The sequence below is a fragment of the Ovis aries genome, chromosome 1, assembly GCF_016772045.2.
Source record: "Ovis aries strain OAR_USU_Benz2616 breed Rambouillet chromosome 1, ARS-UI_Ramb_v3.0, whole genome shotgun sequence".
Classification (NCBI taxonomy): Eukaryota; Metazoa; Chordata; class Mammalia; order Artiodactyla; family Bovidae; genus Ovis; species Ovis aries.
Genome location: NC_056054.1, coordinates 13,599,768 through 13,711,391, shown reverse-complemented (window position 1 = coordinate 13,711,391; position 111,624 = coordinate 13,599,768). Strand labels below are relative to the sequence as shown.

Sequence of the window (111,624 nt, the reverse complement as noted above, 5' to 3'; positions counted from 1 at the left end):
TCTGAAAGGAATCAGTTTGTCAGAAGAGAGAGAACATAAATTTTTTTCTTTTCATAACACTACATTCTAAATGTGATTTCTCACGTGACTTGTTAGGAACCAGTAAATGAAATAAGTAATAAGTAAAGCAAATAAGCAGATTTAAACAACAAATGCAAAGCATAAATTAAATTGATATTTCTTATGTCCAATAAAAGTTGGCCAAGGACATAAAAGTAACCTAGGGATGGTTGTTTTTTAAGGGACTTGTCTAATGTGGTTCAAGCCAATTGCTTTCTTGTGGTCTAAACTGGTCCAAAGTTAGAGCTCAGAAGGTTTGAAAAGTGTGTCCCTTGGGTCATTGTTCTAAATAGCACCTCTTCTAGCTAGGGCTTTGGTAAGTGCTTTGATAGCCTCTTCTCTGCGATGCTTTGAGTGTCTTGTAATATTAGTGTTTTAAAACAGGAAGTTATAATTTGTTTACATGTCTGACTGTGCTTCAAAGCTATAAATTCCTTGAGAATAATAACCAAGCCTCATTCATGTGTGTTTCCCCATCGCCAGTACACTGCTTGAATACAAGAGGGGTAGGCACAATTGGTGCCTATTTATTGGTCAAATAAATAAATGGTTATCATTTCAAGGTTGTGCTGTGTCCCTGAAAGCCAGTAGTCCACATTGCTGAATGAGGGTGGATCTAGTTGATTCAGAAACCAAACAAGTAGGTGATATATCCTGCTATACACTGAAGATGATAGTGGCCCAACCAGTGAGACGTCCTTGAGGGAACAAGATGGGCTACTCTGACAACTTCTGAGTGGGATGTCTCCTTATGAGGTCATTACCACGGCTCAGGTCTGCTTTGCTTTGCATACGCAGATACTTGACCAGTCATCCACATACACCACATACACTACTGATTACCTACCACAGACCAGACACTATATTATCATGGCTGAAGATACTATGGTATAGAAAGAAATATGGTTCCTGCCCTCCTAGGGCTTCCAGTCTGTTAGAGATGGCAGACATTAATCAAACTGTAACAATGACCACTGTATAATCACAAACTGTGACAAGTCTATGAAGGAAAAAGACACTATGAGAGTACAGCAGAGGTCTTCTCTTGGAGTACAATGAAGACTTCCCTGAAGAAGTGATGAGAGAGCTAATTCTTAGGTATGTTGATAAGGAGTCCAGGGCCCTCAAGGAGGAAGGGGTCCAGGGCTCTTGAGAAGTAGAAAAAGGAGCCTGGGGCTCTCAAGGAGGAGAAAAGGACAAATGTTTTTGTTCTACATTGCTTTAGCTTAGTCAATATAACGATGTATCTTGGCTGGAGGACATGTTTCTTCTTAACAAGAACCTTCTGACTAATCTTGTTATCTTAAGACATATAATGTGGAAGAGGATCTGGTAAGAGCTTTCTATTGTTAGCTCTAATCTTATTAATTTAAGATATATGTTGTAGGAGTGGGTCTGGTAAAAGTATATAAGGCCTTGATATACTAGCTAGGGGAGAGCTCTCAGTTCCCCTTCTGATGTCTGTATCAGAAGCTTTTTTTGTCCTTTTTCACTTTAATAAAACTCTGCTACACAAAAGCTCTTGAGTGATCAAGCCTGGTCCCTGGTGCCGAGGCTAAATCTTATTCTTCAGAGATCACGAATTCGACATCGTTCACCATAAACCATCAGTAACATTCGAGCTAGGAATTAACTAAGCAAAGAGAAGTTGGGAACACCCCAAGCCAAGAGGACAGCATATCCCAAGTCTAGTAATAGAAGAGATATAATGCGTTTGAAGAATCAAAAGAAGCCTTAAGTGGCTGTGGTGCAGAGCATGAATGCAGTCAGGAGAGGAAAAACCAATGCAGAAGGCTAGTGCCTGAGCACTTAACGCCTATCAGTTCAGTTCAGTTCAGTCACTCAGTCGTGTGAGTGACTCACTCTCTGCAGGCACCATGGACTGCAGCACGCCAGGCCTCCCTGTCCATCCACAACTCCCAGAGCTTGTTCAAACTCATGTCCATCGAGTCAGTGATACCATCCAAGCATCTCATCTTCTGTCATCCCCTTCTCCTCCTGCCTTCAATCTTTCCCAGCATCAGGGTCTTTTCTATGGAGTCAGTTATTTGCATCAGATGGCCGAAGTTTTGGAGTTTCAGCTTCAGCATCAGTCCTTCCAATGAATATTCAGGACTGATTTCCTCTAGGACTGACTGATTGGATCTCCTAGCAGTCCAAGGGATTCTCAAGAGTCTTCTTCAACACCACAGTTCAAAAATATCAATTTTTTGGCACTCAGCTTTCTTTATGGTCCAACTCTCACATCCATACATGACTACTGGAAAAAACAAAGCCCTGACTAGACAGACCTTCACTGGCAAAGTAATGTCTCTGTATTTTAACATGCAGTTTAGGTTTGTCATAGCTTTTCTTCCAAGGAGCAAGCATCTTTTAATTTCATGGCTGCAGTCACCATCTGCAGTGATTTTGGAACCCCCCAAAATAAAGTCTCTCACTATTTTCATTGTTTCCCCATCTATTTGCCATGAAGTGATGGGACTGGATGCCTGGTCTTAGTTTTCTGAATGATGAGCTTTAAACCAACTTTTTCACTCTCCTCTTTCACTTTCAAGAGGCTCTTTATTTCTTTACTTTCTGCCATAAGGGTGGTGTCATCCTCATATCTGAGGTTACTGTTATATAATATTGCAAGGAACCTCCCACCTCCTGGCACACAACACATTCTTTGCTATGCCTACCTGGGGATGTTTCTATGACAGTTCATTCACCCTGTGGATGCTCGACAATAGATCTGAGACTCTGTTTACTGGTGCCAGCAGTTTTCTGACCCAGGAGGATGGCTGGGCTAAAGTTGGGGCTGGGAATGCAAGGAGCAAAGGATGGCGCCTTCCAAAATCTTCTGGGATTCTTTGCCCAAACTTTCCATAGGAGTTCTTTTATAGTGGCTATTTCCCATCCACCATCCATCAACCCACAGCAGTCTGATTTCACCCCTTGTGTTCCACTAAAGCAGGTAAATACTGATGATCAAGGTATGGAGGGAAGTGGACTGACATGAGCAAGTTTACCTCTAGGTATACAGGTAAGAGAGAAGAAAGACTCAGGTGTGATTCCTGGCTTCTGGCTTTCTCAGCACCATTTTCTGAGAAAGATTTCATTGGACAAGAACCAGACTAGGAAGAAGATATGAATGTAGTTTTGGAAATGTTGAATTAGAGGTTCCTTTAAAAGACAACATGGGATTCTCAAGTGTGCTGTGTATAAGTGTGTATGTGTAAATTTGTGGGCCTGGAATCCAGGAAAAGCATAGATTGGAGAAAAAAAATGACAGTCATTGCTGTAGAGATGGTCATTGAAGTTGTAGGAGAAGCTGCGATTATCTAGAGTAGGCATTCTTACACTTTTTTTCCTGTGAAACAAAATCCTTCTCTGAAAGTTTTTAAATGTATGAAATAAAATACATATGATGAAAGCACATATATATTTAATTATAGATTCATTTAAGATAGTATATCAATATCCACTGGATATTGATAGACTAGCTAAATATATAACATGCTGTTGTTGTTCAATCACTAAGTCTTGCGACCCCATGGACTGCAGCACAGCAGGCTTCCCTATCCTTCACCACCTCCTGGAGCTTGCTCAAACTCATGTCCATTGAGCTGGTGATACCATCCAATCATCTCGTCCTTTGTTGTCCCCTTCTCCTGCCTTCAATCTTTCCCAGCATCAGGGTCTTTTCCAGGGAGTCAGTTCTTCACATCAGGTGGCCAAAGGATTGGAGCTTTGGCTTCAGCATCAGTCCTCCCAATGAATATTTAGGGTTGATTTCCTTTAGGATTGACTGGTTTGATCTCCTTGCAGTCCAAGGGACTCTCAATAGCCTTCTCCAACATCACAGTTTGAAAGCATCAGTTCTTTAGTGCTCAGCGTTCTTTATGGTCCAACTCTCACATCTGTACATGACTACTGGAAAAACCATAGCTTTGACTATACAGACCTTTGTCAGCAAAGTCAACAATACACTGTCTAGGTTTATCATAGCTTTTCTTCCAAGGAGCCAGCATCTTTTAATTTCATGGCTTCCGTCACTGTCTGCAGCGATTTTGGAGCCCGAGAAAATAAAATCTGTCACTGTTTCCACTTTTTCCCCCACCTATTTGCCGTGAAGTGATGGGACTGGATGCCTTGGCCTTCGTTTTTTTGAATGTTGAGTTTTAAGCCATCTTTTTCACTCTCCTCTTTCACCCTCATCAAGAGGCTCTTTAGTTCCTATTCAATTTTTGCCATTAGAGTGATATCATCTGCATATCTGACATGTATTCATTGGATATTAAGAAACTATCTGGAACTGTATAATACAAAGGCTAAAAAAACTATTAATATGAGATGGAAGAAATATATTGCATGGAATTTCCTACCAGTCTAGTGATTAAGACTCTCTGTTTCCACTGCAGAGGGCATGGCTTCAAGCCCTAGTCAGGAAACTAGGATCCTGCAAGTCGCCATCCGTGGCCAAAATATATGTATATATACAGGGCTTCGCCAGTGGCTCAGATGGTAAAGAGACTGTCTGCAGTACAGGAGACCCGGTTCAATCCCTGGGTCGAGAAGATCCTCTGGAGAAGGGAGAGGCTACCCACTCCAGTATTCTTTCCTGGAGAATTCCATGGACATTAGAGCCTGGCAGGCTACAGTCCATGAGGTCACAAAGAGTTGGACATTGAGTGACTAATACTTTTCACAATATGCAGGTATACTGCAAAAGAAATTCCAATAATAGCCGGAAGCAAGGCATAGCAAATTATAAAAGCTCTAGGAATTACAGTGGAGGACTGAGGAGAAACATGGCAAAACCCATCCAAAGCCTTAATGTGAGTGGAGAATGGGGAAATAAAAATATTCAAAAGATCTTATCTTTTGAGGGAAAGAGAAAGAAGAAGTAGGGAAGGAAGCATCTCTATACAGCAAACAGTTGATGTATTTTTAAAATGATGATAGAAAGATCTGTGGGCATTAATAAGCATAGGAAAAAGAAAAGAAATCAGAGATAAAATGGAAAAATAGAGTGGAGCTTAACAAACAACCGAGGCGTCCTAGTTGGCTCAGTGGTAGAGAATCTGCCTGCCACTGCATGAGACACAGCTTTGATCCCTGAGCCGGGGAGATCCTGGAGGAGGAAATGGCAACCCACTCCAGTATTCTTGCCTGAAAAATTCCATGGACAGAGGAGCCTGATGGCCTGTGTCCATGGGGTCGAAAAAGAATTGGACAAGACTGAGCAATGAGTGGCTAACAAATAACAAGGAAAAAGGGGGAATGAATCGTAATTTGATAAAACCAGAGAATCAGCAAAATAAATAGTAAACATGGTATCAGTTGGCAGAACTAAGGTGAGTGTTACTAATTACCATTAAGTGTAAATAAACGAAGCTACCCCATTGAAAACCAGACTGTCAGATAATGTTAAAAAAACAAAAAACAAAAAAGCCCAGCTATGTACTGCATATAAGAAACAGATTTAAAACAAAATGATACAGAGAAGCTGAAAATAAGGGAGTAGGCAAGGCATCCCTGGCAATGTTGAGCAAAGAGAAAAGAGAAGAGGCAATGTTATATCAGGAGGAATCGAAAGAAAAGCACTAAATTGGTTAATATAATATGAATAATTAAAAAAGAAGGGTTAATAATCATAAACTAAAGAACATGGCAGGTAAATATATAAAGCAAAAGCTATTAGAAAGTCAAGGAGAACTTGGTAGAAATACCGTCATATTGTGATTAAACAGAACTAAGTACAGAACAGGCAATATTTAGAGGAATGGAATACTGAAATTAATGAATTTGAGTTAGTAGTCATTTATGAAATCTACCATCTGTGACATTGAATATAGAATATCCTCCTTTTTCGTATGTCCATGAATCATTTACAAAATTAGACCACATACTTGGTTCACAAAGAAAACAATCAGCTCAGTTCAGTTCAGTTGCTCAGTCGTGTCTGACTCTTTGCGATCCCATGAATCACAGCACACCAGGCCTCCCTGTCCATCACCAACTCCCGGAGTTCACTCAGACTCACGTCCATCGAGTCCGTGATGCCATCCAGCCATCTCAAGCTTGGTCGTCCCCTTCTCCTCCTGCCCTCAGTCCCTCCCAGCATCAGAGTCTTTTCCAATGAGTCAACTCTTCTCATGAGGTGGCCAAAGTACTGGAGTTTCAGCTGTAGCATCAGTCCTTCCAAAGAAATCCCAGGGCTGATCTCGTTCAGAATGGACTGGTTGGATCTCCTTGCAGTCCAAGGGACTCTCAAGAGTCTTCTCCAACACCACAGTTCAAAAGCATCCATTCTTCAGTGCTCAGCCTTCTTCACAGTCCAACTCTCACATCCATACATGACCACAGGAAAAACCACAGCCTTGACTAGAAGGACCTTAGTCGGCAAAGTAATGTCTCTGCTTTTGAATATGCTATCTAGGTTGGTCATAACTTTCCTTCCAAGGAGTAAGCGTCTTTTAATTTCATGGCTGCAGTTACCATCTGCAGTGATTCTGGAGCCCCCAAAAATAAAGTCTGCCACTGTTTCCACTGTTTCCCCATCTATTTCCCATGAAGTAATGGGACCGGATGCCATGATCTTCGTTTTCTGAATGTTGAGCTTTAAGCCAACTTTTTCATTCTCCTCTTTCACTTGCATCAAGAGGCTTTTTAGCTCCTCTTCACTTTCTGCCATAAGGGTGGTGTCATCTGCATATCTGAGGGTATTGATATTTCTCCAGGCAATCTTGATTCCAGCTTGTGTTTCTTCCAGTCCAGCATTTCTCATGATGTACTCTGCATAGAAGTTAAATAAGCAGGGTGACAATATACAGCCTTGATGCACTCCTTTTCCTATTTGGAACCAGTCTGTTGTTCCATGTCCAGTTCTAACTGTTGCTTCCTGACCTGCATACAGACTTCTCAAGAGACAGGTCAGGTGGTCTGGTATTCCCATCTCTTTCAGAATTTTCCACAGTTTATTGTGACCCACACAGCCAAAGGCTTTGGCATAGTCAATAAAGCAGAAATAGATATTTTTCTGGAACTCTCTTGCTTTTTCCATGATCCAGCAATTTGATCTCTGGTTCCTCTGCCTTTTCTGAAACCAGCTTGAACATCAGGAAGTTCACGGTTCATGTATTGCTGAAGCCTGGCTTGGAGAATTTTGAGCATTACTCTATAAGCATGTGAGATGAGTGCAATTGTGTGGTAGTTTGAGCATTCTTTTGCATTGCCTTTCTTTGGAATTGGAATGAAAACTGACCTTTTCCAGTCTTGTGGCCACTGCTGAGTTTTCCATACTTGCTGGCATATTGATTGTAGCACTTTCACAGCATCCTCTTTCAGGATTTGAAACAGCTCAACTGGAATTCCATCACCTCTACTAGCTTTGTTCGTAGTGATGCTTTCTAAGGCCCACTTGACTTCACATTCCAAGATGTCTGGTTCTAGATTAGTGATCACATCATCATGACTCTCTGGGTAGTGAAGATCTTTTTTGTACAGTTCTTCCGTGTATTCTTGCCACCTCTTCTTAATGCTGCTTCTGTTAGGTCCAGACCATTTCTGTCCTTTATCGAGCCTATCTTTGCATAAAATGTTCCCTTGGTATCTCTAATTTTCTTAAAGAAATCTCTAGTCTTTCTCAATCTGTTGTTTTCCTCTATTTCTTTGCAATGATCGCTGAAGAAAGCTTTCTTATCTCTTCTTGTTATTCTTTGGAACTCTGCATTCAGATGCTTATATCTTTCCTTTTCTCCTTTGCTTTTCGCCTCTCTTCTCTTCACAGCTATTTGTAAGGCCTCCCTAGACAGCCATTTTGCTTTTTTGCATTTCTTTTCCATGGGGATGGTCTTGATCCCTGTCTCCTGCACAATGTCATGAACTTCATTCCATAGTTCATCAGGCACTCTGTCTATCAGATCTAGGCCCTTAAATCTATTTCTCACTTCCACTGTATAATCATAAGGGATTTGATTTAGGTCATACCTGAATGGTCTAGAGGTTTTCTGAAGTACAGTTAATTTACAATGTGTTAGTTTCAGGTATACAGCAAGGTATATATAAATATATACATATTATTTTTCAGATTCTTTTCCATTATATGTTCTTAATAACAAGATACTGAATATAGTTCCCTGTGCTGTACAGTAGGTCCTTATTGTTTACTTATTTTATATACAGTATTATGTACATGTTAATCTCAAACTCCTTATTTGTGTTCCCTCCCCCACCACTACCTATTCCCTTTGTAATGATTCTGTTTCTCTTTTGTAAATTTGCTTGTTTCATTTTTCTTAGATTCCATACAGAAGGGATATCAGATGATATTCGTCTTTCTCTATGTGGCTTACTTCACTTAGTTTGATAATGTCAGTTGTGTCCATGTTGCTGCAAATGGCATTATTTTGTTCTTTTTTATGCCTGAATAGTAGTCCATTGTATGTACATGTATGTGTACATATATATATATGTACACCACATCTTCTTTATCCATTCATCTGCTGATGGACATTTAGGTTGCTTCTATGACTTGGCGATTGTAAGTAGTGCTACTGTGAACACAAAGGTGCTTCAGTCAGTTCAGTCGCTCAGTCGTGTCCGAGTCTTTGCGACCCCATGAATCGCAGCACGCCAGGCCTCCCTGTCCATCACCAGCTCCTGGAGTTCACTCAGACTCATGTCCATCGAGTCAGTGATGCCATCCAGCCATCTTATCCTCTGTCGTCCCCTTCTCCTCCTGCCCCCAATCCCTCCCAGCATCAGTCTTTTCCAATGAGTCAACTCTTCGCATGAGGTGGCCAAAGTACTGGATGCTTTAGCATCATTCCTTCCAAAGAAATCCCAGGGCTGATCTCCTTCAGAATGGACTGGTTGGATCTCCTTGCAGTCCAAGGGACTCTCAAGAGTCTTCTCCAACACCACAGTTCAAAAGCATCAATTTTTTGGTGCTCAGCTTTCCTCATAGTCCAACTCTCACATCCATACATGACCACTGGAAAAACCATAGCCTTGACTAGACGGACCTTTGTTGGCAGCGTAATGTCTCTGAATTTCAATATGCTATCTAGGTTGGTCATAACTTTCCTTCCAAATAAAGGTGCTTATATCTTTTCAAATTATATACAGCTCTGTTTGGGTATATGCCCAGGAGTGGGACTGCTGGATCATATATTAACACTGTTTTTAGTTTTTTTGAGGAACATCCATAGGTTTCCACAATGGTTGCACCAGTTTACATCCCCACCAACAGTGTAGGTGTTTTTCTCCACACCCCTCCAGCATTTGTTACTTGTAGACTTGTTAATGATGGCCATCCTGGTGTGAAATGATTCTTCATTGTAATTTTGATTTGCATTTCTCTATTAATTAGCAATATTAAGCATCTTTTTGTAAAATTGATTTTTTTAGAAAAATAGCATTCAGAGACTGAGAAAAGGTAAAATGAACAGTATCCCAGGCAGGTAGAGTAGACAGCTATCGCCAATCCCTTCCTATCCTGCCTCCCTATACTGCACAGCCTAGAAACCTAAGAGTGCATTTCCTAGACCTTCTTGTACCTGGGTGTGTTTTAAATTCCCCAATACGTGTGTAAGAAGCTTTTGTTGAATTTGGAACTGCGTTAAGTGACAGAGAAGTGAAGCAACATATGATGACTTAGGAAGTCATCGCTATGGCTGTGGCTTCCCCTTCCCTAGATCTTGGCTAAGGAATTGTGTTCTCAGAACCAATAGTTAGGACAGCTTCCTATTTCCCCACTTCTCTAATGTGGCAGAGATAATAGTTTTCTTGGTGAAAGCTGTGCCTGACTTGCATCAATCTTCATTCAATAACCAGCTCCAAGTAAGCATGCACACGTGCTAAGTTGCTTCAGCTGTGTCCAATTCTTTGTGACCCTCTGGACTGTAGCCCGCCAGGCTCCTCTGTCCATGGGATTCCCCAAACAAGAGTACTGGAGAAGGGTTGCCGTGTCCTCCTCCAGTGGATCTTACCCAACCAGGGATCGAACTCCTGTCTCTTAAGTCTCCTACATTGGAGGGCGGGTTCTTTACCCTTAGTGCCACCTGGGAAGCCCAGGCTTAAGTATAGATCACTACAATTTGTGAGTCTTATTTGCAGTAGGCTCTGTGAAGTATACTGGTCCAGCCCTGAGCTGATGTCCCAAGCAGGGCTGCTCTTGAATGTTAAGTGCATAGTAGATACAGCATTTCTTCTTGTCCCTCATCATTGGGGCCCCTTGTCCTGCATTTGTGAAATTCCCTCAGGTTATGAATCTAACCTATAGGGCTTATCATCCTCTATGAAAGCCAAAGTGCTAGGAACTTTCTTTCCCACATTCCTTGCAGCCAGAAAATCAGTATACGGACCAGGCTCTGCCAGTCTGGCACACCAGCCTCAAAGATAGCTAGAAACAATGGTTTCAGGAAGATCACTTGCTGGAAAAGCAGTGGCTGCAGGGGTAGTGAGCAGTCTAACACTCAATGCTGGTTGAATCATCAACACAGGCTTCACGTCCAGCATTCTGCAGCCATGGTGCTCGTGTCCTTGTCACCAGACCAATTCTGTAACTTGACTTTAGCTGTTTCTCGTTGTGTGACCCAGAATGTGAGTCTTCTCTTCAGTTCTCCCACTGATTCTGTGAGCACCTTAATATCCTTTTAATAAATTTCTTTCTGCCTAAAACATTCAGAACTAGTTTTTGTTGCTTGAAATTAAGAATCTTGATGGAGGGACTTCCCTGGTAGTCTAGTGGTTAAGACTCTGTGCTTCCACTGCGGGGGCAAAGGTTCCATCCCTGGTCAGGGAACTAACATCCCACATCCCAAGTGGCTGGAAAGAAAAAGAATCTTGATGGATACAAAGAAAGAAGAAACATCCTATCACTTAGGTAGGGTTTTTGCCAGCAAGATTTGAAACTTAAGGAACACACTTTTCATTACTGAAGTATGGCCAACTGATAGCATGGATCCATCTATGGTATTATACGTCTTACTTATATTAGTTAGGGTTCTTTGGATACATCTATATATCTGTATAACAAATTGTTAATTTTATATATATGTGTGTGTGTGGGTGTAACAAATTGGCTCATGCAATTACCGAGGCTGAGAAGTCCCATAATCTGCTGTCTACAAGCTGCAGATGCAGGAAAACTGATGATGGTGACGCAATTCAGTCTGAGTCCAAAGGCCTGAGAACCAGGGGAACCAATGGTTTAAATCTCAGCCTGAGCAACAGAGAAGACAAGATGAGATGTCCTAGTTGAAGCAAGTACAAAGCAAAAAGGGAGGAATTCCTCTTTCTTCAAATTTTTGTTCTATTCAGGTCTTCAACAGGTTGAATGATGCCCACCCACATTGGGGAGGGCAAGCTACTTTGCTGAGTCCACTGATTCAAGTGCTAATCTCATCCAGAAAATCTTATCCATTCATCCAGATATAATATTTAATCTGGGCACTCCATAGCCAGTCAAATTGGCACATAAAATTGACCATGATATACTACATCAATGAGGATTCTTTTGGTTTAAAAAAACCTCAATTCAAACCATATTAGGCACAATGGGAAAAATATTTTGGACTCATGCAAATCTGTTGATTTGAAGTGAGTTAGGAATACAGGTCGGAGAAGGCAATGGCAACCCACTCCAGCACTCTTGCCTGGAAAATCCCATGGATGGAGGAGCCTGGTAGGCTGCAGTCCATGGGGTCGCTAAGAGTCGGACACGACTGAGCAACTTCACTTTCACTTTTCACTTTCATGCATTGGAGAAGGAAATGGCAACCCACGCTAGTGTTCTTGCCTGGAGAATCCCAGGGACGGGGGAGCCTGGTGGGCTGCCGTCTGTGGGGTCGCACAGAGTCGGACACGACTGAAGCGACTTAGCAGCAGCAGGAATACAGGTGGCGTGCAGAAACTCTTTCCCTATTTTGTCTCTGCTTTTAGGGCTTTTGTTTGTTTCACTTTGGTTTTATCTTTTGCACATTGGTTTCATTTTTTCCTCGTTGGAAACTGGCTTTCTCTGCATAGCAAGAAATGTGACCAGCAGGTCCTAATTTTTTCAGTGTACAACTTCCACCCTGGAGAAGAACAAATGCTATCAATTCAAGCCTGAAGAATCCTGGAGAAGGAGGTTAGTTGGCTTGACTAGAATGAAGTGCCCTCCTCAGACCAATTTGCTGTGGCCAGGAGGGATGTAGTTCGGTAAATATATGGTCTTTGCCATGATGTCTCCCATGAATGGTGAGAAGGGAGGAGTTAGTTTCCAAAAGAAGGGAGAAGTGCTAGATGTGTAATACCACAGCTATTTCTTACGGTATACCTGGTGATCAAACACACATATACGGAAGGCACACACATGCGCTCTTTCTTCTCACACATACTTTCCCCCAAATTCCCTATATAATACAATGCAATTAAGCCATATACAACTTCAAAGCATCCACATTCAAAATTACATCTGACTGTTGCATCCATCTCTGAGTACAGAATCTTTAGGTGATGTCTAATCTCAGTCTTGGACTGCAAGGAGATCCAATTGGTCCATTCTGAAGGAGATCAGCCCTGGGATTTCTTTTGGAGGGAATGATGCTGAAGCTGAAATTCCAGTACTTTGGCCACCTCATGCGAAGAGTTGACTCATTGGAAAAAACTCTGATGCTGGGAGGGATTGGGGGCAGGAGGAGAAGGGGAAGACAGAGGATGAGATGGCTGGATGGCATCACTGATTAGATGGATGTGAGTGTGAGTGAAATCTGGGAGTTGGTGATGGACAGGGAGGCCTGGTGTGCTGCGATTCATGGGGTCGCAAGGAGTCGGACACAACTGAGCGACTGAACTGAACTGAACTGAATCTCAATCAGATTCAGATCTTACAATTTGTGGCTAACATGCTATGTTTAATTATAAGCAATACATGGTATATACAACAGTACAGGAAAAATGGGGTGACCTTGTGGGCAGAATTATTTGTTGTTGTTGTTTAATAGTTAAGTCGTGTGCAACTCTTAGCCCACCAGGCTCCTCTGTCCATGGGATTTCCCAGGCAAGAATATTGGAGTGGGTTGCCATTCCCTTCTCCAGGAGATCTTCCCAACCCAGGGACCAAACTTGGGTCTCTTGCATTGCAGATGCATTGTTTACCACTGAGCCACCAGGGAAGCCTGGGATGAATTACAGTCTTCAAAAACTCATACTGTGAAGACCTAAGTCTCTGGACTTCAGAATGTGACTTTTTGGAGATCGGGTCTAAAGAGGTAATTAAGTTAAAGAGGTTATTAGAGGCAGGCTCTAATTAAATAAGACTGGTGGGCTTACAAGAAGAGGAAACTTGGCCATAGACACATACAGTGTAAAAATACAGGGAGAAGACAGTCAAGTATTAGCCAACGAAAGAAGCTTGGAAAAAACCAATATTGTCAGCACCTTGATCTCGGAATTCTAGCCACCAGAACTATGAGGAAATAACTTTCTCTTGTTTAAGCCATCCAGTCAGTGGTACTCTGTCATGGTATTCCTAGCAAAGTAGTAGAGACATCAGTTAAATCCCTCATTTTAAAAAGGGGGAAGATAAGGTACGGCATACAGATATATTCCAAGCCCTGAGAGAATATGGTAAGGAAGGCCTTCACGTTTCATATTCGTTCATTCATTAACTCATTTTCCTGATAAGGGCACCACATTTATACTTCTAGAATACCCTTCACATGACAGTTTATATGAATGGTGCCTCCAGCAGGTGGGCACTGAGCAACCTGTGCAGCTCTGTGTAGAGCTCGGTTCCTTCCAGTAAGTAAATCCCTTTGTTAAAGAATCTGGGGATCCCAGGTTATAACCACCAAGTGATTTTCCTTGTCCAAGATCCTTCAGAGACACTCCATGAAAGAGGAAACAGAGAGAATTCCTCTCCAGGGAGCTGTTCCAATTCAGTGTCACTCGTTGTACTGGTGAAATATTTAGGACTGGAGATTGCCTTAGGGGTTGCATAATAGATCCCTGTTATGTTTTGTTTTTGTTTCTTGGCAATACAATTTCCCTAAGCGTTAAATTAGTTGGTTGCCATTTAACTTCATTTAGGGGAAATCCTATTATTGTCAACGGTTTTGATTGTCCATTGCTCCATAACAAATGCTCCTAAAACTTGGTGAATTAAACCAACCACCATAGCTATTTATCTCTCACAATTCTTTGAGTTGACTGTGCTCAGCTAGACAGCTCTTCTTTCCTTTGTGGGATTAGCTAGGGTTTCAGTGATCCCAGGTTCAAATGGGAAGAAACATTTGAAGATGCTCCCTCATCTGACTGGCAGTTGGCCGGGAGCTCAACATCTGGGACTGTTGGCCAGAGTTCTTCAGTCTTCCTTCACATGGCTTCTCCACGATCTTGAGGTTCTTAAAGCATGTCAGCTGGGTTCCAAGAGAAAGAGTTCCAAGTACAGGAAGTAGATGCTACAGATCTCTTAGCCCCTGCCTCAACAGTTCAACATCAATCCCCTCACATTCTCTCAGTCAAAGAAAATTGCGGGGCCAGGCTAGATTCCAAGGGAGAGGAAATAAGATTTAGATCTCAATGGGAACACTGACAAAGAATTTACAGCCGTCTTTATTTCACCACAGCAACCGATGCTGTAAAATACAATCTGAAAACCCTTGATCAGAACTTTGCTAAGGAGAGCCAGGATCTCATACCAGTTTACCTGGGTTCTGCCACTCACCAGCTAGAATCACTTAATCTCTCTCTGTCTTTGAATTGATGAGTAAGTGTATATAAAAAGGGCTTCCCAGGTGGTGCAGTGGTAAAGAATCTACCTGCCAATGCAGGAAATGCAGGAGATTCTGGTTCGATCCCTGGGTTGGGAAGATCCCCTGGAGTAGGAAATGGCAACCCTCTCCAGTATTCTTGCCTGAAAAATTCCATGGACAGAGGAGCCTGGCGGGCTGCTATCCAAAGTGTCGCAAAGAATCGGACATGACTGAGTGACTAACACACACACACACACACACACACACACACACACACACACACAGAGTTGATTTACAATGCTGTGTTAATTTCTGCTGAACAGCAAAATGACTCAGTTATACACGTATCTATATTCTTTTCTATTATGATTTATCCTAGGATATTGAATATAATTCCTGTGCTCTACAGTAGGACCATGTTGCTTATCCATCCTATAAGTAATAGTTTACAACTGTGAATCCCAAACTCCCAGTCCATCCCTTCCCCTCTTCCCCTCCCCTTTGGCAACCATAAATCTGCCCACATTGCCTGTAAGTTTGTTTTGTAGATAGATTCATTTACACCACTTGAGATTCCACATCTGATAGTATTTGTCTTTCTCTTTCTGACTTGCTTCACTTACTATGATAATCTCTAGGTGTATCCATGTTGCTGCAAGTGGCATTATTTCGTTCTTTTGTGGCTGAGTAGTATTCCATTGTATATATGTACCACGTCTTCTTTATCCATTCATGTGTTGATGGACACTTAGTTTGTTTCCACGTCTTGGCTCTTGTGAATAGTGCTGCTATGAACACAGGGGTGCCTGCATCTTTTCGAATTATAATTTTCTCCAAGTGTATGCTCAGGAGTGGAATTGCTGGATCACATGGTAATTCTATTTTTAGCTTTTTAAGGAGCTGCCATACTGTTCTCCATACTGGCTGTACCAACTTACATTCCCACCAAGACAGAAGGAAGGTTCCTCTTTTTCCATACCCTCTCCAGCATTTGTTGCTTCTAGACTTTTTAGTGATGACCAGTCTGACTGGTGTGAGGTGGTACCTTACTGCAGCTTTGATTTGCCTTTATTTAATAATTAGAGATGCTGAGCATCTTTTCATCTACCTATTTGCCATCTGTATGTCTTCTCTGGAGAAATGGCTACTTAGGTCTTCTGTACATGATCTTTAAATGAAATAAGCATCATAATTAGCTTTATGGTCCAGAAAGCCTTCTTTTTGTAGCTAAGAAAGACTAAATTGTTTTCCTTTATTTTTCACTTTAGAAACAATTTTATGTGCAAATAATCTATAATGTATTACCCATATATGCAATTCAAAAACAATGACCAGTTTTTAAAAATTAAAAAAAAATTTAAATAGGTCCTGGAGTCCTGGGAGAATAAAGCTTATTCTACTAGGAGTCTTAACTAAGAATTAAGTATTCCCAGGATTTCCTATGTGGTCCAGTGGCTAGGACTCTATGCTCCCAATGGAGGGGGCCTGGGTTTGATCCCTGGTCAGGGAACTAGATCCCACATGCTGTAACTAAGACTCAATGCACCCAAATAAAATAAATGAAACATATTTTTTAAAAAAGAATTAAGTATTTCCCAAAGTGGAAATTATATAGTGCTATTTCAGGAACAGACTATTCAACTGATCCCCAATATTCACAAATGCCTACCATAATATTCATACTCAAGCCAGATCAAAACAGTCCAACATAATTAGGTCTCAATATATCAAACCATTATGTTCTTCTAAGATGCTAATAAACCAAAATTGGAAATACTAAAATCAAAAGAAGAGATACTGCCTGAGGGTAGTTATCATACAGATTGCTAGTTCCTTATTTATCCTTTCTAGAACATTAAGGGAATATTTTACTGCAAAGAAAATTATTATTTTATATATTACTTGTCATGAATTTGTCATTAATTACTACATAAATGGCAACCACCCTCTTCCAACAACATGAGAGATGATGCTACACATGGACATCACCAGGTGGTCAGTATCGAAATCAGATTGATTATATTCTTTGCAGCTGACGATGGAGAAGCTCTATACAGTCAGCAACAACAAGACTGGGAACTGACTGTGGCTCCGATCATGAACTCCTCATTGCCAAATTCAGACTTATATTGAAGAAAGTAGGAAAAACACTAGACCATTCAGGTATGACCTAAATGAAATCCCTTACGATTATACAGTGGAAGTGAGAAATAGATTCAAGGAATTAGATCTGATAGATGGAGTGCCTGAAGAACTATGGATGGAGGTTTATAACATCGTACAGGAGGCTGTGATCAAAATCATCCCCAAGAAAAAGAAATGCAAAAAGGCAAAATGGTTGTCTGAGAAGGCCATACAAATAGCTGAGAAAAGAAGAAAAGTAAAAGGCAAAGGAGAAAAGGAAAGATATATCCATCTGAATGCAGAGTTCCAAAGAATAGCAATGTGCGATAAGAAAGCCTTACTAAGTGATCAATGCAAAGAAACAGAGGAAATCAATGGATGGGGAAAGACTAGAGAGTTCTTCAAGAAAATTAGACATACCAAGGGAACATTTCATGCGAAGACGGGCACAATAAAAGACAGAAACAGTATGGACCTAACAGAAGCAGAAGATATTAAGAAGAGGTGGCAAGAGTGCACAGAGTGAGTGAGTGAATGAAGTCACTCAGTCGTGTCCGACTCTTTGTGACCCCATGGATGGTAGCCTACCAGGCTCCTCTGTCCATAGGATTTTCCAGGCAAGAGTACTGGAGTGGGTTGCCATTTCCTTCTCCAGGAGATCTTCCCAACCCAGGGATCGAACCCAGGTCTCCCACATTTTAGGCAGGCACTTTACCATCTGAGCCACCAGGGAAGAGAATACACAGAAGAACTATACAAAAAAGATCTTAATGGCCCAGATAACCACGATGGTGAGATCATCACTCACCTGAAGTCAGACATCCACGAATGTGAAGTCAAGTGGGCCTTAGGAAGCATCACTATGCACAAAGCTAGTGGAGGTGATGGAATTCCAGTTGAGCTATTTCAAATCCTGAAAGATGATGCTGTGAAAGTGCTACACTCAATACGCCAGCACATTTGGAAAACTCCAGCAGTGGCCACAGGACTGGAAAAGGTCAGTTTTCATTCCAATTCCAAAGAAAGGCAATGCCAAAGAATGCTCAAACTGTTGCACAATTGGACTCATCTCATACACTAGCTAAGTAATGCCCAAAATTTACCAAGCCAGGCTTCAACAGTATGTGAACCATGAACTTCCAGGTTTTCAAGCTGGATTTAGAAAAGGCAGAGGGACTGGATATTAAATTGGTAACATCTGTTGGATCATAGAAAAAGCAAGAGAATTCCCCAAAAATGTCTGCTTCATTGACTATGGTAAAGCCTTTGACTGTGTGGATCACAATAAACTGTGGAAAATTCTGAAAGAGATGGGAATACCAGACCATCTTACCTGCCTCCTGAGAAATCTGTATGCAGGTCAGGAAGCAACAGTTAGAACTGGACATGGAAAAAGAGACTGGTTCCAAATTGGGAAAGGAGTACATCAAGGCTGTATATTGTCACCCTGCTTATTTAACTTCTATGCAGAGTACATCATGTGAAATGCCGGGCTGGATGAAGTACAAGCTGGAATCAAGATTGCCAGGAGAAATGTCGATAACCTCAAATATGCAGATGACATCACCCTTACGGCAGAAAGTGAAGAGGAACTAAAGAGCTTCTTGATGAAAGTGAAAGAGGAGAGCGAAAAAGTTGGCTTAAAGCTCAACATTCGGAAAAAGAAGATCATGGCATCCGGTCCTGTCACTTCAAGGCAAATAGATGGGAAACAATGGAAACAGTGACAGACTTTATTTTTGGGGTTCCAAAATCACTGCTGATGGTGACGGCAGTCATGAAATTAAAAGATATTTCCTCTTTGAAGAAAAGCTATGACCAACCTAGACAGCATATTAAAAAGCAGAGACACTACTTTGCCAACAAAGGTCCATCTAGTCAAAGCTACGGTTTTTCCAGCAGTCATGTATGGATGTGAGAGTTGGACCATAAAGAAAGCTGAGCGCCAAAGACTTGATGCTTTTGAACTGTGGAGAAGACTCTTGAGAGTCCCTTGGACTGCAAGGAGATCCAACCAGTCCATCTTAAAAGAGAACAGTCCTGGGTGTTCATTGCAAGGACTGATGTTGTAGATGAAGCTCCAATACTTTGGCCACTTAATGCAAAGAACTGACTCATTGAAAAAGACCCTGATGCTGGGACAGATTGAAGGTAGGAGGAGAAGAGGATGACAGAGGATGAGATGATTGGATGGCATCACTGACTCAGTGGACATGGGTTTGGGTGAACTCCGGGAGTTGGTGATGGACGGGGAGGCCTGGTGTGCTGCAGTCCATGGGGTCGCAAAGAGTTGGACTGAGCGACTGAACTGGGCTGAACTACATAAATGCTGTCTACCGCCGCTGACCAAATGGCATGGCCATTTTGTGTCCACAGTTCACTTCTGTATTTGCAAACATAATTTTCATGAATTATAGAAGTGTATCTCTCAGTGAAGGTTTAATATTGAGATGCATCCATACTACCTGCTGTCCCACAGATGACGATGTAGAGAGAAGTACTTGCATCCATTTCTGAGTGATCTTATGTGAAAAAATCAATAACGTAGAAGTTCTACGTCTCCACAGGAGATTTCCAGATTAAACCATTTCAATTAAAGAAATGGTTTCAAGCAGTAAGAGTTTCAAGAACCATCTTCCATATCAACATACTGTTGTGCATTCTGTACCATTTTGTCTTCCAGCTACTTTCCTTCACCTGAAAGAAGGGCCCAGATAAGATGGATGCTTTGCTCGACTGCTTTAATGTTCTGAACTTTACGTAGATTTTTATTTTTCTTCAACTTGTTCATTATAAATTTAGCTTGGCATTTCTGTTTGGTCTCTTCAACTCTGTTCATTGCATCAGTGGTTTTATTCCATCGCTCTCTCTGTTATTTGACAGTGAGAGCTATGGAATATGTTTTTCAAATTCAAGTGAATTACTGCTGTGAGTTTTATATAGTTGCTATCTGGAACGCTTTAGTCCATCTGATCTTGCTAGGATTTCATTCTTTTTGAAGTTTTTATGACACTTGGTTTTACAGAATCTGAACACCTTTGGAAACAAACATGATGCTGTGGCCTGGGCAAACAGGGCTGAACAGAAATAACACTTCTCTCTTGTTGAACTCGCATGGGGACATGCAGGCTTAAGATGAAGTGACGGAGCTCTGGCACAGAAAGTGCTTCTCCAAGATAGACTAAATTTAAAGTTCATTTAGCTGACATGAAATCTGTGGAATTCAGGTAAATAGGTAGGTGATGCTCTCTTTGGTGGTATATATGCTAAAATGGGAACAATACAGAGAAGATTAGCGTGGCCTCAGTGATGCTCAATGACGACACAAAAATTCATGAAGTGTTCCATATTAAAAAAAAAAAGTGAGAAACATTGCATTAGTCAAAACAGTCTAAATGTTCTGCAACAGAATGGTCCTTATTTCTTTACTTACTTCGACATATTTAAGCAAATGATCTAAATGAGAAAATACTATAAAGCCTCCTCCAGAAATAATTTATAAAAATCTTTTAAACTCACCTTGATTTATGCTTGATTTTTTTCCCCTTAAACACACAAGCACAGAGTCTCCTATAAGAAAGGATTATTCGGCTTAATTTGCTTGAGGACACTGAAATGTTAATAGAGCTTCCCAGGTGGCATTAGTGGTAAAGAGCCCACCTGCCAATGCAAGAGAGGTAAGAGACATGGGTTCAGTCCTTGGGTTAGGTAGATCCCCTGGAGAAGTACATGGTAACCCACTCCAGTATTCTTGCCTGGAGAACCCTATGGACAGAGGAGCGTGGCTGGCTACAGTCCGTAGGGTTGCAAAGAGTTGGACATGACTGAAGCAACTTAGCATGCATGCCCTCACTGAGATATTGATAAACTTTGAATTCCTAAGTATCTTCTACTATATTCCATTTTGCATGTAACTTGCGTCCTATCAGTCTAGTAAAAGTCTTTGTTGTTTCATCTTAGTTTTTGATTCTTCAACCGCAAGCTTAAAGAACATGGTTCACTTAAAGAACATGAAACGTAGACTAGATGGAATCCATTTTTGCTTATAAATAATCTGATAGAAAATGAGGACAGAGCTATCTTTCAAGGTGTAATCATGACAGAACTTCAAGGAATCCTCGAGCAATAGTAACTTGCCAAGAAGATTCAAGACACTTTCATTAACTCTCAATATTCTTTATTCTTTAGTCCCATTCAATTGTATGTACACATTATTTTCCAGATTATTATGTCATAGACTGAGGTGAGAGGGAAATATTTATTTTCAATATAGTCCAACAACTTTGGTAGCTAGGCTCCAAGATGGTATCCAATAATCCTCTCCTTTTGATATTTATTTATTTGCTATTTAAAAAATGTTACAACCAAAAGTTATTAAACACCCCAAGTGTCCATCAATTGATAAATGGATAAAATATAGTAATTCTATACAACAGAATAATTTTTCAGAAAAAAAATTTCCCAGTTTTATTGAGAGCTGATTGACATGTAATACTGTGCAAGCCTAAGGGATATAACTTGATAATTTGTTGTGCCTATATATTGCAAGGGCTTCCCTTATAGCTCAGTTAGTAAAGAATCTGCCTGCAATGCAGGAAACCTGGGTTCGATTCCTGAGTTGTGAAGATACCCTGGAGAAGGAAATGGCAATCCACTCGAGTATTCTTGCCTGGAGAATCCCACAGGCAGAGGAGCCTGGCAGGCTACAGTCCATGGGGTTACAAGAGTTGGACACGACTTAGCAACTAAACCACCACCATATGTTGCAAAATGATTGTCACAATAATTTTGTTAATAATTTAGTTAACTCCTCTTAAGAAGAGGTGGCAAGAATACACAGAAGAACTGCACAAAAAAGATCTTCACGACCAGATAATCACAATGGTACGATCACTCACCTAGAGCCAGACATCCTGGAATGTGAAGTCAAGTGGGCCTTAAAAAGCAACACTATGAACAAAGCTAGTGGAGGTGATGGAATTCCAGTTGAGCTGTTTCAATTCCTGAAAGATGATGCTGTGAAAGTGCTGCACTCAATATGCCAGCAAATTTGGAAAACTCCAGCAGTTGTGACAGGACTGGGAAATGTCAGTTTTCATTCCAATCCCAAAGAAAGGCAATGCAAAAGAATGCTCAAACTACCACACAATTGCACTCAGCTCACACGCTAGTAAAGTAATGCTCAAAATTCTCCAAGCCAGGCTTCAGCAATACGTGAACCGTGAACTCCCTGATGTTCAAGCTGGTTTTAGAAAAGGCAGAGGAACCAGAGATCAAATTGCCAACATTCGCTGGATCATCGAAAAAGCAAGAGAATTTCAGAAAAACATCTATTTCTGCTTTATTGACTATGCCAAAGCCTTTGACTATGTGGGTCACAATAAACTGTGGAAAATTCTGAAAGAGATGGGAATACCAGACCACCTGACCTGCCTCTTGAGAATCCTGTATGCAGGTCAGGAAGCAACAGTTAGAACTGGACATGGAACAACAGACTGGTTCCAAATAGGAAAAGGAGTACGTCGAGGCTGTATATTGTCACCCTGCTTATTTAACTTCTATGCAGAGTACATCATGAGAAATGCTGGACTGGAAGAAACACAAGCTGGAATCCAGATTGCCCGGAGAAATATCAATACCCTCAGATATGCAGATGACACCACCCTTATGGCAGAAAGTGAAGAGGAACTAAAAGCCTCTTGATGAAAGTGAAAGAGGAGAGTGAAAAAGTTGGCTTAAAGCTCAACATTCAGAAAACAAAGATCATGGCATCTGGTCCCATCACTTCATGGGAAATAGATGGGAAACAGTGGAAACAGTGTCAGACTTTATTTTTTTGGGCTCCAAAATCACTGCAGATGGTGACTGCAGCCATGAAATTAAAAGACGCTTACTCCTTGGAAGAAAAGTTATGACCAACCTAGACAGCATACTGAAAAGCAGAGACATTACTTTGCCAACAAAGGTCTATCTAGTCAAGGTTATGGTTTTTCCAGTGGTCATGTATGGATGTGAGAGTTGGACTGTGAAGAAGGCTGAGCACCGAAGAATGGATGCTTTTGGATGTGAAGAATGGATGTGGTGTTGGAGAAGACTCTTGAGAGTCCCTTGGACTGCAAGGAGATCCATCCAGTCCATTCTGAAGGAGATCAGCCCTGGGTGTTCTTTGAAAGGACTGATGCTAAAGCTGAAACTCCAGTACTTTGGCCACCTCATGTGAAGAGTTGACTCATTGGAAAAGACTCTGATGCTGGGAGGGATTGGGGGCAGGAGGAGAAGGGGACGACAGAGGATGAGATGGCTGGATGGCATCACTGACTCGATGGACGTGAGTCTGAGTGAACTCCGGGAGCTGGTGATGGACAGGGAGGCCTGGTGTGCTGTGATTCATGGGGTCGCAGATTCAGACACAACTGAGCGACTGAACTGAACTGAAACTACATAATTCATTTTTGTGCATGTATGGGAGGTGGGAATATTTAAGATTTACTCTCAATAACTTTCCTGGCCTTGTGATATTCATTCTCTTGTGTTCTTCCCCTCCACATTTAATCAAGACTGACTTGTGAGATCTTTAGAATTCTCCTGAAGTGGTCGTATGAACCTACTGAGTGTAGGTCATAGAGTAGGCCTTCTGCGTTAGTGTCTTGGGTAACTTGCTTTTGAGGAATAAGTCACTATTTTATGAAGATTCTAAGTAACTCTGGGAGATACTCACATGGAAAGGAACTGAGGCCTCCTACCAACAGCTGACACCAACTTTCCCACTTGGAAGCAGATCCCATAATTCCAGTCAAGCTTTCAGATGACTACAACTCTAGTTGACATCTTAATTGCAATCTCATGAAAGATTCTGAACTTCCCTGCCAAAATCTCCTGCATTCCTGACCCACAGGAACTATGAGATGTAATAGTTTATTGTTGTTTTATGCCACTAAATTTTGGGGTAATTTGTTATATAGCAACAGATAATTAATTAATCTCCATTTTCAAGAATAATGACAGAAACCCTCAGGAAAGCAAGGATCTTAGGCCGATAACCATAAGGAACTGAACTGCCAACATTCAGTGAATTCAGATGAGATTATATCCCTTTTGGACACCTTGAATGTATCCCACTTCAACACTGTGAGATACTGAGCGCATGACTCAGCTAACCTGTACCCATACTCCTTACTCGTGGGAACTGTGAGATAATAAATCTGTGTTGTTCTGAAAAAAGAAAAGTAATGGTAATCAGGGGAGCCTAGCCGTAATGTGGTCTGTAACAGTATAACAAAATTGCCGTCTCCAAATTTATCCCCAAAGATGTATAAAACAATAGTACATTTATTTTGTAAGTAAATTTGGGAAAAACTATCCTATTTAGTCCACAGAACTATTCCAAGAAGGCATTGCTAGTTTGAGGGGAACTATTCAGCAGATATTATGGAAAATGTCACAGGAAAGAGGTCTGACAAGCTTGGGAAGTACTAGGTGAAGCAAAGTTGAACAGACTTCTCTGTTTGATACAGGACTTCTTAGAGCCTCATGATGCTGACATGCACTGTGATTCTTCAAGGGAGGATTACAATACGAAACACTTCCTTTACTTAATTAACCAAGAAACCCTTTTTTTGGGAATCATCTAATGAGACTAAAATTCATGGAATATACTTGGGACACTGGCCAAAGAGAAATGACCCATACTGTATAATCCCCCTACTATCAATATTGTCTTTCAGAACCTTCTGAGATAATTGTGTCTGCTTCAAGTATATAGAACAAATAGAAGTTTAAATTTTTTCCTGTATAATCTATACTAGAAAAAAATATGCATATAAAACCAAGTCACTTTGCTGGAGAATTGAAACTAACACAACATTGTAAATTAATAGTACTTCAATTTGCAAAGGAAGCTTTAAATTTTATAAAACTGCAAAACATGGCAATAGAAAAATGAAATCATAGAACTCTCAAAGAAAATGGAGATATTATGAACAGCCTGGGCTTCTGTGGTGGCTCAGATGGTAAAGAATTTGCCTGCAATGGGGAGACCTGGGTTCAGTCTCTGGGTTGGGAACATCCCCTGGAGAAGAGAATGGCTACCTACTCCAGTATTCTTGCGTGGAGAATTCCATGGACAGAGGAACCTGTCAAATGTCTTTTGCTGGGCAAAGACAGCCTCTTCAATAAATGGTGCTGGGAAAACTGGACAGTTACATGCAAAAGAATGAAATTAGAATACTTCCTAACACCATACACAAATATAAACTAAAAATGGATTAAAGACCTAAATGTAAGACCAGAAACTATAAAACTCTTAGAGGAAAACATAGGCAGAACACTTGATGACATAAATCAAAGTGAGATCCTCTATGACCCACCTCCTAGAGTAATGGAAATAAAAACAAAAGTAAACAAGTGGGATCTGATTAAACTTAAAAGCTTTTGCACAGCAAACGAAACTATAAGCAAGGTGAAAAGACAGTCCTCAGAATGGGAGATAATAATAGCAAGTGAAACAACTGACAAAGGATTCATTTCCAAAATATACAAACAGCTCATACAACTCAATACCAGAAAAACAAATAACCCAATCAAAAAGTGGGGAAAAGACCTAAACAGACATTTCTCCAAAGAAGACATACAGTTGGTTAACAAACACATGAAAAGATGCTCAATGTCATTCATTAGTAAAAAATGCAAATCAAATTAAAATGAGATATCACCTCACGCCAATCAGAATGGCCCTCATCAAATAGTCTACAAACAACAAATGCTGTCAAGGGTGTGGAGAACAGGGAACCTTCTTGCAGTGTTGGTACAGCCACTATGGAAGATGGTATGGAGATTCCTTAAAACCTAGAAATAAAACCACCATATGACCCAACACTCCTATTCCTACCATATACCCTGAGGAAACCAAATGGAAAGAGATACATGTATCCCATTGTTCATTGCAGCACTATTTACAATAGCTAGAACACGGAAGCAACCTAGATGTCCATCGATAGATGAATGGATAAAGAAGTTGTGGCACATATACACAACGTAACAGTACTCAGCCATAAAAAGGAACACATTTGAGTCAGTTCTAATGAGTTGGATGAAGCTAGACCCTATTATACAGAGTGAAGTGAGTCAGAAAGAGAAAGATAAAGATCATTTTCTAATGTGTATATACAGAATCTAGAAAAATGGTACTGAAAAATGTATTTACAGGGCAACAAAGGAGAAACAGACACAGAGAATGGACTTATGGACATGGGGAGAGGGGAGGAGAGGGAGGAAAGATGTATGGAGAGAGTAACATGGAAACTTACATTACCATATGTAAAATAGATAGTTAACAGGAATTTGCTGTATGGCTCAGGAAACTCAAACAGGGGCTCTGTATCAACCTAGAGGAGTAGGATGGGGAGGGGGATGGGAGGGAGGTTCAAAAGGGAGGGGATATATGTATACCTATGGCTGATTCATGTTGAGGTTTGACAGGAAACAGCAAAATTCATAAAGCAATTATCCTTCAATAAAAAAATAAATTAATTAAAAAAATGTCTTTTGCCCATTTTTCTGATTGGTTGCTTTTCATTTCATTCTCTTTGATGAGAAGCCATTCATTTTAAAGTGGCTAAATTCATCAGTCTTCTCCTTAACGCTATGCATTTATTTACATCTCTGCGAAATTCTTCTTAGCCAAAGTTCTTAAAGATATTTTGTTATATTTTCTTCCAAAGGTTTGGACTTTTTGCCCTATTTGTTTCAGTTCTTTGTATATTTGGAATTTGATTTTAAAATGCTTTTATTTTATTTGTTTGGCTGCGGCAGGTTTTAGTGGCGGCATGTAGAATCTTTAGTTGCAGTTTCTGAATTGTTAGTTGCAGCATGTAGGATCTAGTTCTCTGACCAGAGATGGACCCTGAGCCCCTGCAATGAGAGCATGGAGTCTTAGCCAGTGGACCATGATGGAGGCTTGAAAAAACGTTTTTAATATTTTCACTATTTCTAGTAGTAAGCTCCTAACGGTCCTTGAAGGTCCTTGCCACTTAATATTCACACCCTTGAGTAGTTTCCTCCCTCAATGAATCAGGGTTGGTTTCTATGACGGTAGTAGTGATGATGTGTGACTTTGAGACTAGATTATAAAAGGCATTGTGGCTTCAACCTCAGTACCTTGGGATGTTTGCTCTGGGGTCAATCAGCCACTAGGTTGTGTGAACTCAATCAGCTCTGAGAAGAAATCCACAAGGAAAGGAATGGAGGCCTCCTGCTAACAGCATGTACCAACTTGCCAACAAGATGAGTGAGACATTAAAGTGCGTCCTCTAGCCACAGTCAAGCCTTCAGATGACTGCAGCCTCATTAGAGATTCTGAGGACCATTCAACAAAGCTGCTTTTGAAATTAAATGTAAGAGATAATAAATGTTTGCTGCTAAAACTGAATCAGTAAATTTTGGGGCAATTACTTATATAGCAATAGGTCATTAATACACTATTTAAATATATTGTTTCTCTATAAGTACTACTTTCGCTGCATGCCAAAAAATTTGACCTGTAATATTTTAGTTTCAACCATTGTTTTTAATTTACTTTTTAAATTGAAGTGTAGTTGATTTACAATGGTATGATCTATTTTCTAGTTTCCATAATGATTTCTTCCTTGACCATCAATCATTTGAAAATACGTTTTTTAAATTTCCAGATTTTTAAATTGATCTGTTTGGTATTTTTCTTACATATTTTATCATTCTGGTAAAATACACATAATGTGAAATTTGCCATTTGAAGCAATTTTAAATATACGATTCAGTGTTATTGGTTATATTCACCATGCTATAAAACCATCACCAAAACACTAAGACCTTAATATGATTAGACATATCTAAATAAATGGTTTACAGATATATCATTGTTTATAGTATCTTCCATTTTGTGTTATGAAAGATATTTCTGTATGGTTTCATGCGTTTAAAACATAGCTTTTTATATAGTTGGTCTTTCTAATATCTTCATAAATTTGCAAAAATATTCCACATGGTTCTGTATTTCATAAAATGCCAATTATTTTAAAAATTTCCTTTAAATAATTTTAAAAGACACTAATATTGGTCCAATGTGATTGGATTGTGCAAAGATATTTTTAAGATGATAAGTTAATCAAATTTTATTTTTTTAAATCAAGAGATTTTATTTAAAAAACAAAAACAAAAACAAAAACTAAGATCACGGCATCTGGTCCCATCACTTCATGGAAAATAGAAGGGGAAAAAGTGGAAGCAGTGACAGATTTTCTTTTCCTAGGCTCTGAAATCACTGCGGATGATGATTGCAGCCATGAAATTAAAAGATGCTTGCTCCTTGGAAGGAAACCTACGACAAACCTAAACAGACTATTAAAAAGCAGACATGACTTTTCCAACAAAGGTCTGTCTAGTCAAAGCTATGGTTTTTCCAGTAGTCATGTACAGATGTGAGAGTTGGACCATAAAGAAGGCTAAGCACAGAAGAATTGATGCTTTTGGATTGTGGTGAAGAGTCTTGAGAGTCTTAGATTGCAAGAAGATCAAATCAGTCAATCCTAGATAAATCAATCCTGAATATACATTAGAAGGGCTGATGCTGAAGGTAAATTTCCAATACTTTGGCCACCTGTTGCACAGAGCTGACTCATTAGAAAAGACCCTGATTCTGGGAAAGACTGAAGGCAACAGGAGAAGGTGGAGGCAAAGGATGAGATGGTTAGATAGCCTCACTGACTCAATGGACATGAGTCTGAGCAAACTCCAGGAGATAGTGGAGGACAGGGAAGCCTGGTGTGCTTCAGTCCATGGGGTCGCAGAGTTGGACATGACTTAAACTGAACAACAAAACATCAAGAACAAAGAGAAGATTAAAAAGCAATCAAAATCCACTGAGTTGTACACTTAAAGATGGGTAAAATGGTAAATACTATGTTACATATATTTTATCAAAGAAAGTTCTGAGAAGCTTAACTAAGGTCAGCAGTTCTAAATCAAAACCTTCACCAATCTCTGTAACTTGCAGGCATGTGTGTGTATATGTGTGTGCACGCGCATACTCAGTCATGTCCAGCTCCTTGTGACCCCATGGACTGTAGTCTGCCAGGCTCCTCTGCCGATGGAATTTTCCAGACAAGAATACTGGAACAGGTTGCTATTTCCTACTCCAGAGGATCTTCCTGAGCCAAGAGATCAAACTTGCCTCTTGGGCATCTTCTGCACTAGCAGGCAGATTCTTTACCACTGAGCCAGTGGGAAGCCCAAAATATGGAGATGCCGGGGATTGAACCCGGGGCCTCATACATGCAAAGCATGCGCTCTACCACTGAGCTACATCCCCTGAGCAACTTTTAGCACGGTGGATTTCAATATGGTGAATACAGCCAGGAATCTTGCTGCATATACCAGTCCTTCCAGTTACCCTACTGTTGGTTTTTCTGGCAGTCAAGGGTTCCTAAATTTCTCTAGTGAAATTAAACAAAGGAAAATATCCAGGATTTTTAGACTCTATTGTTACTTGCCTAGACTTCCAGTCATTGCTATTTGCTTTTTCCTGGTTGTACTTTTAATTCCCAAAGATGATGCCGTGAAAGTGCTGCACTCAACATGCCAACAAATTTGGAAAACTCAGCAGGGGCCATAGGACTGGAAAAGGTCAGTTTTCATTCCAATCCCAAAGAAGGGCAATGCCAAAGAATGCTCAAACTACTCCACAATTGCACTCATCTCACATGCTAATAGAGTAATGCTCAAAATTCTCCAAGCCAGACTTCAGCAATACGTGAACCGTGAACTCCCTGATATTCAAGCTGGTTTTAGAGAAGGCAGAGGAACCAGAGATCAAATTGCCAACATCCACTGGATCATGGAAAAAGCAAGAGACTTCCAGAAAAACATCTATTTCTGCTTTATTGACTATGCCAAAGCCTTTGACTGTGTGGATCACAATAAACTGTGGACAATTCTGAAAGAGATGGGACTATCAGACCACCTGACCTGCCTCTTGAGAAATCTGTATGCAGGTCAGGAAGCAACAGTTAGAACTGGACATGGAACAGCAGACTGGTTCCAAATAGGAAAAGGAGTACGTCAAGGCTGTATATTGTCACTCTGCTTATTTAACTTCTAGCAGAGTACATCATGAGAAACGCTGGACTGGAAGAAACACAAGCTGGAATCAAGATTGCCTGGAGAATATCAATACCCTCAGATATGCAGATGACACCACCCTTATGGCAGAAAGTGAAGAGGAACTAAAAAGCCTCTTGATGCAAGTGAAAGAGGAGAGTGAAAAAGTTGGCTTAAAACTCAACATTCAGAAAACGAAGATCATGGCATCCAGTCCCATCACTTCATGGGAAATAGATGGGGAAACAGTGGAAATAGTGTCAGACTTTATTTTTGGGGGCTCCAAAATCACTGCAGATGGTGACTGCAGCCATGAAATTAAAAGACGTTTACTCCTTGGAAGAAAAGTTATGACCAACCTAGATACCATATTCAAAAGCAGAGACATTACTTTGCCGACTAAGGTCCGTCTAGTCAAGGCTATGGTTTTTCCAGTAGTCACGTATGGATGTGAGAGTTGGACTGTGAAGAAGGCTGAGTGCCGAAGAATGGATGCTTTTGAACTGTGGTGTTGGAGAAGACTCTTGAGAGTCCCTTGGACTGCAAGGAGATCCAACCAGTCCACTCTGAAGGAGATCAACCCTGGGATTTGTTTGGAAGGAATGATGCTAAAGCTGAAACTCCAGTACTTAGGCCACCTCATGAGAAGAGTTGGCTCATTGGAAAAGACTCTGATGCTGGGGAGGGATTGGGGGCAGGAGGAGAAGGGGACGACAGAGGATGAGATGGCTGGATGGTATCACTGACTCGATGGACATGACTCTGAGTGAACTCCGGGAGTTGGTGATGGACAGGGAGGCCTGGTGTGCTGTGATTCATGGGGTCGTAAAGAGTCGGACACGACTGAGCGACTGAACTGAACTGAACTGAACTAAACTGAGCTTATTTAAAAAAAAAAACCAAAAAGACTAAGATCATGGCATCTGGTCCCATTACTTCATGGAAAATAGAAGGGGAAAAAGTAGAAGCAGTGGCAGATTTTCTATTTGTAGGCTCCGAAATCACTGCGGATGGTGATTGCCGCCACGAAATTAAAAGATGCTTGCTCCTTGGAAGGAAACCTACAACAAACCTAAACAGACTATTAGAAAGCAGACATGACTTTTCTAACAAAGGTCTGTCTAGTTAAGGCTACGGTTTTTCCTGTAGTCATGTACAGATGTGAGAGTTGGACCATAAAGAAGGCTAAGCACAGAAGAATTGATGCTTTTTAATTGTGGTGCTGGAGAAGAGTCTTGAGAGTCTCTTGGACTGCAAGGAGATCAAATCAGTCAATCCGAGATAAATCAACCCTGAATATTCATTAGAAGGACTGATGCTGAAGGCAAATTTCCAATACTTTGGCCACCTGTTGCACAGAGCTGACTCATTAGAAAAGACCCTGATTCTGGGAAAGACTGAAGGCAACAGGAGAAGGTAGAGGCAAAGGATGAGATGGTTAGATAGCCTCACTGACTCAATGGACATGAGTCTGAGCAAACTCCAGGAGATAATGGAGGACTGCTGCAGTCCATGGGGTCGCAGAGTTGGACATGACTTAAACTGAACAACAAAACATCAAGAACAAAGAGAAGATTAAAAAGCAATCAAAATCCACTGAGTTGTACACTTAAAGATGGGTAAAATGGTAAATAGTATGTTATGTATATTTTATCAAAGAAAGTTCTGAGAAGCTTAACTAAGGTCAGCAGTTCTAAATCAAAACCTTCACCAATCTCTGTAACTTGCAGGCATGTGTGTGTATGTGTGTGTGCACGCGCATACTCAGTCATGTCCAGCTCCTTGTGACCCCATGGACTGTAGCCTGCCAGGCTCCTCTGCCGATGGAATTTTCCAGACAAGAATACTAGAATGGGTTGCTATTTCCTACTCCAGAGGATCTTCCTGAGCCAAGAGATCAAACTTGCCTCTTGGGCATCTTCTGCACTAGCAGGCAGATTCTTTATCACTGAGCCAGTGGGAAGCCCAAAATATGGAGATGCCGGGGATTGAACCCGGGGCCTCATACATGCAAAGCATGCGCTCTACCACTGAGCTACATCCCCTGAGCAACTTTTAGCACAGTGAATTTCCATATGGTGAACACAGCCAGGAATCTTGCTGCATATACCAGTCCTTCCAGTTACCCTACTGTTGGTTTTTCTGGCAGTCAAGGGTTCCTAAATTTCTCTAGTGAAATTAAACAAAGGAAAATATCCAGGATTTTTAGACTCTATTGTTACTTGCCTAGACTTCCAGTCATTGCTATTTGCTTTTTCCTGGTTGTACTTTTAATTCCCAAAGATGATGCCGTGAAAGTGCTGCACTCAACATGCCAACAAATTTGGAAAACTCAGCATTGGCCATAGGACTGGAAAAGGTCAGTTTTCATTCCAATCCCAAAGAAGGGCAATGCCAAAGAATGCTCAAACTACCCCACAATTGCACTCATCTCACATGCTAGTAAAGTAATGCTCAAAATTCTCCAAGCCAGACTTCAGCAATATGTGAACCGTGAGCTCCCTGATGTTCAAGCTGGTTTTAGAAAAGGCAGAGGAACCAGAGATCAAATTGCCAACATCTGCTGGATCATGGAAAAAGCAAGAGCGTTCCAGAAAAAAATATCTATTTCTGCTTTATTGACTATGCCAAAGCCTTTGACTGTGTGGATCACAATAAACTGTGGACAATTCTGAAAGAGATGGGACTATCAGACCACCTGACCTGCCTCTTGAGAAATCTGTATGCAGGTCAGGAAGCAACAGTTAGAATTGGGCATGGAACAACAGGCTGGTTCCAAATAGGAAAAGGAGTGCGTCAAGGCTGTATATTGTCACCCTGCTTATTTAACTTCTATGCAGAGTACATCATGAGAAACGCTGGACTGGAAGAAACACAAGCTGGAATCAAGATTGCCTGGAGAATATCAATACCCTCAGATATGCAGATAACACCACCCTTATGGCAGAAAGTGAAGAGGAACTAAAAAGCCTCTTGATGCAAGTGAAAGAGGAGAGTGAAAAAGTTGGCTTAAAACTCAACATTCAGAAAACGAAGATCATGGCATCCAGTCCCATCACTTCATGGGAAATAGATGGGGAAACAGTGGAAATAGTGTCAGACTTTATTTTTTTGGGCTCCAAAATCACTGCAGATGGTGACTGCAGCCATGAAATTAAAAGACGCTTACTCCTTGGAAGAAAAGTTATGACCAACCTAGATACCATATTCAAAAGCAGAGACATTACTTTGCCGACTAAGGTCCGTCTAGTCAAGGCTATGGTTTTTCCAGTAGTCACGTATGGATGTGAGAGTTGGACTGTGAAGAAGGCTGAGTGCCGAAGAATGGATGCTTTTGAACTGTGGTGTTGGAGAAGACTCTTGAGAGTCCCTTGGACTGCAAGGAGATCCAACCAGTCCACTCTGAAGGAGATCAACCCTGGGATTTGTTTGGAAGGAATGATGCTAAAGCTGAAACTCCAGTACTTTGGCCACCTCATGCAAAGAGTTGGCTCATTGGAAAAGACTCTGATGCTGGGAGGGATTGGGGGCAGGAGGAGAAGGGGATGACCGAGGATGAGACAGCTGGATGGCATCACGGACTCGATGGACATGAATCTGAGTGAACTCCGGGAGTTGGTGATAGACAGGGAGGCCTGGCATGCTGCAATTCATGGGATCGCAAACAGTTGGACACTACTGAGCGACTGAACTGAACTCAACTGAATTGAACTTATTTAAAAAAAAAAAAAAAACAACAAAAAACGAAGATCATGGCATCTGGTCCCATCACTTCTTGGCAAATAGAACGGGAAAAAGTGGAAGTAGTTCCAGATTTTCTCTTTGTAGGCTCCGAAATCACTGCGGATGATGATTGCAGCCATGAAATTAAAAGATGCTTGCTCCTTGGAAGGAAACCTACGACAAACCTAAACAGACTATTAAAAAGCAGACCTGACTTTTCTGACAAAGGTCTGTCTAGCCAAGGCTACGGTTTTTCCAGTAGTCATGTACAGATGTGAGAGTTGGACCATAAAGAATGCTAAGCACAGAAGAATTGATGCTTTCGAATTGTGGTGCTGGAGAAGAGTCTTGAGAGTCTCTTGGACTGCAAGGAGATCAAATCAGTCAATCCGAGATAAATCAATCCTGAATATACATTAGAAGGGCTGATGCTGAAGGTAAAGCTCCAATACTTTGGCCACCTGTTGCACAGAGCTGACTCATTAGAAAAGACCCTGATTCTGGGAAAGACTGAAGGCAACAGGAGAAGGTAGAGGCAAAGGATGAGATGGTTAGATAGCCTCACTGACTCAATGGACATGAGTCTGAGCAAACTCCAGGAGATAGTGGAGGACAGGGAAGCCTGATGTGCTGCAGTCCATGGGGTCGCAGATTTGAACATGACTTAGTGCTACTGCTACTGCTAAGTCGCTTCAGTCATGTCCGACTCTGTGCAACCCCATGGACTACAGCCTACCAGGCTCCTCTGTCCATGGGATTTTCCAGGCAAGAATACTGGAGTGGGTTGCCATTGCTTTCTCCTATAAGGAGAAGGCAATGACTTAGTGACTGAACAATGAAACATCAAGAACAAAGAGAAGACTTAAAAAGCAATGAGAATCCACTGAGTTGTACACTTAAAGATGGGTAAAGTGGTAAATACTATGTTACATATATTTTATCAAAGAAAGTTCTGAGAAGCTTAACTAAGGTCAGCAGTTCTAAATTAAAACCTTCACCAATCTCTGTAACTTGCAGGCATGTGTGTGTTTGTGTGTGTGCACACACATACTCAGTCATGTCCAGCTCCTTGTGACCCCATGGACTGTAGCCTGCCAGGCTCCTCTGCCGATGGAATTTTCCAGACAAGAATACTGGAACGGATTGCTATTTCCTACTCCAGAGGATCTTCCTGAGCCAAGAGATCAAACTTGCCTCTTGGGCATCTTCTGCACTAGCAGGCAGATTCTTTATCACTGAGCCAGTGGGAAGCCCAAAATATGGAGATGCCGGGGATTGAACCCGGGGCCTCATACATGCAAAGCATGCGCTCTACCACTGAGCTACATCCCCTGAGCAACTTTTGGCACAGTGAATTTCCATATGGTGAACACAGCCAGGAATCTTGCTGCATATACCAGTCCTTCCAGTTACCCTACTGTTGGTTTTTCTGGCAGTCAAGGGTTCCTAAATTTCTCTAGTGAAATTAAACAAAGGAAAATATCCAGGATTTTTAGACTCTATTGTTACTTGCCTAGACTTCCAGTCATTGCTATTTGCTTTTTCTTGGTTATACTTTTAATTCCTTCTAATTTATTCAACATATTAAACATAATTAAACTATAGTTTATAGTTCAAACTAGCAGTATCTTGGGACTTTCCTGGTGGTCCAGTGGTTAAGAATCCAACTTGCAATGCTGGGGACACAGGTTCAATCCCTGGTCTGGAAAGATCCCACATGGCACAGGACCCCACCCACATCCCACTAAATCCTGTGCATCCCAGCTACTGAGCCTAAGCCCCAGAGCCTGGGGGGCTGCAACTACTGAAGCCCCAGTGTCTAGAGTCCATGTTCTGCAACAATAGAAACCACTGCAATGAGAGGCTCAGGCACCACAACACAGAATAGACTCACTGCAGCTAGAGAAAGCCCATGTGCAGCAATGGAGACTGAATGCAGCCAAAAAAATTTTAAAAAATTTAAAAAACACACATATTTCTGATCTTTACGGGTATGATCCTCTAGCTGGTTGTTTCTGCTTATAGGGATTTGTTTCTTCGAGTAATCAGAGGCCTTTTAAAAAAATTGTGAGTCATGTTGAAACTTTGTGGGAAATATTTGAAGCCCGAGTTTACTCATATCCTTCAAGAGGAAGTTTGGGTTTGCCTCTCCCAGCTGTCTCTCTGTCCTGCCAATCCAGAAACACTCTAAATTTTCATCTTGGAGTGTTTGATCCATACAGCTAAGGAGAGTATGCCCCAAGGTAAACACGTATAAGTGGAGGCGTGGGATAGAGAATTCTCAGGAGAGATGGTTTTATGTTTATTTTTCCCTCTTCTCTGATCCGAGTGAAGACAGGCCTGCATCCCCACTCCCACTCTCCCAGGTTTTGTTTTCAGTTTGCTCGTTGTCCACTGAGGCTATTAGTGGCTTGGGTACTGGAGAGGCTCAGCCTTGCCCTCTGACTTTATTTTCTGCTCTCTTTAGGCCCAGGGTGGGTTTCCCTGTAGCTCAGCTGGTAAAGAATCTACCTGTAATGCAGGAGACCCCGGTTTGATTCCTAGGTAGGGAAGAATCCCCTAGAGAAGGGATAGGCTACCCACTTCAGTTTTCTTGGGTTTCCCTGGTGGCTCAGATGGTAAAGAATCCACTTGTAATGTGGGAGACCTGGGTTTGATCCCTGGGTTGCAAAGATCCCATGGAGGAGGGCATGGCAAACCTACTCCAGTATTCTGGTTTGGAGAATTCATCACAGTCCATGGGGTTGCAAAGAGTCAGACATGACTGAGTAACTTTTAATTTTCCTTACCTCCATGGTCCATGAAAACACAGATGCTGGGTCACTAGGAATCTGCATATGACTCTGGCACAAATATGGCTCTCACACGTGCCTACTCCTGCTTTCTCCTAGAGACTCCTCACATTCCGGTCAAGGTCAGCCATGCATTTAAAAGATTTTCTTTTCTTTTTATTTCATCTAGTTTCTTTTGTTTGCTTTGTTGTTGTTGGTTTTTTGTTTTTGAAGTTGTTAGGTAGGTAGAATAGGGAAAAGGAGTCCAGAATGGCGGTGGCTAAAACATAAGGAAGAGACAAGCCCGCGAAAATAGAACAAAGGAAGGTTGGAGGACTGGAGTGAGGACCTCAGGTAGAACCAACAACACTCCTGGCTAACCCAATTTACATAGGGCAGGCCCCGGGGGCGGCTTGGGGGGGGACATATAAAAAGAGGAGCCAAAGGGCTGGGGTTCTCTCTCTCTCTCCCCCCTCCTCCCGTGTGCCGGGGGCTCTCTTCTCCTCTCCTCGAGTCTTTGGGTCGACATGCCCTCACGCCTTGAGGATGGATTTTCCTGTTATTATCTAAATAAAATAGAGCTGTAACACAGAGCTGTAACACTGATTTGTCTAAGAGCTATAACACGGTCTGTTCAAGACCCAAGAGCTGTGACATGCCGAGGGCTTTAATGTCCGTCACTCCAAATCTTTGTTGTGATGAGACAGAACACACAGGCGAGGGTGATACACTCGCCTGACAAAGTGAAGTGAAAGTCCTCAGTTATATCCGACCCTTTGCAACCCCATGGACTATACAGTCCATGGAATTCTCCAGGCCAGAATACTGGAGTGGGTAGCTGTTCCCTTCTCCAGGGGATTTTCCCAACCCAGGGATCGAACCCAGGTCTCCCGCATCGCAGGCAGATTATTTACCAGCTCCTCTGTATCAGATTTTCTGTACTTTTTCATAGATGAGTATCTTTTTAACAATTTATTTTTCCTTTAGACATAGAATGCTAAAACCCATAAGGAAAGATCACTTATTGGGAGACTTCTCTTTGCAGTTCATCTAACCTGTTTAGGTGGAGGAAGAAATGGCAACCCACTCCAGTATTCTTGCCTGGAGAATCCCTTGGACAGAGGAGCCTGGCAGGCTTCAGTCCATGGGGTCCCAAAGAGTCGGACACGACTGAGCGACTAACACAGACACACACACACACAGACACACACACACACACACACACACACACAACCTGTTTAGGCAAGAGCTCAGCATTCGGGAAACATGCTATTGGGAATCTGGAGGAATACAATGAGTAGTTTGTTGCAGCCTCGGTTATACCACTTCTTGTTAGAGCCTGACACCCTGGCCTTAGAGTTGTTCAGGTGGTCACTCTTCATACCTTCAGTGATTCACCTGTACTTTTACCAATCGCTATGGATCGGACAAGGAGCTTGGTAGTCAGAAGCCACAGAGACATGTCCTGACACCTGCTGGTGGCTGAGGGGGTCTTCACCTCGGAAAGGTGGGAACCTCATTTTTGTTGCCCATTTTGAAAGTTCAACATTCATTGTTTCCTACTTTGTGTCAGATTTGGGGCATAATTGCATGGATACAAAGATGAAACAGTGAAGGTTACTGTTCTTGAAGAGCTCATAATCTCTTTAGCAGTGAAAGAGAAAGACACATATTCGAGTATTTTAACTACTTTGTGGTAGGTGTTATGGTGTGTGTGAGAAAATAGAACATATTCATGGGTCTCTGCAGCCAGTTCCTGGCTCAGCTGCTGAAACCCTTGTGGTTTCTTAATAGTTAAGAGCATCTTTCTTTTTAATGGGGCAACTTTGAGTGGGCTCCTGGTTGGGGGCTGGTCACCAAAAAGACCAGCCATGATTAGAAGCTTGGAATTTTCAGCCCTGCTTCCACCCTCACTTCTTTAGTGAGGGTAGAAGGGTTGGAAATGGGAGTTAATAATTGATCACGCCTATACAAGCAAGCATCTGTAAAATGCCAATAGCATGGGCTTCTGAGAGCTCTCATGTTGGTGAGTACAGCCGTATACTGGGAAGGTGTGCACCCTAACTCCATAGAAACAGAAGCTCCTGCTCTTGGGACCCTCCCAGACCTCATCCTGTATGTCTTCACCTGCCTCTTCATCTGTATCCACTATCATTTAATTTTTTAACAGACTGGTAAATGTGTTTCCGAGTTCTGTGATCCACTGTAGCAAGTTATTCAAATTTGAGTACAGGAATGTGGGAACTTCCAGTTTGTAACCAAGTTGTTTGGAAGTCCTGGGTAACTTGCTATTTGGGACTGGCATCTGAAGCGGGGACAGTCTCATGAGTCTAAGCCTTTCATCTGTGTGATGTGACGCTCTCTTCAGGGCAATCGTGTCAGAACAGAGTTAACTGCAGGATGCCCAGCTGGGGTTACAGAGAATTGCTTAGTGGTCACACATTTGGTGACCAGCAGTGTCAGAAGTTGTGTGGCAAGTTCAGAGTGCCATGGCAAAGATTCGTTAACTCTGCGTCTCTTCGTAAGGAACTCTCTGTAGCTCCCAGGCTTACCTCTTTTAGTTACAGCTATAAGCAGAGACAAAGTACAGTCTCCCTTCCCCTTTGGCCATTTTTAGGAAAAGGAAACAAATTGGCCCAGCCTGAGTCAAATGTCCTCTTTCTGAGGACATTGAAAAACCAATGAAACAAATTCTGGGCACAGATTACATATCCGACAGCCAAAGTTTGGAGGGATGAATGAGGAGGAGCTGGGTGTGGTGAGCTGGAAGGACGCGAGGTCCTTGCATTCCTATAGCGCCCAAACCCAAATCAGTCCTACCATCCTACTATGTTCTTTCCCAGGGCAGCAAAACCCAGTCCTAAACACTGGGCTGCCCGGGAATTCCCAGGCAAAAGATCTAGATCTCATGATGTTGGTTGGATGAGGAGGGATGGTGCTGGGTATGTTACTTTACAAAGAAGAAGCCTGGTTCACGGATCTCGAAGGGCCATGATCTTTATATACAATGGAACACTACTCAGCCATAAAAAAGAATGAAATAATGTTGTTTGTAGCAGCATGGATGGAGCTAGAGATTAACATACTAAAATTGAAGTAAGTCAGAAATAGAAAGACAAATACTATATGATATCACTTATATAAGATACTTATATACTTATATAAAGTATATACTTATATAAAGTATAACACAAATGTACTTCTTTTGCAAAACAGAAACAGACTTACAGACACAGACAGCAGACTTGTGGTTGCCAAGGGGGAGGGAATGGGGGAGGATGGATTGAGAGTTTGGGATTAGCAGATGCAAATTATTATATATAGGATGGATAAAGAAGGCCCTACTGTATAACACAGGGATATTCAGTATCTTCTGATAAACCATAATGGAAAAGAATATGAAAAAGAATGTATGTGTGTATATATATAAGTATATATATATATATATATATAATCACTTTGATGTACAGCAGAAATGAACACAAATTGTAAATTAACGATACTTCAATAAAATAAATTTTAAAAAAGGAAATGAGTATGATTTTGGTGAATTCACCACAATGCAGGGCCAGGCTCTGAATTTTGCAGATTTAGAAACATGAGCTTGTCAATGTTTCAGAACTGACATGATTTGTAGGCACTGATCCATATGAATGGGGTTTCAACAACAACCAATACACAAATCCTAAATGAGAATTTATTAATTTACAAAGTGTATTTAAAGGCATATCAGTCTCCCCCGGGTCTGTTTTTCAAATACCGTTTTGAACCCCAACTGAATGCTGAACCCAGTGCTGAGTGCTGGGGACATAGAGATAGATTAGATACAGGCTTTGATCTCTGAGAGCTCCCTAACTTATGCGTGTGTTGGCTATGGGCAGACACCTTCCTTTTCTGAAGTCACATAGCTTGAGAAACCAAGTCACAGTCAGGAAGCAGCTTGTTGAGGGTGAGACAAGAACAAGGGAGAGGGTGGTTGGAGGCTGGACTGCTCAGTGGTGTCTCTGGCAGCCTGGGCCCTGCTTTACTTGGTGGGGAAACTGGATCCTGGAGTTGAGTTGGCACAGCCACTGTTCCCGTGCAGTTTTGCAGCCCAGCACTGCCACTGCTGGCCTCGGGTGCTCTTTGCACTTTAATGGCTGCCCACAGTCCCTTAAAGCAGGACCTTTTCTCTGTAGACAGTTCCGATCTTATGGAAAATCTCCCCCTAGATCTGGGAGCTGAACGGTGTTGGTAGCATTCCCCATGAGTCTCATCCATTTCCCATTTGATCTTACCACCATGTCACTTAGGACAGGAGCTGCCCTGAGGGCCCCTCAACCTGGCCTCCCTGTTAATCTGTGTTGTTCTTTTTCTGTAAAGGCGCAGGCTCCAGAGTGCACATGCTCAGTATTTACAGCACCCAGGCTTGGGATCTTTGTTTCCTGACCCTGGATCAAACGCACGTCCCCTGCATTGGAAGAAGGATTCTTAACCAGTGGACCACAGGGAAGTCTCCACGTATGTGTGTGGTTCTGATTGGACTCTCCATACTCCTCTGTGAGCCTCTACATTACTTGGGTCAAGTTTCTCTCATCTCAACAGTTTTTTTCAAACATTTGACAATTCCTTGCAATCTTCCATCCAACCTTTATCCCTCTAACTCCTAACAGGTGACCGTGGCCCCTACTTTAGTTAGGAAGTAGGGGTGGGGTGCTACTCCCTTAAGCTCCTGAGGAAAGGCTCAGCTATCCATCTTTAGTGCTTTGGGGCATCTCCCAGAGCCACCCCTTCCCACTTCAGCCTACTTGCTCTGTCCGCTCCAATTTGCATCTGTTTTTCTGGCCTTTCTGCTCAATCCCTATAGTGGGGTTGTGTTCCCTCTCCAGCCAGTTCATGTGTTGAAGCCTCAAGCCCCCATATGATGGTCTTGGACACGGAGCTTCTGGGGGGTAATTAGGTCAGGAGGGTGGAGCCCTCATGATGAGATGAGAGCTCTTCTGTAAAGAGATGCCAGAGAGCTTGCTTCTCTCTGCTTTCCACCAGGTGAGGACCTGCAGAGAAGGTGACTGTCTGCAAACCAGGAAGGCCCTCTCTAGACACTGATCTGCCAGCACCTTGATCTTGGACTTCCTGCCATCCAGAACTGAAAAATGAGCATTGTTTAAGCCATCCAGTCTGTAGTTTGTTTGTTTGTGACTTTTGACTGCACCCTGCGGCTTTTGGGACCTCAGTTCCCCAACCAAGTAGTCAACTCATTGGAAGGTGGAGTCTTAACCATTGCACTGCCAGGTCCCTATAATATGTTGCTGTGGGAGCCCAAACTGACTCAAACGCTTGGCTCTCACTTCTGGCCCTTTCTTCTTTCTTTATTTCCTATTTATCCATTTATTTGGCTGTGCCAGGTCTTAGTCACAGCATGCAAACTCTTAGTTGCGGTATGTGGGATCTAGTTCCCTGACCAGGGATCAAACCTGGGCTCCCTGCATTGGGAGTGTGGAGTCAGCCACTAGACCACCATGCAAGCCCCCTTTCCTCTTTCTTTCTCCTGCCCCATCCTCTGCATGTCCCTTGGTATTTCCCAGGGTCCTGTCCTAGATTCCCTTTTCTCCTTTCTCTGGTTCCTCTCCCTGAGTGACCTCACCCATTCCCAGGGCTTCAGTTGCTATTTCTGGACCACTCCTAAATATCTTTTTTCCAGCTGTTTGGTTCCCTTGTGTGAGATAATAGAAAAAAATATATACATATTGGTCTCTGTCCCAGGTTCCTGGTTTAGAGAGAGCGCCTAAAAGTCTTGTAATTTCCCAAGTGATAAGAGCGCTGCCAGCATCTTTTTGTTCTGTTATTTGGTTTTTGACTCTGTCCCTGACACAAGGCTCTTAAAACACTTGTAAAACTCTCAGTCCAGATAAGAGCACAATGAACATCTTTTGTTTTAACGAGGCCACTCTGGGTGAGCTCCTGAATGGGAGTTGGTCACTAGAAAGACCAAGCCAGGCAGTATTAGAGGACTGAAATTTTCTATACTCTGACAGGATAGAGGGGCTAGACATGGAGTTAATAATTGATCATGTCTATGTGAGCAGGTCTTCATAAAATCCCAACATTAGGAGTTCAGGGAGTTTCCAGGTTGGTAAACGCATCCACCTACGGGCAGGGTGTTGCATCCCAACTCCACGAGGACAGACACTCCTGCGCTTGGTAATCATCCAGACCTCACCCTAGATCTCAGGAAGGGGACACAAGAACCTCTGATGTGTAGCTAAGGTGGATGAAAGTCGTGGGTGGCCTGGGGACCTACTTCTTGCAACTGGCTTCTGAAGCGGGCAGCAGTCTGAGCCCTTCACCTGGGGGACCTGACATTCACTCCAGGTGGATTGTGTCAGAACTGAGTTAAACTGAGGACACCCAGCTGCTATTGCGGAATTGTTTGGGGTGGGTTAGACCCACACATCTGGTGTCAGAAGTGCTGGACGGTACTCCTATGTGAGTAAGGAAGAGACACAGGAGGGAAGACTGTCTTTCCCTTAGACCCCCTCGCCTCCTCCATCCATTCTCTATCTGGCTCTGTCTTGCTCTGGGTCTTGGGGCGCCAACCCCTTTGGGATGCATCAATAAGCTCTCTTGCTCTCCGGCATCTTTTTGACAAGGAATCAGGAAATAAGACGGTGGGAAGAGAAAGGAGTCCTCTGGCTGAGGTCTTTCTCCAGAGAGCTGAGAACGCAGAGCAAGAGACCTGGGAGGGTAGGACTAGGAAGAGGATCGGAGTTCAGGGCCAGGGCCAAGGAGAAAGAGCAAAGGGGCGGTCACAGGCTGGCTGGCTCAAACCCAGACAGGCGGAGCGGAAGGGCTCATTCATCCAGGGCCAGCCCAGGGCTGAGGTTGCCGAGCTGGCTGGCCCGGCCCAGGCCCTCTCAGGGCTGGGAGGGAATTTCCTCGGGCTCCCTCCCCCCGGGCTGGGCGAGCGGGAACCTGTGCGGAGGATTTTAATTCGAGGAGCGACCTCGGAGTGTGTGGCAGGGCGGGAACTCCAGGATACCTGAGGCAGCCCCTTGGCCTGTCCTGCCTGGGACGCACCTTGGCCTCCCCCAGGTAAGCTGCGGGCGCTGGTGAGGGCGCGGGGAGCCGTCGACCGGGTCCCTCTGTCGGGTGGGGAGCGCCCGAGGCCCAGGGCCGACCGACGAGAGCTCCCTTGGCAACCGCCTTCCGCAGGAGCTTCAGGAGGGTCCGCTCCTGCTACTTTCATTTTAAAAGTTGGCAGCAGGTTGGGCCAGGAGTCAGGGGCTGTCTCTGACTCACCCCTCTCCCCGATGGTGGGAGGACCAGGTAATGCCATTGCCCCTCTGAGCCCTGGTCAATCTTCTCTCCCTGCATCCCGTTCTCCTCAGTAACCTGTCCCCAACTCCAGTCCCACAGTTCTTTCCTCCCTCCAGCTGAGCCAGATCCTAGTCCTCTCTAGACCTCTGTCCCAGGAGACCACAGCCAGGGCCAGACAGTCTCTGGCTGCTTCCTGCCCAGCAAGTCTCCGAGGTTGTTTCCTCCTTCCTGGTATGGGTGTCTGAAGGATTCTGTTCACTCCTTAATATGTTACTTTTTATTCTTTATTCATGATTCTCCGCGGGGGGTGGGGGGATGGGGTGGGGCAGGGGTGAAGTTAGGGGTGGGGCACACAGTTTCGCTCTTCCTGGGAATAAGAGAACTGACATTTATTTCACAAATGTACGGTGATCATCTGTAAGCGGTGGCCAGCGTGGCACAGCGGAAACATTTTAGAGTCTTAGAGAGGCATTTGGATTGATATCCCACCTCTCCCTGAAGGTCAGTTTCCTTATCTCTAAATAGTATTGTTATGAAGAGGACATGAGATGTTTTGTTGTTGGGACTCCATGGACATGAGAGGATACATATTAAGCACCAAGCCCAGTGCCGGGCACACAGCAAGGCCGGCTCCAGAAACACCTGTGCTTCTTTGGCCCGCTTCCTGCCATGCCCTGCCCTAACTGCCACCCTCCCCTCTCTGTCTTGTAAAGATGTAGCAGACGCCCTTGGCCTTGAAGGCACTTGGGCGGACCTGTAAACCCTGAGTTGGGAGTGAAGGGGCAGGTGGTGAAGGGAGGGGCTGAATAGGAAAAGCGCCTCCTGCCGTTTGAGGTTAGAACAGCAATCAGGGCTGGGACCTCTAGCTGGAAGGAAAGGAAGGCTCTTCCGCTGTGTTTCTGAATTTGCATTGTCAGTGGTGGGAACCGTCAGTTCCTACCACCAACTCCGCCTGGTCTCAGGTTACAGCCTTTTAAATGCGTAATCTCATTTAATCGTAACCCTGTTTGTATTATCCTCAGCCCCATTTTATAGTTGAGAACATGAAGATACAAACAAGGGATTTGCCTAAGGTCACATGGCTAATAATAAGTAGTGGATCCAGAATTCATATCTAGGTCAGACTCTGGATTCCACACTTTGTTCAAATCCTTATTGTCCTTCAAATTTCTGTGTATCAGAAAGAACAAAAGGCCATCAGCCTTCCCCCAGCTTCCTAGACACTGGCTTCTCACTGGCCGTACATCAGGACATCTGCTCTGGGCTGCTTCATCCAAGTGGGAAAGAGCACGGTCTTCCCCTGATTCATTCATTGTCACTCAGTCATACTTCATTCATTCAGTCATGTGCTCTGTTGGCTCTATGTTATGTTCACAGCTTATAGTGAGCACCCTGTATGTCCCTGATACAGAAATGTTCGAGGAATCTTTTGTTAATTCAACAAACATAATCTGATTCATTCTGTGGGTTCCATAATAGGGATTCAAAGATGAATAAAATAGGTCTTCCCTGGCGACTCAGTGGTAAAGAATACGCCTGCCAATGCAGGATTCACGGATTTGATTCCCTGATCTGGGAAGATCCCACATGCTGTGGAGCAACTAGGTCCATTCGCCACAATTACTGAGCCTATGCTCTAGAGCCCGGGAGCTGCAACTACTGAAGCCCACTCGCCCTAAATCCCATGCTTTACAACAAGAGAAGCCATCACAATGAGAAGCCTGCACAGCACAATTAGAGAATAGCCCATGCAGCAACGAAGGCCCAGCACAGCCCAACCTAGATAAATAAATAACTTTAAAAGATGAATAAAACAAGTTCTATCTTCAGGGCTTTCACAGCCTTGTGGAGGAGACAGTGATAATACAAAGAAGACAGTGGTACCCTAAGGGCATTTATTTCTTCCATGTCTGCTTTATTCCTTACTGTATCCCTTGCTTAGCACAATGACAGGTGCATCAGTTCAATTCAGTTCAGTTTAGTCGCTCAGTTGTGTCCGACTCTTTGCGACCCTATGAATCGCAGCACGCCAGGCCTCCCTGTCCATCACCAACTCCTGGAGTTCACTCAGACTCACGTCCATCGAGTCAGTGATGCCATCCAGCCATCTTGTCCTCTGTCATCCCCTTCTCCTCCTGCCCCCAATCCCTCCCAGCATCAGAGTCATAGTAGAGGCTTAATAAGGCTTTGTAGAGGAAATGTTAGTCCAGAGTCTTGGAAGGGGTGTTAGGACTTGGCCAAGAGAACAAATTGGGGAGGGAAGATGAGAGAGACGCTCATGAAAAGGCCTAGTGGAGGGTGGGAGCTAGAATTGCTAGGTGCTCAGTAAGACCAAAACTAGTGGTTACCAGTGGGGAGAGAGAAAGGGATGGGGCAAGACAGGAGTTGGAGACTGAGAGGTTCAGGCTACTATGTGTAAAATAAATAAGCTACAAGGATATATTATATAGCCCAAGGAATATAGACGATATTTTATAATAGCTTTAAATGGAGTACAACCTATAAAAATTTTGAATTACTATGTTGTACACCTGAAACCAACATGGTATCACAAGTCAACTATACCTCAATAAAAAATTAATTAGAGGTAACAAGGAAGAAAAGAATGAAGGCGGATTCTCTTACAGACAGAAGATTATTCTGGTTTGGCTGATCGATTTGATAGTGAGGACTGGTTTTGACAACTGGATTATATGGCAGACATTTTCCATAAAGTGAGCAAGCTAAATCTGTAACTCCAAGGTTTAGAGGAAGATATATCTAAAGCATGTCTCTAATAAAGACTATGCCAGAAAGTTCTATCTTGCAACTGATTTTAATTTGTGAGAAATAATTTATTGTTGACTTGAAAATGTATGAGAGTAACATAGCTTGTCTGAAATTCCTATGCAGCTTCGTGAGCAACAAATGTGAACACTACAGGTGTATGGCACACACAACATCATTGTCCAGGGACATCACAGTGGGGACTGATCAGGTGAGGCAAAGAGGCTTGTCTGGAGATAAGCAGGGGGCAGAATTGGAGCAAGAACCAGGGTTTTCTGAGTGTAGTAATTCAGTGTTCTTTCCAAATTTCCTCCTTTTTCCTTCTTCTACTCACTTAGTGGTTTATTCAGCAAACAGTAAGCACCATTAGATGGGATAAAAAAGAAAATTTCCTACTTTATATTCTAGTAGAAAGAGACAGACAACAGATAAACAAACCAGATTTTTATTTTTACATATTTATCTGACTGCATTGAGTCTTAGGCAGCGAAAGGAGAAGACAGTGGCAGAGGATGAGATGGTTAGATAGCATAACCAACTCAACGGACATGAATTTGAGCAAACGCCAGGAAATAGTGAAGGACAGGGAAGCCTGGCTTGCATGCTCCAGTCCATGGGGTTGCAAAGAGCCGGACACAGCTTAGCGATTGAAAACAACAACAACAGCGGCAACACTGAGTCTTAGCTGTCACACCGGAGATCTTCTTTGCGGCATGCGGGATCAATATTGATCATGGCATGTGAGCTTCAATTTGTTGCAGCACATGGGCTCCACAGCTCCGGCTCAGTAGCTTCAGTGTGTAGGCTCTGTGGTTGTGGCATACCGGCTTAGTTGCCCCGTGGCATGTGGAATCTTCCCTCATAGCCTAGTCAGTAAAGAATCTGCCTGCAATGCAGTAGGCCCAGGTTCGATTCCTGGGTCAGGAAGATCCCCTGGAGAAGGAAATGGCAAATCCACTCTAGTATTCTTGCCTGGAAAATCCCATGGACAGAGGAGGCTGGTGAGCTACAGTCCATAGGGTTGCAAGAATCGGACACGACTTAGCAACTAAACCAACCAACCAACCAATGTGGAATCTTAGTTCCCTGACCAGGGATTGAACCCATGTACCCTACATTGGAAGGTAGATTATTAACCACTAGGCCACCAGGGAAATCCCCAAACCAGGTATTTTTAGATAGTTAAGTGCTAAAAGTGAAGGGGGATGTGATAGAGCATATGGGGTGGGCAGAGGTTGGGCTGCCACTACAGAGAGGCCAGAAAAAGAGCTAGCCTTGGGTGTATGTGCTGGGGTTTGGGGGGTGGGGAGGAGAAAGGGTTAGGTAGAGGGAACAGCAAGTGCAAAGACCCTGATACAGGACAGAGCTTGGTGTGTGCTTGAGACAGAAAGAAGCCCCTGTGGTTGCAGCACAGAGATGCTGGGAGAGTAGCAGAAGGTTAAAAGAAGGCTGGAGCTAGGTGGTGCAGGATTTACCAGCCATGCCAAGGACCCTGTATTTACCTTGAAGACAATGGGAAACACTGAAGGGTTTTGTTTTCTCATGTGTATTGGCTGTGCTGGGTCTTTGTTGCCGTGTGTGGGCTTTCTTTAGTTGCAGTGAGCAGGGGCTACTCTCTAGTTGCTTTGTGAGGACTTCTCATTGAGGTGGCTTCTCTTGTTGCAGAGCATGGACTCTAGAGCGTGGGCTTCAGTAGTTGTGACGCGTAGGCCCAGTTACTCCAGAGCATGTGAGATGCTCCCAGACCAAGGACTGAACAGTGTCCCCTGCATTGCAAAGTGGACTCCCAACCACTGGACCACCAGGAAACCCCCCCACTGAAGGATTTTTAAGCAGATAGTGATTGTGTTTTGTTTTGGAAGGGGGGCAGCAATGGAAACAGAGATGGAGATTAACTGAGAGGCTCTTTCAGGTGAGACAGCTGCTGTCTACTCTGCTGAGGGGTTGTGAAGATGAATGGTGTTAGAGGGAAGGCAGAATGGTATGGAATGCCATGTCGTCCTCTGGTTCTGATGAGGGGTGCTGGTAACTATTGCTATACAACAAATCCCTATACAGCATAGTAGCTTCCAACAACAGCCGTTTGATTTTGTCATGAGTCTGTGGGTCCGGAATTTGGGTTAAAGTGAGCAGTTCTGCTGCATGTGGTGTCAGCTGAGATCATTCCCTCGGCGCTATTCAGCTGGTGGATGAACTGGGCTCCAAGAAGGCCTCACCGCACGTGCTCTTCTCTGTGGTCTCTCTCTCCTTGTGAGTAGCTTGGACTTCCTCATGGGATGGTGGCCTCAGTGGAGGTCATTCTCCTTATATGATGTCAGATCTCGAAGAGGGAACATTCCAAGAGGAACAGAAGTACGGCTGCAGATCTCTGCAGGCCTCGCCTTGGAGGTATCCGGCACTACTTCTGCCTCATGTTATCAGTCAAAACTAGTCACAAGTCTGGCCCAGATTCAAGGTGGGGAAACAAAACCACCTTTTCGTGGAGAAACAGCAAGTAATATGCTCCGTCTTTAATCTACCACACTGGGCTTCTGGAAACTGAATAACCACAACTGCCCTGATGAGACTGGCCCACTTTAAAATCTAAACCACAGTTCAGTAGCACCCTCTTCTTACCCGAGGTTTTGCTTTCCCCGGTTTCAGTTACCTGAAGTCAACCTTGGTTTGAAAATATTAAGTGGAAAATTCCAGAAATGAACAATTCATTAATTTTGAATTGTGCACTCTTCTGAGTAGTTTGATGAAATCTCAAGCTGTCCTGCTCCATCTGGCCTGGGACATGAATCATTTCTTTGTCTAGTGTATCCTGCCCAGTCATCTAGCTGCAGTGTTGGTTATCAGTTGAGGTATGCTAAAGTCACCCTTATTTTACTTACTAATGGCCCCAAAACACAAGGGTAATATTGCTGGCAATTTGGATATGCCGCAGATAAGCTGTAAAGTGCTTCCTTTAAGTGAAAAGGTGAAACTTCTTGACTTAATAAGGAAGGAAAAAAGGGAACTTCCCTGGTGGTTCAATGGTGAGGACTCCGTTTCCACTGTAAGGGGCACAAGTTCGAGTTCTGGTCAGGGAACTAAGCTTCCACAAGTCACATGGTGTGACCAACAACAACAACAACAAAAATGGTAAGAAAAAAAATTGCATTCTGAGGCTGCTAAGATAAGAATGAATCATCTATCTATGAAATTGTGAAGAAGGAAAAAAAAATGCATGCTAGGTTTGCTATCTCACCTCAAACTGCAAAAGTTACAGCCACAATGTATGATAAGTGCTTAGTTAAGATGGAAACAGCTTTAAATTTGTACAATAAGATTTGGAGAGCGAGAGAATGATGACAACATTCACACAACTTTTATTACAGAATATTGTTTTAACTCTATTTTATTATTAGTTATTGTTGTTAATGTTTAATTTCTAAACTAAACTTTACCATAGCTATGTGTGTATAGGAGAAACCATTGTATAGATAAAATTTGGTGCTACCCACAGGTTTGGATATTCCCTTGGGACTTGGAATGTATTGCTGTGGATAAGGGGAGACTACTGTGTACTGTGTTGGAACAATTTATAGCTCTTTGTTCTCCACTGGGGAATAAAGAGGGCCTGGGGAATAGGAAGTGGTTTTGTTTTTGCTTTTTTGTGTGTTTCCAGTGTATAGCATATACAAGGCATTCAGGGTATGTTGTCCAATAAATTCACATATCACATAAGAATTCATTGGTTATCAAATCATAGTGTACATGAGAATCCCCTGGGGAGCTGTTACAAAGACAGGCAGGTTCCTGGGCCAGACCCCAGCCCAGAATCCACATTTCTAGGGGAGGGGGTTTCAATCTTAGCTGCACATCAAAAAATCCCAATGCCCAGGCCCTAGTTCCAGAGGCCTTAGTTCAGCTGATCAGGGGTGAGCTCAGACATTTACACTGCTTTACAATCTCCTGAGACAATTCTGATGTGTAGCCAGGGTTAAGAACCACTGCCCTAGGATTAAAACCAGCCATCTCCACTTGACTTTTCCAGATGATTCTGTAGCTGGTTTATGTCAGGGTGGCCAGCTGTCCTTGGTGTGCCCAGGACTGTCCTAATTTTAGCACCCTGAATCACATATCCCTAGTCCCGTGCAAAGCAGCACAGTTGGTTATCATCAATGGACCATTATTTAAGAAACACTGAAGATGATGAGACAGTGAAAGCCTTTTTGAAGAATACCTACAAATACCTACTGAGAGCAGTGATTCTGCCTCCTTACTGAAGGGATTGAAATAGTATCATCATGTTATCAAACAGAGCCAACTCCTTAAATTAAGGAGGTTGGGAGTTTTCTTTCAGCCCTGTGCTCTGGTGGGCTAGGTCATTGTGTTGCATGCTAAGTCACTTCAGTCGTGTCTGACTTTATGTGACTCCATGAACTGTAGCCCGCCAGGCTTCTCTGTCCATGGCATTCTCCAGGCAAGAGTCCTGGAGTGGGTTGCCATGTCCTCCTCCAGGGGATCTTCCCAACACAGGGATCAAACTTGTGTCTCTTATGTCTCCTGCATTGGCAGGCGGGTTCTTTACCCCTGGCACCATCTGGGAGTTTTCCTTTAGCACTGTGCTCTGGCAGGCTAGGTCATTAGTTAAATAGTGTGTCTGTCTTTGGGACTTCTTCCATATTCTATTTCTTAGTGTGCATGAGGCAGCTTTGAAAGTCTGATCACAATCAACAAGGAAAATGTGTTGAGGACAGTATGAGATACAACATAAAGCTTTGGTCTTTACAGTATATATTATTGTTACTATTATTTATTATAACAGAAAACAAAAATGTTATAATAGAGTGCTTAAATAGCTCTGTGGGGAGGCAGTGGGTATCTTAATAGTGGAGTGGCTCAGGATCTAGCCTCAAGAATGGGACAGTGCTCTGGCTTTGCTTTTGATGTGCAATCCCAGGTACCTCTTTTTGCCTTTGTTATTCATCTGTAAAATGGGAATAAAAATGGTGTCTTCTTCACAGGGCAGCTAGGACGATTCATCAAAATACCACAAGTGATAGGGATTCCCTGATGGTCCGGTGGTTAGGACTCAGTACTTTTACTGCTGTGGGCCTAAGTTCGATCCCCATTTAGGCAACTAAGATTCTGCAAACCTTGAGGCACGGCGGAATGAAACAAAAACAAAACAAAACAAAAAAACCTAAAAACCCCGCAAGTGAAAGTGGTTCTGTGGATTGGGAAGGGGCAGTCATGATAGTCTTTGAATGGGAGAGACACAAAGAAATTATTCCACTGAGAGGTCTTGTACATGACCAGAGTCTTGGTCCCCCCACCTTGAACCACAGCCACAGTTGCGGGATTCCAAAGAAGAATCTTTTAACACATAGTGGGCATGCAGAGACCTCAGGAAGAAGAGCATCCGTGCCCTCACAATTGAGGGCAAGTGTGCTTTGTTTGCTTCAGGAATAAGGAACACTTTTGGAAAAGGGGATTTGTAAAGGTACTTTCTATTTTGTTTTAAAATCTTTTGCCTATTTATTTCAAGTGTATTCTTGGAGATGTAGCGAAAAGAAAACAACCACAACCACAAACCCATAAGTTGGAAAGGCTGGTTCTTAATTTCTGTAGCTAAAAAAGCCCTCTTTCAGGCTATAACCACAGAGAGATTGCTGCAGGACTCTGGAATGAGGCATAATGATGGTCTGCAGTGTGATGAAGGAGGCTGTTCGTCTCTGTGGCCCAGAAGCCCAATCCGTGGCCTCTCCAATTACCCAGGTTGCCTAGCAACACCACCCAAAGCCTCCCCACCAGGCCCAGCTGGGCAGCAATTGGGTACACCCAGCATAGTCTGTTGCCCAGCCTTCTGGACACCCCAGCCACATCAAGGCTGGACTCAGCCTCTGCAAGGGCCCGCCTGGTACCAATGAATGGGTGGGGCCAGCTGTTTAAAAAAACAATTCAGATGTCTGAAACTACTTGTTCGCATGCAGCTGGGGAAGCAGCACAGCTTAGTGATCGAAAGCCTCTTCTGCCAAAGAGGAGTTGTCCTAAGGTTGGCGGCCTTGGCCACGCTCTCCTGGGTAAGGTGGAGAAGGGCAGGTGAGCCTGACTTAGTCCTCGGGTTCTCAGAGAATCACATCCTTTTTCTTTCCTGGACGTCTTTCTCCATCTTGACTCCTTGCAGCAGTATGGGAGTGGTGGGTGTTCCCAGCCCCGCTTGCCAGTTCTTCTACGGCTCCCATCTTCGAACTCCCAGAGTCTAGTCGGGATCTGATCGGAGAGCTGGAGGAGGAAGTGGGAGGAGGAAAGAGGGAAGGATGGGATGAAAATGCTCAGAACTATGCACACTTCTTGCACACTTGTTACATGGGAATCACAAGGCAGAGGCACGCACGGGGCCTTTGGAGTCAGACGCCTTCGTCTCCTGCTCCACCTTCTCACCAGCTCTATGACCCTGAGCGAGGTGCTCAGGAAGCCGGAGTTACCTTATCCACAAACTGGGGACGTTATTATCCCAACTTACAAGACTGTTGTAAGAAGTAAAGGAGAGCACGCTCTTAAAGTGTTTGGCATAGAACCAGGCACACACTAAGTGCTCACCATTATATAAGGCAACTCTTAGAACTTCATTTGATTCTTACAATAATTCTATAAGACATTGAGGGGAGTAGAACTCGAGTCTTCACAGTGCCAAGCACAAGGAATAGTGCTCCCTGAAGACAGGTGACAGTCCCTTTGGTAACCAGTGCAGCATGGTAGCTCTGCAGGTCTCGATGAAGGCTCAGTGATGGCAGAATGATGACAATGGGGGTGGGTGGGTGTGCGGAGGAAAAGGATGAGGTGAAGTGCTTCTCGGTTTAAGAGAAGTAACCCAAAACTCTTAGTTAATATGGTGTACATGGAATTCCTCTCTCCTTCCCTCCCTCCCTCCAGTATTCTTTTAAATAAACTGTATTTTGGAACAATTGTAGATTTACTAATACATCAAAGTTGCAGAGAGTTTGTTTACCTTTTACTCAGATATAAGTATTTTCTGAACACCTTTGATGCATCAGGAACTTTCTGGGCTTGTGGAATACAGCAACAAAACTGTGTCAGCCTCCTGTTGGAAGATCACAGAGATTGTGAGACAGAGCGGACCTCTAATAGTACTCACACTTCTGACACCAAATGTGTGGGTTTTCCATGTCAAGAAATTCTGACGCTGACTACCCTACAGATTAAGGGCTCAGTTCCACAAAGCTGCTCCCGGTTTCAGATGCAGTTGCAAGCCTAGGCTTCCAGGGCTTTTGACCAAACGGCTATAATTTCAGCATTTCTGGCACCTCCCTCCTTGGGTTCCATAATTTGCTAGAGCAGCTCACTGAACTCAGGACAGGACATTGCCTACTATTATCAGTTTATTCTAAAGACTACAACTCAGGAGCAGCCAAATGGAAGAGATGTGGGAACGGACGTAGAGCCCCCACACCTTCTGTAAATGCATCACCCTCCCAGCACCTTGAACTGTTCACCTAACCTGGAAGCTCTTCAAACCCATTTGTTTAGGATTTGTATGGAGATTCAGTTACATAGGGATGATGGATTAAATTATTGACCACCGATGACTAAACTCAGTTTTGAGCAGTTCTTCCCATCCCAGAGGTGGGGGACTGAAAGTTCCAACCCTCTAATCACATGGTTGTTTCCTCTGGTGACCAGTCCCCATCCTCTAAGAATAACTTCATTTGCATAAACTCAGGTACAGTTGAAAGAGGCTTATTAAGAATAGCAAAAAATACTCCTCTCACACTTATCACTCAGGAAATTTCAGGGGTATTAGGAGCTCAGTGCTGGGAGCTGGGGAGGAAGACCAAATGTATATATTTCTTAATATATCACAATGTCATGGTAGAGTACAAGATCACTGGAAGGAAATAAGCAGAGACAAAGGGAGGCCAGGCAGTTAGAAAGTGAAAGTGAAAGCGAAGTCGCTCAGTCGTGTCTGACTCTTTGCAACCCCATAGACTACCAGGCTCCTCTGTCCATGGGATTTTCTAGGCAATAGTCCTGGAGTGGATTGCCATTTCCTTCTCCAGGGGATCATCCCAACCCAGGGATCAAACCCGGGTCTACCGCATTGTAGACAGACGCCTTACCGTCTGAGCCACCAGGGAAGTCTGGGGAGGAAGACCAAATGTATATATTTCTTAATATATCACAATGTCATGGTAGATTACAAGATCACTGGAAGGAAATAAGCAGAAACAAAGGGAGGCCAGGCAGTTAGAGGTACAGAGCCAGGCAGGCAAAAAGAGCCACATTGTTGCTGCTGCATGCCCATTGCTTCAACCTGCATGAAAGACACAGCGGGCATCGGATGTTGGGTGCCACACTGACTCCAGTGGCACAGCTGGATGGACACGAGACACTGCTGCCATTGCTTCAAAGTGCACCATGTAAAGAATCTTCCCCATCCGCAGGTCCAGTCCTCCAAATTCTAAGCAAATGCAGCTGACTGCTCAAGCCCAGGTCACATACCTAAGCCTAAGGACCTGGAAAAGTGAGTATTGGACATTTTTAGCTTTTGTACCGGGAAGTGGTCCTTGCTGCCCACCTAGATTCGTGAAATGAGTAATTGGCTGAGAAAATTAACCAATGACCATTACATAAGCATTATCAAAAGAATACAGTGGAAGTGTCACAGAACCAAACTGGGGTCCACTCATCCATGCACGAAAGCCAGTCTACTGACACTGGGTTGTGGTGAAGGAAAGTGCTGTGTTTATTGCAGGGCATCAAGCAAGGAGTCCAGGGTGGCTAGTTCTCAAAACACCTGAACTCCCTGATGGGTTTCAGGCAAGCATTTTTAAAAGGCAAGACGAGGAAGGGGCCACCCAGGGTATGTGATCAGCTGGCACACAGTTCTCTGATGAGGTAACAGGGTGGAGTCACAGGGTTAACGTTATCAACCCTTAGGTTCAGTAGGCCTGGGGGCTCTGCTCATGGTCATCAGGTAGTTAACGTCTTTCATTTGGTGGGGTTTTTAGTATCTGCAAAACAACTCAGGAAATGTGCATCAGATACTGTTATCTAGGTGCTTTAGAGAGGAGCTGAAGCAGAGGAAATGGCAGAGGGGTCTGTCCTGGGAAGCCCCATACGGTTCTGCTCAGTTACAGAAGTCCTTAACTTAAATTTTGGGGACTTACTTTATAACATAATTTTGAGAAACACTATGTGATATTGAAAATGCTACATGGCATTTTGAGGGACTCCAAGGAGCTCCAGTCCTTTGTGTCTCAGGGCACAAAGAATTCAGTTTGAGGCAAAGTGATAGGTAAGAAGTAATTTATTAGAACAGGGTGCTTGTGAGGCTTATAAGTGGGCAGGCGAGAAGGTGCCCCACCGCAAGAACTTAGTGGGCTACAGTTTTATAATCAAAGGAGAAGTCAGAAAGGGAGAAAACCACTTTCTTCCTCATTCTTGAGTAGATGTCATGGTTCCATCGTCAGCTCCTCCTCTATGTCAGGTGGGGGAGTTTTTTTGGTCCTTACATGGTCAAGACACTATGACCGTCACTATGACTGTCATGCGGGGAAGGCAGTGGCACCCCACCCCAGTGCTCTTGCCTGGAAAATCCCATGGGCGGAGGAGCCTGGTGGGCTGCAGTCCATGGGGTCGCTAAGAGTCGGACACGACTGAGCGACTTCACTTTCACTTTTCACTTTCATGCGTTGGAGAAGGAAATGGCAACCCACTCCAGTGTTCTTGCCTGGAGAATCCCAGGGACGGGGGAGCCTGGTGGGCTGCTGTCTATGGGGTCGCACAGAGTCAGACACGACTGAAGCAACTCAGCAGCAGCAGCAGCAGCATGACTGTCATGACACTATGGAAGAATTATCTCAGATCTCAGTCCACTGAGGATCTTGCACTTTGAAATGTTACCTTTCCATAAATTGTTGTTTTTCGTGTGTGCAGAGAGCATGTCCTCGGGGTCACTAACTCACCCAGGCTCACTGGGCAGGATGTGGATCTCATGCCACCGTGGTTTTACTGTCTGGGGGCATGTCTCATGCTTCTGTTGTGTGGTTTTGTTGCTAAGCAGCCCTGCTTGGTTTTGTGGTTAAGCAAACCTGCTTTCTTGAGTGATCATTAACTTACAAGGGTCTCCCATACTTTTTTCTTGACTTATAATCCCCTAGTGGGATTAACTGTTTAATTACCAACTTTGTCTCTTTACTATGTCCCTATCAGTATTCTCAATAGTGAATAAGGGCACCTAAGAAATGCAAAAAGGCAAAATGGCTGTCTGGGGAGGCCTTACAAATAGCTGTGAAAAGAAGAGAGGCGAAAAGCAAAGGAGAAAAGGAAAGATATAGGCTCTGAATGCAGAGTTCCAAAGAATAGCAAGAAGAGATAAAAAAGTCTTCTTCAGTGATCAATGCAAAGAAATAGAGGAAAACAACAGAATGGGAAAGACTAGAGATCTCTTCAAGAAAATTAGAGATACCAAGGGAACATTTCATGCAAAGATGGGCCCGATACCGGACAGAAATGGTATGGACCTAACAGAAGCAGAAGATATTAAGAAGAGGTGGCCAGAATACACAGAAGAACTGTACAAAAAAGATCTTCACGACCCAGATAATCATGATGATGTGATCACTAAGCTAGAGCCAGACATCTTGGAATGTGAAGTCAAGTGGGCCTTAGAAAGCATCACTACGAACAAAGCTAGTGGAGGTGATGGCATTCCAGTTGAGCTGTTTCAAATCCTGAAAGATGATGCTGTGAAAGTACTGCACTCAATATGCCAGCAAATTTGGAAAACTCAGCAGTGGCCACAGGACTGGAAAAGGTCAGTTTTCATTCCAATCCCAAAGAAAGGCAATGCAAAAGAATGTTCAAACTACCACACAATTGCACTCATCTCACATGCTAGTAAAGTAGTGCTCAAAATTCTCCAAGCCAGACTTCAGCAATATGTGAACCGTGAACTCCCTGATGTTCAAGCTGGTTTTAGAAAAGGCAGAGGAACCAGAGATCAAATTGCCAACATCTGCTGGATCATGGAAAAAGCAAGAGACTTCCAGAAAAACATCTATTTCTGCTTTATTGACTATGCCAAAGCCTTTGACTGTGTGGATCACAGTAAACTGTGGAAAATTCTGAAAGAGATGGGAATACAGACCACCTGACCTGCCTCTTGAGAAATCTGTATGCAGGTCAGGAAGCAACAGTTAGAACTGGACATGGAACAACAGACTGGTTCCAAATAGGAAAAGGAGTGCGTCAAGGCTGTATATTGTCACCCTGCTTATTTAACTTCTATGCATAGTACATCATGAGAAACGCTGGGCTGGAAGAAACACAAGCTGGAATCAAGATTGCCGGGAGAAATATCAATACCCTCAGATATGCAGATGACACCACCCTTATGGCAGAAAGTGAAGAGGAGCTAAAAAGCCTCTTGATGAAAGTGAAAGAGGAGAGCAAAAAAGTTGGCTTAAAAGCTCAACATTCAGAAAACGAAGATCATGGCATCCGGTCCCATCACTTCATGGGAAATAGATGGGAAACAGTAGAAACAGTGTCAGACTTTATTTTTTTGGGCTCCAAAATCACTGCAGATGGTGACTGCAGCCATGAAATTAAAAGACGTTTACTCCTTGGAAGAAAAGTTATGACCAACCTAGATAGTATATTCAAAAGCAGAGACATTACTTTGCCGACTAAGGTCCGTCTAGTCAAGGCTATGGTTTTTCCAGTGGTCATGTATGGATGTGAGAGTTGGACTGTGAAGAAGGCTGAGCGCCGAAGAATTGATGCTTTTGAACTGTGGTGTTGGAGAAGACTCTTGAGAGTCCCTTGGACTGCAAGGAGATCCAACCAGTCCATTCTGAAGGAGATCAACCCTGGGATTTCTTTGGAAGGAATGGTGCTAATGCTGAAACTCCAGTACTTTGGCCACCTCATGCAAAGAGTTGACTCATTGGAAAAGACTTTGATGCTGGGAGGGATTGGGGGCAGGAGGAGAAGGGGACGACCCAGGATGAGATGGCTGGATGGCATCGCGGACTCGATGGACGTGAGTCTGGGTGAACTCCGGGAGATGGTGATGGACAGGGAGGCCTGGTGTGCTGTGATTCATGGGGTTGCAAAGAGTCGGACACGACTGAGTGACTGAACTGAACTGAACTGAAGAGGTCTTTGGGCTTCCCTGATAGTTCAGTTGGTAAAGAGTCCACGTGCAATGCAGGAGACTCCAGTTCAATTTCTGGGTTGGGAAGATCCATTGAAGAAGGGACAGGCTACTCACTCCAGTATTCTTGGGCTTCCCTTGTGGCTCAGCCAGTAAAGAATCTGCCTGCAGTGCAGGAGACCTGGGTTCAAGCCCCTGGAGAAGGGAAAGAATACTCACTCTAGTATTCTGGTCTGGAGAATTCCATGGACTGTATTGTCCACGGGGTCACAAAGGGTCGGACATGACTGAGCGACTTTCACTTCACAAGCGATCTTCAGAAAAATCCCTTGCCAATGTCTAGAGTCCCCTATGTAAATCTTCTTATGGAAATCTCTTTTTCTACAGATATATATATTTTAAAGGCAGATCACTATTCTGGGTAAATGAGCAGAGCCCTCCCCTTTCCAATCCTTGGCCAGCACACTGGCTCCATGATTCATAACAAGAGCAATGCTTATACCAGGTAAGGTCAGGAAGTAGAAAAGTTCTTTCCATTTTTCCTCTTCTTGAGAATAATTGCTGACTTGAAGGGAAGGTCTTCAGTTCTTGTTTGCAGGGAAACATCTCCATTTTTAACCAGAAGTCTCTGAGTCTTTTCTACTTTTCCAGTATTCTTTTTAATAATCTACCCCAGTTGTTCTCTAAGTGTAGGATGAGAACATTTCACAGCAGTTCCACCCAGTTTTGATCTGAATGTGTGTGTGTGTTCGTGTGTGTGTGATTTCAACAAAGAGTTGACAGCCACTTGCTGCAGATAAAAGGTAGGAGCTGAGGCATAATATCAAGCCTACATTCAAGAAAGCTTAAGAAACCTGCATCATCTTTGCTTAATGAATAAGGAAGTAGTCAATGTAGTAAACAGTTCACTCCATGAGTTAACACTGTGATGAAAATGACCAAGTAAATAATTTGATAGCTGTAGATGTTTTTATATTTCTGAGACTATAATGTGTTGTAACCATTGCTGACTTGTTTTGAGATCTTGTGCTATGGACTGAGCCTCTGAAAATTCTGGTAATCCAGGAAATTCAGATTATCTATCCCAACTTTGACTTATAGAACTCATAGCGTATATAGGCTACACCCTCATGATTAATGACATGACCCTAGCTTATACTTGCTTTGTGAGGCCCTGGGGAGGGGAACCTTTGACCCAGGAAGTGCTGGTAAGCAGATTTCAGCACAGTATAAGGAAGGAGAACTATCAGAAAATACAACAACCTGATTAACGTACTTTAAGGTTCTTTGTAATTTTTCACTACTCTAAATGGTTCTGCTCTGAACATCTTTGAACGATAGCCTTGAGTACTTGCTCAAATACATTTCTAGAAGTAGATTTCTAGAAGTAGAATAAGTCTGTTGAAAGGTATATGAGTTCCATATTTTATAGAAACTACCCAATTGCCTTGTGAAAAGCCTGTATCAATTACACCTCATAAACGGCACCCATTTCCATATAGCCTCATAAGTATGGATCAGTGTTTTTCATTGTTGCCAATCTGGTCAGTAGTGTTTCCATGGTGGTGAATTGTGCTCAGAAATTCAGCTGTGGGAGCAGAAGGTAAACAGGAGTGGGAGGGACAAGGGAGTGTCAGATGAGAAGCAGCGCCTGTGGAGATGAACCAGAGAGAGGCCTCGATATTCATGCAACAGGCACACAGGGTACAGAAGTCAAAGCGCGATAGTGTTTGAGAAGAGAGATCAAACCAAAATGCCACCATCTCTACCAAAATGTTCATCTATTTCTAGAATCTACTTAGACCTAGACATCCCTTTACTGCATGTACTAAGGAAGAAGGTCTTCCCTGGTGGCTCAGAAAGTAAAGAATCTGCCTGCAATGCAGGAGACCCGGGTTCGATCCCTGGGTAGGGAAGATCCCCTGGAGAAGGGAGTGGCAACCCACTCCAGTATTCTTGCCTGGAGAATCCCATGAACAGAGGAGCCTGGCGGGCTACAGTCCATGGGGTCTCGAAGAGTTGAACGCAATTGAGTGACTAATACAGACTCACACCCACCAAGGAAGAAAGCACACACAGAGTGAGCTCAGCCAGACTGAATGGGTCAGATACTTTGGCAACACAGGAAATATATTTCACTAAAATAAATAAAATGATGGCCTTGAGGTCATAAAATTTCTGGAAATTCTGAAGTCTGGAAAAAAGAGAAAAATTGGGGGAGAAATGTAATCCTTGTTTTTCTAGCTCTTTTTATAGGGAGGGGTGTGTGTGTGTGTGTGTGTGTGTGTGTGTGTGTGTGTGTGTGTGTGTGAGTCACTCAGTTGTGTCTGACTCTTTGTGATCCTGTGGACTGTAACCCGCCAGGCTCCTCTGTCTATGAGATTCTCCAGGCAAGAATACTGGAGTGGGTTGTCATTCCCTTCTGCAGGGAATCTTTCCAACTCAGGAATTTAACGTGGGTCTCCCACATTGCAGGCAGATTCTTTACTGTCTAAGCCACCAGGGAAGCCCTTTTACAGCTATAAAGTTGTGTTATTAACAATGAGGAATTTTATTTCCTCGTGAAACGATCATATATGACTAGGGCTTATTAACACAGTGTTAATCACTCCTACTTGCACATTTATTTTGCTGCACCGAGTCTTAGCTGTGGCTTGTGGGCTCTAGTTCCCTGACCAGGGATTGAACCCAGGCCCCCTGCATTGAGAGTGTGGAGTCTTAGCCACTGGACCACCAGGGAGTCCCTGAACTTCTTTTAAAATGCCTTAGTATTTGCATTTAAGAGCTGCTGATCTTAAATCCATACTCTGTTTTTCCATTTATGAGACATGAAACAAACTAGAAATAATCATCAATATGCAAGGAAAATTAATAAAATACTGGATTGGCCAAAAAGTTCATCCAGGTTTTCCACAAAACATTGCAAAAAGCCTGAATGAAATTTTTGCCCAACCCCATAGTTATTTCTATACACTTAGAGTCTGACCCTCGGGGACTGGGTGAGTGTAAGAGAAGAAGCCTTTATTTTCAGCAAAGTTACTGGGAAAAAAGTAATAAAAGGGGACTTCCTTAAATTTATTAACTATAATCTATTATAATGTGCAACCTTGCCTAATGGAGTGCATTTGAAAAAAAAAAATGTGACCTAATTCCTAGTAACTTGCAGTGTGAAAATAGACCCCAGACTCAGTCCCATCCTTCTAGCCGTCTATCTGCCTATCCACATACTCACTCATCCATCCATAGCCGACAGGACTAATAATCAAGGCATGTTTACTATGTGCCAGAAAATGTTCTAAGGCTTTATATGGATTATCTCAAATAATCTTCCCCAAAATGCTATGAGGTGGGATTGCTAGATGCAAACTATTACATTTAGAATGGATAAACAACAAGGGCCTACTGTATAGCACAGGAAGCTGTAATCAATATCTCGTGATAAGCCATAATAAAAAATAATACAAATAAAAGGACACTAGCATATTCAAAAGCAGAGACATTACTATGCCAACAAAGGTCCGTCTAGTCAAGACTATGGTTTTTCCAGTGGTCATGTATGGATGTGAGAGTTGGACTGTGAAGAAGGCTGAGTGCCGAAGAACTGATGCTTTTGAACTGTGGTGTTGGAGAAGACTCTTGAGAGTCCCTTGGACTGCAAGGAGATCCAACCAGTCCATTCTGAAGGAGATCAGCCCTGGGATTTCTTTGGAAGGAATGATACTAAAGCTGAAACTCCAGTACTTTGGCCACCTCACGCGAAGAGTTGACTCATTGGAAAAGACTCTGATGCTGGGAGGGATTGGGGGCAGGAGGAGAAGGGGACGACAGAGGATGAGATGGCTGGATAGCATCACAGACTCGATGAATGCAAGTCTGAGTGAACTCCGGGAGATGGTGATGGACAGGGAGGCCTGGTGTGCTGTGATTCATGGGGTCGTAAAGAGTTGGACACGACTGAGCGACTGAAGTGAACTGAACTGAACTGATACGTGTATAACTGAGTCACTTAGCTGCACAGCAGAGATTGGTACAACACTGTAAATCAACTATACTGCAATAAGAAACAATTAAAAATGTTATGAAGTAAGTGCTATCCTTATCCCCACTTTAATTTTTTTTTTTCCACCTCATTACTTGGCTTGCGGGATCTTAGTTTCCCAACCAGGGATCAAACTTGTGTCCCCTGCAGTGGAAGCGCAGTCTTAACCACTTAAAAATGGGATCTGAAGATTTCCTGATAAACACAGAATTACCATATGAGCCAGCAATTCCACTCTTAGGTATATTCCTGAAAGAATTGAGAACATCTATTTAAATAAAAAGTTGTATCGGGATGTTCATAGCAGCTCTATTCACAGTCGCCCAAAGGTGGAGTCAATCCAAATGCCCTTAAACCCATGAATGGATGAACAGTGTGGTTTTATTCATTTATTTATGTGATGTAATATTATTCAGCCATAAGGAGTGATGTACCACACATGCTACAGCATGGTGAACCTTACAGACTTTAAGTGAAAGAAGCCAGGCTCAAAAGGTCGCATATTGTATAATTCCATTTGTATGAAATATCTAGAACAGGTAAATCCATAGAGACCAAAAGCAGATTAATGGCTGTCTGAGGCTGGAGGGATGGAGCAAGAAGGAAGTGACTTCTTATTGAGTATGAGGGTTTTGTCTGGGGTGATGAAAAAATTTTGGAAATAGATAGTGGTGATGGTTATACAACACTATAAACATATTTACGGTGAAGATCGCTCAGTCGTGTCCGACTCTTTGCGACCCCATGGACTGTAGCCTACCAGGCTCCTCTGTCCATGGGATTTTCCAGGCAATAGTACTGGAGTGGATTGCCATTTCTTTCTCCAGGGACCTTCCCGACCCAGGGATCGAACCTGGGTCTCCCACATTGTAGACAGACGCTTAACTGTCTGAGCCACCAGGGAAGTTAATGCTACTGAATTATATACTTTAAAATGGTTAATTTTAGGGACTTCCCTGGCAGTCCAGTGGTTAGGACTTTGTGCTTCCACTGCAAGGGGCCTGGGTTTGATCCCTGTTTGAGGAACTAAGATTCCCCCATGCTGCTTGATGCGGTCCCCCAGCCCCCTCAAAAAAAGAAAATTCCAGTGGAAAATACTTAGACGGTTTCCCAGGTGGTGCTAGTGGTACCACTTGGGAAGATGTACCACTTCCAGTGCAGGAGACATAAGAGACGTGGGTTTGATCCCTGGGTCAGAAGATCCCCTGGAGAAGGAAATGGCACCCTACTTCAGTATTCTTGCTGAGAGAATCCCACGGACAGAGGAGCCTGCTGGGCTATACTCCATGGGGTCGTAAAGAGCCAAACATGACTGAGCATCTGAGCATGTGCAAGAGAGGAAGTTTAGATACACTGGACTAAGCTGAAAATGTCAGTGACATTGGGTACTGTTGATTAAGCACATGCTAATGATAAACAGTATATTCTATCTAGTCTCCACAGGGACCTTGAAAATTTAATGTTATTATTTAGTTTGTGTGTGTGGTAAAACACACATAAAACTTACCATTTTAACTGTTTTTAAGTGTATAATTAATTCATAGCACTCACATTATTGTACAACCATCACCATCATCCATCTCCTGAACTTTTTCATCTTCCCAAACTGAAACTCTGTACCCATTAAACATCAACTTCTCCATTCCCCTGCCTCCCATCCCTCGAAGCCCCGATTCTATGGTTCACAGTCCCAGATCCAGGGCTATTTACTGGGGTGGCATATAAAACTAAGACATGGCCATTCCCCAGGTCTGTCTAGCCTGTGTACCCGCCCTTTAGCGACCTTGATACTGCCTTTTCCCACCAAGTTAGAGAAGGCCAATTGCGGGAGGACAGTGTTGCTGAAGTGTGCAGAGGGGATGCCTGTGGCTGGGTAGTAGGAAAAAGAAGTCAGCCAATGGAATGTGGTTGGGATGAAAGGCAGGGATGCAGGGTTTTCAACAGGAAGCTCAGTTAGGAAAGGGGAAGGTGAGAATTGGGAACATATTGCTTGCTTTTCTTCCCAGATTGTTCAGAGGAGTACGTGAGTATTTGCATGAGGATGTGCTTTGAAGAGACTGGGCTGCTCTGCACACTTCGTTAGAACTCACATTACAACAGAAGTAGATTTATTTAAAGGGATACCTTAGCAGAGCAGTTTTGATCGGAGTTGCAGATGACAAGGTGTTTAGTGGGTACAAACTCATCCTTTAAGACATTGATCCACAAGGGGAGGGAAGAAATAGTACATTGCTTGAGACTTTAGGAGCCTGGCAGGCTACAGTCCACAGGGTCTCAAGAGTTGGACCCAGAAAAGGTCTCATACATATGGCTCTGTTTTTATTATATCTTTTTTTTTTTGAAGTTTAAGGTGTATAACGTAATGATTGTTGAATATCCATTTAGTGAGCAACCATCATTTCATATAGATACAACATTAAAGAACAAGAAAAAAATTTTTTTTCTTCATGATGAGAACTATTGGGATTTATTCTCTTAACAACTTTCATTTATAATGTACAGCAGTGTTAATTATCTTTATGATGTTATAGTGTTACATCCCTAGTACATATGTATCTTATAACCACAGGAGAGGTAAGAGATGTGGGTTCGATCCCTGGGCTGGGAAGATCCCCCCCTGGAGGAGTAAATGACACCCCACTCCAGTATTCTTTCTGGGAGAATCTCATGGATAGAGGAGGCTGGCAGGCTACAGTCCATGGGATCGCAGAGTCGGACACAACTGAGTGAGCGGCAGCAGCAGGAATTTGTACCTTTTGACTGCGTTCATCTAATTCCCCTTCCCACCCCCACCTTTGGTAGTCACATATATCTGATGTGGCTGATCTTTTTTCCTATGACTTTATTTGTTTTTGAAATAACTGACCCACAACACTGCTACTTCCTGGTATACAGCATCAGTTCAGTTCAGTCGCTCAGTCGAGTCTGACTCTTTGCGACCCCATGAATCGCAGCACGCCAGGCCTCCCTGTCCATCACCAACTCCCGGAGTTCACTCACACTCACATCCATCGAGTCAGTGATGCCATCCAGCCATCTCATCCTCTGTCGTCCCTTTTCCTCCTGCCCCCAACCCCTCCCAGCATCAGAGTCTTTGCCAGTGAGTCAACTCTTCGCATGAGGCCACAGTACTGGAGTTTCAGCTTTAGCATCATTCCTTCCAAAGAAATCCCAGGGCTGATCTCCTTTAGAATGGACTGGCTGGATCTCCTTGCAGTCCAAGGGACTCTCAAGAGTACAGCATAGCGATTTGTTATTTCTATAATTACAAAATCATCACCAGGAAAAGTCTAGTTGTCATCTGTCACCATGCATAGCTATTACAGTGTTATCGACTGTATTCCTCACACTACATTTTATTCCTGTGATATTTATTTTGTAACTGAAATGTACCTCTTTATCTCCCATCTTTTTCTTGCCTCCTCCCAACCTCCTCCTCTCTGGCAGAAACCTGTTTGTTCTCTGCATCTATGACTCTGCTTCTGTTTGGTTGTGTCTGTTCACGTGTTTCTTAGATTACCCATGTAGGTGAAACCATACAGTGTCTGCCTTTCTCTGCCTGACTCATTTCTCTTAGCATACTACCCTTTCATTCCATCCGTGTTGTTGCATAGCAAGATTTTATTCTTTTTCATGGCTGAGAAATATTCCTCTGTGTGTGTGTGCGTGTGTGTGCATACCACATACCTTTATCCATTCATCTATTGATGGGCACTTAGATTGCTTCCATATCTTAGCTACTGTAAATCATTTAGCATTTAACATAGAGGTACATTTTAATTTTCTTTGGATAAGTGCCTAGAAATGGAATTTCTGGATCTAATGGTAATTCTGCTTTTCTTTGAGGAATCCATATACTGTTTTCCATGGAGACTCTGATTTGATCCCTGGGTCAGGAAGATCCCCTGGAGAAGGAAACAGCAACCTACTCCAGTATTCTTGCCTGGGAAATTCTGTGGACCAAGGAGCCTGGCAGGCTACAGTCCACAGGGTCTCAAGAGTTGGACCCAACTTAGCGACTAAACCACCTCCCTGTACTATTTGCATAGTGGCTGTAGCAAAGTACACTTCTACCAACAGTGCACGAAGGCTCTCTCTTCTCAGCACCCTGGCCAGCACTTGTTATGTTGTTCTTGATAAAAGCCATGGTGTCAGGTGTGAAGTGATTCTCATTGTGGTTTTTGGCTGCACTGCATGACTGTTGGGTCTATTTTCCTGACCAGGGACTGAACCTGGGCCACAGCAGTGAAAAATGTGGAGTCCTAACCACTGAGATGCCAGGAAATTCCCCTCATGGTGATTCTGATTGTGTTTCCCTGATGATTAGTGATGTGCATCTTTTCATGTGTCTGTTGGCCGTCTGTATGTCTTCTTTGTAGGAAGAGTATCTATTCAGGTCCCCTGCCCATTTTTTCATTGGGTTGTTTGTTTTTTATGTTGGGTTATATTATGAGTTCTTTGTATATTTTGGATATTAACTCCTTGTCAGATCTATCATTTGCAAATATCTCCTCCCACTCAGTAGGCAGCCTTTTCCTTTTGTTGGTAGTTTTCTTTGCTGTGCAAAAGCTTTTTAGTATGATATAGTCCCATTTGTTTATTTTTGCTTTTGTTTCCCTTTCCTGAGGAGACATATCCAGAAAAAATATCGCTAAGACCGATGTCAAAGAGCAGACTGCCTGTGTTTTCTCCTAGAAGTTTTATGGCTTCAGGTTCTACATTTTAGTCTTTAATCCATTTTGAGTTTATTTTTGTATGTGGTATGATGCCATCTTTTCCCCATTGTATATTCTTGCTTCCTTAGGTTAACTGCCCGTATAGGTGTGAGTTCACTTCTGGCCTCTCTATTCAGTTCCTTTGATCTGTATCTGTTTTTGTGCCAGTACCATACTGTTTTGATTACTGTAGTTTTTTAAATTATAGTTTGAATCAGAGAATGTGGTGCCTCCTGTTTTGTTCTTCTTTTTTAAGATTGTTTTGGCTGGGTTATCTGTGATACTAACAAAGCTTAAGCTTCAGATTTCTACTTACACAGGCTTCTTCTAAAGCACTCTAAGTACTTTTAGAGTTTTTCTATTTTATAATTTTAATTTAATGTTATTTTTTCCAAAGAGCACCCCCCCCCCCATATTGTTTAAGCTTCAGCATACACAAAATGTAGACCCACTCCTGCACAAAGGGGAAAAATCTAGTGAAATCCCATCATACAAATATAATCATGGTTAATTCTCCAGATGTTTTCCCTGTGTATCAATACATTACTCTTTTCAGAAAGGGATTGTACTCTGTGCAGTGTCTGGCAACACTATTTTTTTCCTTTAATGTATTTGAGCCTCCCCCATCCCTGCCAGGGGCTCCCCTGGTGGCTCAGTGGTAAAGAATCTGCCTGCAATGCAGGAGACCCGAGTTCAATCCCTGGGTTGGGAAGCTCCCCTGGAGGAGGTCACAGCAACCCACTCTAGTACGCTTGCCTGGAGAATCCTGGCAGGCTGCAATCCATAGGGTTGCACAGAGTTGGACATGACTGAAGCGACTAAGAAGCAGCAGCACCCATTTTTTTGATTATGAAAATATTTGATTAAATAGTTCAACCAGAAGCAAAATATAACAGAACTAAGCCAAAAGGAGAAAGACTGTACAGATCGCACCAGACACATGGAGAGAAGGGAGTACGTAGTTCAGGCCTCAGTTACCGACACGCTGCCTCAGTAACTTATGCGTCTGCTTGGTGTCTCTTAGCACAGCTGTAATTATACAATTATTTGTGTGATCTTTATTGACCTCAGCCTCCTCCATGACATTGTAAACACTTTGGGATAGGATTGGTCACCTGATACATAGTAGGTGTTCAGCAGGTATCTGTTGAATAAATGCTTGAGTGTCTAGATATTGAGGATTGAGTTCAAGGGGATACTGGGTGTAGAAATTAGTAGGAACTCAGCCAAGAGTGTCAAATGTCAACGAGTTGTTGGGAAGATGTGTTTTAGCGAGAGTGGCGGTGCTGCACCTGGAGGGCCAGTAAGCAATGGCCGACTTAACTCCTGTGCCACAGAATGCAGCGGTGGCATGTTGGAAAGGACACTGATAATTTAAAAAGAGAAGATGTGGTTTTAAATCTTTTATGAGGGGAGGGGAATTTTTTAAACTAAAATGGGTGCCTGATACATAGTACCTCTCAGCATAGTACCGGATACATAGTCGATGCTCATTAAATAATTTTTGATTCGGAATCAGAAACCAGAGACCTGTGTTTGGCTTGGGAGTAGAAGCAAGATGAAACTGAGTTGAGAGGAGACTACTTACTTAAGCTAGTCAAAACTGAATTCAGTTACGCGTGTGTGTGGCTTAGACTCTGAGATGTATCACCTCATGGCAAAGCTATCTCTTAAACACTAATAATTGCCTTGGGAGTCAGTGGCAGAGGGCAAGGAAAGGGTGTATGAGGTAGAGCTGCCACCCCAAAGCTCCAGTCCACCCTTTGGGTGGTGACAATTCCATAAGTGACTTCTGGGGAGTCCTCTTCCGCAGCTGGGGAGAACTTAGTACTTTTTCACAATTATATCCGGATGGTGAGGGTATGGATATTGCGTGTGTTTGGGCAACAGATCTGCAGCCACCTTCTACTGACTCACTGGGAAGGCACTGGAAACCAATGGCCAGAGAGCCCAGGAAAGAGCTATGGCCCGAAGACTATAGGGTCATCTGTTTCCCCCTGACAGTCTTGTTCCTTTCAGGTGGAGGAGGACCCAGGACAATGGCTGCTGCTCATGATTTGGAGATAGAGGAGGATGTGACTCTGAATATGGATAGAGAGATGAAAGAAGAGCTGGAAGAGGAGAAAATGAGAGAGGGCAGGGCAGATAAAGACCCCTTCAAGCCTAGAAAGGTCCACAGGATTGTCTCAAAATGGATGCTTCCTGAACCGGTGCGAAGAACATACCTGGAAAGAGCTAACTGCCTCCCGCCCCCCGTGTTCATCATCTGCGTCAGCATCGCCGAGGTAAACGTGCCGGGTGGTGGGCACTGGCGCAAGGACTCCTGGGGGGCTGCAGATACACTGGGGCTTCAGCTCACACCTGGAGGGAAGACTGGGGAACACATGAAGAGAGCCTGGGGCGGCAAGCACAGCGCACACAGAGCCCGACTTTGTCCTCTTCAGAGCCCCCTCCCAGGCTCCTTCTGCCTTCCCAGGACTTGCAGTCAAGGGTTGAGTTTTATTTTTCAAACAACTCCTCTGCCCAGCAGTGACCACAATCGCAGTGGCTTCATTTCATTTTAGTTGGTGGGGGCTTTAGAGATCAAATAATCTCTGGGTTTCCAATTGGTTTGATCTCATGAACCAGCTTTGATTGATTGGTAAGGTCTATCAGGAGCTCTGTGTTTAAAAGAGCTATAGGTTGCCTCCAGATTTCAGTAGGAAAAAATGGGATTGGGATCTTCTAGTGATGTCGGCTCTGGGCAGCATGTAGTGAGTATCAGACTCTGGTCCTGTCAGCTGTTTTGTTTTCCGGAAAAGAGTGGGGTGACTTGCCCAAGGCCGCATACTTAGTTATTTGACCAGGACCGGGCTTCTCCTGAGCCTTATCTCACCCAGCTTTTTCTCCCACACCATGATGCCTCATAAAGGAATTGACAGAGTATGGCCGCCTGTGGGATGTGACTTAGGGGCACTGTGTGTGTTAGTCACTCAGTCATGTCCGACTCTTTGTGACCCTGTGATCTGTAGCCCTCCAGGCTCCTCTCTCCGTGGAATTCTCCAGGCAAGAATACTGGAGTGGGTTGCCATTCCCTTCTTTAGGGGATCTTCCTGATCCAGAGATTGAACTCAGGTCTCCTGCATTGCAGGTGGATTTCTTTTACTCTCTGAGCCACAAGGGAAGCCCCGACTTAAGAGTATGAGAAAGTTGCTGCTGTTATTCTCTTAGTTCCCACCGATGCCTCAACTTTCTTATCAAGGACTGTATTAGTCAGGGTTCTTTAAAGAAGCAGCGTCAATAGGATGTACACACACACACACTATCTATCATCTATCTATACACATATACGAAGAGAGAGAGAGATTGATTTAAGGAGTTGGTTTATGTAATTGCAGAGGCTTGGCAAATTTAAAATCTACAGGGTGGGCCAGCAGACTAGCAACCTGGGGATAAATTGAAGTTCAAAGGCCATTTGTTGGCACAATTCCTTCTTCCTCAAGGAATGTTTGTTCTATTAAGCCTTCAACTGATAGGAGCTCACCTGCATTACAGAGGGTAGTCTGCTTTATTCACAGACACATGTAGAATGATATTTGACCAAATACTGTGGTCTAGTTACGTTGACACATAAATTTAACTATCATAGGGACCTGGCCTCTTACGGCTTATATAAAGATAAGGTCAAAATGTGGCGTTCCTGAAAGAAGCTTTGGTCAGTGCAGCTTTGATTGGGGAAGACAGAGAAACCAGCCCTAATTCATTGAAGGAGGAAACTGTTCAAGGGTGTGAATATTAAGTGGTGGGGACCCTTGAGGACCATCTTAGGGGGTTAATAGTACAAACAGTGAAATGTTAAAATCATTTTTTCCTTTAGAATCAGAAATGACAAGAAGGCCCACCATCACCATTTCTACTCAGTATTTTGCTGGATGTGACAGACTGTACATTAAAAAAAGGAAAGGGGGAATTCCCTGGCAGTTCCGAGGTTAGAATCCGATACTTTTACTGCAGGGGCCTGGGTTCAATCCCTGGTCAAGAAACTAAGATCCTGCAGACTGAGTGGTGCTGCCAAAAATGTTTTTTAAGCAAATTTTTTATTTTGGAGTAATTTTAGCTTTATAGAAAAGTTACAGAGATAGTAAGAGAGTTCCTTATGCCCCTTACCCAGTTTCTCCCAATGTTAATATCTTACATTTCCATAGTTTTACACTTGTCAAAACTAGGAAACTCATATTGAGATACCAGTATTAGCTAAACTCCAGGCTTAATTTGAATCTTGCCCGTTTTTCCATCGGTGACCTCGAACCCGGGGTGTCGCACTGTGTTTACTCGTCACATCTCCCCACTCCTCTCTGACCTCTGACCCTCTCTCAGCCTTTGCTTTCCGCGGTTTTGATAGTCTTGAGGAGTACTGGCCAGGTATCCTATGCAGTGTCCCTCTGTCTGGGTTTGTCCGATACTTTTTCTCATGGTTAGACTGGAGTTGTGGTTTTGGGGGAGGAAGACCACAGGAGTGAAGGGCCCTTCTCATCACATCACGTTCGGGAATGGGGCGCATCCACGTGCCATCCCTGTGACGTGGGCCTTCGTCACTTGGTTCCGGTCCTGTTTGCCAGGTTTTCCCACTGTAAAGTCACTATTTTCCCCTTTGCCTCCTCTGTTTTTCAGAAGCCAGTGGTGGCCTCATTTCCTATTAAGTTGCAGATGAGTGATTAAGTTGCAGATGAGTGATTAAGTTGCAGATGAGTGATCAAGTGGTGAAGGTGGGAAGTGGAAGGCACAGGAGGGGAAAGTGGGTTCAAGAGGGACTCTTCTTTGAAGTTTGGTCTAGGGCTGCTCCTAACTGCTGGAAGAAGCAGGAGACGCCTACAGTTACACGGTCAGATATACAGCAGGGAACTGAATTCTGCCATCTGAGCACATGCTGTGGAGCGGTAATCTTAAGAGCAAATTCTTTCAAACAGAGGTAGTGCCCGTGGGCTTTAATGGGGCTGCTTTCTGCAGCAGGTATAGTTAACTTTAGTGTCTGCCCCTCCCTGTCAGCTGGCGGTATTTATTTACTATGCTGTATGGAAGCCTCAGAAACAGTGGATCACCTTGGACACAGGCATCTTGAAGAGTCCCTTTATCTACCGTCCTGAGAAGCGGGAGGAAGCCTGGAGATTTATCTCGTACATGCTGGTTCATGCTGGGTAAGCAATGACAGTTGAGTCACTGATGTCAGAGGTGACTGTAAGTAACCATAGCCCTGAACATTTGTTTGGTACTTTATTAACTTTTTATTTTATATGGGACTATGAGTCTTCCCTGGTGGCTCAGATGGTAAAGCATCTGCCCGCAATGCGGGAGACCCAGGTTTGATCCCTGGGTTAGGAAGATCTCCTGGAGAAGGAAATGGCAACCCACTCCAGTACTCTTGCCTGGAGAATCCCACGGATGGAGAAGCCTGGTAGGCTACAGTCCATGGGGTCGCAAAGAGTCGGACATGACTGAGTGACTTCACTTTCACTTTCACAGTTGATTAACAATGCTGTTAGTTTCAGGTGTACAACAGAGTGATTCAGTTATACATGTACATGTATCTGTTCTTTTTCAAATTCTTTTCCCAGTGAGGTTGTTACAGAATATTGAGCACAGTTCCCTGTGCTATAGGTGGCGCGACCCTGTGGACTGTAGCCCACCAGGCTCCTCCATCCCTGGGATTCTCCAGGCAAGAATACCGGAGCAGGTTGGCATTTCCTTCTCCAGGGGATCTTCCCGACCCAGGGATTGAACCCTGGTCTCCTGCACTGCAGGCAGACACTTTAACCTCTGAGCCACCAGGGAAGCCCTTATTATTGATCAGGCACTTTTATATCCATAATCTTGTTTGATGCTCCTGGCAACCCTAGGAGGCAAGCACTGCTCCTGCTGTTTTGTGTGAGGCTTACGGGAAGTAGTCACTTGTAGAGTGAGGATCTCAACCCATTAGTGCTAACTCCAAGTCCAGTGTACTTTGTATTGTAACTGCCTAATATTGGTATTTACGTAGGAATACCAATATCCCTGGTGGCTCAGACGGTAAAGCGTCTGTCTACAATGTGGGAGACCTGGGTTTGAGTCCTGGGTTGGGAAGATCCCCTGGAGAAGGAAATGGCAATCCACTCCAGTACTATTGCCTGGAAAATCCCATGGACAGAGGAGCTTGGTAGGCTACAGTCTTATGGGGTCACAAAGAGTCGGACAGGACTGAGTGACTTCACTTTCATCGGTGAGAAGAGACCAAAGTATCACCAAACCAGAATTGTGTCCCCCAAGTTGTGTGGTGTTGTTAAATGTTTCCTTTAAAATGTGAATTGCCAGTGCCTTCCTCCCCACCTCTGCCAAAGTTAAAAACGTAATTCATCAACATTTTGATGGGTGTAAAATAGTTTATTTAGAATAATACAAGCAATAGGTGCCTGCCTTTTAGTTTTGGTTACAGTCTCTTCAATGCTAATAGCCTTTTATGACCTCACTCAGAATTCTGATTCACCATACCCACTTAAAAAAACTAAAGCATTTTGCTACATAGCAACTAAATCAAGGATTACTGTTACAAGGAAATTTGCCAAATGACATTCAGAGAGTTTCCATAGATGCTTGTGGGGTTTGACAAGCAAAATAATGTCAATTTCACTTTAAAAGCATTTGTATTCAACAATGTTATATACCAAATTATAGTATATTTATATGAGAGAAACCAAGTTTAGCTAGTGTTACTAGGTAAACATTTTTTTTTTTTTTCCATTCTGGTAAATTTAAAACCTTTTAAATACAGAACTGGGAATGAGGTTTCTCTTGCCATATCTGTTTTATTTATTTCTTCGGCTGTGCCAGGTCTTAGCTGTGGCATGTGGGATCTGGTTTCCTGACCACGGATCAAATCCAGGCCTCCTGCATTAGGAGTGAGTGCAATCTTAGCCACTGGGTCACCAGGGAAGTCCCACCATCTGTTTTATTAAAGACTACCCTGAGCTTGCAAGAGATGTTTAAAAACCTACTGAAATTTCAACTCAATATGAGTGAATTAGCATTCTCTCAGCATTACTGTGTGACTAAAACAAAATCAAGTGTTAAGGCTGACATGTGATGGCAACTGTCAGCTAAACCCATAATTGCAAGCTTATATTCCATTCCTTAAAGCTTCCTCACTGCTCTGTTTGACATTATCAGCAATTACTGTAAAACAAAACTTATAAAGTAAATGTATATTTCAAAAATGTCCTTTTATCTGCTTCACATACTGAAGCTCAAGATTTTATCTCTTTAAAAAGTCACCTAACAAAAAAAAAAAAAAAAGTCACCTAACAAAATTAGAAAATGGAATTCACATTAAGCATGTTCTTAACTAGAAACAACATATCAATGCCTCCTGTTAACCTCCCAAGGAAATAACTGCCTGGGCTAGTCATAATGTTTGACAATGGTGTTTGTCTCTGCAGAGTTCAGCACATCCTGGGGAATCTTATTATGCAGCTCAGTCTGGGCATCCCCTTGGAAATGGTCCACAAAGGCCTCCGAGTGGGGTTGGTGTACCTGGCAGGAGTGATAGCAGGTCAGTGTTCCGAATATAACACAGAATCAACATCTCTGGACTCTTAGGAGGTAATAAGCAAAGGTAATACACTTTTACATCAGGATTTACTGCATTCTAATATGTGCTAGGGCACCTGGTAAGTTTAGAAATAAGTTAACTAGAGATAAGCATATCGAGAGGTCTTTGTGCCCATTCTCAGGTACGAGTTCTACGCGATTGGAAACTGTGAGTAGTTTGGTGTCCAGGTACTGGGTAAAGGACTAAAGCCAGAAGATCCTTATGTCCCAAGACTAATGATTTTGGGAAATAACGTGATCAAATTTGCATTTAAGAAAGATAACTTCAAGAGAACATTGAGAATAGCTAAAGGGACCCAAAGACTGGGTAGGGACTAGCATCCTGGGACTAGCAGCATATGCCAATGATCTCTCAAATTGGGTATGCCAAAAATTCATTAGGGTGTGGGCAGGAAATATTAGAACCCCTATCTATCCATTTATTAGAAATTTTAAAAATTAAACTTTTTACTTTGAGATAATTACAAATTCACACTCTAAGAAATAAATACCTATAGGTCTCACATACCCTGTAACTAGTTACCCCCAATGGTAACAGCTGACAAAACCACAGTACAGTATCCTAATCAGGATATCCACACTGATACAGTCAAAGTACAAAACATTTCCAACATCACAAAGATTCCTCACAGTTTCATTTTTATAGCCATACCCCCTTTTCTTCTACCCCCCTGGCAACTCCATTAATCTGTTCTCTATTTCTATAATTTTCTCATTTCAAGAATGTTATATAAATGGAATAATACAGAGTACAGCCATTTAGGATGAGCTTTCTTCACTCAGCATAAGTCTCTGGAGAGTCATGTAGGTTGTTGCCTTTATCAACAGTTTATTCATTTATATTGCTGGGTAGTATTCGATGGTACGGATGGTATACTATCACTAGTTTAATCATTCACTTACTGGAGGATATCTGTATTGTTTCCAGTTTTATTACAAATAAAGTTCCAGTAAGCACTTGTGTACAGGTTTTTAAAAACATAAGTATAGTCTGGTGAACTTGAGTTCTCATTTCTCTAGGATAAATGCCCAAGAGCAAGTTGGTTGAGTTGTATGGTAGTTGCATATTTAGTTTTGTTAAGAACCAGCCAAAATGTTTTCCAGAATGGCTGTTCCATTTCACTTTCCTCCCAGTACTGTGCAAACAATTCAGTTTTCCACATCCTCGCCAGCATTCGGTGTTGTCACTATTTCTAAAAACATTTATTTTTGGCTGAGCTGGGTCTTTGTTGCTGAACTCGGGCTTCCTCTGGTTGTGGCGAGTGGAGGCTACTCTCTGGCTGTGGTGTGCGCGCTTCTCATTTCGGTGGCGTTTCTTGCTGTAGAGCACGGGCTCTAGGCACACAGGCTTCAGGAGTTGTGGCGCATGGGCTTAGCTGCCCCGCAGCATGTGCGATCTCCCTGGACCAGGGATCGAACCTGTGTCCCTGAAGTTGGCAGGTAGAGTCTTAACCACTGGACCACCGGGGAAGGCCACTGTTTTTAACTGTAGCTGTGCTCACATGTGTGTGATCTCATCATGGTCTTAACTTGCATTTCCCTAATGGGCTAACGATGTTAAACATCTCTTCATGTGCTTATTTGCCATTTATGTATCCTCTTCAGTGAAATCTCTGTTCATGAATTCTGCCCACTTATCTAATTAGACTTTTCTAACTGTTAAATTTTGAGACTTTATATATCCCAGACCTAGTCCTTTATAGAATATGTAGTTTACAGATATTCTCTCAGTCTGTAGCTTATGTTTTCATTGTCTTAGCAGAGTCTTTCACAGAGCTAAAGGTTTTAGTTTTGATGAGGTCTAGTTTATCAGGGTTTTCCTTTTACGAGCCATGCTTTTGGTGTCATGTCTAAGAACTCTTCACTGAGCCCTAAGTCTTGAACTTATTCTCTATGTTATCTTCTAAAGTTATGTTTTGCACTTTACATGTAAATATGTGATTTATTTGAGTTGGTTAGTTAAAGCATGAGGTTCAGATTTTCTGTTTGTCTGTGACTATCAGAATAAACTGCTGAATGGACCATTCTTCCTTCACTGAGTTGCTTTTACATCTCGTCAAAAATCAGGTGGTTGTAGTTTCATGAAACTATTTCTGGGTTTTCCTTTTTGTTTCATTGATCAATGTGTCTATCTCTCTACCAATACCACACAGTCAGTACCACTGTAGCTGTAAGTCCTGAAATGAGAGAGAGGGATTCTTCTCATTTTTTGCTCATTTACTGATTAGTTTATGTATTTTTCTTTTAAAAACAGTTGGGTGTCTGGTTTTTTTTTTTTTTTTTTTCTGTGATAACAAAAGGCTCTCACTGGTAAGCTACTTATAGGTGTTGAAAAACAGACACAATATATGTCCCTTTGAAGACACAGTAGTATTTTTCTCTTAAGAAGTGAGAATGTAACTGCTTTTCCAAAAACACTCATGCTTTGAAAAGGGCATTTTGAAAACTGGTTATTGGAAATCATTCCATCATTATGTGATTTTTGCTGCTGAAGAAGATGAAGTAACTCTTTTAAGTTCACACTTAAAAAAGCCAGCAAACACTTTTCTCATCTGATTTAAAATTTCTCAGCGGGGAGTTTTAGTAAATTTTAAACTTAACTGATTGTAACACTTCCTGATTACTTTGCAAGAACAACTGACTGACGTTAGGGAAGGTAGGAATCAACAGCCATATTACGACAAATTTTTTGGATAATTGGAATAAGCTTAGACAATGACGGGGCTTCCCCAGTGGCTCAGAGGGTAAAGAATCTGCCTGCAATGCAGGAGACACAGGAGACACGGGTTCCATCCCCGAGTGGGGAAGATCCCCTGGGAGAGGAAATGGCAACCCACTCCAGTGTTTTTGTCTGGAGAATTCAATGGATTGAAGAGCCTGGCGGGCTACAGTCCATAGCCTCACAGTCAGGTGTAGCTGAAGAGACCTGAGTGCATGCACACGCACACGCGCACACGCATATGCACACACACACGTGCACGCACACACACATATGCACATACACACACGCACGCACAGACAATGATGCAATTCTTCCAGTTGAAACTGAACATCACTTTTTAATTTCATATTTTAAGTGACTAAGAAAAAAATTTCTATGGAAAATAACTGACCTTAAAAGTACATCTTCGTGGGTCTTGGTGGCGGCAGCTGTGGAGTGAGTGCAGAGGGGTGCCGATATAGGGGCCCAGCTGGGCACACTGGGCCACAGGGTCCTCTCCCCAGTCTGGCTCCTGTGCAGCCTCCTCGGGAAGCTGTTTTAGCGCTCCACCCCGGCCATCGTGCTCCACACTCGGGACATCAAGTACCCGCTGTGGCTCATCAACAAGGAGGTCATCAGCCAGGATGTCTGGCGGTTCTGCTTTGCTCTGCCGTCACCCCAGCACATGCTGGGCCTCCCCGTTGGCCAGCACATCTACCTCTCTGCTTGAATCAACAGGAACCTGGTCCTTTGGCCCTACATGCCCGTTTCCAGTGATGACGACCAGGGCTTTATGGACCTGGTCATCAAGGTTTAAAGACACCCATCCCACGTTTCCCTCTGGAGGAAAGATGTCCCAGTACGTGGAAAGCACAAAGACTGGAGACACCATTTGAGTGCTGGGGCTCCAGTGGGCTGCTGGTCTACCAGGGCAAAGCAAAGTTTGCCATCTGTCTGGACAAGAAACCCAACCCTGTCTTCAAGATGCTGAAGTCTGTGGGCACGACTGCTGCAGGGACCGGCACCACCTCAGTGCTGCAGGTGACCCATGTCATCATGAAGGACCCCAGGGATCACACCATGTGTCACCTGCTGTTTGCCAACCAGACTGAGAAGAACAGCGTGCTGCAGCCTGAGTAGCAGAAACGGAGGAATGAACATTCTGCATGCTTCAAGCTCTGGTACATGGTGGACAGAGCCCCTGAAGCCCGGGACTACAGCCAGGGCTTCCATCCCTACCACCTTCCATCCCTGGAGGAGGAGCCTGCTGGTACAGATGCGCAAACCCCTGCCCACGAGCCAGTGTACCTGCCTTGACCACGTGGGCCATCCCAAGGAGTGCTACTTTGCCTTCTGATGGATGGGCGCTGGCCGCTGGGCCCACCCCACATTGACTGTGCCCTGTCTGCACCCACTTCTACCACTGTTCATTACCACCACTTTCCCTCGCATCTCCTTCTATGGCTGGGTTCAGCCTGGTTTGCCCATGCCTGGGAGGTCACCCTGCTGGGCTGGCACTTTGCCTTTGGGAGCAGGGCTCTGTTACAGGTGGGCCGCTTCAGCCACCTTTAGGGCAGATTCCTGTTTGCCTGTTTGCGCTTCACCACAGACACTTGGGCCCTTGCCCTTCCTCACCCCACTCTCGCCCCCAACACACACACTACTGGGTAGAGGCTGCCAGCACCATGCGGCCCGCCCTCCTGAAAGCATCCTGCACTCTGGAAATAAATATGAAGGTATTGGTAGCCCCTAGTTGCAGGTGCTAAGCCCGTACCCCCTGCCTAGGGACCCTTGCCTCCTCTTCCCACCTGCCATTCCACCCTGGCAAGGAGCCTCAACGGCCCCCACTCCCTCTTCCTAAGGCCCAGCAATCACAACCCTGTGCCAGTGTAACTAAGGGTGTCTTGGGCAATCACCATTTTTCATGTGCATTTGTCTCATTTCTGCTTCAGGGCCACCGCCAGGCCTCAGCACCTGACCCTGCATGGCAGAAAACCAAAATGTCCCTTTGGCAGGGGCTGCTGGGGTGAAAGTCTACCCCCATCCCAGGGCCCAGCAGGCCTGGCCAGCAGAGAGTTAGGCTCTTCCTGGGGCTGGAGCAGGAGGAGGGAGCTAGCTGAGGGCCCTTCCAGCTGGCACATGAGCCCTCCCAAAACCTCAGCCTTTCCCTCAAAGACCCAAACATTTGAGAGGCTTTGGAAGTTCCAAGCAATCAACTTTCGATCATGTGCCTTGGGGTCCTGGGCCGCCAGCCCTGGTGGCAAAGCTAAGACCGTGTGTATTTATTTGTCTGTCCCAGTAGCTCCTTCTTCTGCTCTTGCCCCAGGTGAGGGAGATTTAGAGTACAGTCTCTTTCCTGAAGGACGTTCTCAGTGGCCTTGACGTTGCTTTAGACCGCAGCGTGTTAGTCTCTTGCATATCAGCTTTTCCAGAGTCATTTATGAGCAAACATAACATTAAAGTAAAACTTGCTGAGTCGAAAAAAAATCTTTGCATTTCTGTGGCATGATATTTAACCAGGGTTTTAAAATATAATAATGCTTATTTAATAATGTGCATGCATGCTAAGCTGCCTCAGTCATGTTTGACTCTTTGTGACCTTATGGACTGTAGCCCACCAGGCTCCTCTGTCCATGGGATTCTTCAGTCAAGAATACTGGGGTGGGTTGCCAGCCCTCCTCCAGGGGATCTTCCCGACCCAAGGATGTAACCTGTGTCTCTTGTGTCTCCCGCCTTGGCAGGTCGGTTCTAACGCCACCTGGGAAGCTCTTACTTAATAACACTGCTCATTGAAAGGTTTTTTTTTTTAAGACTAATTTTTAGAGCAATTCTGGGTTCACGGCAAAACTGAGAGGGACAGTACTGAAGTTTCCCATCCATCCCCTGCCCCAACACGTGCATAGCCTCCTCCATTATCAACAGAATGGTACATTTGTTACAACTGATGCACCTACACTGATGACATCATAATCACCCAAGTCCTTTAAAACTAGGGTTCATCTCTGGTGGTGTACATTCTGTGGTTTTGGACAAATGCATACTGACACGTATCCACCATTATAGTATTATAAAGGGTATCTTTTTACTGTCTCCATTGCTTCCTTTTCCAGAATGTCATATAGTTGGAGTCATACACTAGGTAGCCTTTGCAGATTGGCCTCACTTAGTAACATGCTTTTCAGTTTCCCCCATGTCTTTTTATTTCTTGATAATAATTTTTTGTATCATTAATGAAGTAACAGTAATTTAAAAATATCATATTACCAGTAAGTCCCATCCTTTAAAATTCTATGTTTGTGATTTTACAAAACATTAAAGAAGTGGTACATATGTTGATATATGTAATTTATAAGTGAATATACCTGTATTGCAGGGGGTGCCTGTATTCGTTTTCAAGGCCAATATGACCTCCTCTTATCCAGTCACATCTGTAACAATTTTCCAAATAAGGTCACATTCTGCGGTGCTGGGGGTTAGGACTTCAACGTATTTTGGGGAGGGGGAGGACCCAATCTGACCCATGGCAGTGCTCAAAACTTTACCAATCACAGCTGTGCCTGCTTCCTAGAGCAGTGGGGATGGAGAGTGGGAAGCCTTGGTAAAGGGTGAAGAGATGGGCTGGCCAGGCCTAGTGACGCAGCCACCCAAGTTACTTCCTCCCTGCCTTTGTGCATGCTGTTATTCCACCTCCTCCGTGTGTTCCTGCACACACTCGTTTTTCCTGGCTCCAGTATCTATGCTTGTTTCCCCCACAGCTGAATTTCAACCTGTGGAATCAGCTGTGCCCCAGTTTCAGTGTAGAGAGAGAGAGGAGAGAACGTGAATAACCTGTTCACATCCTCTGCCTATTTTTGCAATACCTTTTGGCAGGTATATCTTTGCTGTATCGGTCTCTCTTTCACACTGCTGCTGGTCGCCTTCCTCAAACACATCCTTCCTAAAACATTTACAGTGGCTGATAAAAAGTTGAAACATTCAAGATTTTTTTTGGGGGGGGGTTGGTGGGGAAGGGGAACTGGGCTGGGTCTTCACTGTGGCAGGTGGGCTTTAGTTGCCATGGGACAGTTAACCCAGGTCCCCTGCATTGGAAGGTGGATTTTCAACCACTGGACCAGAAAGTCCCTGAAATGTCTGAGATTGCTTTGTATTACCCTCCACTATCTGGACCCACTGCTTTTTATTCTTTTCTCCTTTTTCTTCAGGGAAGAATATATATAAAGATGTTAGACATGTTTATGTAACATAAAACATTTTAAAAAAACACTTTTGAGGTATAATTGACATACAAAATTTTGTACATATTTAATGTATCAGTTCAGTTCAGTTCAGTTCAGTCACTCAGTCGTGTCCGACTCTCTGTGACCCCATGAATCGCAGCACGCCAGGCCTCTCTGTCCATCACCATCTCCTGGAGTTCACTCAGACTCACGTCCATCGAGTCAGTGATGCTATCCAGCCATCTCATCCTTGGTCGTCTCCTTCTCCTCCTGCCCCCAATCTCTCCCAGCATCAGAGTCTTTTCCAATGAGTCAACTCTTCTCATGAAGTGGCCAAAGTACTGGAGCTTCAGCTTTAGCATCATTCCTTCCAAAGAAATCCCAGGGTTGATCTCCTTCAGAATGGACTGGTTGGATCTCCTTGCAGTCCAAGGGACCTTCAAGAGTCTTCTCCAACACCACAGTTCAAAAGCATCAATTCTTTGGCGCTCAGCCTTCTTCACAGTCCAACTCTCACATCCATACGTGACCACTGGAAAAACCATAACCTTGACTAGAAGGACCTTAGTCGGCAAAGTAATGTCTCTGCTTTTCAATATACTATCTAGGTTGGTCATAACTTTTCTTCCAAGGAGTAAGTGGCTTTTAATTTCATGGCACCATCTGCAGTGATTTTGGAGCCCCCCAAAATAAAGTCTGACACTGTTTCCACTGTTTCCCCATCTATTTCCCATGAAGTGATGGGACCAGATGCCATGATCTTCGTTTTCTGAATGTTGAGCTTTAAGGCAACTTTTTCACTCTCCTCTTTCACTTTCATCAAGAGGCTTTTTAGCTCCTCTTCACTTTCTGCCATAAGGGTGGTGTCATCTGCATATCTGAGGGTATTGATATTTCTCCCGGCAATCTTGATTCCAGCTTGTGTTTCTTCCAGTCCAGCGTTTCTCATGATGTACTCTGCATAGAAGTTAAATAAGCAGGGTGACGATATACAGCCTTGACGCACTCCTTTTCCTATTTGGAACCAGTCTGTTGTTCCATGTCCAGTTCTAACTGTTGCTTCCTGACCTGCATACAGGTTTCTCAAGAGGCAGCTCAGGTGGTCTGGTATTCCCATCCCTTTCAGAATTTTCCACAGTTTATTGTGATCCACACAGTCAAAGGCTTTGGCATAGTCAATAAAGCAGAAATAGATGTTTTTCTGGAACTCTTTTGCTTTTTCCATGATCTAGTGGATGTTGGTAATTTGATCTCTGGTTCCTCTGCCTTTTCTAAAACCAGCTTGAACATCAGGGAGTTCACGGTTCACGTATTGCTGAAGTCTGGCTTGGAGAATTTTGAGCATTACTTTACTAGCATATGAGATGAATGCAGTTGTGGGGTAGTTTGAGCATTCTTTTGCATTGCCTTTCTTTGGGATTGGAATGAAAACTGACCTTTTCCAGTCCTGTGGCCACTGTTGAGTTTTCCAAACTATCTGGAGAAAAGTATACACCCATAAAACCATCACCACATTCTATGCCGTCAACATACCATCTATGAAAGTTTCTTCCTGCTAGTGTCTTTCTTGCTTTGCTTTTTATTTTTAAATGAGGGAAGCAGTAATATTTTATTTTTACCTTTTGGCCCCTTTCACCTATTTCTTCCATTGCTTTGCTTTTTTTCCTGGATTCCTTCATATGTAACATAAGTCTAGAGTCCCTATCCTTTCTCCTGGCCAAGTGTGGTCACCGAGTCAGCAGCACTGGCCTCAACTGAGATCGTGTTAACATGCAGAATTCTGGGGCCCCACACCAGACCTACTAATCAGAATTTGCATTTGGACAAGTCCACAGGTGATTCATAAAAATTGAGGACCACTGGCCTGCACTCCAGCCCTGGGTCCCTCAATCTGACTGACAATCAGAAGCACCTAAAGAACCTGTTACAACTAAAATATTATTCAGATCACACCCAGATCTACTGAATCAGAATCTCCAAGACCATGGCCCTAGGATCTGTGTGGTTTTTTCATCTTTCTGTTCAGCGAGGTTTTCGTTGCTGTTCAGTCGCTCTGTCGCGTCTCTGCCACTCCGTGGACTGCAGCCCGCCAAGCTTCTTGCATGGAATTTCCCAGGCAAGAATACTGGAGCAGGTTGCCATTTCCTTTTCCAGGGGAATCTTCCTGACCCAGGGATCGAACCTGCGTCTCCTGCAAGTCTCCAGCATTGCAGGATGACTCTCTACCACTGAGCTGCCAGGGAAGCCCTTGGAGAGGGATAATTGACATATAGGGTTATATTTAACTTTTAAGAAACTATCAAACTTTTAAAATAGCTTTTCTAAGATATATCAATAATTCATACAACCTATAATGCACACTGAAACCATACTCACAGAAAACTAGTCAATCTAATCACACTAGGACCACAGCCTTGTCTAACTCAATGAAACTAAGCCATGCCCACGGGGCAACCCAAGACAGGCGGGTCATGGTGGAGAGGCCTAACAGAATGTGGTCCACTGGAGAAGGGAATGGCAAACCACTTCAGTATCCTTGCCGTGAGAACCCCATGAACAGTATGAAAAGACAAAATGATAGGATACTAAAAGAGGAACTCCCCAGGTCAGTAGGTGCCCAATATGCTACTGGAGATCAGTGGAGAAATAACTCTAGAAAGAATGGAGGAATGGAGCCAAAGCAAAAACAATACCCAGATGTGGATGTGACTGGTGATAGAAGCAAGGTCTGATGCTGTAAAGAGCAATATTGCATAGGAACCTGGAATGTCAGGTCCACGAATCAAGGCAAATTGGAAGTGGTCAAACAAGAGATGGCAAGGGTGAACGTCGACATTCTAGGAATCAGTGAACTAAAATGGACTGGAATGGGTGAATTTAACTCAAATGACCATTATATCTACTACTGCAGGCAGGAATCCCTCAGAAGAAATGGAGTAGCCATCATGGTCAACAAAAGAGTCGAAAATGCAGTACTTGGATGCAATCTCAAAAATGACAGAATGATCTCTGTTTGTCTCCAAGGCAAACCATTCAATATCATGGTAATCCAAGTCTATGCCCCAACCAGTAATGCTGAAGAAACTGAAGTTGAATGGTTTTATGAAGACCTACAAGACCTTTTAGAACTAACACCTAAAAAAGATGTCCTTTTCATTATAGGGGACTGGAATGCAAAAGTAGGAAGTCAAGAAACACCTGGAGTAACAGGCAAATTTGGCCTTGGAATGTGGAATGAAGCAGGACAAAGACTAATAGAGTTTTGCCAAGAAAATGCACTGGTCAGAGCAAACACCCTCTTCCAACAACACAAGAGAAGACTCTACACATGGACATCACCAGATGGTCAACACGGAAATCAGATTGATCATATTCTTTGCAGCCAAAGGTGGAGAAGCTCTATACAGTCAGCAAAAACAAGACCAGGAGCTGACTGTGGCTCAGATCATGAACTCCTTATTGCCAAATTCAGACTCAAATTGAAGAAAGTAGGGAAAACCGCTAGACATTCAGGTATGACCTAAATCTAATCCCTTATGATTATACAGTGGGAGTGAGATATGGATTTAAGGGCCTAGATCTGATAGATAGAGTGCCTGATGAACTATGGAATGAGGTTCGTGACATTGTACAAGAGACAGGGATCAAGACTTATCCCCATGGAAAAGAAATGCAAAAAAGCAAAATGGCTGTCTGGGGAGGCCGTACAAATAGCTGTGAAAAGAAGAGAAGCGAAAAGCAAAGGAGAAAAGGAAAGATATAAGCATCTGAATGCAGAGTTCCAAAGAATAGCAAGAAGAGACAAGAAAGCCTTCTTCAGTGATCAGTGCAAAGAAATAGAGGAAAGAACAGAATGGGAGAGACTAGCGATCTCTTCAAGAAAATTAGAGATACCAAGGGAACATTTCATGCAAAGATGGGCTTAGATAAAGGACAGAAATGGTATGGATCTAACAGAAGCAGAAAATATTAAGAAGAGGTGGCAAGAAAACACAGAAGAACTGTACAAAAAGATCTTCATGACCCAGCTAATCACGATGGTGTGATCACTCACCTAGAGCCAGACATCCTAGAATGTGAAGTCAAGTGGGCCTTAGAAAGCATCACTATGAACAAAGCTAGTGGAGGTGATGGCATTCCAGTTGAGCTATTTCAAATCCTGAAAGATGATGCTGTGAAAGTGCTGCACTCAATATGCCAGTAAATTTGGAAAACTCAGCAGTGGCCACAGGACTGGAAAAGGTCAGTTTTCTTTCCAGTTCCAAAGAAAGGCAATGCAAAAGAATGCTCAAAGTACCCCACAATTGCACTCATCTCACATGCTAGTAAAGTAATGCTCAAAATTCTCCAAGCCAGGCTTCAGCAATACGTGAACCGTGAACTCCCTGGTTCAAGCTGATGTTCAAGCTGGTTTTAGAAAAGGCAGAGGAACCAGAGATCAAATTGCCAACATCTGCTGGATCATGAAAAAGCAAGAGACTTCCAGAAAAACATCTATTTCTGCTTTATTGACTATGCCAAAGCCTTTGACTGTGTGGATCACAATAAACTGTGGACAATTCTGAGAGGGATGGGAATACCAGACCACCTGACCTGCTTCTTGAGAAACCTGTATGCAGGTCAGGAAGCAACAGTTAGAACTGGACATGGAACAACAGACTGGTTCCAAATAGGAAAAGGAGTACGTCAAGGCTGTATATTGTCACCCTGCTTATTTAACTTCTATGCAGAGTACATCATGAGAAACGCTGGACTGGAAGAAACACAAGCTGGAATCAAGATTGCCGGGAGAAATATCAATACCCTCAGATATGCAGATGACACCACCCTTATGGCAGAAGAGGAACTAAAAAGCCTCTTGATGCAAGTGAAAGAGGAGAGTGAAAAAGTTGCCTTAAAGCTCAACATTTAGAAAACAAAGATCATGGCATCTGGTCCCATCACTTCATGGGAAATAGATGGGGAAACAGTGGAAATAGTGTCAGACTTTATTTTTTTGGGCTCCAAAATCACTGCAGATGGTGACTGAAGCCATGAAATTAAAAGACGCTTACTCCTTGGAAGAAAAGTTATGACCAACCTAGATAGCATATTCAAAAGCAGAGACATTACTTTGCTGACTAAGGTCCATCTAGTCAAGGCTATGGTTTTTCGAGTGGTCATGTATGGATGTGAGAGTTGGACTGTGAAGAAGGCTGAGCGCCAAAGAATTGATGCTTTTGAACTGTGGTGTTGGAGAAGACTCTTGAGAGTCCCTTGGACTGCAAGGAGATCCAACCAGTCCATTCTGAAGGAGATCAGCCCTGGGGTTTCTTTGGAAGGAATGATGCTAAAGCTGAAACTCCAGTACTTTGGCCACCTCATGAGAAGAGTTGATTCATTGGAAAAGACTTTGACGCTGGGAGGGATTGGGGGCAGGAGGAGAAGGGGATGACCGAGGATGAGATGGCTGGATGGCATCACTGACTCAATGGACGTGAGTCTGAGTCAACTCCCGGAGTTGGTGATGGACAGGGAGGCCTGGCGTCCTGGGATTTATGGGGTCGCAAAGAGTTGGACACGACTGAGCACCTGGACTGAACTGAACTGAACTGATAATGCACCCATTTAAAGTGTATAATTCAGTGTTTTTTAGTTGATTTTCAGGTTAAGCACCTATTATCACAATCTAAATTTAAAACACTTTTGTGCTCCCAAGAAACCCTGTAGCCATTAGCAGCCACTCCCCACTCCTTACCTCAAACCCCTTCCCTAGCCTTAGGCAACAACTGATCTAATTTCCGTCTCTTTACATCTACCCATTCTAGACATTTCATATAAATGAAATAATAAACTATGTGGTCTTTTCTTGACTTTTTTTTTAAAGCATAATGTTTTAGCATAATGTTTTCCACCTTCACCCATGATGTATCATGTATCCGTACTACATCCCTGTTTATTGTTGGATGATATTCCATTGTATGGATATACCACATTTTCATTCACCATTTGGTGGACATTTGGGTTGTTTCACTTTTGTCTATTATGCATAACACTGTCATGAATATTTGTGTACAAGTTTTTGTGTGAATCTCTTGTGTATATATTAATATCTGTGAGTGGAATTAAGTCATATGGTAACAAAGTGTATAGTTTTACATCCCCACCATACGTTTCCGCTCCTCTATATCCTCATCAACACTTGGTATGATCAGTCTTTTAATTTTAGCCAATCTGTTAGGTATATAAAGGTGTTTCATTGGGTTTAAATTTGCATTTCTTAATGACAATGATGGTGAGCATCTTTAAATATGCTTAGTTGCTACCCATATATCTTCTTTGGTAAAGTATATATTTAAATCTTTTGCCAATTTAAAAACTGAATTAGGCACTTCCCTGGTGGTCCAGTGGTTAAGAATCTGCCTTTCAATGCAGGGGACATGGGTTCGAGCCCTGGTTGGGAAACTAAGATCCCACACGCCGCAAAACAACTAAGGCTGCAATGAACCACAGCTAAGACCTGACACAGATACAAACAAATATTTTAAAAAATTGATTTACATTCCTTATTATATATTCTAAGTTCTTTACCAGATATATGACTTATAAATATTGCCTCCGAGTCTGTTGCTTTTCTCTTAATAGTACATTCTGAAGACTCAAATTTCTGAATTTCAGTTAATTATAATTCATCAGTTTTTAAATTTTAGGAATTATGCTTTTAGTGTCACATTTAAGAAATTTTGACTGATCTAAAATCACAAAGATTTTCTCTATGTTTTGCTTTAGAAGTTTTATAATCTTAGACTTTACATATAAGTATATGATCCATTTTTATACATGGTGCAAGGTATGGACTGAAATATCACATTTTTGCATGTAAATGTCTAATTGTGCCAGCATCATTGGTTGAGAAAACAATCTTTTCTTTACTAAATTGCCTTTGCATCTTGTCAAAATCAGTTGTCCATATATATGTGGGTTTATTTCTGGACCTTCTGTTGTGTTCTGCACTCATCTCACACACTAGTAAAGTAATGCTCAAAATTCTCCAAGCCAGCCTTCAACAATACGTGAACCATGAACTTCCAGATGTTCAAGCTGGTTTTAGAAAAGGCAGAGGAACCCAGAGATCAAATTGCCAACATCCACTGGGTCATGGAAAAAGCAAGGGAGTTCCAGAAAACATCTATTTCTGCTTTATTGACTATGCCAAAGCCTTTGACTGTGTGGATCACAATAAACTGGAAAATTCTGAGAGAGATGGGAATACCAGACCACCTGACCTGCCTCTTGAGAAACCTGTATGCAGGTCAGGAAGCAACAGTTAGAACTGGACATGGAACAGACTGGTTCCAAATAGGAAAAGGAGTGCGTCAAGGCTGTATATTGTCACCCTGCTTATTTAACTTCTATGCAGAGTACATCATGAGAAATGCTGGACTGGACGAAGCACAAGCTGGAATCAAGATTGCCGGGAGAAATATCAATAACCTCAGATATGCAGATGATGCCACCATTATGGCAGAAAGTGAAGAAGAACTAAAGAGCATCTTGATGAAAGTGAAAGAGGAGAGTGAAAAAGTTGCCTTAAAGCTCAACATTCAGAAAACGAAGATCATGGCATCTGGTCCCATCACTTCATGGGAAATAGATGGGTAAACAGTGGATACAGTGGCTGACTTTATCTTTTTGGCTTCCAAAATCACTGCAGATGGTGACTGTAGCCATGAAATTAAGACGTTTACTCCTTGGAAGCAAAGTTATGACCAGCCTAGACAGCATATTAAAAAGCAGAGACATTACTCTGTCATCAAAGGTCCATCTAGTCAAGGTTATGGTTTTTCCTGTGGTCATGTGTGGATGTGAGAGTTGGACTATAAAGAAAGCTGAGCACTGAAGAATTGATGCTTTTGAAATGTGGTGTTGGTGAAGACTCTTGAGAGTCCCTTGGACTGCAAGGAGATCCAACCAGTCCATTCTAAAGGAGATCAGTCCTGGGTGTTCTTTGGGAGGACTAATGTTGAAGCCAAAACTCCAATATTTTGGCCACCTGATGCGAAAAGCTGACTCATTTGAAAAGACCCTGATGCTGGGAGGGACTGGGGGCAGGAGGAGAAGGGGACGACAGAGGATGAGATGGCTGGATGGCATCACCAACTCAATGGACGCGAGTTTGGGTAAACTCCAGGAGTTGGTGATGGACAGGGAGGCCTGGTGTGCTGCAGTTCATGGGGTCACAGAGAGTCGGACACAACTTGAGCAACTGAACTGAACATCCATTCCATACTATCTTGATTAAGTAGTTTTCTACTAAGTTTTGAAATTGGGACACCTCAGTGCTCCAACTTTGCTCTTTTTCAAGTTGTTTTGGTTATTCTAGGTCCTCTGCATTTCCATGTAAACTTGAGAATAAGTTTGTCAATTTCTACAAGATAGTCTATTGGGATTTTGATTTGGATTGCAATGCATCTTTAGATCAACCTGGGAAGAACTGACATCTTAACAATATCAGAGTCTTCTAACTGATGAACAAGGTATAGACTTCTCTTTATTTAGGTCTTTCAGAATTCCTTTCAGCATCGTCTTTAGCTTTCAGTGTTTAGAGCTTGCACATTTTGGGGGTTATATTTATGTCTACGTTTCATATTTTTGATGTACTGTAAATGGTACTATTTTAAAATTTTCTATTTCTGATTTTCATTGCTGTTACATAGAAATACAGTTGATTTTTTTGGCATTGATCTTGTACCCTCTAAGCTTGATAAAGCCATTTATTATTTCGAGTAGTCCAATAGTTTAACTGTTAATGAACTTCTAAAGAGATTTAAATAATAACAAAATCCTGTATATTTGCCCATGTTCTTACCATTTTTAATGCTCCCTATCCTTTGTGTAGCTTTATTTTTCCATCTCTTTTTCCTTCTTCCTGAAGATTTTCTTTAACCTTTCTTATAGCATGGAAATGCTAGTCATCAATTATTTCAGCCTCTGTATGTCTGAAAAAGAAAATCTGTCTTTTGCCTTCATTTTTGTAGTGCATTTTCTGGTCTGGAGTCCTAGCTTGACAGTACTTTCCTTTCTTTACTTTAAAATGCTGCTCTCCTGTTGTTCTCATGTGCATTGTTTCTGATGATAAATCTCCTGCCATGTTTATCTTTGTTTCTCGGTATGAAGCATGTCTTTTTATTCTAGATGCTTCTGAGACTTTCACTGAAGATGTGATTCTGTTATACCTTGTTGTGGTTTTCTTCATGATTCTTGTGTTGGGTTTGTTGAGATTCTTGGATCTGTGGGTTTATAGTTTTCACAAAACTTTGGAAAAAATTTGGCTATTATTTCTTCAAGTATTTTTAATCTGCCTTCATTCTTCTTTTCTGGGGATTCTGATTATGCAATTATTATAGATATTATGACGCTGCTTGAAATTGACCTATAGCTCATTGATGCTGTATGTATTTAAAAAAAAATTTTTTTTTTTTTAAAACCCCACGGCATGGGGGATCTTAGTTCCCTGACTAGGGATTGAACCTGTGTCTCCTGGAGTGGAAGTGGTGAGTCTTACACATTGGACTGCCAGGGAAGTCCTCTGTGTGTTTTATTTTGGACAGTTTGATTGCCACATCTTCATGTTCACTAAACTTTTCTTTTGCAATGTCTAATTGGTCAATCAACTCGACGACTTTATTATTTCATCTTAGATGTTGTACTTTTCATCTTTAGAGGTTTGATTTGAGCCTTTTTTTATTGCTATTTAACTTTTGAACACATTGAATATATCTGAAATAATTATTTATTGCCCTTATTTGCTAAATCTTACACCTGTGTCAGTTTGGGTAGATTTTTTTTAAAAATTAAAATATAGTTGATTTAAAATGTTGTGTTAGTTTTAGGAATACAGAAGTGATTCAGTTGAACACACACAGACACACATTCTTTTTCAGATTCTTTTCCCGTATAAGTTACTACTAGATACTGAGGACAGTTCCCTGTTCTATACAGTAGGTCTTTGTTGGTTATCTATTTTATATATAATAGTTGTATATATTCATCCCAGACTCCTAATTTATCTTCCCTCTTCCCTTTTGGTAACCATAAGTTTGTTTTCTATGCCTGTGAGTCTATTTCTGTTTTAAAAATAAGTTCATTTGTATCATTTTTACAGATTCCACATATAGACAATATCATATATTTGTCTTTATCTGTATAGCTTACTTCATTTAGTATGATAATCTCTACATCCACCTGTGTTGCTGCAAATGGTATTATCTCACTCTTTCCCTGTGGGCTCAGTGGCAAAGAATCTGCCTGCAATGTAGGAACTGTGGATTCAATCCCTGGCTCAGGAAGATCCCCTGGAGAAGGAAATAGCAACCGACTCCAGTATTCTTGCCTGAGAAACCCCTTGGACAGAGGAGCGTGGAGGGCTCCAGTCCAGGGGGTCGCAAAAGAGTCAGACATGACTTAGCGACTAAACAACAATATTCCCCTGTGTATATATATCACATCTTATTTATCCATTCATCTGTCATGGATATTTAGGTTGCTTCCATGTCTTGGCTATTGTAACTAGTACTGCAGTGAACACTGGGGTGCGTGTATCTTTTCAAGTTATAGTTCCCTCTGGGTGGGATTGCTAGATCATAAATAAATTTACTTTTAGGTTTTTTTTTTTTTTAGTTTTGGTAGGTTTTAATTGATTTTTTTCTCTTCAGTATGGGTCATAATTTCATGCTTCTTTGTATGTCTTGAGTTTTTGTTTGGATGCTAGGCATTTTGTCTTTGGATGGTGGGTGTTATTGTACTCATGTAAGTATTCTTAAGATGTGTTCTGTAACTCAGTTAAGTTACTTGGAAGGAGTCTGAACTCTAGCTGCTGAGCTCTATATAGACCTAGACTCTAGACTCTATCTCATCAACTTGAAGTTTACTGTTATCTGCCTAGGTTTGCCCTTCATGCGCGGCTACCTGCAGTCTCTCTCAAGGCAGTAGCTGGGCAATTAGTCAACTCATTTATTTCTTGTTTCTTAGGGTTCATTGTCCCTTGTTATCTGATGTCCAGTATCTTTAAGACCACTGTTTGTCCATTGCTTTCAAGCAGGAGGAAAAATCTTGTCCTGTTACTTCATTGTGGCCAGAAGTGGACATCTATATTTTAAAAATAAATTTCTCATAACTAAGATGCAACCACCCCAGGTCTAGCTTGTAGGTTAACATTTGAGAACCGCTGCTTTAACCCTAATGGACTGCTTCTCACTGATCTTCAGTAACCTATATAACTTTGTCTTTGCTTTTCCAGATCCCTAAATCCTGGCCTTCTTCCCCCTTTTCTCCCTGTCCAGATCTTAAAGTGTCTTCAGAATTTAATCAAAATGCTGTCTCCCCACGTGTACCCCAATGTTCACTGCAGCATTGTTTACAATAGCTAGGACATGGAAGTGACCTAGAGGTTCGTTGGCAGGCGAATGGATAAGAAAGTTGTTGTACATATATACAATGGAATATTACTCAGCTATTAAAAAGAATGCTTTGAGTCAGTTCTAAAGAGGTGGATGAAACTGGAGCCTATTATACAGAGTGAAGTAAGTCAGAAAGAAAAACACCAACACAGTATATTAATGCATATATATGGAATTTAGAAAGATGGTAACAACGACCCTATATGCGAGACAGCAAAAGAGACACAGATATAAACAACAGACTTTTGGACTCTGTGGGAGAAGGCAAGGGTAGGATGATTTGCAAGAATAGCATTGAAACATGTATATTACCATATGTGAAACAGATCACCAGTCCAAGTTCGATCCATGAAACAGGGCACTCAAAGCTGGTGCACTGGGACAATCCAGCCCAGTGGCTGATTGACGTCAATGTATGGTAAAAACCACCACAATACTGTAAAGCAATTAGCCTCCAATTATAATAAATAAATACATTTTAGAAAAATGCTGTCTCCCTCCTCTCAAGAGTAGCAGGGCCTCCACCTTTCTGCTCAGAGTCATTCTTTCCTAAGTGCTTCCATAGCAAATTTATCACATTAAAAAAATCACAGTAATTATTAGAGTCTGCATTCTTGATAACTGTTTGATCATACATTTGTAAGATTCCTAAGGCCAGACACTTCCCCTTTTTTTGCATTAAGTAGCCAGTTTTTACTTCTTTTTTAAAAATTATTTGATTTCTCTTTGGCTGCAGTGGGTCTTTGTTGCTGGGCTTTCTCTAGTGTGTTTGTGGGGGGGTTGCTCTGTAGTTGGCTCCTCACTGCAGTGGCTACTTTTGTTGCAGAGCGAGCTCTAGGGTGTGGTCCTATGGCATGTGGGATCTTCTGGGCCCAGGAATCGAACCTCTGTCTCTGCACTAGCAGGCAGATTCTTAACCACTGGACCACTAGAGCAGCCCTAAAGTAGGTACTGAACTGTACTGTATCTTAGAAAATGAAGGAGGGATTTGAAGGCAAGGGAATAATAGAACTAAGCAGTATGGAGAACACTTCAGAGTTGGCATAAGGTGGTTCTAAAGCCTTGTTTTGGTTCAGACAAGGTAAGATTGAATTAGCACACAGAATTTCATCTTGCTTGGTAAAACTGATTGAATGGTATATTAAGAAGGATTCTGAGACCACATCTTGACTTCATGAGAAAAGCTAGCCCATAGATAATAAAATGTTGGAATGTCTCACGTATTTTGATAGTTTTGGTTAAATGTGTAGGATATTTTGAAACAACAGCTAACAGCTAACACATGTCAGGGAGTGTTCTAATCATAATGTGCATGTAAGCGCGTTTATTTCCCCTGACAACCTACTGAAGTTAAGTTCTATTTAATACCTCCATTTTTATAGAAAGGGAAACAAAGGCACAGAGACAATAAAAAACTTGCTCAAGTCACACAGTGGCTAATTCTGGCTTCAGAGTATTTGTTTTTGTCACTGTTATATTGTCTTCATATTGAACATTTAATGTTTCATAATAGTTGAGAGAGATCACACGGCTATACTTTTCTAGTATGGAAGCAACAAAGTGAACTTGTTGTTTGTTAATATAATGGCCCAAGCTTCCCCAACTTTTACCTTGGATTAGAAAGATTTATCCTTCATGATTCTTAGTCATGTCTGAAATTCTTTGTGTTTTCTTTCTTTAGGATCCCTTGCCAGCTCCATCTTTGACCCACTCAAATCTCTTGTGGGTGCTTCAGGAGGAGTCTATGCTCTGATGGGAGGCTATTTTATGAATGTTCTAGTGGTAAGAATTTTGGGGATGAATCTATAGACCTTAAGAAAAAATTTTAAAAATAATTACTGGTATTTGGTTCAGGGAATCTTATTTATCAGTATTTACTAAGCACACATCTTCCATCTGACCACAAGAATTTTCATCTCTGATCTCAAAAGGAATAAATACTAAAGAAAGTTCAAAATTGAAAAATAGAAAAGTCAAAGCCCCCAATTTAGTATCTGTTACCAGTCTGATATTACAACCGTTCAGATGTTTTCTGTATGTATGCAAAATTCTACCAATAGTAACACTACAAAAATGGAACTCCCCTTACATTATTCTGCATCTTAACATAAAGTATCCTATCTACTCATAGGATACTTCAGTAGGACACCGAAATCCACCCATCTTTTCAGGTGCTCCATAGCACCTTCTATATAGTAGCCCTACTTATTCAATTTTTCATTGAAAGAAAAGATCCAGGGTGATCATAGCTTTTTACATTTCAAAATAATGCTGTCAGGAATGTTCTTTCACCTGTCTTTTTGCATTTGTGTGATTCTTTTGTAGGCAAGTTCCTTGAAGTGGATTTACTGGATGAAGGCTTTACATTTTTATATATAAATGCCTCCAAAGTTGGCATACCATTTTACATAACCACGATATAGTATGTGAGATGCCAATCACTTTTTAAAACAGGGTAAAATCCTGATTAAATTAACCCTTTAACCATGTAGGTGTGCCTTAAAAATACTCTAAGAGGAAAAATTTAAAGCAATTAAAAAACTGTTCCAAAACTAGAAGTCATTTAGAAAAATGTTTTTCAAACTTTGGGTTACATCACATTAGTGGTTGTGAACTCAGTTGAAGGGACTGTGAAAATCCTTTTACACAGAAATTTCAGTATGCACCATGTAAAATAAGAGTAAGTACTGTTTATGTGCGTGCTGGATTTTTACATAAATTGTTACTGTACATCTTGGTCACAACAGTTTGAAAATAACTGATTTAGAATTAAGATAGCTATTTAGCATGTCTCTCTGGGAAGAGAGTTAATAACTTTAAAGGGAAGGGACAGGTAATTTGGGTTGAAGTGGAGGTGTCTTTCTGAGTCTGCTTGGTCCTCTGGTAACACATAGCAAGCTGGTTTGAGGCTTTTCAAAACTAAAATCAAACTGAGTGTTTTTGGACCAGTGTTTTAAATTTTAAAAAATTATCTTAAAAAAAATCAAGGTAATGCTAAAATTTTAGCTTTCTTTGCTAACTCCTACTTAGAAAGAGGGTAAAGCTGTATCAAATGAATATTAAACAAAAAACTTGGAAATATTTTCACCAGGTTTAGTTTGACAGCATCTATTAACTATCTGTAACACATTAAGAGTTGATTTTTTATTACTTATATTTAGAGTATTTCTTGCTATATCAAGGAATATCATGTTTCATTTTCACTTCAAAGTATACTGGCATCGTACTTTCCAAATCCATTTGAAAACTGGACTGTTAACACTGATGCTTTGATTGGCAAACATTTGACACACTTTATTTTAAATGAAAAAGCAGATGGAGGTGGAGTACAGTTGAGATTTCCTTTGTCAATAGATAACTTGTGTTATTAATACTGTCATTTATCTCTTTGCAAGAATTTTCAAGAAATGATTCCTGCTTTTGGAGTTGTCAGACTACTCATCATTATTGTTATAAGTAAGTGTGTTTTGTGACTACTTCACATCTTCAAGTTTATGGGTTCAACCTTCAGAAGGCCTTCTCATATTTCCCAAGCACATCCTACATGTCCTGATGCAGGAAGATATGAGTGGAGTTTTCACAGACCCTTGTGGGTCGTTCTTAGAGGTGCCTGTTTCTGGGGTGTGGGGAGTTAAGAGAGTAGGGCTCGAGGTACTCCGTCCACTTCATCCACCATACCATCACTTATGTCTTTTCTGTTTTTAAATTTTTATTGGAGTGTAGTTGATTTACATTGTGTTATGTTCTGCTGTCATTTCTTTTTTATTAAATTAAAAAATTAACCATTTAACTTTTTTTATTTTGGCTGTGCTGGGTCTTTGTTGCCGCGTGTGCTTTTCTCTAGTTGGAGGGGGTGGGGGCTACTCTCTAGTCACAGCGCTTGGGCTTCTCATTGCAGTGGCTTTTCTTGTTGAGGAGCAGAAGCTCTAGGAGATGCGGGCTTCAGTAGCTGCGGTTCCAAGGCTCCAGCTGCTGCTGCTGCTGCTGCTAAGTCGCTTCAGTCGTGTCCGACTCTGTGCGACCCATAGACGGCAGCCCACCAGGCTCCCCCATCCCCGGGATTCTCCAGGCAAGAACACTGGAGTGGGCTGCCATTTCTTTCTCCAACGCATGAAAGTGAAAAGTGAAAGTGAAGTCACTCAGTCAGCATAGGCTTAATAGTGGTGGGGAATAGCCTTAGTTGCCCCATGGCATGTGGGATCTTCCCAGACTAGGGATCAAACCTGTGTCTCTTACATTGGCAGGTGGATTCTTTACCACTGAGCTAGCAGGGAAGCCCTATTTATTTTTGACTGTGTGGGCTCTTCATTGAGGTGCAAGGGCTTCTCTAGTTGCGGTATGTATGTGGGCTCGGCTGCCCTGTGGCATGCAGGATCTTCATCCTCCCACCAGGGACCCCACATCTTCTGCACTGGGAGGCAGCCTCACCCACTGGACTACCAGAGAAGACCCTGTCACTTATTTTTTATACACTGGATTTTTCTCATTCATAAACTAGATTCTGTATACAATTTTGTTTGAAAGGGAAAACTTAAAAACCATTCACATTATCCATTTTCTTCTTCAATTTCTACATTTTCAGATTAAAAAAAAAAAAACTGATCTAGGATATAAGCTGCTAAGTCGCTTCAGTCGTGTCCAAGTCTGTGCGAACCCATAGACGGCAGCCCACCAGGCTCTGCCGTCCCTGGGATTCTCCAGGCAAGAGCGCTGGAGTGGGTTGCCATTGCCTTCTCCAATGCATGAAAGTGAAAAAAGAAAGTGAAGTCGCTCAGTCGTGTCCGACTCTTAGTGACCCCATGGATCACAGCCTAACAGGCTCCTCCATCCATGGGATTTTCCAGGCAAGAGGCTGAGAATTGATGATGAGAGCAGAGGTGGAGGAGGAGAAGGGTCAGGGAACTAGGAAGATGACTGACGTTGCTTTGGAAATCTCAAGAATGACAGCGGAGAATGACATGCTGAAGGAGCTTAGGAAGGCTCATTCTGGAGAAGAGGTGGAATTTCACCTGGGTCTGAAAGTCAGGATTTTGGATGATGGCAGGCCATACAGAGCAGAAGCAAACAAGAGCCAAGGCAGGGCTTATAACTTGTATATCCGAGCCTGCTCCTGCTGCAGATGTATCTGCACAGAGGGTGTGGGGAGAAGGCTAACCTTGAGGCTCAGACTTGAAGACAAAGACAGAGGTGACATTTGATACAGGCTACTTTGGGCTGTCAGGGCTTCCCAGGTGGCGCTAGTGATAAAGAACCCGCCTGCCAATGCAGGTGGCGTTAAGAGACGTGGGTTCGATCCCTGGGTAGGGAAGATACCCTGGAGAAGGGCACCACCCACCCTAGTATTCTTGCCTGGAGAATCCCATAGACAGAGGAGCCTGGTGGGCTATGGTCCATGGGTTGCAGAGTCTGACATGACTGAAGAGACTTAGCACATGCGCACGCAATTTTGGCTGTCCACATAGTAGGAAAAAAAATGATCCTGCCAATTGGTATCAAGGGTTCAAAAAAGAGACTAAGTTTAGTTTATGAATGGTATATTTATAAAACAGTATTTTACCCAGATAGAAAAGAAGTGACTTGTTTGTAGTTTATACCATGCCGTATATAATGTTTTTCTCCATAGACATCGAAAAATTTAAAAAGAGGGAAAGTAGTCAGCACAGGAAGGAGGGCAGATGTCTGGGAGTTATTAGGAGGAGTCACTGTGTGGGCTGAGCTACCTGAGTTGTTAAGGTCATAACCAGAACAAAGGAACAAGCTCTTAGACAGAAAAATATTCTTACACAAGTTACCTGGGTTTTCAGTTGATTTGTTTCTTTCAAATAATGACTTTCATAAAATAAGCCTCAAACTCTCAGTGGGGTAATAATTTTAATTCTCTAATACTCTTTAATGGTGGAGTAAAAACCCTTTGCTCATGCACAAAGTTATCTCCAAATACAGTTTATGTAACATGCTGTCATTCCTGAGGTAAGTAATACAGTCACTGAATGACAGGGTTTTATTATATCCTACAAACACAGGTCGGACAGCTAACAACAACCTTCCCCACATGCCATTTTTTCTAAAAGTTCTTTGGCCTGGTTGGGGCTTCCCTGGTGGCTCAGTTGTAAAGAACCTGCCTGCCAATGCAGGAGATGCAAGATGCGGGTTTGATCCCTGGGTTGGGAAGATCCCTTGGAAAAGGAAAGAGCAATCTGCTCCAGCATTCTTGCCTGGAAAATTCCATGGACAGAAGAACCTGGCAAGTTACAGCACATGGGGTCCCAAAGAGTCAGACACAACTTAGCGTGCACGCACACACGCCTACAACAAACTCCACATTAATGAAACACAAATACATTTTAAGCACGTTTCCTTGGGAAAATTTATATATATATATTTAATGGTAAATATTATTCTTAATTGTGAAGGACAGTTGGCCTTAAGGACCTTCCTTCATTAAGCACCAATTTTTAGACGTGTTTTCTAACAAAGCAACTGAGCTTCCCTGGAAAAAGTTCAGGACATCTCGATTTTCATCCTTCAAAAAACCCATATAAAGGGCAACTCCCTTAAAAATGAGTGTTAGGTTTTATTGAAGATGATGATTTGGTTTACTGGAAATGAGGGCTTCTTTTCAGGTGGGAAGACAGGTCTCAGTTTAGAGACTGCAGCAGTTTAGAAGTAAACTCCCCTTGGAAGCAGAAAGGATCAGGCAGATACAAATCAGAAGGCAGGAGAGAAACTGAATGGAGAAACTGACATGCTAAGAGTTACAGAGAGTTTTTGAAAGGAGGCCTCCTACTGTGAAAGACTAGACCAAAGTAACTGTTTCTAGTAAGTCTGCCCTGTGGTGGTTTTCTTATACTTTCCTAGCACTGCATCTGTTATTTACACTCCATCGGGAAATGCAAATGACTTAAAATACAATAACAGCCACATTTATCTAGCATTTGGTGTGATAGTCATTTACAATTAAATTAATATTGAGTACTTCCTCGACCTCAATTCCTACCCAGTGACTTCAGCGTCAATACTGTATTGAAAGGGAAGCTAGCCAGAACACATGGTCCTGATGCTATTTTCCCAAAGGCAAGGACTAGGTCTTTCGGTCTCCTGGGACACTCACTAAGTAGAGCATAGAGTACTGGGGGATGGGTGTGGAATGTGACAGTTGCAGGAGATGTTTCAAGCGCACATGTAGGGCAGAGTTCTAACCCAAGAAGCCTGGAAGGTCCTTTAGCATCACCACTATGACTTATTTAAGGAATGTCTGTTCTGGCTCTTACTGTTCCATTAGTGACTGTGGAATCACTTCCTTTCTCGGGCTGTCTTCTGTATTCCTGATAGTAATTATGAAAGGGTTAATGGGTAGGCAGGTCTCACTAAGGGGGCCAAAGGTCCCCAAGCTGCAGGAGGAGACAAATGGCTAAAGGCAGTGGTGGACTTTTTTTCCCCCTACGTTCCTTTGCTCCCGCTTTAGCCAGGTAGGAGGCTCCTTTAATTCTGTTGCTATGAGACAATCCGCTCTTCCTGGAAGTTACTTTTTCCCAACCTTGAGGGGCTGATTGCCCAACAAAACAATACATCTTACTCATGCGAATGTTTTTCTTAGGCTATGTTAATAAAACTATGTATCTTGCTTGGAGGTCTGTTTTCCTTTAGTATCTTGCCAGAGACGTGGAGGTCCAGTCTGTTGTGGGAGAGAGCTGCACCTGGTGCAACTCTCTCAGCCTTGAGGTGTTTCTGTTATCTATGATCAACAGCTTGCTAAACAGTGTAAGATGCCTTGCAAAAAACTGCAAAGGGGCTACTCTCCTGCCCCCTTCTGATGTCTATGTGAGAAGCTTTCTCTATCTCTCTTATACTTTAATAAAACTTGGCTACACACAAGCTCCAAGTGGTCAGGCCTCATCTCTGGCTCCACATCAAAATCCTTTCCTCTGGAGGCCGAGAATCCCGGCATCCTTCATGGCTAATAGCCACAACCTTTCATCTTGGGATGTTCAAGACAAGGTGTAAGCTTTCATCTTTTAATCTGGGGTGATTAGGTGAGTGAGAGTGAAGCCCCCCACAGTCAGACGGCTTAAGGTTCAGATCCCATCACTGCCTCAGAGCTATGTGGCCTTGGGCGAGTACTTAGCCTTTGTGTCTTGGTTTCTTTATGTATTAAACACAGGGTCTTTCCTCACTCGAGATGCTGCAACAGTAGCAATTAGTTTGCCTGCCTGCTTCTGTCTTTGCTTCTTTAGAGTATGTTCTCTGTATGGCAGCAAGAATCATCTTTTAAAAATGTGAGTCAGGAGGTTTCCCTGGTGGCTCAGTGGTAAAGAAACCACCTGCCAGTACAGGAGACACGGTTCAATCCCTGATCAGGAAGATCCCACATGCCATGCAGCAACTAAGCCTGTGCCACGACTGTCGCGCCCAGGGGACCGCAACTCCTGCAACTCCTGAAGCCCCTGAACCCTAGAGCCTGTGCTCAGCAAGAGAAGCCACTGTAATGAGAAGCCTGCGCACCGCAACTAGAGAGTAGCCCCCCCTGGCCGCTCATGCATCAGTGAAGACCCAGTACAGCCAATCAACAAATAAATAAAGATTTTTAAAAACCCAAGCCAGACATGCCACTTCTGTGCTCAAAAGCTTTTGACTAAAAGTCAGAGTCCTTACGAGGGTCCATAAGGCTCTATGTGATCTGCATCTGCCCCGGTCTGATCTCCTCACCTACAACTTCACCCCCAGCTTGAGTCCAGAATCATCTGCAGGTCTCGGTAAAGCACAGACTGCTGAATTGTATCTGTAGAGTTACTGCTTCAGTAAGTTTGGGGTGGGACTGAGAGTTTTCATTTCTAGTAAGTTCCCAGTGAAGCTGGGAATCCCCAGTGGGAAAGGGAGCCGTCCTTTGGAAACTGCCGATGCCATCAGATCAACTGCTCTGGTAGTCCTCAAGCACACCAGGCACTGTTGGTTCTGCCTTAGGGACTTTGTACTTCAGTCTGCCTAGAAGGCTCTTTCAAGGCTTGCTCCCTTATCTTCATCAAATTCTCCTTGAGATCCTTCCTGACTCTCCAGTTAAACATCACACCCTACTCCCAGCATTCTCAATTCTCCTTCTCTTTGGGTACTCTCTACAGCACTAAGCACCCTATTTATTCATTCACCTTCCCCAGCTAGACTTTCAGTTCCATGAGGCAGTCTAATCTTTTCATGGCAGTATATCCGCCACCTAGAATAGTGGCTGGCACATGGGAGACCATTAATAAATACTTGTTGGATCGATGCATCTATAAAATGGGGTAATGACAGTACCAATTTCATGGCATTGTTGTGAGGATTAATGATACAAAGTTAGTACATGTAAAGTTCTTAGAACAGTACCTGGCACAGAGTAAGTCTCAATAAATGTTACCGTTGCTAGAGGGGAACCAAAAATAACTGGTGTGCTGTTGTGGAGATCCTGGGGCTTCATCAGGCTGTTTTCCCTTCTAGTTGTGTCGGACATGGGATTTGCTCTCTACAGACGGTTCTTTGTTCCTGCAAATGGTTCTCCGGTGAGTTCAGTTTACTATTTTTTAAGTGAAAATTTGTTTACCTATGATATCAGTAGCTAAAAAGGGTCACCAAATAGGGGCAGCAACAATTCTGAGATTTAAAGCTGTCAGATTTCCATTTGGAAGTTAAGAAAATTCCTGAGCAAACCAGCCTTTTGGGTTGTCCTTTTCACTTCTCTCATAGCCCAGATAACTGGCTCTAGTTCTCTGTACCTGCTATACGGGTAGCTATTCCAAAAAACAGGAGTGAAGGGACTTTACTGTCTATGGAGGATAAAATGCAGATTGGGAACCAGCAATAATATGGGTCCAGATAAATTTATAATATAAAGAAAACTGACAAAGATTTCCAGTTTTATTGAAATTGGTTCCTGAATTTGGTAATTTCTGCTTGAGTATTTGTGCGTATGTTATTACCTGTGTTTTAATTCAGACATTCCATTATGTGGGATAGATTATGCTCCTATAAAGAACCGTCACTAATCTCAACTCTTACTCTCTTGGCTGGCCTTGTACAGAATCATCCTAATGCAATGATGGCCTCGAAGAGAGACAGGATGGCTGTCGCATGTACTCAAGAGCCAGTGAAATGACATTTTTTTTAGCTTTGCATGATGGAATTTTCTTGTCTCTTTTGTCTCACTGCCTTGCTGTTCAGACTTTTAAGACTCTGACTGGGATGGTATTTGTTCCCTAATAAGAGAGATGCAGCTGAAATATACAATTAGCATTTTCTTCACTTATTTTCATTTTCCCCTTTTCTCCCAAGGTGTCTTTTGCAGCTCACATTGCGGGTGGATTTGCTGGAATGTCTATTGGTTATACCGTGTTCAGCTGCTTTGATCAGGCACTGCTGAAAGATCCAAGGTTCTGGACAGCGATTGCAGCTTATTTAGCTTTTGTTTTATTTGCTGTGTTTTTCAACATTTTCCTATCCCCAGCGAACTGACTTGCCCCTAACACAAACCAATGAATAAAAAGGGCCATCTGCGGGGAAAAAAATCAAAACTGGAGAACTCTCTATGAAGAAACAGAGAAGTCCCAGGAAATGCTAACAATTTTATAAAGAGAACAAATACCCCTGAAGTTGTCGGTTTCAAAGACTGCTTACAAAAGGGGTTAGGGTTTAAGGAAGGAGCTCTTCCGAGGGAATGAGGGGGAAGAGGAAGAGAGAAAAGGGAAGGGAAGTGAGAACCAGAGACTGGCTCTTTTCTAGGCATGCTGTGTCAAGGGTATTCATTCTCAAAAAGAACTTGCTCTTAGGATATGGTATAGAGATTGCTTGATAGAATCCACAAATAATGTACTCTGCTGATAATAAAAACTTTTCATATCTGTCAGACTACTGATTATCACTTTCCATTACTGTTTTGAATCAATAGGTCACTGTTTGGGGTGCTTTGTTTGCATTATTGTTCATCTTGTTGACAACCCAGAAAGGCAGCTATTACTCTGCATCTTAGAGAGGAGGCTATGAGAATTCTTAAGAAAGAAAAAAATCAAGTAATCTGTCTAAGAGGGGGCAGGACTTAAAGGTCGCTCATGACTTTACAGGGCTTCCCAGATGGCTCAGTGAGTAAAGAATCCATCTGCAATGCAGGCGGCACAGGAGACGTGCATCTGATTACTGGGTCAGGAAGATCCCCTGGAGGAGGGCATGGCAACCCACTCCAGGATGGAGAATCCCATGGACATGGGATTGGCTACAGTCCATGAGGTCACAAAGAGTGGGACATGACTTAGTAACTAAACAAAAGATGTGCTATTGTGCTATTTGTCTATCTGGGCTATTTAACCATTCCTCTATTGAACATTTAAGCTGCTGCTGATTTTGTACCAACAGTGCTATGATTTTGTACCAACATACTATCCTAGTATGTTGGTGTGTCTTTGAGAATGATTGAATGAATGGGTATTTCAAGCATCCAGAAGCAGAAATGTTATGTTAATTTTGACAGATTTAAACTACCACTTTTTTTTTCTTTTTGGCTGTGCTGTGCCACACAGCTTGCAGGATCTTAGATCCCCAACCAAAGATTGAACCATGAAGTTTTGAGTTCTAACCACTGGTGCCTGCTAAGTTGCTTCAATTGTATTCAACTCTTTGCAACCCTATGGACTGGAGCCTGCCGGGGTCTCGTGTCCATAGGAGTCTCCAGGCAAGAATACTGAAGTGGGTTGCCACACCCTCCTCCAGGGGATCTTCCCAGCTCAGGGATGGAAACTGGGTCTCCTGCATCTCCTGCACTGCAGTCAGATTCTTTACTGCTGAGCCACCAGGGAAGCCCCCTAGCCACCGGATGCCAGGGAATTCCCTAAATTACCTTTTAAATAGTTGTATCCATTTATATTCTTACTGATATTATACGACAGTAACAGTTTCCTCATACATTTGCCAAAAGGTAGCTTTATAAATCTTGAAAAAATTTTCATTTTGATTAAAAAATATTTTAATTCATATGTAATACTAATGAAGCTTAGCATTTAAAGTTTATTATTTATAATTTATATATTACATATAATATATAATATGCAAGTATGAATATATATATGTGTGTATATATATATATATATATATATATATATATATCCTGATGAAAGGGTTGAATTTAAACTGAAAAGTAGCTATTAGATGGCAAAGAAGCCCAAGGAAGAAATATTTATCTGCCATCACCAACCCACCAGGTCAGTACTCTGGAGATCTTTAATGACCTAAAGTGCAAAGTAACTGTTAATAATAGAAAACTAGACAGAGAAATAGGATTCATCTAACTATGAAATCGGACATGACCCATTGATTATTAAGACTGATGACTAAGAAGTTATTATCTAGTTAGGTTATTTTGGTACTGGAAACACTGTTTACATTACCAAAAACAGTGATATCTTTCTGGGTCTCCAGGGGGCAAAGTTACCATTAAAAAGCACACATGTCTGACATTTTAAATTTGACATTTCTAAATAATAGAGGAACCACTTATTCAGCTTAATTTTGTGCTCATAGTTTCAGTCTTCTTAACTGTGCTGTATTAATTAGAACTATTAGAAATATTCTTTCTGTGGGCTGCCCAATAAGGTAGCCACTAGGCACATGTAGCTATTTACATTTAATTAAAACTAAATGAAATTAAAAACTGTGTCTCTGTTACACAAGCCTCGCTGCAAGTACTCAATAGCTATGTATTAATAGTGGCCATCTTATTGAACAGCGCAGACAGTCTATCCAACACTGCTGCAAAAAGTTCCATTGGATTAGAAAAACTTCCATTGGGTGGCGCTGTTTGAGAAGCCAGAATGAAGGCAGGGAGCTGGAGCTTAGCTGATGGCTGACTCACTGCACCGAACTAAACTGAATCTGCTCTACACCTGCAAAGGGACACACTGAGAAAGGCGTTGAAGATGGCTGTGGTATAACTTTTAAGCGTGACCTGCTTCAAATTTACCTAAATCAAGAAAGGTCTGTGTTAATCTGTCTTAGCTAATTAAGAGTCATTTGAAATATTTTTTCTTTTGAATTTTATGGTACTGTATCTATGTATATTAGTATTCATGCTATTTTCTATGAAAACTTTAGGACCTAAGATTTGAAGCTACATAACAGTGCTTCCTCTTTCAGAAAATACTATGCACTTGTCCTTTTAGGAAAAAAAAAACACTTTAATTTTCTTTGGTAATTTTAAAAGTAAAGTGCTCATGGTAAAAGAAATTAAACATATATATAATTATAAAAAATTAAGTCAATTATTATCATTCTACCCAGAGATAATCACAGTTAATATTTTGATGAATATTCTTCTAGGCTTTATTGTATGCATCTCTACATATACGTAAATTTACAATAATGGGGCTATATTATTCTGTTTTATAATCTGAATGTCAGTGAAACAATATATCCAATGTCTTTTTATATTAGTATATATTTATTATCTCTACTGGTTGCATAGTACCATACTGTGGATGTACTATTATTTATATGTACAATATAGTCTTTCTTGTATTGATAATTATTATAAACAACAATAAGAATAATATCTTTGCTTATATTTTAAAGTGCTTTGGACTGTGGGTCAAAGAGTATACTGCTATTAACATAATAAAGTCAAATACAAAATTTCTCTTTCTCAGGAATACAACTAAATTTTAGAAGGTTGACGCTTTTGCAACTCTTTTGAACTATATAAAGCTTTCAAAAACTAAAAACTATAGAACTTGTTATTTAAAAAATCAAAACTTTCACTATTTGACATACCTAATTTAAATAATTAAAATTATAAGAGAAAACAGGTGATTTCTTAATATCTCTTTCATGAAAACTTCAAGTGTGTTTAGAGAAGAAAAATAGCAGTTTAGTAAAACAGTTAAGAGGTGACTTTAGAACCACATTGATCTTTGAATACCAGTTCTAGCTGTGTGATCTTGGGTAATTTAAGGTGTGCCTCAGTTTCCTCATCTGTAAAATGGGGAAACAACATACCTAGCTCACAGGAGTTTTGTGATGAATATATCTTGTAGCTATAATATCCCAGTATGTTGTTTGATTGTGTAATATTCCCCTTTCTATGAGGAATACAGGACATGCATTTACATATTAAAATTGAAGATGAATGAAAACATTCTCCCATTTTTTCTTTGCTTTGGGATGTATTTCCTCTTAGATATCCCAGGGTTATCAACTCTAATATGGAACCTACTGGCTGATAATCCAAGCATCTAAATTATAACTTGCCCTACTGCTCACTCCACAAAGAAAGCTATATGTCTTAAAAGGGTCAAATACTGTTGTAATGAAAATTTCTATACTACTACCAACATACCAATGATCCAAGCAATATCTAATAATATCCTCACAATTTTTCATAGCAAAGTATGGTAATAATTACATAAATATTCATAAATATTTTTACTGAAATGATTTCCGAAAATGCTCAAAAACTGCCGGAAAGAAACTAGAATTTAGACATTTAAATGTAGATTAAAAAACGGATCTAAATTCTTATAGCAAGAGCCAGATCTGTTTCCTTTGGTTTCATGAAATACTGTACCTTACTGGATTATGAAATGAAACACATGCCTTTTCCTTTGTACATAAACGAGATTTTAAAATCATTGACATTGGTCACAGCTTCCATATAAAATAATCTTAATAAACAGGTTTGTAAGATCAAGTCAGTAGTCTCAGGAACCTCTCTAAGAGTTCTCAGTTTAAAATAAAAAAGCAAAAAGCCAAGTAAGACTCCTTTCTTCCAGGAACTCCTACAATTCTATTCTTCATAGAGAATACATACACTTCTCTTCCAGGTATCTTTTTTCCCCCTACTGCATTATAATGTCTAAATGTAAATGACTTTCTATTCTTGACATCTTAAACATATTCTTGGTAACACATTATTACAACTTTCTAGGGAAAAAAGAGAGCAACCAGCATGCTGAAAGAGTGATGCTTTGTTCATATTTTGGCCACAGGTTTGCTTAAGAAATAGCACACGCTTCAGAAATGGAAGAATGTATCTGCCTTCTATTTGGTGGGGTTCAGAGATAAGATGACTGACTAAATAAACATGGGGGACTGGAATTTCCTTGGAGGCATTCTGGAGGAGGTTCATATCCACTCCACCATGATTGGAAAGATGTGGCTCACCATCCTGTTCATATTTCGAATGCTTGTTCTGGGTGTAGCAGCTGAAGATGTCTGGAATGATGAGCAGTCTGGCTTCATCTGTAATACAGAACAACCTGGCTGCAGAAATGTATGCTATGATCAGGCCTTCCCTATCTCCCTCATTAGATACTGGGTTTTGCAGGTGATATTTGTGTCTTCACCATCCCTGGTCTACATGGGCCATGCTTTGTACCGACTGAGAGTTCTGGAGAAGCAGAGGCAGATGAAGAAGGCGCAACTGAGAGGTGAACTGGAGGAGGTAGAGCTTGAAACGCCTGGGGATCGGAGGCGACTGGAGGAAGAACTGTGTCAGCTGGAGCAAAGGAAAGTAAATAAAGTTCCACTCAGAGGAACCTTACTTTGCACTTACGTGATACACATTTTCACTCGCTCTGTGGTTGAAGTTGGGTTCATGATTGGACAGTATCTTTTATACGGATTTCACTTAGAGCCTCTATTTAAATGCCACGGCCACCCATGTCCAAATACAATTGATTGTTTTGTCTCTAGACCCACAGAAAAGACGATATTCCTATTATTCATGCAATCCATAGCGACTGTTTCACTTTTCTTAAATGTTTTAGAAATTTTCCATCTAGGTTTTAAAAAGATTAAAAGAGGGCTTTGGGGACAATATAAATTGAAGGATGAACATAATGAATTTTGTACGTCAAAACAAAACCTTGCCAAATATCAAAACACATCTGCAAACTCACTGAAACGACTCTCTTCTGCACCTGATTATAGTCTGTTAGTGGACAAGGAAGCACACACAGCAGCGTATCCTAGTTTAAATCCCTCTGCATTTCAGACAGATCCTGATAACCATATTGGAAATGATGACAAAGGCATTTTGGATGAACAGGAAACTCTGCTTTCTGAGATGTGCACATTTAGTACGGCCTGTGGTCATCTTCAAAATATCAGCTCAAGTAATAAAGACGACACTCATAAACTATCTGGAAAAGAAGTTAATGGTAACCAGTTGAAGGGAAAAAGAGAAATTTATGGCAAAGACAGCAAAAGAAATCATTACTTTAAAGGTCACTGTTCTAGTCCAGGTGACGCTATAGAGCTTAACAACCACATGGGACAGTCACCGCAAACAGCTTTCTCTCTGCCAGCTAACTGCACCTGGAAACCGAAGTGGCCTCGTGCTACCCGGGGCCCCTCTGCAGAAAATGAAAACCAGGCATTACCTCCTAAAGGTAACCTCAAGGGCCAGCTCAGGGAGAGCACAACCAGAACCCTTCCTCCTTCACAGGGAGACTTTCAACCTCTTGATGTTCCAGACACTCCTGATTCTTCGGGAGGGCTGTCCTTTGAATCCAAGTTGGTCAGAACCTGCGGTAACCCTACTGCTTGTACTCCAAATCATTTAGTGTCACTGACAAACAACCTCATTGGAAGGCGGGCTCCCACAGACCTTCAGATCTGAACATCCGTTGGCGTTTAGACATTCTACATATTACATTATCACAGAAGTAGTCTAGAGATGGTGGAGCACAGGAAAAATAGATAGGGCAGCTCTAAAGACCAGCTGTTTAGAAAAACGACTACAAACCCATTTTAAAAAGGGAAAATGGCTCTAGTTCTGAACTGGGAAGGATTAGTTTCAAGTTTAAAGACACAGAGTTAGCAAATCAGGATTACTTTTTTGTGGGTTCCCTTCAGAAAAACACTGATTCTGGGAAAATCTATGGCAGAATTGAAGCTAAATGGAACCAGGTTTTTCCCTGAAGGGAAAAACAGCTTTCCTTGATTGTTCTTGATCTATGTAATCCCCTCTTTTAGTTATTGATCTTATTTCTGGACATTGATTGAACTTTGCGCTTGGTTCTTCGTTTCCTTATGGACTGCAACCCGATGTGTTCTGGATATAATCATCATGTTGCTTCTAGTAAATAAAATCCTAAAAAGATGTCGCTTTCTTTTACCAGTTTATAGCACTGTGATTCAGTGCCAGGGGCCGAGTCTTGGCTCTACTACACTGGCCATCTAACCATTACAGTTTACTAACGGTGTCTACCTTACAGGGATGGTGTGAGGATTAAAATAAGAAACAGGTGTTTAACGCGCTGCCAGGCATACAGTAAGCGCTCAAAAGTGCTAGCTATTATTATTACATTCCTGCTCACCCTCTGGAGACACACATCAAGTCGGCCACAAAATAAGGAGACTGCAAACGTCAGAGCCGGAGCCCAAACAGACGATTCTAAGCAGTTTTCCAGCCACTGGAAATCCAAGGGCTGCCTTCGACGGTCGCGCGCCCTCTTTCAAGACGAGATTCCACAAACCAGTAGACGCCGGCTGCCGCGGCTTCTGAGGTCCTAGCTGAGACGGGCCCGCCCACTCTCGGCGTCTGGAGTGAGTCCTCGCGCGCCGGGGCTCCGCAGGCCCCGCCCCCTGGCGGCACGCCAGTCTTTGGCCCCACCTGGACACTCGCCCCGAGTTACCAAAACCTAGCCTCCTACTAAGCAACCAAATCTTGGCAAGGACCGGAAGAGGAAGGAGAGGCGAGGCTTCGCTAACCAGAGGGGCGGGTGCACGCAGCCTCCCTCGGCTCATCTCGCTATGGGGCATTCAGAGCGTCCTGGTCGCCATGAAAACAGGCCACACCCCGGCGATCCCGGCCCGGGGATCCCAAGTGCGCAGGCGCCCGTGCCCCTCCGCGCATGAGCAGTGCTGCTCCGAGCCCGCCAGCCACGGTCTCCGGCGCCAGCTACGCCGCTGCCGCTGTCACTATGGCCCATTACAAAGTGAGGGGGGCGCGGCGTGGCTTGGGGCGTGCGGGCGGTAGCCAGCCGCTGGTCGGCTCGGGTGGGAGTGGGGGCGTGCGCGTAGGTTTGGGGGCCTTGAGGTAGTGAGGCGGAGGCGGCGTTGCCGGACTCCCAGCGCCTTCTTCCTGCTCTGGCCCCCGGGCTTCGGCCACTGACCCGCCGTGTCTCCTCAGG

General features: G+C 42.7%; 2 protein-coding genes, 1 long non-coding RNA gene, 4 other non-coding genes and 2 pseudogenes across 8 annotated transcripts; 4 read left to right on the top strand and 5 right to left on the bottom strand.

Moving 5' to 3' along the window:
• Window positions 1–19,533: 19,533 nt before the first annotated feature.
• On the bottom strand, window positions 19,534–20,108 carry LOC101119605 (probable ribosome biogenesis protein RLP24; annotated as a pseudogene).
• A 44-nt stretch (window positions 20,109–20,152) lies between these two features.
• Window positions 20,153–20,264, top strand: LOC114111188 (U6 spliceosomal RNA). The gene has a single exon (XR_003587284.2). It is a non-coding gene; the product is annotated as a U6 spliceosomal RNA (small nuclear RNA).
• An 8,917-nt stretch (window positions 20,265–29,181) lies between these two features.
• On the bottom strand, window positions 29,182–29,253 carry TRNAA-UGC (transfer RNA alanine (anticodon UGC)). The gene has a single exon. It is a non-coding gene; the product is annotated as a tRNA-Ala (tRNA).
• Window positions 29,254–32,014: 2,761 nt separating this feature from the next.
• TRNAA-UGC (transfer RNA alanine (anticodon UGC)) lies at window positions 32,015–32,086 on the bottom strand. The gene has a single exon. It is a non-coding gene; the product is annotated as a tRNA-Ala (tRNA).
• Window positions 32,087–35,024: 2,938 nt separating this feature from the next.
• TRNAA-UGC (transfer RNA alanine (anticodon UGC)) lies at window positions 35,025–35,096 on the bottom strand. The gene has a single exon. It is a non-coding gene; the product is annotated as a tRNA-Ala (tRNA).
• An 8,406-nt stretch (window positions 35,097–43,502) lies between these two features.
• Window positions 43,503–104,351, top strand: RHBDL2 (rhomboid like 2). The gene is made up of 8 exons (XM_004001823.5): window positions 43,503–43,606; window positions 69,525–69,790; window positions 72,531–72,679; window positions 74,951–75,063; window positions 95,160–95,260; window positions 96,874–96,934; window positions 102,950–103,011; window positions 103,781–104,351. The coding sequence occupies exons 2-8, from the start codon at window positions 69,545–69,547 to the stop codon at window positions 103,958–103,960; spliced, it is 912 nt and encodes a 303-aa protein (XP_004001872.3). The 5' UTR covers window positions 43,503–43,606; window positions 69,525–69,544; the 3' UTR covers window positions 103,961–104,351.
• LOC132657834 (uncharacterized) lies at window positions 47,027–56,180 on the bottom strand. Its single transcript, XR_009596546.1, has 3 exons — window positions 54,903–56,180; window positions 53,580–53,672; window positions 47,027–52,852 (listed from the first exon to the last, which is right to left on the bottom strand). It is a non-coding gene; the product is annotated as an uncharacterized LOC132657834 (long non-coding RNA).
• Window positions 75,339–79,263, top strand: LOC105605139 (NADH-cytochrome b5 reductase 3-like; annotated as a pseudogene).
• Window positions 104,352–106,359: 2,008 nt separating the features above from the next.
• GJA9 (gap junction protein alpha 9) lies at window positions 106,360–110,591 on the top strand. Of its 2 annotated transcripts, XM_042245877.1 has the most exons (2): window positions 106,360–106,468; window positions 108,813–110,591. In XM_042245877.1, the coding sequence occupies exon 2, from the start codon at window positions 108,846–108,848 to the stop codon at window positions 110,106–110,108; it is 1,263 nt and encodes a 420-aa protein (XP_042101811.1). In that variant the 5' UTR covers window positions 106,360–106,468; window positions 108,813–108,845; the 3' UTR covers window positions 110,109–110,591. The 2 variants fall into 2 exon arrangements, with proteins under 2 accessions (XP_042101811.1, XP_014947365.3); XM_015091879.3 differs by lacking the exon at window positions 106,360–106,468 and having other exon boundaries at window positions 108,570–110,591.
• Window positions 110,592–111,624: the final 1,033 nt, after the last annotated feature.

What these genes read in the sequence shown, in the direction of transcription:
- GJA9 (XM_015091879.3), top strand. Translation starts at nt 108,570, where the DNA reads ATGGGGGACTGGAATTTCCTTGGAGGCATTCTGGAGGAGGTTCATATC.
- RHBDL2 (XM_004001823.5), top strand. Translation starts at nt 69,545, where the DNA reads ATGGCTGCTGCTCATGATTTGGAGATAGAGGAGGATGTGACTCTGAAT. An exon ending in TACATGCTGGTTCATGCTGG is followed by an intron (nt 72,680 to 74,950) that starts GTAAGCAATGAC and finishes TTGTCTCTGCAG; the next exon opens with AGTTCAGCACATCCTGGGGA. An exon ending in TTCCTGCAAATGGTTCTCCG is followed by an intron (nt 103,012 to 103,780) that starts GTGAGTTCAGTT and finishes TTTTCTCCCAAG; the next exon opens with GTGTCTTTTGCAGCTCACAT.